The 144,179-nt window shown below is 39.4% G+C and overlaps 1 protein-coding gene across 3 annotated transcripts; it reads left to right on the top strand.

Moving 5' to 3' along the window:
• The first annotated feature begins 33,356 nt into the window (after window positions 1-33,356).
• galnt9 (polypeptide N-acetylgalactosaminyltransferase 9) lies at window positions 33,357-123,336 on the top strand. 3 transcript variants are annotated; one of them, XM_040155576.1, is made up of 11 exons: window positions 33,357-33,597; window positions 43,109-43,289; window positions 55,817-55,983; window positions 63,294-63,468; window positions 78,900-79,097; window positions 88,643-88,760; window positions 110,038-110,223; window positions 112,542-112,679; window positions 114,567-114,662; window positions 122,059-122,226; window positions 122,470-123,336. In XM_040155576.1, the coding sequence occupies exons 1-11, from the start codon at window positions 33,357-33,359 to the stop codon at window positions 122,614-122,616; spliced, it is 1,815 nt and encodes a 604-aa protein (XP_040011510.1). In that variant the 3' UTR covers window positions 122,617-123,336. The 3 variants fall into 3 exon arrangements, with proteins under 3 accessions (XP_040011510.1, XP_040011511.1, XP_040011512.1); XM_040155577.1 differs by lacking the exons at window positions 122,059-122,226; window positions 122,470-123,336 and adding an exon at window positions 121,858-121,936; XM_040155578.1 differs by lacking the exons at window positions 33,357-33,597; window positions 43,109-43,289 and adding an exon at window positions 55,075-55,163.
• The last annotated feature ends 20,843 nt before the right edge of the window (window positions 123,337-144,179 follow it).

The following is a 144,179-nucleotide window of genomic DNA, read 5'->3' as shown; positions in this document are numbered from 1 at the left end:
AAATCATGAGTGAACACCTTCCTTTCATCTTCAAAAAGAATCTGGCATGATGTTCCTTCCCCCAGACCGCCGGATAGATAGATTGTTTTTCTTAGCTTGAATTATTCCTGATAGTCAGCCCCCAAACAGTGCAGGAAATCGGATTTCATTTCTCACTCACACAACCCTCTGCCACCTCTAATCCAGTGGCGGCCTCCACAGTCGGCCCCCCAATAGGCCTAGAAAAACACGATTTCCCCACCACATCAATAAGCGGGGCTTTATTCAGCAGCACGGTGGTCCGTGCGGACTGGCTGCCTGCCCTGCCAATGATAGAGCTTTATTAGTGGGAAGGGATGGTGAGGTGCACTGAGACAAGAAGATGGATGCTGCCACAGAAGAGCGACACTGGTGTTACTTTGTTACATTTTTTCTCCTCTACTTTCAATTTTTTACATCTGTTGGTAAATTGAATGGATCTTGGAAGTTTTAAACCAATTACAAGCAATTAATCAATGAGTCGGTTGTCAACTATAGACAACTGTTTTAATGATCGATTGACTACCCGGACAGACCAATGATTAGTCAATCAACAGATGCATGATGTATAATGTTGGATTACTGTTTCTACCTTTCTTGGGCTATTTGGGATTTTTGTGTAAATTCATATATAATAATAATTAAAGAAAACTGATTTGGATATTGATTACAATGGCCACGGTGGAAGCTTCAAGGAGTGTATTAACGAACGTTAATATGAAAATCTGAAAACACTGACACGATCATACACTCGTCATTTCTAACCGTACCCGTTATTGCTGTGTGGAGCTCAGCTGTGTTTTTTTTTTTTTTTTTATAACCTGCTATGAGATGTGTTGTCAGCATGAAAACACATCTACGAATGTTAGGTCAACATAATAGACAGGCTGCTTATAAACTGCTTATCACGGGTTCCAGTGTGTGTGTGCACAGCACAGACCCTTCAGTTTCAGCCGCTCGCTGCTCAGTGACCAGACTGAGGGCTAAGGTCAACTTATACTGAAGCTGACTCTCTAATATCGAGTGCTCTGGTCTTTTAGCAGGCAGTCATTTCTTGCGGAAATCTCCCAAGTAAAGACAAAATAAGTCACGATGTTTCATAGTGTGGTGTTTTTATTCCAACAACACAGAGGAGCAGTGTAAACGAGCCGACGGGACTTCCCTCGGCTGCGATAGGCATCAGACGATGGTGTTGTTAGCTACTTCCTAGACACAAACGCAGAGTGCCTGAAAGGCTGCGTTAGATTTATAGTTCCCATCCTTGCCAAATTTGTGGACTTCCTCACTATTCGAGATGTTGTTTTCACCAGGCAAAGACGGACAACAATAACAACAACAACAACAATAATAATAATGGCATTCCTATCTACTTTACATAAGGATGCTTAACATAAATGTAGCCGTATAGGGCCAATATAATTATTAATTAAATTACAGGGGGAAAAAAAAAACAGTTATTTTCATTTTTTGGCTGCTGGCCCGTGCAAATATATATGGGTCCGGTAACACTCCGATCTAATGGCCAAGTGGGCCAGTGGGGAAAAAATGTTACATTGGACACTGCAACGAGAGGATTTTCAACTTTCCTCCATTTTATGTCATTCTAAACTGCATATATTTGGATTTTGGACTGTTGGTCAGACAAGATAGGACATCTAAGGACACTAACTGTGGCTCTGGGAAATTATAATAGGCTCGCTATTTACAGCAAAAGTCAATAATGAAAAATGTTAGATGCAGCCTTCAACTATTGTGTAACATCAATAATATACTGATTTGTCACTGATAATGAAAACATTTCTTTCTTATTTTAAAGAAATATTTTGACTAATTTAAAACATGCCAGACAGCATTAAGACCTTCCCCACTTTATCCCAAAACTCCTGCAACTCTCTGGCCACCTGGCCTAGTTCCTGATCCCTTGTTAACAGGAAGACTAGGACACAATGTTCACCATCACATAAACCATGGCAACAAAAAAACCTCATTATCAATAGTTATGGATTTTTATGTCTTTCTGAGAAAGCAGATGAAGAGCTCAGCTGAAGAAATGGAACACATGATTCCATCCAAGTTGTAAATGCACAAAACAAAGTGAATATTAATATGCATGATGACAGCGAGGGATGGGAGGTCATGTTTTCTAAATGCATACTTAATCACTATATCACTTGGCTAAGCAGACTACGCTGTAAAGGTCAGGGCTCCATTACACTTGTTTTTACCACCTGAAGCAACATTGTTTCAGGGTGAACCCAATGATAGTTCAGTAAATTAGATTAATTTTTTTTCTCAATATGGATTTTAAGTGTTTACCCAATGATGTTAATTTGCTTTATTTCCCCCCCAACTCCCTGTAAATGAATAAAGACCAATATTCCCAAGGAGGAACACAGCAACCAAAGGACAATCAGGGGAGAGACAATGCTTCTTCTATTGAACTGGAACTGGTGGTTCCTTCTTTTTGGGTACAAATTATCAGTCTCAATTCAAACGAAAAAAAAAAAAAAAGGCAAAATAAGCTGCACTAGTCTGCCTATATTTGTATTTGTATATTACCGATTTACATCACATAAGTAACGTTAAATACTGTATGGTACAGATTTTTCCCAATAGGATAACTTATTATTTGCTTCCTTTTTGCTAATCTGTTCATTTCCATATGTTAGTAGGAAAAAAAAAAACATGTTTGTTAATGATACTTAATGCTCTTCCTCTCACATAATGTTGACATGGATGTCACAAGGCAGTCAGCAGCTGGGGAGGCACTGGCTTTAACTGAAGCCAGATTTTCTCATAACGCACCATGATGAATATAATTATTCTTTAACAGAACTTTACCAATAGCTCAGAGTCATGTGTTAATAAGCTCAGGTGATCAGGGAAATCGCTGACAACCAGCACATGCTTTAACGCACTCCACAAAACAAGCCTGAAAACACTTGTGCACATGCAAAATATTCTCATGCGAGTTCACTTACCAGTCACACTGAGAAGAGTTTTAGTAAGCAGACGAAAGTCACACACTCTGGAATTTCTGCGCTAAATATTGTACGACAATGTTTCTGTCCTATTGAAACAAGTGGAGAGAAATACCGTGCAAGTTTCGCAGAAATGCGACGAAACACCTGGTGCACCTCTTTAGTCAAACGGACACGAAATTCCATGACAATTCTGTCTAACCCCTCCAATTAACTCTGGCTCATTTACATGTATTTTCGTTCTATAGAATCTGTCTTGTAAAGTCACAACCCCTCTGGACCAGTGAAGGGACCACTAATATTCTATTGTCGTAATGCAGTTATAGCCAGTATTTTAATGGGCTCACTGCACAGACCTGGGATATAGTACAAACTTAATAGGTTGATTTTACCTCCAGTTGGTTCCTTAAGTGAACTGCACCTAAGTAGATACACTGGTGTTTGACAAGTCCACCATGAGAGAGGGTTTTACATTATACAGCATCTGAATTTCCTACATTTTGCATTTAGGGATTTCTCTAAGGCTTCACTGAATACAGTATATGTAGAGAAAATGTGAATGGGACTACCTATGCTGTGTGACAGAAGCCTGCTGAGTTTTTCATGACGCCAATTTTAGAGGGAACAGTCGTGTTTACTTCCATAATGCCAATTTAGGATATTTTACACAACTACAGATCCAAAGTTGCTATGAGTCAACAGAAAAACACCTCAATGCAGTGGCAAGAATCTTTGTCAAATGAATAGTCGTGCCCCACAAATAACAGAGCAACAACACAACCAGCATAGTCTCGTAGCTAGCGTTAGTCTGCTGCTACTGCCAAGCAAAGAGACACCAGCTAAAAATAAGAGAAGACATTAAATCACTTAGCAGGTTAGTTGAAGCTTACCTTTGGAAGTGACGTTGCATTCGCGTGCTCTTCGGATGGTCCCATTTCCCGAGCTGGAAAGTCGCTCTTCCCGACAACGGTGTGTGTTTATCGGCTTTTAAATCGGTATAAAAAATAACATGGACGCTAGAAATAAAACGTGTATTTTATTGTTCAGAGCATTCCAAAGTTGTTACTGCACCAGTGCATTCCCTGAATCCACTAAATTATTGCTTTACCTGACTTGTTATCATGGTTACTTCTAATAAATAACTTTTCTAACTAATCTAACAATTACTCATTCACTCTAAGTGGACAGCAACTACCGGTTAAAAACTAACACTATAATATAAATAATAATTTAAAAAATAATAATAATATATAAATATCAAATGTTAGCAACAACAAAAAAAGACGTGCGATACATGAATTTGCATCATTAAAGTTTCTTACCATCAACCATACAATTTACTTTCGTCAGGCATGTTTCTGCGTATATGACGTCAACAACTCGGCATCTCGTGTACCAAACTTTTCAGGTGTCGTTCCGACTTGAGGGGGGGGGTGTTCACGTGAATTTTCCTAATCAGTAAGGACAATTTTCCGATTATCCCAAAACCACATGAATGCATCATGAAGCAGCGAGGCTTGGTAGCGCTATGTGTCAAACCCTTTGGACTAGCTAAAACACAGCAGGACAGAAAACGTCAGCTTCCGTCGTCAAGTGCCTTGCGCTAAAAAAAAAAATTGAGTCCCAAAAATGGAGGACCGGCAGGGGCCAAACGTAATTATTTCCTCCACTTTCCTCAGGCAAGTGTCGGCTGTCGAGTTTTCTGGTGAAAAGCTACTAGATGTGAGCAGGTGCATTACGTTTTCACCGCAGAGTTATATAAGAAGCAAGCAAAAATGAGCATATTAGCCATTTAGCAACAGAAGGTGTGTGGGGCATTTGAGTGAGTTAGATACACTGCCTGTTGTAGTCAGAAATGTCCAGGACATCAGGACAAGTACATTAACTCAAGTAAATCACATTAGTAGTTTTAAAGTAAGAGGGAAATATTATATTTGTACTCCAGTATATATTTATTTAACAACATGGTTACTAGTTTTTTATTTTACATGCAAAACATGATCAACATATAATATGATACATTAAAGGCTCACATAGTTTGTTTTCAGTTACCGCAACTGGTTAGACCTGCTCAGATTGAAGTTGGGCAAAGCTCTACTGAGATTGAAGTCCTCAAGTCCAGCTGCTAATCAGGAGGATAAAAGTGTAACTTGTCCACTTGTCCCATGCTATCAGGTGAAATTAAACTAAGAAAGTGAGAAGGAGGTCAATCAAGTCCAGTCTGTGCACGCCCGCACAGTTCTGAGAAGAGCTCTAACCAGGCAAAATATATGGAAATACCTGTGGAGCTGCATCACTGATGTGGAGGACATTTATACTTCCCAACAGTTTATAATTTAGTTAAAATTAGTTCTACATGCACCAGCTACATCAAAATGCCGTTTACATTTTGACGCTTCAATAATAGATATCCAGTCCTGCATACTAATCTGCATTTATATAATATGTAATGATGTAGCGAAGGGGCCATGCTGCATAGGATCTTAGCTTAGCTTAGTTAAGTTGAGCTTTATACTTCGGCACTGCTACTAGGGTAGAATTTTGAATGCAGGACTTTCAAAATTGGAAGTGAGTATTTCACTTCCTTTACCTAAGCAAGTGAGTATTTCCTTAAATAACATTAGGGCTAAATTCTATCATGACGTTTATTTTTGCAATTTTCAGAAAAGCAGGTGAATCAGGGAGTCAGTGAGTGTTACTCTGGATGAAATGTCAACTTCATTTACCTTTTCCTTGCTGAGCAGTGGCCCAATGACCAAACACCCTGTCTCACACTGCCAGGTTGCTGTGAAGGGTCCATTGTGTTTGTCACCATCTGTCTGAATGTGTCAGACATGTTGTCTTTCATTCGAGGTCCCAGCAGTGGGTCTGTATGTGCATGTGCACCTCTGTGAGTCAGTATGAGAGTGTGCATCTGTGTCTACACGTACCTGTATGCTATTAATATGTTTATGTAGCATGTACAGAGTATATATATATATATATATATATATATATATATATATATATATATATATATATATGTGTATGTATATGTGTGTGTGTGTGTGTGTGTGTGTGTGTGTGTGTGTGTGTGTGTGTGTAGGCACAGTATGTCCTTGCACACCACAGACGTGTGTTTCCTGGAGCAGTGACCTGTCAATCTCAGGTGCTGCCTGAGAGAATTGTCTCCTGCTTTTAGACTCTTCCATCTCTCTGACATAGCAGCCAGCAAGATGGCCATTCACACCCCTCAATACTCTTACGTCTGTAGGTGCTGATAGCTTTCCTTGACTATTGAAGCACCCAGAGAATAATGTGTGAATGATGAGAATTTTGATCAAAAGAAGAAAACAGTCACCGCAGGAGAATGAAAAATAGCAGAGAGAGGATCTGAAGGTACTCATTGATGTTCACATTTTATTAAAAAGGTGCCATTGTAGAAGTTGTACTATTACTGCAGTTTGAAGAGGCTGAGACTGCATTTTTCTCTCCACACAGGAGAGGAACTGCTTGGAAAAATGCAGCATTGCTTTTATTTCCTTTGTCAGATGATACAAGGTAAGATCTGGCAGCTAGCTGACTGAAAAAAATGAGTTTTGTTTTTCAGTATTCCAATTAAGTTCAGCTTTATGTAACTTAGTGAAGAAGAGGATGCAGTAGGATGAACGTAGGGTAGCTGCACCAACTCTACATACTGCATTTATCAACTCATGTAACATACTGTGTAAGTGGCTTATACTGCACAGCAGAAATATGAAGCCTACTTGTCAATACTGTCAAATTACAAAGATGGCAGTTACATTCAAGATTATTACAGGATAAGAATTTGAAATTATCATTATAAGAACAGATAGCATTATTCAAGGAAACCAACATTCGCAACATTAAAGAGCATTTCTTGGGGGATTTATAATTTAACATGCCTCCCACAAAAAGAAAGAAAAGGCAACATAGCTCCTTAACCTTGAAAAATAGAGGAAGATAGCCAAGAACAACTTCAAGGCTAAAATGTCTGAGGAAAAATCTGCACAAACTTTCTAATCTTAAGTATAAATACAAAACATTATTGTCCCAGAGAGTTTAATTTTCATTGTTTAGGGCTCGACAGCCCTTTTCTTGAAGAAGGTGATGAGACTGGTTATATAGTGGCCAATTATATCAAGGAGCAAGAGGTACACAGTGTTATTCCTGCAGTGCAGGACCAATAGGGAGTGCTACATACGAATACTACTGACATAAATAATATGTTTAGGGGGTTCTACAAGAATGTCTATAGATCTGTATCAGAGGCTGGGAAAACCGAGATCAAGACATTGCTTTGTAACGTAGATCTCCCAACTCTGTTGACGAAACAGAAACATATACATGACACTCCAATAACAACTGAAGAAATTTTAGAAATAAAATCATAAAATCTTTACCTGTAGGCAAGGCTCCAGGCCCATTTGACTACCACTTTGCTCCTAAACTTCCCCCACTAATGCCTGACATGTACATGGATTCTCTTGAAACGGGTGCGCTTCCACTAACACTCTTTCGAGCTGTAATTACTCTCATTCTGAAGAAGGATAAAGAACCTACCGACTGTCATAGCTAGACCCATCTCTTTGACTAATTACCATAGCCGTATCTTGTCAAAAATCCTTGCCAATAGATTAAGGATGTGCCCTCCCTGGTCCACCCCGACCAGGTGGGATTTACACGAAATTGCCACTCCACAGATAATGTACGACGTCTGATAGATACTAATTTAGTCTGTTGGGGATGAAGCTATTCTTATGGCAGAAGGCGTTCAACGGGGTCCAGTGAGAGTCCTTATTTTTGGTCCTTGAGCACTTTGTATTTGGAGATGGCTTTCCTAATTTGCCACGCTTAATCTATAGGGAACCTACAGCAGCTGTGGTAACTAATGGACTAATTTCCCCATACTTCAAGTTGATCAGAGGTTGCCCACCAGGCCTCTTTCTTTGGAATGGTAAACGAGCTAGGATTTGCCTTAAAAAAACTCAAAAATAGGGTGGACTAGGGAGACTTAGGGATACCAGACCTTTGCTATAAGGTTTAGTGCTCAGTCTCAAGTGCTCAGTCTCATCCTTTACTATGATGCCTTAAAGGAATTTGGAAGAAGACTGCAAAAATCCTCAATTTTGACCCCTTCCTAGCATATGGCACGATGCCGCCCCACATATTGGCACATCCTCCTTCTATTGAAAGGAATGGGTGCAGAGGGGTATTACAGTGCTTGTTGACCTGCTACACAGAGTAGGACATCAAATCCTTTACAGGCCGAATTTAAGTTGCACAAAAAACAATACTAGCAGTATGTGCAAATTCATAGTTTGTTAAAATCAATTTTTAAAACCCCCTCAGCTTCCCAACATATTTTTGAATTACTTACAAGTTTGGAATTGGTCAACATGTCACGTGATATTAGCATTAGGTTAATTCAGTTTAACATTATTAACAGAATGTTTTGGACACCTTCTAGGTTATATCGGGCTAAAATTAAGGCTGTCTCCAGGTGCTAGAAGTGCCCTGGTGAAGATACATTAACTCATGTCCTATGGTATGGCCCTAAAGTACGGGACCTCTGGACATCAGTTCATAACTGTATCCAGAGAATTACTGGTCAGGAAGTTCTCTTACATATGTTTATTTCTGCTGGGAGATCAGTCCATCCTGAAAGGAACAATTCCTCCTATCTGCACTGAATGGGTCCATACTGCTATCATGCAGGGTAGGAGACTGCTTGTCCAACAATGGAAATCAGTCTATTAGGGCTCTGAACAAATATTCAAAATTTGAAATATAAATTTGAAATTTTAAAAAAGAACAACAACATACAAACAAAAAAAAACAGACATTTGATTTTTATGTTATGGAAAAAAGCACTACCGCAGCTGCCTGCCTTGCAAGATCTTGCAAAGGCCTGGGCCGCTGCACAAAATGTGCTGCATGACTGACAGGAGTCATATAACCTTACTTTCATTGATTAAAAATTAAATGTAGGTCAAGTTGAAACAAGCAAATAATTAATCAACAACCTTGTGGTAATGATGGCAGTAATGATACCCAACTCGGCCTCAGAGAGAGTGATTTGCACTCTGAGCAATATAAAAAGCACCATTTGGGAATACTTCAGATTTTGGTCAGTAGATCGCAAAATTGTGGAACCACAAGATAAAGTTGTATGCAAGCTATGTAAGCTACAGTTAGCCTACCATTCCAGCCCTAGCAACATGAGGGCCCATCTTGAAAACAGGCACCCAAATGAGCATGACCTGGTGTCTGGAACTCCACCCTTCAGCCAAATCTCAAGTCATATTTTACACCCCTGACCCAAGCTTGCTATCTACAGCACAACAAGAGGCTTGAACGAATAAACTTACTTTGTTCATATGCAAGGAAATGAGCCTGATCAGTATAGTTGATTGGACGGGCTTAAGAGAGTTCTGTCAGGTATTGACAAATATCCAATGTGTTAGCTGTAGTGCCTTTAAAACACATTCTGCTCTATCAACTGAGCAAGCAAATGAGGGATGAACCAGAGTTATTTGTGTTGACAGAGATGAAGACATAAATCATTACAGATCTGGAGAATCGGTATAGTGAGGAAAGGGGCGCATTTATGCTGTCGAACAAAGCTAGTTACCTTGATCAACACTTCCATCAAATGAGGAACGAAAGCGGGAGGTGCAAGTGGCTATACTGGAGGAGATGAAAAAAGTGAATGTGGCAGGAAACCAAGTCTGGTGCCGGACAACCCCGTGATCAGCTAACCGCTAGGAAAACTGCTGTAATGGCTATGGGGGATCTCTTCAGAGACTGATATTGCTCAAATAGGCCAGACCAGGAAAGCAAAAAGAGATGTCGATGCATCACAAGCGTTTCTAATACCTGTTCAGCAAAATCCTCTCCTGTGGTGGAAAACCTTGGGCTCTGGCAGATATCGTCATGTCGCCCAGATGACAAAGAAATATCTGTTAGTCCCTGGATCCTCAGTGTATTCTGAATGTGTCCTTCCTCCACTGGGGACATAGTGAAAATGAGATCTGCACTCTTCACATGTGGACTATCTTGCTTTTTTGGGCAAATGGCAAAACTTGTAGGCCTTTTTTTCTTACCTTTTTTCTGTTTCTTGTGCTGATGTTGTGGGAGTTGTAGCGTCAAGAATGTAAGTAGCCTACTTTTCCGTTTTAGTAGCACTTTATTGTAAATGATCTCACGGGCTAGAACTTCATTGTTGTCACATTCTCAGAACTCTGTGCCTTATTTTTCTTTATAAAAAAACATAAAAACATACAAAAGTCTAGGCTACTGTACTGACTGAACTGATATTGAACAGTGAATAGGTTACAGACAGGGGCTTCATGCATTGCAGGTCCCCAATGGTTTGATTACTATTTCCCATGTCATGGAAAAGATCATTTTTGTTCAATGTTTATCACAGCACAGCTTGCTTGGAGCGGCAAATGTTTGTTCTGTATACCGTAACCTAATTATATTATTTGTTTATTTTGTCGTGTATGTATATAGGCCTTTTAAAAGTCATTTTGAAATAAATTTACCTCTACAACTAGTTATGTCTCTCATATTGACTTGCCCTCTTGTGGAGGTAATGGGCAAAAATAGATTTGAATGGTTCAAACCTACTTGTGTTTTTTTTTTTTTTAATTAAGAAAGAGTAATCGATTGCACCATCAGTCAATGACTGGCAAAATCTGGTTGCTAGGGTGGCAGCATATGAACGGCTTAAAAAGTTGTGATTTAAAAAATTGATAATGGACTAAACTGTCTATGCAGCCAACTTCATACTTTTGGGCCTTGCATGCTTTCCCACACACTGTATATTCACATTCATGCACACACTGAATTGTTCACCATCATCAATAATACGCCCACAGAGGCCACAGGGGTAAATAATATCTATTTTTCATGTCACACACATAATAGATTCCATGAACCAGAAAGATATGTTCCCCCCCAAAAGCAAAACCAGGAAAATCATGCTTTGGAGTTGGTATTGATTAGATGCACCTGGATTTCCCCATTTTGTCATTTTCTATGATTATCCCAGTGATTTATAGTGTCTTAGCATGTCAGTATATTTTACGTATGTGATTGGATCACCTTGCAGAAGGAATAAAAAACTGGTAAGAGAGATAGAGAGAGAGAGAGCAGGTGAAAGTGAAGGGGAAATTCTGAGTTTTACAAGGCAAAAAGTGTAATCCATTAAAGGAGGGTGCCAACCATTTATACTAAATTCTAAATACATGTCTTTTTAGGTTCACATGCTCTACCAGCACCATGTGTTCTGACTAGATAAACTACGTTCACATCAAACATGATAATTAACAAATCACAGGTAAAAGAAACGACAACTGACTGTTGCAATGATTTATTTTATTCCGCTGAAAGTTATTTATTTTCTAATAACAAAACACAGTTCCTCTGCTGAAAGCAAACACTACTTAATGGTGGCTGATGAAATATTACTGTATAGCTGCATATTTCTCTCAACAAGATAGCTGATGGATTTTCAAAATAAATCTAACAATGGCACAAGGTAATGACTTAAAAAAGTGTTACCATTAACACCTAAATATAACCTCATGAGTCATGAAAATAGATGGGTCACAGAAATTGCTAGATACTTAGTAATCGCCTGCAAATGTTTCAGCACTCAATTACACTAAAAACTTTATTTTTAAATAAAATAAATAACCTAATACATTATGTAAGTATAAGGGCCCCATTGTATGTCTGAATACTCCTTAACGGTACACAGTACATGGTCTATTGCCATGTTGTTCTGTGTGATGTGTATGGAGAATAAAGTAAATTTTATGATATACATCCCCTCTACATGGGTAATTGTGGTTTTCCCCATCATCATATAAAAATTACAGATTTTAAAAAACAGAAAAAAACACAAAGTGAAAGAATTATATGAAACATGTTGTTGTCCAACTGGTTTAACTGCCAATTTTTATCAGATAGTTTAGGGTTTTGATCGTAACTCACAGCTTGCAAAATGAATTGGATTCAATAACAGATGTGCAAAAAATGAGTCATAAAGCTGATATCGACCAGAAATTGGCTGAGTTTATGTAATACAAACAATATGTGTCGTCCCTTCCTGCAAATCTTCAGTCTTGTGGTCAAAGCTCAGTTTGTCATCAATAAACATGTCCAGGTATTCGTATTTGTCAAGCTGCTCCACAGCATGGCCCTTGACAACATTGGCATCTGAAATCAATCAACACATCCTAATGCTAAGGTGCAAAAATGAATTCTCACACCACTGAACAAAGTCCACCAGCAGGTCCAAGGCTGCCCATTAATCCTGTGGGTGTAGTATTTGTAGAGGGAAATGGATAGTCTGTTGTCTGTCATCTGCAGGGGTGTAGTGGAGGAATGCAAAGCTAAACTAAATTTAATCACATTTTAGGTTCATTTAAACCTGTAAGACATAACATAAAAAAATGTGCAAGTTGTAGAAGAACAAAACTTTAGAGGAACTAAGATGAACTTGAATGTACCAGAATCTCAGTAACCAACAAAGGCTGTTTAATTTAGATCACACAACTTTTTGCTCATCTTTTGACCCAGCTTCATCACTGATTTTATTGCCCCATTTGTTATTGAGGTCATGTTACTCTTGTACTGTGTGTGTGTGTGTGTGTTTGTGTTTGTGTGTGTGTGTGTGTGTGTGTGTGTGTGTGTGTGTGTGTGTGTGTGTGTGTGTGTGTGTGTGTGTGTGTGTGTGTGTGTGTGTGTGTGTGTGTGTGTGTGTGTGAGTGAGCTCTCAAAATGTTTTTTGAAGTTCTTGCGAGTTTATTAACTTGCTAGAACAGTGACAGGCACCAGGCCCCTACATACCAACAAGATGAAATGTGGAACATTAGATCTACTGTGTACCCTAATGGGCATGGCTGAATGAGAGACAGAGTTTGTATACTATATGTGTGTGTGTGCGTTTGTGCACAGAGCTGTGTAAGCATAAGAGGAGCAGCGTTATCGTAAGTAGGAGAGAAGGATGACAGTGAAAGAAATACAAAGATATCAAGAAAATTCTGGAAACAGGTATGGATGACGGAGAAGTGTAGAACTTTAAGGAAAAAAAGACAGAAAGGTGGCTTTCAGATTCTAATCCGTAGTTTATCTTAGTGTAGCATAAAGACTGGAAATGGGAAATGGCAAGCCTTTCTCTGTCCGGTTTATAAAAATATGCCTACCAGTACCTCTAAATCTAGTTTGTTTAATCCATTCCCAAGCTGTTGTAAAAAAAAAAAATAGTTCTTCTTTTGGGGAGTTATGAGCTTAACTATTTTTTGGCCGGGTGCAATGATTTCCTGGAGTCTGTCAACATATCGGTGTAGTTATAACGTGTTTATTGGAAAAAATTTGAGGTGCTAGTAGATGTTGAACTTTAGACAGAGCTGGGCTAGCTGTTTCCCCCTGGTTCCAGTATTTGAGATTAGCTAAAATAATCACCTGCTGTCTCTATATCTTTGTATTAAGTGCAGAGACACGAGAGAGGTATAATTCTTCTCATCTAACCCTTGGCAAAAAAAGTGAGTAACTGTGTTCGCCAAAATGTTAAACTATTCCTGTCAATAGGTTTGTTAGGCATTTTAGCAAAAACATCCAGTCACATACAGAAAACAGTGTTCTACATTTCAAAAATTCTCAGTCAAAATAAAACCTAACAGAAAGGTGCTGATTTCTCCAATCTGTAAAAGAAATGGATTGAGGTTGACAAATTATATGAATGTACCACTGTAGTCTTGCTTAAGTTTCTCCCTTTCTAACCCTGGATGCAGAAGAGGCTAAACTCTGGGAGACAGGGCAAACTCTTGACATGTCTTTAGGATCAGAGCACTGTACTCAGGTACTGGTGCCAGCTGTGATATGGCTGTGATAGAAGCCCATGATAAATTGAATAAATTATGGCGCTCTTCTCTTTGTGGTGGGAGTTGAACACCCTGCACTGCAGCTCCAGTCCCCAGTCACTTGGTGAAGGTAAAATACATCATATTACTAAGTATCTGTCTGTGAGGAGTTGTCAAGATATGGCTTGGTAAAAGAGATACAATAATATCAGAGAGGATTATACCTGGCCTTCCCCAATTACTGGCAGTTTATGTATTGCATACCATACTTAAAAGAATCTCTGTGTCCCTGTCCAGTTAAAACCATGTTTTTTTCAAATTTGGTGATTTAGATTTTTCAGAAAAATTAAGGATTAATTGTTGTTTTTTAGGTTAACAGGTTAGGCTGTTTTTATTAGCTCATGAAAAGTTGACGTTTTGGGAGGTAATGTACATGGTTTTCACAGGACAGCAATTTTAGATATGAGGCCTGAGGTCACAGTTGATGATGAAGTTAAGATACTTAAGATGAAAAAAGCTAATACATAATTAACTAATACCATAATCATTCGTAAATATAAAGATATACAGTATAGTAGTTTATATTTTATCAACTATTATCTACTATCTACTGTACTATGCAAATACAGTATATATGTGAAAAGTATTGTTGAAGTTGTGTTTGCAAGACATTTTCGAATGTATTCATTTTATTATTTGTTCTAAGATGTGGCCTGAAACAAAGTCTGAAATGGCTGTTATATGTAAATGAACAATAAAATAGAGCCACTAGCAAGTGAGTTACACTGGTGTGCTTGTCTCCAGTACCATATATGGGGGACATAGAAAGAGAGAATACTAGCATAGTTCAAGAAAGAAAGAAATGGATATAAGCATCAAGGCCACATCTTTACAGCAAATTGATTCATTTTCTGATGACCATAGTCATTATCTCCTGCATATCATTTGTAGGAAACAAACCTCCACAAAGGTGGTGATTTTATGCCTAAGTCGACATTGTGAGGACTCACGTGTGTTGTAAAACATTTCTTGGCAATAAATAGCACCAGTTGGGATATAATTTCCTCTGGATTGTTGCTGATGCCTTCCCTTTCTCCAACCCATCAGTGGAACTGTAAACCCCCCCAGTGTGCTGAGTGGACGCCAGCCATCCACAGCTGAATCTGCACTCCGGATTTTAAAGTCTTTATCTCTTCCTTTCCCTCTAATATTTAGCAGCTTGGAGCTATTAGTTTACAACCTCTCATCCAGCTAAACCCATAAAACAAACTAATCAGAAACCCAGCACAACACTGAGGCTTACAGAAATCCATTGGCTTTCTTGGGCTATTGATCTTGCCCTCCAGAGCCAAGGCCTTTCTATAGCTCAGAGGCTTTACAAGAGAGATAAAGTGACATCTACGCTGGTAAAAAATGACATTGAGTTAAATAGAGCTGCTTACCTCTTAAAGCTGAATAAATTACCTGGTGATTATTAGCCCATGGAGTGTCATGCAGCTCTGTGTCAGCCTGTAGGAATCTGAATTTGACCAGTTTGAGACCCTCTTATGTCTAAGACAAAGTCAGGTTTTGGCCTAGGCAGAATTTAGTCAGCCAGCAGTAAACCTATGAAGACCAACTGGTTGTCCATTCATAACTTATGTACCCTGGCAAATACAGCACTGCATGCCAAATGACATATGGACAGCCAATACACACGATCTGGGTGTGATAATATAAAATTGGAATTGTAGGAAGCATGTTGTGTTCTTATTCACAGGGGCCTCAATGTTGAATACCCATTTGCATGAAATTAATATGAGGATGGGGGAAGAAAACGCCTGAGCACTCAAGTTAAACTCATTAGCAAGCCCAGCAGGGGCATTTGTTCCACAGCTATCAAGGAATCCTAGGCTGCTTTTCATTATGCATTCTCTCCTTATGCTTCCAGTCTCTATTTGGTTGGATAAGGAGCTTTTAACTACTAGAGATGGGAGACAGAAATGACTCTGCCTTCAAGCAACATGCTTTAAGTGTTTGGTGCATTAAAAAAGGCTGTGCTTTGTTTTCTGAACTACAGAAATTGACTCAAAGCTGTAAATTGCAAATTGTGAGAATCAGCTTATTTCAAAGTGCAATTATTGTATGTTGCTATTGTGGTTCTTTTAAAAATGTAATTAGAGGCTTTTTGTTATCAAGTCATGTCTCGAGTATAAACTCAGCTATAGTGAGAGTATGACCATTTGAGAGATTTCAGAACGCATGATTTTTTTTAAAAATTTTTTTGCTTCCTTTCTTTGTCATAAGGCTATGTGCTTCAGTGATTCAATGACCGACCAATAACTTATAATTGACTATTATAACAATAATCATAACCTCAATGACATCTGTCAGTCTGCCTTCTTCGAGCTTGCAAGCAAGCTAGGTAGATGTTATTACTACACAAGATGCTATTTAACACAAGTAATGTATGAAATAACATCTAAGTGCTGTTATTTTTCTTCCTTTTCATCACGATGATACATGAATTTTATGGAGACCTGAGCTGCCTCTCTGCGTCACTCTGAGCACTGCAGTGCTATGTCTGTATCAAAGTATGAATGGATTTTGGATTCAGTTTGACAAAAATCTTGGCAGGCAGCACCCACATATTCCCACCCCATTGCTGTAAGGACAATGTCACTGTGAGAAAAGTAAAAGTGATAGGCAAAAACAACCACCTCTTTGCAAACTGTGATACTCAGAAGATCGATAGAGGACAACACTTTCCATGTTTGGTTTTGGCGGCACTCTTGTCTACAGATCAATATTTATCTGTTTATGATGCTATGAAAATAGCATTTCAGCTTAGCTGTTCCTGTGGCCAAGGATTCAGTTCATCCTTTTAAGGAGTTATATTCACTAATGCAAATCAAATTACATATGTGCTGTCTGCTGAATGTTCAGTTGCTATAGTTCATTATATATTAATGGAAAAAGTTTGATGCAGAGTGCGATTACAAGTCTAATCCCCCAAATTTCAACAGTACCCCAATGGGCAAGTAACAAACTGTAGGAATTTGTCATAGTACATACACCTGTACCTGATACCTGTGTATGTTTACAGAGTGACAGACTGAACTTCAAACAAGGCTTAACGCCCAGTCAAACCATCGTTAAAAAACAGCAAAATTTTACAGCAAAATCTGTTCATTTCAGTGGAATCGGTGCAATCAGTGGATTGGCTTGCGGGCACACCCATCAAGTCAAGTTACACTTTGGTGAACTTTGACATGCAAATTCATCCTGTTGGCCTATAGCAATTCACTTTGACAATGTTGACCACAACCAGAGTGTTAACCGGACAGTAAGTTATTGCAAACTGACAGTTAACAAGCCAGTAAGCTACGAGAGATTTTTTTGCCTCTCCAATAACTCTTTATTGAATGACATGATGATGAGCAATTTTGAATGACATGTTCCAGGCTTACAAGCATGTTAGCTGTTAGCTTGTCAGCTACAGTAGTACACCATCAACTAATTGTCCACACGTCAACAAGACCCTAGTACCGCCTATTTTGTGAGAACACACTGATAAACTTCCGGGCCCTTTCTCTGTATCGTAATTGTGAATTTATAGTGTGGCTACCATGGCTATAAAGGGACTGAGTTTGGCTCCTAATCACACCAAGAGCTGTTTTTGCACTCTCTGCAGTCTGTAAAACATATCCTCATTGGCTACAAAACCATGCTACGGTTGTGTTTTTCATGAACAAGATTTCAATTGAAGAGTGTCAAGTTCAGTCACCTCTGAAATGCACCTTTGCTGTATGCAGACAACATAGTTCTAGCTTAATTTACATTTTACCTAACATATTGGAGTTCTTTGCTACCATATGAAAAGCAGCTGGTGAGGAGCAATTGCGCCCCAGGAATTATGTTGAGAGCAAGTTACTTCCCTAGCTGGAGGAGTTCAGTTTAAGTATCTCATGTTCTATCTTGTTCGTGAATCAGAGTAATGGAGAGCGAGACAGGCAGACAGATGGGTACAGTCACTCTAGGTGTATGGGTGTTATGGTGGACCATATGGTATTGACATGGAAGATGGAACTTGAAGTGAATCAGTCAATTTACTGTACATTCCCATTCTCATCATATGGTCATAAACTTCTGAAGATAACATCCAGGATACAAGCAGCTATAATGTGTTCCTTTTTTTGGATGTCATGTTCTGTCATTAGGTATGTGAAAGGAGCTCAGTTAGGAGGGAGCTGCTTATTGGTTCTTGTTAGTGCAAAAGAGCACTTTTGCAACAAAAAGAACCAATTCAGGTAGCTTGGGCATCTGATTAAGATGTCCCCCTTGATGACCCAGTATGGACATATTCAGGGCACATCCAATTGGGAGGAGACCCCGGGGAAGACCCAGAACACACTAGAGGCTAAATCTGTCTCTAGTGACTTGGAGACACCATGGGAACCCATAGAAAGAGAATGTCAGCACAGTTTTGGAAGGTTACAAAAGACAATGTAAGGCTGTCTTTACACTATACAAGAGTATGTAAAAAAAAATAGATATAGCTATAATTATATATGCCTGCAGCTTCAGTACGTGACACGAGTGCAAGATGAAACTTAGCTCTCATAGCAATTAACTAGTGTGACCTAAGTTTTATTTATGCCTTGAATATTGTTACCCTGAAGGTCATATTCCTTAGGTTGTTGGTGTTATTTACTCTGTTTAGTTACTTAATCAACAATGGCCACAGCAGAAACGACATAACAGGTTTTGTGAGAATGTTAAGTTAATCTGCTTAAAAGAGGCTGTGGCGACATCAAGGTTGTCAGCAATAAAAAAGGCCCGGGTGAAATTCAATTGGATGAGATGAGTTACGACAGTTGATGCAGAGAGCTGTTGTGCTGATGAAATGGATTCATTGTGACAGCTGAAGATAATGTGCTTTACTCAATCAGCTTGAGAGGGTATCCAACTGCCGTTTCAATTGCTACCTCGGTGGTGTTCGGGGGTCTGTTGGAGACAGACAGTACAGACAGGCAAAGCGCTGTTGTCCAGCTGTGGTCTGTAGAGAGACCTGCCACAGTGCAGTGAATACTTTTTCCTCAGGAAAAATTATTGCTTAAAGAGAGAAATTATTCTCAGCTCCCCATAGGGACATTTTGATACTGTAATTGAGTAACTTTTATGTGTTCACACTTTATAGTGGGACTTTTGCAGGTGAGTGAAGTGAACTTTAAAGCTGCACTAATCAGTATTTTTATATTAACAATGCATGAAATAACTTTATGTGATGTGAAAAGGGTTGCTTGTAGTGACAAACTGACAATAAATTAAGACCCAGCTCTGTTATTCTGCTCAGTGCTATGAAGCTTTTTTCAGCTCATTGTTTTGGTTTTATAGCCCACACCTTTACTGTTTTCGTTCAGTTTCACCACTCTCATTAGTCCTGTTTCCAGCAGCAGCAGGCTGTTTTCACCTAAAACCACTCCAAAAAACCCACTGTTTATCTTCCCAGCACCAAATAGCAGACAGACACAGTTAGTGAAGAGTATTTAGAAACTAAAGAACTACATATTTTTCACAGAAATTGGTGGAGACCAAACCAGAGCTAAGTTGAAAAGTTGAGATTTCATATGGATTTACTTTAGTTCGGTGGACAGAAACACATCCCCAAATTAATGCTAATGTTGCTTCATGTCGGCTGGAAGTATACTGTGTTTTTCAGCTATACATTTACTTTTAGGTGATCAAATGCTCCAGTAATTTTATTTCTGTCAATTCAAGTTTTAGAAAACCAGCATTTCTACTGCTTTTGAAGGATACTTTGGTAAGGTTTTTCACTTTTTTTCATTCTATGGTCACAGGGGTATTTGCATCAGCTACTGCCACAAGGGCACTTTGACCTTTGCACCATTTCTTGGTGTCGTGTAAGGTTTGTGATGCTAGAATTATGCGTAATTTGCTTTTGCACCATCAAACACATAGCATTAAAATACTGAAATATATTTAAAAGCAGCTGGTTCAGCATAGTCAGTTCACTATTGCTTACTTTGATTTTGCAACACAGTAGTGCTACAGGGTAATTGGTTGTAGTTCTGCATCCACCACTATTTTTGTCTCGAGTGTATTCCCGCAGTTTGCATTGCTAAATAAATTAATGAAAGGATACATTTTAGACTTTAGGATTACACTTTTTCATGTTTTATTTACAAAAAAATAAAAATTAGTATGGATACAGAAGAACCTGTTTATTTGTGGCCCTGTGGCAATTTATAATGTCACAATCCTGTTCCATTTAAACACCAATCAGTTAATACTAAAAGCCAGGATGCTCACTTTGATGCATGGTGCAAAACTCAGTCAGCAGTGCACAGTGTAATTGCACAGGATTAGCAGCAAATACAATACCTATCAAAATTTTTCTGCAGCACAGAGTTCTGACAATTTCCTTATAGGGAAGACAGTGCAGAGCAGATCTGTCACAGAAAATTCTCCAAAAAAGACACTGATGTCCTTGTGTAGGAGGTGCAGCATCACTGCAAGCGAGCACAGTATACAGCACCTTAAATTAGCTTGGGAGGAGATAAACACATTTGGTTACTTTATTTTTCAGGTTGAAGGAGATTTACTGTCCAATGAAAGAAATGGTTTAATGATATTAGGGTCATGACCCAACTGGCTGCAGACCACAGGTACGGTTTTGCTAGAACACCAATCATGGTTAAATTTGCACTACTTAATTGTTAGTGACACACTTGATATTGCAGTTTCTCCTCTCTGAGGTCATAGAGCTTCACATTGTGGCCATTTTGTGTTGCATTGTATTCGATTTGCATCATTATGTGGCTGTGCCACCCTTGGCATGTTCTTTATTCACTTGAGCAATCATGAAAGTAAATCTTATTATTTCCAAATGGTGATTATGTCTCTATGATACATCAAACTCTGATACGGTGTGGTACACAGCAAAAGTAATCAAGCTTTAATTCTAGGGAACCCTTTAAGGTAGCCTAATCTAATTCAAACTACGCTATTCATGGCTGATATAAATGCTACGTTTACTAAAGGCGAAAAAGATCACAGATTAAGAGGCATTTCTTTAGGGTTTGAAAGCCAACATTATTCACCACTGCAGCTTTTAAAGTATTCTGTTTTCTCACAGTGTAGCAGCAAACAATTGCCTTCTAAACTTCCTGCACCCTTCCACAGAGAGGTAGCAATGCCTTTGCAGCGATCTATCCCTCATGCTAGGGGGTCATTTGAGATTTTCCAGTTATTCAGCAAATGCACAATATGATAAAGGAGAGAGGCTGTATGTGCATAAAATATAGGCCACACTGTTCATGAATCCACTGGATGTCATGTTTTAGGCATGCATCACAGTGAACCTTATTATGGAAGAGTAAGCTTATTACAAAAGTGTTTTTGATGTTTTTGTGTCTTGAACTATACAGAGTGTTATCAACAAACAGTGGATCAGCATTTAGAGGGTAACAATTCAAGGAAATTGAGTTAGTGGAAAGCTATAAATATTTTGTATCATGTAATGAATTCCTATAATGTCCATAGCAAAATTATAACCTTATTTTCTTGAGTTTATTAAATCATTTATATTCAAATTCTTTGTTAAAGCCTAGTTCTGCTACTCAAGCTTTGTGCAATAAGAGCAGGCTGTGAACTAAATGGAAAGAGCCAAGAAGCTTAGTGCTATGAACCAGACACAGGCAGAGATTTTTTTTTATATGTTTGGTGAGTAAAGCCAAAGTCTGACCTGATCCTTCCCCCAGGGGGCAGTTTGAACTTCAAAGGGCATAAATCAGAGACCCATTTATCTACACTTCAATTCGATCACTTAGTATGGATTTTAAAATTAATTTATCATTTAATGTCTTATTATCATTTTAAATCACATTTGCAAAACAAATCTGGAGAAATTTTGGATTGAATTCAATAGAATTCCAGTCACTCACTCCTATGACCAACAAGCTGGTACAGTTCTCCACATCAGCTCTTCTTCAGGAGGCGCGTGAACACACAGCTCAACATGCTCTACCAATCAGTGTTGGCCAGCATTCTTTTCTTTGCAGTAGAGTGCTGGGGTGGAAACATCAAGGGCAGGGATGCAGACAGGATTAGAAAACTGGTGAAAAAGACATGGCTCCATTGGAGATCTGAGCCAGGACACCCTCGAGGATGTGAACTGAACTGAACTCCATCCTAGACAACACAAGATTCACATTTGCATGCAAAGCCCAGCTGTAAATCCACATATTTGATTCTTCGGTTTCAACATTGTAACATTTACAGTGTATGTATAAATCTTATTTTCTTTATTAATTCTTTTCTTCCACATTCCAACAACACACAATTCATGTTAAATGGAGACACTAAAGGCAACTAACCTGGTGGATTCAATTCATCCAGACATTAGAGAAGCAGCTCTTTCAGTTTCCATCGGCTAAGAATGATTCCATTTGAGCTCCCGTGTCCATGAAACAATCACAATAATTTGCTGAGTTGTAGTTATATTTTAGAGTAAAAGTGTCTGGTGTTACTTGTGCAGCCTACCTCCAACACACTAGACCACCGTCATATAACCCTACATCCTTTGGATAACCGAAAACAAGACAACTGTTGTTAGTGGAAGTGAAGGTGCAACAAAAACATTTACTCCAGGAGAAATCAGGGAATAATTACCTGCGTGTGGTTTGAAATTGAAGAGTTGAACAGTGCATAGATTAGAGTGCCTCCTCCAGTGCCCATTAATCAAGCCCACTGGAATTAACTTTCAATTGACTTTCTAACCTTTCTGCATAAAATAGATGCTCTGGCTGAAAAACGAAGTAAGCAAGCAATCTGCAGGTCAAACATGGTTTGTCACACTGGTCGAATAAAGCAAAAACAGAAGTGATTCAATTTTCATTTGGGTTTCAAAGTAACGAGACTATCTGAAGCCCCAGTAGTGCTTTCATTTCATGAGGATTCTCTGTAACAATGGACAGTAAATAATTCAATACCCGACAAGATAGTTTGTGATTTTTGTACTTTCTGAAGATCCAGTGTCTTCCTTTGTCTTTTCCTTTTACTTAAACCCTTTTTTAATAACCCTTTTTTTTGGTGCCTTGTAAAAAATTTTCACTCTTCTTTTGGTATTTTCATGGCAAAAGCAAGTAAGACTTTACACTTAAAATGTTTTAATTGACAATGGCGTTCATTTAAATGGGTCTGTTGGAGACTAAAAACTATTTTTATTCAACTATTCATGTGATGATTTTGTTATTGGATCTGTCAGATTATTACCACATCAGCAAATGTGCTATACCTTTGTCCTCTTTTTATTGCCCTCAAGGACCTTCTTATTGCTGTACACCCAGGGAGGCATGTAAAGCAATAGGTTGACACTTTGGGAAATACACTTATTTGCTTTCCTGCTGAGTGTTAACTAACAAGATCACTCTCATATCTGTCCAGTAAATATGTGACTACAGCCAGCAGCCATTTATCTTAGCTTAGCATAAAGACTGGGAACAGGGAGAACCGGCTAGCCTGGCTCTGTCCAAAAGTAACAAATATGCAAGCCAGCACCTTCCTGAAGTCTGGTCTCCTCTGTGAGGTAGCCATGAAACCAGTGGAGACTTCTGGAAATCACTGTTCCTGCGCAAGAAATAGTCTGGCAAATAAACCGGTTAAAACTGTCTTTTTTGTTTGTCAGGTCTTGTCACACCAGAAAGTGGCACTGTAAAATGTATCCCTGCATCTGCAAAATATGTGGTTGTAGAGTCTTAGTGACGTGGGGACTACTCTCAGGGCCAGTTAGAGAACTACCGTAGCTGGTGAGCTAACCATTACCATACTAGCTAGGCAGGACACATAGCGCTACAAATTCACAATAGTCTCCTGAGCTTCTTTCTATTGTCTCTGTACTATACCCTTTACTTCTGCCTGGCATTTTGTCCTCAGGACTGTACATCAATTCTTTCAATAGAGAATTTCATTGAAGAAGGAATAAACTCTCTGAGCCTGCTTTTTCACACAGTTTATTCAAAAGACGTATATGTAACCTATGTACCAATTCCTGTCCCATTACTGTCTGCAAACCTTTGTTTTTTTCTGAGGCAGTTTAAACTGCAACAAAGGAAGTCAAATAAAACAATAAAAATAAATGGTTTAACACAGCTAATATGCTACAATAACTTCCTCCATTTTGGATTCTCATTTGGTTAAAGGTAAGTACTGCCAAGATGGAAAAGACAGCACAAATGTATGGGTCAGAGCTCAACAAGGTTGAACTTGATGCAAAAACATTTCATGGATTTATTTTGTCCGTAAGTAAATCCATTAATTACAGCACTTCTACTGGAATTGAATGATTTTGCCACAAGATTTCACCATTTTAAAAGCAGGTGTGACCTGGCCTTTACATTTGTTCTTTGTATGGATTGAACAAATGAGATATGATGTATCAGTTAATGAGCTTTAGAAGTGCCGATTTTGTTAAGTTCAGACAAAGCCAAGCTAGCTGTTTCCCCTCGTTTCCAGGCTTTATGCTAAGCTAAGCTAACCAGCTACTAGCAATAGCCCTGTATTTACCAGACATTAGAGTGGCTTTGATCCTCTCCTCTAACTCAGCAAGAAAGCAAATAAGCATAATTCCCAAATTGTCAAACAGTGCCTTTAAGTGCAATGTGATGCATATGCAGATAATACTACATCGATTATAGGTGCACACATAAAACTTTTTGAAAGTATAACAATCTCACGTACATCTAAAAATTTCATTTAATATCCTATAACGACTTTTACTATGTAGGTGCACCTAACAGTATCCAGTTCCTTAATGTCTTTGCAAATCAAAACTAGTAGGACAACTAATCAAGACTTGGTTTTACTATTTTTTTGTGTGCGATTAAATGTCTCATTTCTCTTTCTAGTATGCAACTTGAAATGCACTACTTCTAATCTCTACCAATCCTGGCTGGATGGTTTCTACTTGATGGATAAACATCCTGCTCTACTGGCTCACTGGTTACCATCATTTTTCACTATCTGGCTGCATTCACGTTGCTAGTGAATACAGCTTCAGCTAGTGGACCATAATTTCATCCTACCTCTGCCTTAAACATTACACTCTGACTGGCCTCTGGGAGGAGAGTTTTTTAAAAGACGCCCGACATACACACCCAAGCCCCCAACCTCTCTTTCTGTCTATCTTTTTCTGTCTTTCTGCCCTCTAATCAGCCATCAGGGAGTTCTATGTGTGTGTGTGTCTTTGAATGGAGGACAGTGTGAAGAGGAGTGATGACCCACAGTCCTCTGCACCCACACACATACAGACACACACACACACACACACACCCATCCACATGGCCTCTTAACTGGCAGAGCCACATAATTATTTTCTCTGGGAGACATACTGCTTGTGTGTGCTTCTATCTTTAATTACAATCGAGCAAAAGGGGGCCTTAACAGGAGGGACCAGACGTGCTGCTTTGATGTTGTCTTCTCCCGGCCCTCCAGTTTTCTCTTTCTTTTCTTTGGCAAATGGTAGAATGCTTGCATGTCAACCACTTTCCAACCACACAGCATCACATTCTCTCTGGCAGTGATGGGATGTAAATCATTGTATTTTTATCCAAAAGCAGATTGGGAAAGCTTGGATTTGGGGCTGGGGTTCAGGCAGTAACATTAGCTCAACAATGGCCAGCGTGTTGTTCTGCTCCGAAAGTAAATTTGAAGTCTGGCCATCTGTGTACTCTGATCCGCACTGCCAACAACAACTTTGTTCTTTTGGAGGAAACACCGGCAGCAGGGATTAGTATGTGCTGTGAGGAGAGTGTGGGCATCGGTGTGCTTGTACGGTAGGTTTTGAGGAGTCTCTTCACTTAATGCACGCATACTATATGTACAAAGTTGTGTTATGGCGAGATTATGTTTTTTTAACCACTGATATAGTATTTTAGATAAAAGCTGTAATGATATTTAGCATCTTTAAATTTGAGCACTTTCATGCAAAATACTCAAAAATATTCTGTTTTTATTTTTTTATTTTTAAAAAGAGGCAGATAAAAATCTATCCGAAGACAGGGTTTGCCGACACACATATTCATTTCACGTGCGTATATATGCTTGAGTATTTACACAGACACTGGTTTGTATGCACATGCACGTAGGCTTGTTTTTGTGTGCGTGTTTGTGTTGACTGAGTAGCGACTAAGGTCTGTGATTGCTGCAGTGAGTCTGTGATTAGAGCCTTGGCTGAGATGTTGGCTGCTGGTTCTTTTTGGCCACAAACAGACAAGAAACTGGAATGAATCAGCAACTCAGTCTGCCACCTCTTAGTGAGCGAGACAGGCCGCTTTCTGTCCCTGATACCCTGAAGTCATCCCATCAAGCCCTTTGTTGTGTAAATAAAATATCAACAATTGAGGCTGAAGCAGTATCTGTTGTCATCTATGGCTGTTATGTCAGTCATTTTATGAAAATGGGAAACAATTATCCTCTTTGTATCACTTTGAAAGATATCAGACTATGCCACATGTTGATGTAACTTGGAAAATTACTCTTCAGAGTATTATTTTTTAGGCTGATGTTGAACAAATGCCTCATTCTATGGCATTAATTTTCATGCAGGATTAGTGTGGTATGAACATAAATCTGTTGCTGGACAAGAACAAGTGAAATGTTGGAGATTATCTCCAGAAATAGGATTTTGATTCAAATGTGAGTCAGCTGCAAATAAATTCACTTCAATAACAATTGTTTAGCATTGTGAGAAAATATGCTCATTCGCTTTCTTGCCTCAAAAGAATAGGTACCATTCCATAGCTGTACATTAAAAATGAAGCTAGAGTCAGCAGGTGGTTAGCTTAGCTTATCATACATAACAGAAAAAACATCTAGTATGGCTCTGTCTAAATGTAGAAAAATCTGCCAATTGACATCTCTAAAGCTGTGCAGCAACAAGCAATGCCAGGTTAATTGTTTCCAGCTGCTTCCAGTCTTTGTGCTAAGCTAAGCTAACTGTCTCTTGACATCCTGATATTTAGCATACAGACTTGAGAGTGATATCAATATTCTCATCCTACTTTCAGCATGAAAGGAAATAAGCTTATTTCCCAAAATTGCAGACTAGTGCTATTATGTCCATGACACTTTTTCTTTATATTTCACTTTTTGGGTATTTTGTGCATCAATATAGTTATTACTATGACAGTATCTGGTGTACTAGTTCTGTCTCCATACCTTCCTGCCCTATTACTTCTTAGTAGAATAAAGGAATATTTTCTTACATTTAAATTTATTTTTGAAATTATATACAGGACTTTAAAAATGTTTCAAAATTCCTGGGAGAATGAGTTTTTGTTTTGCTTTTTTGTTTTTTCGGCTTTGTAGCAGCACTATGTTATGGGAGTACCCTGAGAAGCAACTAAACAGAGAAGAGAACTGAGCAGAGGATTTTTTTGTAATTATAGTTGAATCTGCTTTAAAGGGTTTAGTGTCGACAGTATAGAAATCCTCACAAAATTTACATTAGCACACTTTAATGCGTCAATTGAATTAACCAAAACACAGAGCTTCATTTTTTTGTCTCCAGTACGTGTGTGTGTGTGTGTGTGTGTGTGTGTGTGTGTGTGTGTGTGTGTGTGTGTGTGTGTGTGTGTGTGCGTGTGTGCGCGCGCACGTGTGTGTGTTTGCACCTCTGTCTGAGATCAAATGTATGCTTTTGGGTTAATTTTTATTAACATTTCTGTATTCTTTTGTAAATCCATCAATAACTATTTTTCTCAGTATGAAATACCCCTATCCATTGTTTCACCCATAAATTGAAAACATAAACCGGAGGAATGCTCACAAGCCACGGAATATCAATCAGTCTGCAAACAAGTCAGAGGTGTCAACAGAGAAATGGCTTTTGTTTGAGAAAGAGACCACAGCTGGTGCACACAGGGATTTAAAACAATAATCTTTCCGGCATAATGACTAGGTAATATGGATAGTCCATTTATCTTTGATTAGATTTTTTGATGCAGGGATTCATTCCCTCAGCTCCCTGTTTCATTATTCTTTCTAATTACCTGCACCGATTCGCCCATCAAGCATCGGCAGACTGGCAAGATGTAATTGCTTCTGCCATAAATCAAGAAACATTTGGGGGCGTCTGGAGAGTTTCTGCTCCATTAATACAAACACATTGAAAAGCCAGGCTTATGTTCATATTGATAAATCCAATCATTCATTTTGACATTTTGATATTTGATGTGCTCAGTCTCCAGATGACTGTTTTGGTAGTTCTTACATAGTTAATTCCTGTCACGCTTTTGTTTGACAACATATGTACAGAAGCAACATCTGCCTCTGTCTTTGTCCCATTAACAGGATCAAAATTTGCCTTGTCACCACTTGAGAAAAAAGCACTTTGCATTTCCGTTGGAGATGTCATTGACTGATGCACAATGGGTACAGCCACAGTTGTCTGCCAAGGTCAAGGAGCGCACTGAGTCTTAATGAGGCCCCAGTGTTGCCTCATCTACGTTGTACAAAAACCAAAAAACACGTAAAAACTTGCCCAGAGCTGAACGCCACATATTCCAGTCCGCAGGGTTATTATTCTAATTTAGTTAAGGCATTTAGTCAAATCAACAACTCCTGCAGCAGCTCAGTGGGGAGAAGTGGCTGGAGGTGGAATGTGAATGAGCTAAGTTAAGGCAGACAGAACTGGGGCTTAGCTGTTAGCCTCAGGGTCAAAGTGATAATGTATGAACTTAGCTCTGGCAGGCGTGCAGACAGTACTACATTAGTGACCAAGGAGTGTCTTTGAATGGGCGCTTTATACTGAAAGCGACACAGCAAGTCTGCATGTCAGCTGATCAGGGACAAACATGGATTATTTACTCAGCTACATCAGTACCCCTGTTCCTGGTGCGTCAGGTTTGTCTGTTTCTTTTTTTTTTTTTCCATTTTCACAGTGATCACACTGACCTTGATGTAGCTTGTGGCGAATTAGATCGTTTGTGCTTATGCCAAAATTTTATGCATATTAGGTACTGTGAATACAGATGGAGGATAGCATTTTTCTCTTAGGAAAAAAAACAAGCTTTTGTAGTTATGATGAAAGTTGCAGAATCCAAAGGTTATACACGCTGTAATGAATTACTTTTTAAATATCACATATTTTCATCTGTGCTCAGTGCTTGCTGTTACTAATTTGCAATTCTTAGTTTTCCTTATATTGAATACAAACTACTTTACTTTTAAATTCTATCACCATTAAGAGAGTACATTTTATATTCTCTTAGAATTACAAGGACAGAGAAGTTGGCATGTGGCTTGTTGAAACCTGGATGAAATCTTAAACACTATGACCAAAGACAAAAAAAGGTGACAAAAAGTTATTTTGATCTCTCACTCTGCTGTTAAATTTAGTCCTGCAGTCCAGTGGATGTGTGACCTTGTGTCTTACAGTTGTTTCTATCCTCTTTGGAGCCAAGACTTCTCCTACCTATTTGTATTTACTGCATGGTCTTAGTGTAGTACATGCTCAATTTCTAAAGCTGCACTTATCAATATTTTTATAAAAACAACAGATGAAATAATGTAAAAGGTGCAGCTCATAGTGATGAACCCACAGAAAATTATCACCTGCTTGTGCAGTTCCTCAGCGGTAAAGAGCGTCTTTCTGTAGCATCTTTCTGTTCATCGTTTTGGTGGCCTGCACCCTTGCTGTTTTGGTTCAGTCCCACCTTTCTTATCAACCTGATTACTGAATTTTGAATAAATATAAATAAAGTAACTGTTTTCAGTGAAAAATCTCTGTTAAACCAACTGTAGGCTACAGATATGTTTCTCAAATATTGTTGGACAACAAATCAGAGCTACAAGAAGGGGGAATGTTGGACTTAAAAACCAGGCCTCCTGAAACAAGGCTCCAGGTTACTTCATACCTCCTGGATGTGCCAATAAGCAACTTTTTGCTATCATATTTAAGTAGCTTTAGAAAAAAACAACCTCCCAATGGGAGAAATTTTAATTTTTCGCCTATTTAGTGCAACATCCTGTGACATGATGACACAAAAATAAGGGTGAAAACCCACATTAGCTTTTTGGCTAAGGTCTATTTCTTGTCTGCTAGCCCTAAGCTAACAAACATCAACCGTGGAAAAGTTTACTGCTAATTTAATTATGCAGGCAAGATAGCAAATAAGCTAGTCAGCTAGCACATTGAGCATCTTGAAAATGGTAGATATCAAGATGGGTCTCTTTACATGCTAAATGTCCCTGTCTTTCTCCAATAGAACTGCTAAGAAGATGTTACTTGCCCTTTGCTTGTAAGCTACAGTTTCCTGAGAAAGTTTGTATAGTGTTTGCCTCGGAGACTTAAATGGGTGTTTCTAATTTACTTCCAAATGACTTTGTCTCTTTCTTTCAATAAAAAAAAATATATATTTATTTGAAAATTAAGATTTTTGACTGCAAAAGTTGATGTCTTTGTTTCATTTGGACTTTCATATGTTGTTATAATAAACACAACTACTTGAAGGTCAACAGGTTAACTTTTATCACCACACTGATATTTGTGATAAACACAGCAGACCGATTCCTATCCATAATGTGTTCCACTCTTTACAGAGTAGTTACTGTGGAAGCTTCCACTTTATGTTTCCTTTGAACACAGCTTTGATGAATACATGGCTGTAGATATTTCTGTCCGTCTTGCAGCAGTGCTAGATGCGCAGAGTTCTAACCAGCCTTCACCTTCCCACTGAATATGTTCAAGTGGCTTATGCAGAAACACTGAGTGGTTTTACTAAGGTACGGCTGGCAGTGACCCAGGTTAATATGGTTAAAACACTCTAGTGCCAGTGTCTGCAGTCACAGAGGCACGCAGGGTGCTGAATGCAGAAAACAGCACAGAAGTCTTTAGAGAGTCTTATAGAGGAGCGTGGGGGGCAGTGATACTGTAGCTGCTGTATAAGCAGCTGTGCTGAGGCCTGCATGGTGGCTGAGGTGGCTGTAACAGTGATTTCCCCAACGTCTCTCTGTTTCTGCACACCTTGAATCAAATCAGCACCTTTTGTAATGGGACTCGTGCAGCAGGAATCCTAATTAAAAACTGCACACAAAGCCAATTATTTGAGATGTCATACAGAGCTGAGAAACACAAGAGCTGCAGGGCTGGAGAGGAAACACGTGGGCTTCCATCATTATAACTCAAAGGGGTGATGATCGGGAATGTAGTCTATCATCACTACACAGACAATAGCATGATCACTGTGGTTATGTGTATGATTCCATTTAATTTAGTCTGTTTTACATCCGTTAAAAACCACAGTAAACCACATTTTGGATTGGATTTTGTGGAATAATGGGACCACCGAACCTCTCAGTGCTCTTGTGCATGCTAAGTTTGGGTCTTGATTGAATGATGCAGTCATGCTCCTTGAAGTGCACGCTCGACAGCACAGTGCACCACTCTTTTCCAACTCTGAAACTGATCTCCGAGAGGGTTAAAAATAAAAGCTCTTGAATTTGCACTCAGAAAACCAGAATAGTTTTCATCTTGAAGGAGTATACCATCAAGACATTTAAAGAGGCAGGAGAATACTTACAAGACCACGTTTTTATACCAGATGTCCTTTGACAAAGAACTGCGCACTCGATTAGAGTTTTTACAGTTACAGCCACCATCTGATTATAGTGAAACAGTAAACAAACCAAAGAGTACAGCTCTGAGATCCTCTGGTGGGTGTGAAGTTGGATCAAAGTGCTTTGGGCTGCCAGTGCCATCTTCTGGGTTTGCTTAATCAAGTAAAAGTACACAGTGTGACTGAATCTTCTTGTACTTGATTTACTTGAGTCATAATTTATTTGCAATCGGAGAAGAGAAGCAGGAGGGAGGTTATAGTACAGTGAGTTTTTGAGGAGGACGTGATCTGAGCTGGCTGCTGATGGCTACAGTCTTTACTGCACGGCTGGTGTCGATGCTACCCATGTGCTTAAAGATGTTTGCTTTTCGCTCTTGGGATTCCGCATTGCACTTTACAGAGATCAGTCAACAGTGTGGGCTGCAATGTAAGGTGGATTTTTCTGTTGATAAAAGCTGATATTCTGTTCTGAAGGTGGTTTAAATAGAATTATAAATGAATGCCGCCTCTTTTCCCAGTAGGTTTGATTAAAAATAGGTTATTTACTCGGAGCAGTGACTTTGATGGAGTTGAAACTCTGGCCAAGCGTGTAATTCGTGAAATGATGATTTTCCTCCTGAGGTTGACCATGCATGTGTGCAGGGGCAGTTACATAACATGCGAATTATGACCTATAATATCTATGCGACATGGATAGCACTAAAGCTCCAAGTTACCCCCTGGCAGTGACAGTGGAGGTGGGATGGAAACTGTCAACCTACGTCTTACGGATCAGATAACAAAAATCTGTCAACATCTTCGCACACATTTTCACAGTTCGCGGACTGACACGGGGGAGAAGGCTGATCTGCCGAGTGGAAGTATTTGCTGCTTTCGTAGGCTTGCCGTGCTGTTTATTTCATCCCGCGAGCCCAAACACAGCTCCTGAATATTCATGATTGTGCCTCCGAACGTCAGGACGCAGCGGCGGCTCTTACTCCCGTGCAGAGAGCGGTAGGGGCAGCATGCCGGAGCCCGGCCGCATCTCTCCCACCGCCGGCGAGCATCGGCATCCTTTCCCAGCATCCGAGGGCAAATCTGCTCTCCGCTCTCCCTGCTCCGCAGCGCCGAGACGGGAGACCACGGCGGACTGACGGGCGCACGGAGCGAAAAGGGGGGACTGAGGGGGGGGGGAGAGACAGAGAGAGAGAGAGAAAACGCCGCCTTGTTTTTGAAGCATGCACGTATCTTCTGGACATAAGCTCCTCGGGTTCACATTCGCAGAGCGGGACGGACCGAGTGACCAGGACGCCTTTGAGGAAAGAGATGCCCCAGCCAAGCAGCGATAGCAGGAGGATGCTTCGACGCGGGCGGCTGTTGCAGTGCATCTCTCGTAAGATGGACGAGACACAGCGGGGCTGAGGAACTGGCGACTTATCACATTGCGGGGGGGGAGATGTTTTGCGAGCGCCGTCGGCTGCTCAAGAGGATGAGTGCCTTCCGTGGCGTCGTCTCTCGCTTGTAATATGTAGCTCAGGGGGACGGCGGAGCGTGTGCAGCTGTTTTTGTCGGCGAGCGAAGCCCATAGAAGCGTCGGCTAGAAGCCGGAGCCGAGCACGTTGGCCGCCAGCAACCTTCCCCATCTTGAACTTTCGTGTGAAGAGCGCGTGATGCCCCGCTACGAGGCGAGCGCAGCCTCCTGAGCTGTCCCTGGTGCTGAACGGGTCCGGCAGCTCGCCGGGTCTCTCCACGCGTTGACCCCCCTCGCCCCCTCCCCCCTCTCCGCCGAGAAGAGAAAACCAGCCTCCCGCAACACACAGTAGGGGTGACAAAGCAGGCCACCACACATGGACAGCTGCTGGGCTTGACTGAGTCAGCCAGACATGGCTGTGGCACGCAAAATCAAAACTTTGCTGACCGTCAACATTTTAGTGTTTGTAGGGATTATCCTGTTCTCGGTGTACTGCAGGATCCAGGACCGATCCGAGGAGCTCATCCAGATAGGGCGTATTTCTGACCAGAGGCTGCGAGCCAGGAATGGCAAAGTTTCCAACTTGGTGGACAGGCAGTCTATTATCCAGAGGCTGGAGAGGCTGGAGGACGTGGTCTACAATCAACTAAACGGTAGGATACAGCTTGAAACTCTTTAGAGTGGAAACACTGGACACATCTATGACTTGCTGGTAACGAAATCATTATCACCAGAAAGCAAAAGTGACCACTGCAAAGAAACCCCTTATAAATTATTTTGAAAAGGCAGCCCCCCTGGAACTTAGAATACTTTGTCATGGCATGCAAAACCCAAAAGGTGCGTAAGATTCACTCAGGTGAGTTTTTCCGTAAACCTAAAGCATGACTCATGCATTTTGTTGTTCTTTGTTGTTGTTGTTGTTGTTGTTTTTCTGTCAACCTGTAGCCTCATTTCTTGGAAAAAACCAGCTTCATTTTACACATGAAGCAATGTCAGAGGTGTTGGTGAGTAGTCTGCTGCCTCTAACGCACTAACCTGGCTTGTTAAGAAGCTAATGAAGCAGGGTGATGTATTACAGTGCAATACTTGCTACATGTGCTCCCACCGTTTGTGTTGATAGACTTTACTGGGCTGTTACTTTGACAGCCCCCCTCCTTCCCCTCCCCAGACCGTGACACCCTTAACCCATAATTGACTTGTTGTAAACTTCGCATAAACGTATGCCTTACGTATTGATGCCTGTTATTTCTGTATAGAATCCCACTTAAAGGAGGTCTCCATTTCACTGAAGGCGCCACTGGTGAAACATAACAGATTTAACAAGCTGTCTGAGTTTTGAAGGCGAGTCTAATGTCATGGCTCCATAACTGAATGACAGACTCGTATTTCATTACATGGCCATCAGTCTGTGGAGAAGATTTTTGGTCTCCTCAGCAGAGCAGCAATCTTTACAATCATGTTACATTCAGTTTGACTCTTTGTTACTCCTGGTCATATTCTCCTGTGGGAAATCCACACAATCACAGATGCTGTTAAAAATACAATTGGAATTTATTTGGTACTTGTTCACACGGATGTTTGAAAACACTGGACTGCATGCAGCACATGAAATATTCCCTGTTTATAATTCACAAGTAGGAATAGAAAGACATTAATTCCATCAGTGTTTAACAACTTCAGTGATATAATCCAACCTTTTATGTCCTCAGATTTCAATTTAAAGTCATGCATTAAAATTATATTCACTGTTAACACATAAATATATACAATTATTATACTAGTAGGCAAAGTTAGTGGAGAGTCAGTTGGCTTTAAGCAGTTTAAATGAATGAAGTTTGGGGTGCAACATACGACTATTTTAATTATCGATCAATCTGCCAGTTATTATCTCAGTTTATTTACTGTTATATGTGATGAGGAAAATCAGCAAATCCTGCCATTTTCTCATACTGGTTTGGTAACATGCTTCAAGGCAATGTCAGCGGTGTTACATGAGAAGACCACAGAAATGCTTTACTACATTACAGCACAAACAGATCCTAATGGAGTAAAACTCCTCACCCACTGACAGCCCAGAGCCAAATACCCAGCCCCTCATACCCATCTGCGAAAGCTGTTCTCAAGCGAAATAATGAGAAATCAGCACTGTTGGTCTGTTTTATTTATCAATGTATGATGTTCCTGCTTAGCAAAGTGTTTCTGACCGATTGCTAATCGATCAGTAAAGTCAGTTTTCATTTACTGGCTTACTGTTCTCTCCTGGGACATTGTGTCTTTATCATCTGTACAAATTGCAGGCTCCTGTAGCTCAGGATGAGGTGGGAATGTGAGGGATGGGGTCTGCTGTGTTGTTGTATTTTATGCTGGTCATCAGTAGAGGTCTGCTGAAACTTAGCAGTTCCAGAACACACAAAAAACAAATAGAAAATATATTTTCACAGCTGAAGATACAGAATCTCGCTCTAAATTTCTGTAATGTTAGAAAGACAAATGTTAGAAAGACAAAGTGGCTTGACAGTCCATTTGACTGTTTTCCCAGCAACCGGTAGTTAAGGAAGTTTCACAGCTTTATGGGCCCAAAACAGTGCGACCGTGGATTTTGTTTCCACGCGATCTTGTTATTATGCCTGAGCTTCAGCAGCTATTTGAGGGTCACTCTGTCACTTTGAGTTATGCTTGGCATCTGGCACCCAGCCAGCAGGCATTGCCTCTCAAAAAGTAAAATTCATCCTTTCAGCCACTTGGCTTCAGCCGTCAACCCCATACAAGAAAAAGAAAACACTTATTTACTTACGAAACATTTATTTGTGAGATTGTACAATGAGTTTGTCCCAGGTGAAAATCTGTATGAATTGCAGCAGTTGGTCTCATGCAGATTTTAAGTTGATGGACTTTAAAACATGAATTTGCACAATCGTATTTGCTAAAGTGTTCACAACTTTTTTGAATTTTTCCCCTGAGTATTGGCTGAAAGGCACTTCTTCTAAGGCTAGACGACACAGTCAAAAATGTCAGAGCTTATTGTTGTTTGTTAGCGAACACCATATCAGCTTCATAATATTTTTCTCAACACTGACTACTCTAAGCAGCGCCATTGAGTCCAAGTAGCTTGGACACAATTTGCAGGTCTGTCACAAGTGGAGAGAGTAACAGTCGATTATGGGCTGAGGACAGGAACTAGCTACAGCTCCACAAACTAAGCGCAAAGCTGGCAGAGTTGCGTGCCTTCCAGTTAACATAGGGACACAAGTGAATAGAAACCTACGCAGCAGTATATTATGATGACGCTGCTACGTTCAGTGTCAGACTGTGACAGAGAATTTGAATTTACAATTCACAAACAAAAACTACAGGCACAAATCTTGTTTTCCGCATTCCAAGTTTGAAACATAGAAAGGAATCAGTTGCTGTTACATAACTTTTTCTTTGACAGAGGCAACGAGTACGCAGGAGCGAACATGGAAACGTTAGCTGGCTGTCACAGTCCCTCCATGATTTGTCTTGAGCTCTTTAATGGCATACTTAATCATATCCTTAAATCCCAGGTCATTGCCCCCTTTTCTAAATCGTGCACAGAGCTCAAATTGTATTCTGTTGCCACTGGGAATAACTATGGTGAGAGGAGGACTCGGTGCGCCAATAACTATTACCATGTCCAGCAGCGAAATGAAGTAATTGCCCATTCCTTCTGTTGTTTATTGCCTACCAATGGCATATGGGAGCTAAAGCAAGGTCCAATTAGATCTGAAGGACATAAACAAGTCGGAGAATTTCTCTTTTATTGTCGTCTGATGGATGGTCACTGGACTTCCAACAAGAAAATAGCGTTCAAGCTTTATCAGCAGCCCATTCCGTGCAGAAATGAGCAACATGAGGGTTATCGGCAGCACTGCTGTGCTGTGGATGCCACCGTCTTTGGGTAATCAGATGAGAGGTTTTAAGCTTGTTAACAAGCTTATGAAGCAGCGTCTTGACCTTAAGTCCTGCATTAGAACAGGCAAATACCTCCTCGCCCGTACTTACCTGCTGAAGCCTTGTGAGTCTGACTGAAATGAAGTGTGCACACAAATAAGATTAGCTGCCATTATATAGGGAGAGATAGAAATGCATATTTTTAACATCAGAGTTTGACTGATAAGGATTTTGTAGGAAAATACTGTTATGTTAATTTTGAACTAAGCTGTAGATATCGAACATCATGTATTAATATTCAATTAGAGAATGAGCGATTAAAGAATTAATTCACTTAGTGCTAAATCTTGACTTCCTCCGTTACTATTGCTTTCTCTTTTAGCATGGTACAGTGGTAACAGTGGAGAAATTCCTCTATTTCCATGTCTGGCTGACAGTCCTCCATTTTGCCGGCGGAAATGATGACTGTCGCTAGCAGATTTTATCAGCAGAAACGCTCTAAAAATATGCCTCTTAAAAACCATATATTGCTATTAGCGAGTGAATGCGCTACCATTCACTTCACCGCTCTGACCACCGCTGGGTGTGTCATTGTTTCAGTTCGGCTGTTGTCCCACAGCTCACGGTCACACTGAGGCTCTTGTCATCAGCAATGCATGTCACTCCCAGCCCTCTCCCAGTGCGTAGGTGCTGATGGGATGGCAGCCTCACAGGCCCAGCTGCAGCACCAGATATGCTTCTTATCTGTAATGCCCAATTATGGCAAAGAAACCAATGCTGTTTATATGCTAAGCCTGCTGGGGCAAAGACTTGATGAGATGAAATGAGAAATGTCACACTCTCTCTCTTCCACACTGACATACGATGCTATGACTGTATCTTAATGATACACATCGCGGTGTGCCTGTACTGCATGGTGCGCAGTGTGCGATGGCGGCGGCTGCAGGGACACCACGTCAGAGCATCATGAAGCCTGATGAAATAAAATATATTCAGACAATGATATGTAGATTAGGCTGTGGTCGACAAAACAGATAAACATCCTTTCTGCTCAGCTTTTGGAAATGATTGTAATGAATTCAGTGGCTCACCTGACAATCAGCAGTCAACAACAGACAATAATGACAATTTCAGATGGAGTGAGCATTCCTCTTATTTATGCTGTTGGCCTAGAGTCCTTCAGTGATCACATTATCATCATTTAATGATGACATCGGATGAGGGAGGGCATATTGGCTGGTCTGCCGGGTTGGACAATTAATGACGGAAATGTATTTTCATTGTGTCTCTACACTTTGATTGTTTATCCATATTGTTTAGAGAATTTGGACAAAATCAAACAAAAGTATTTTGAAATGTTTACAACCAGTACCAAGGATCTAAGCTATGAACAGATAATACACACACCAAACAGACGCAAATGGCGTAAGAATTTGTGCAGCAACATTTTTTTTTTCCCTCTGCTAAATTGACCTGTCACCAGATTGAGAACTCGGCTCAGAAATACGTAAAGGCGCTCCTTATAACTGGATCATGCTACAGAGTCAGCAGATTCTGACTTCTTTGATATGAAAAGTTATCCAGGTGATTGTTTGTGCATCCATGGTTACAGTGTGAATGGGAACTACTAGTAGTTAATGCTGCATGACCTTCCTGGGTACAGATTTTTTTAAATGTAACAAAATATAGGCAAACAAGTTAGTTATTTAGGCCTCGTGATCCAGTATTGAAGCTTGGCACTGCGCGTGACTTGATACCACAGAAAAACAATAATTCCATGCATAGCCTCCATTTTAAAAAAAACAACACATTTTTTAATTTGAATACTGAAATGAAAGAATTATGGCACATTAATTTTCAATCGCATACCACTGTTTTATTTAATTAATATGCATGTTTTAGTGTGGTGATATTTTGTGTAGTCTGTTGACAGCTAAACTTCTACACATATGAAGAGGGGCAGTAGAAAACAACTGGACATAGAAAAGGGAGGCAGTAGAAAATTCCAAACAACTTGTGGTATAAATCACAACACAGATTGAATGCAGAGATTTTTTTTAATGAAATGATCAAATACAGTTAGTAGCTTTGCTTTGCAGCCCTAGTAATTACACTTATTAGACTGAATATGCTTTCTATTCACTGGTAACAATATAGTCTAAACATATGCTAGTGTGATTTTGGTGAGGCAGTCCAGTGAGGCAGTATCTAGTCAAGGAGAATGGTTGAGTCTGTGTCACAAACAGGCAGGGAAAGTGGTACTGAGACTATCAGCATGGTCTGTAATGGGTTAATGTTAACATAGTGTGTCTTAAACCAATGCAAAAATGCGGCTTTTATATGAGAAACTTGATAACTGGTAAAAGATTAATGTCCTGCCTCTGCGCTTTGTGCATTTTTTGCCCATGATGCTCTATATTTGGATTCTTGCATTGTCAAGCAAGCTCTTGTATGACTTAAATTTTTCAAAAGGACAGCATTCCATTGTTTAGAGATAATTTAGGGGTCTAGTGCTACTAATTTAAAAATCAGAGCTGTTCTACTCTTGACATGCCTGCAACTGTTATGACTGGCAGTGCCAGAATTAATGCAGCTCTTCTCCCAGCTCTCAATATTTCATAGATTTGTTTTGGCCTTTGAAGCCTTTAAACCTCACTAGAATGAGTTATTTTTCCCATCTTGAAGAGAACTCTGAATCCCCCACCCTCCCCTCACCATCAATATTTAGAACCCTGCTGCATCACTTTGGACATGCCTAAATCCACTCTTGCTCTTAAATCATTCATTAAAAAAAGGGGTCATCTTTGAATTTGTAACTCTATCTTTGTAAAAGCCAAATCAGACACACACATACGGGTCTAATGTGTCATGTCAGGGGGATTTGGACAAATGGTTTGCGAGGAACAAGCACAGAGACAGATGTATACTTGGACACAATGGGATTTAAATTGGCACCTGATGTTGCAAGGATCCACTTCCAGCTGAGGCTTTGGATGGGAATGAAGCCCTGAATGGAGGAAGCAGATGTTGGGCTGTAATTGCTTCGTAGTGAGATGATGAAAGTGTTACTGTGCGGTTTGGAGTGTGAGCTCACACGGGAAACAGTGAATGGAAGAATACTTCACAGGAAACACAAGGACATTTTAAAGTTGTGTAGACAAATACTACAGATATTTTGTTTGTAAGTAGTCCATTTTTGGATAAAAAATGTTTCCGTGTGACAGCGGCATTCGGGTCTTGCAATTGATAAATTTATGCAAATTCCTTTTTGTCTTTTTTTTTGACTTTCTGCTCCCTTCCAAACAAATTTCACAAGAAGTGGAGCCGAAATGGAGAAAACATAAAAGATGAATCAGAGCCAGACAGAGCAATTTAACTATCTCAAATTACTTACCAGGCGTTATCAAAACAGGTTTTTATCATGAGCTGCATAATAAAAGAGCCCTGAAAAAGATCCCTAAGACTTTACAGTTAAAGCCTATAAACAGCATCAGTTTATTTTAATGTCAGACTTACAACCCTTCAACGTGAAATAGTTTTTCTAGAATCTTGAAACTTGTGTTGACAGACAGCAGCGGATCAGATTTCCAGGCCTTAATCTGGGAGTATCCATAGCAGCTCAACCCATAATGGAATTTCCTTCAATCAGACAGAGAAAGTGGAAGGCAGTGGGAAGCAAAATAACACAACTACCAGAAAACAAAGCTGGCAGGCATTGTCCTGCTTCCAAGACTCATGCAGAGACAGAGAGGCCCTCCAGACTCGAGTCTCCGGCTCTGGAGGGTATCTGTGTTATTGTGTGACACGGGCGGCTATGCCAGATGGCTCGTGCATGACGTGAACCTCACCCATACTTGTCAAAATGCCACCACACTGGCTGGTGCGGGGCATGCTAAATCCCTCTCACGGTAGAAGCCAGTTCTCAGCCATTCAGCTCCAATAACAAATCTTCAGTAGCACCCATCCAAATATGGTGATTACTCCACAGTTCCTGGAGGGGTGAAACTGAGAGCTGAGCTCTTCATGGGTATGCGCTGTTTACTTACGGTCTCTGTGTCCATCTGTTGATAGGGTGAGCAGACGCAGCTCGATTTTCCTATGGAGGTCGTGCTGGAACCTTGGCTCGAAATAACAGTTACCTGACATTATGCTGGAAGTTTAAAATAGTCAAATAATAGTCAAGGCTGGCAGCGACAGATATGACTAAAGCTGACAACATGCTCTTTTTAAAACAAACTTAATCTTTAGAGAAAAGCGGTAGGGTTATGTATTTTTTCTATTTCCTGAAGGGAGGGTCTGTAATTTTCTTATGCCCCAGATTTATATTTTATTTATTCCTTTTCTTGCAAGATTCACTGCAAAAAAAGACTGAACAGTCTTTAATGGTAATGTCAAAAACACGCCTTTCGTGTGCGCCATGGATCATAAAGCTTCATTTTACCATCTACGGAGGACAACAATTATGTTTCTCTGTCAGGGCTTTTTTTTTCTAGTAGCTAGTAGGACCAATATGTGAGTTGTGAGAAACAGTTGAGGTGGATCTTTATAGTATTTTGGAATTGAACATTATTTCTCACTTTTTTTTAGCCAACAGTTGCCTTTTCTGTACTCCACATTACCCCAGCACAACGACAGTTAAATTAAATGTATGGTTTCACATAGAGTTAAACTGCAATATGATGCATTTTCAGCACAACCCCGCTTGTTCTACTCATCAGGGAAGTAGAAAAACTTACGGCCCCCAGCAGCCACAGAGCTGCCGCATGTGGCCCATGCATTTATTCATTATCAGGAGTTATAAAGCAGCGATTCATTTAGTAGTTCTTGGATCAAAAGTAAACAAAGAAAAAAACCCCACACCATTAATGTCAACATTATTTTTGCAATTGCTAATTCCAATCTCAATGTGTGATTTGGGCTATTAACAATTTTTGTTTCTTTAACATATCAAGCTTGATATCAGGCTTGATATGTTATTTTTTTTCTAAGTCAAGGTAAGGGTGTAAACCAAATATTATTAACCCTTGGGAGGGTCTCCCCCCAAATAATTTTTGCACAGTCCTTTTGAGGTCTGAATCGGTGAACAGGCATTGTCCCTTTGGACACTGCACCCCAATTCTCCATCCCTTTTTGAAAGTGTCTCTGTCACAGTACCAAACTGACAGTCTGTTAAATCACAGTCATGAGTCATTTTAATGAGAGCAGAGGGGGTATTTTAAGTCCAACACATTAAATCCTGTGCTGAATTTAGTTATGCTAGACCAAAGAAGCCTAACATGAAGGGGCTGACCAAGGACCAGCTCTCATTCACCACTAAGCACCCAGATAGGCATTTTGGCTGCTCTTCATGGATTCCTTGTGAGATGAAACGACTTGCATGGAACAAACGCTGTTTGAATAACCTCTTCATGGTCGTGGTGCTGCTACACACTGCTTCTATAATGCTTCCATAATTAGACATAAGGAGCCATTAGGGCCTCTGTGTAACATCTGGTGGGTCCTTGTTAAACTAAAGGTCTCTGTAAACATCAGTAAGTCTTAAATCCACTAAACCAAATTAAATTAAACTACACGGCAGTGATGTTTTATAACCATTTTCAGAAATGCTGATGTTTTATAAACAATTTTTTCTCAGAACTAGTTCAATTGAAATCACATTTCAAACCAAATGGATATGTGTTTATCATTCTGTCTCTGGAAAATCAGTCAGGTCAGAAAAGAACCTGTACCCTTATATGCATAAGTGGGTCAAAATTGGTCTGTTTTTTTCCAATATTTTGCGACAAAAATACTTAATGTGATATTCCAGGGAGTCCTCAAAAATCTGGTTCCCCCTTTTCAAATGATTGATTTACGTCTCTCAGGCCTGATTACCCACTGACTGTTCCAAGCCTGCTATTCTGGATGTGACTTACAGCTCTGCCGGATTAATTTCTCTCTGGTCTCTATTGTTGGCCCTTGTACCACTGTGTCTCCCAGCTTCTGCTCTGCTCTGCTTATCCATGTGACGTCTGTGTCCATGTGGGTGTTTTGCAGCCTTTTCATTGACAGACAGTGTAATGATGCTCTATGGATGGGCCCCGCTGGGTCTCTGAGCTTCCAATACAGCATTCTCCTCACACTGCTACAGAATGTCAATCAGCTGCCCCTCTGCATGGCCTCTCTTCTCACTTGCCACCAGAGTGTCTGCCTCCACACATGGCCGTGTACATCTGTATGATTGTCTTTCTGTTGTGTCGTTTTTTTTGGCAGGTTTGGCGAAGCCCATGGGGCTTGTGGAAGGACCTGGAGGACTTGGTCAAGGGGGAGCTGCTGCCACTCTGGGAGAGGACAGCCACGATGCCGAGGGGAAGTACGAGGAGTATGGCTACAACGCTCAGCTCAGTGACCGTATCTCCCTGGACAGGAGCATCCCCGACTACAGGCCTAAAAAGTATGTCCACCTCCTGTTTCTACTTATTTTCTGTCATGGAAATTCTACTTCCAGCTACAGCTATCAGCTCCACCTGTTTTTCCTCTGGCAGGGATGTATATGCAAAAACTCGACGCATAATTGCAGTACAAGATGTGTCATAAATGATAAGATGTGCAGTTAAATTGTGGTGTTGAGGATTACTGGAATTTACAAGAACTGCAAGCTCAGATCAGGACAAAAGTACATTGCACCGTCATGCTTTTTAAATGCTCTTGCTAAGCAATGGAGCCTGCACAGATTCTTTTCACATCTCACCAACTCTTCTCGGGTTTAATTTCCTTAAGGAGAAACATTTATTTCTAAATGCAGCGGTGGTGTGAATGGTTTTGATCCAAAAAAAACTGTCAGTATGCCCTAAGTGAGCCTTTTTCTATAGATGTCAGGAACAGGTTGGTGGATGGATTACTTAAGACCCATGCACTTTAATTTTCATTTAAGGTGCTATATATTTTCCTAATGTCTTCATCTTTATTCAGAACTTCTTGCGCAAAAAAATGAACCCAGTACCTGCTGTAGGGAAGGTTGATGGGGTGTATGGAATTTCCCATGAATCCAAAACTGCCTGACATTGGCTTCAATATTGAACACAAAAATTCAAATGTCACCCTTGTAAATTTAATGGCTGCCAGCAGGAGACTTTCTTGTACACCTGGTGCTTTATGACATTCTTTTTGCACTTGCCGCCCCCAGTTTCCCAGTGGCACATGGCACGTAGTAAACTTGCTCCAACCCCAAATGACACGAGTCAGGGAGCAGTGCACTGTAGCTGGCTTGTGCTCAAAACACAATTTAAATAAGTCAATTTCTGTCACGTTTGGCATTCATTTTACAATGGTGGGCATAATTGTTGTAAACAACAGCATTTTCACTGGCCGATAACTGTGGGGAAGTTGTTTGTGACTCCGCTGGTGTTCAGTAGAGCAGCTTTGGTGCCCCGGCATTCCTGATGAAATGTGCATATATGCGATATGCAAAGTTGTCAACTTTCCCTCTACTTCTCACATATTGCTACGCCTCTGTTCCTCCTCATTGGGGAGACTCTCGAGGGACGGTTATGACCTACAGGTAGAAGGTCACGTGACTAATGAGGATAGCAAGCTAGCTCCGTAGTAAGCTAATCTACTAGCACCTATAAAATGTTAAACCTTATAAACGTTACAATGGATATATTTCAGGAATTACTTATTGAATTTGATTTTGTCTTTCTACTACAATCACACAGAGCCTGCCCTCTGCATTATCTAATAGGAAGGAAGGAAGTCATACACCCAACTCCACTCTGTCAGGGTTCACAGCCGACTCCACTCTACTGTTGCACATGTTACTTTCAAACTGCAACAGCTTACACTCACAATTGTCCCCCATAAAACAAAGGCAGGTAGGAATTAAAATTACTCTTAGACAAGGGGACGATAAAAGTTAAAGTTGCTATAAATAATAGGAAAATAAGCTAACAAGGCTACCAAAAAGTAGCATACTGACACCTTCAGCTGTCTGCTTCTGCCGCATGACGCTGGCGTTGCAGGTTGTGATGGTCCCTCAAGAGTCTCCCTCTTCAAAAACCCGTCCATACTTCCTGCTTGATACTTTTCATCTTCTTCATCTGTCTTATTGCCTAACTCCACTTAATCCTTCCTCCTCTCTTATGTCTACAGCCAGAAGAGGTTGTGAAGGCTTCAGTGGGGAAAACAATTCATTTCATCCAATCTGCTTTGTTCCGAGCTCTTTTTCATGCACTGAGAAATTAAACAGGAGTGGAACAGGGAGGAGGAGGATAACTGAAAAGGAGCTTGATAATTAATAAAGTCAGCTGAGAGTGCCTCTGGAATGGATGGGTTTTAGGAAATTCCTTTTTTTATTGACAAATTCAACAAAAAATGGGACACAAGACAAAAGGAAAGCGAGTGTTAGGGTTTTGCTGAAGTGGTTGTTTCTGGTTTTAAATGGCACTGACTGTTTTGTGTGTGTGTGTGTGTGTGTGTGTGTGTGTGTGTGTGTGTGTGTGTGTGTGTGTGTGTGTGTGTGTGTGTGTGTGTGTGTGTGTGTGTGGATTTAGTGCTAGTGTCACAGGCACTATATTCTGCAGGCTACAAGTGTTACACAGAAGGATTCCTCCTTCCTCTTGATCTGTGTCTCTGAGCATTAATTTGTTGTGCCCATATAAAAAAAGCACATGGTCTCCAAGTGGAAACAAAACGTGTTGTGTCAAACAAGGTAAAGATTGAATCCATGACAAATATGCAATAGGTACACCATATGATAAACACTTAGTACATTTGTTATGAAGCTAAATTGGAAATCAATACAATGCAAAATGCAAACAGTTTCCTTTGCTTTTTTCTGTTCACACCACTGAAGTAGCACTTTTAAGAACAAATGAAACAGCAAAGCACTGCTCTTAGCAAGTGAAAGAATTGTTCAGAGATAGACAATGGATATGTTTACAGCCAGCAGTGCTGTAAATGCCAGTATTGCTGTGGCAATAGTCGGGACTTTTACGGTGCTTTCACAACTTAACTGTTGGGTTCAGTTTACACAACCTCTGCTGCGTTTGCCCAGCGGGCTCTTGTGAAAGCTGTCGATTAGACTAAACAACTGTCTGAACAACTGGACCAAGACCACCTGAAAAGGGGGGTCTGCTTCCAAGTGAACTCTGGTGCAGTACTTTTGTGGTGTGAAATCAAAACAGACAAACCCAACGATTTGTGACTTTAGCTATAATTCAAAAGCTAACTGTCAAGGATCACATAAGCAATCTGTATAAGCAATGTATATATATTTATGGGGCGAAAAAAAAAATCACTTGGTAACCATGGTAACACATACTGTATCCGAGTCAGCCTGTGAGTGCAGGGATATTACCAGATCAATAAGAAAATGAAAAGGTATTAAAACAGAGACTTGAAGAAGTAGAGTAACCATTATTCTAAGGTTATTATTTTATATTATTATTATAATTATTATTACTATTATTATTATTATTATTACTGAAATAAAAACATGAGCAATCCCTCTGTGCAGGTCTGTTGAAATCAACACATGAGGATGTGCATGAATGATGTGTTTCCCTAATGATGTTCTAATAGTTTAAGTAAACTTGAGCAGCAATCTATCATGTGGTGTGACCAGCCAATATCTCCAGTATTGTCAAGGCAAGCACTAGAGTGAGTTGTGCTAGTGTGCTACTTATTGTGTTTTGGCAGTGCCTCATTAAAGTGAATCAAAAAAACCACAATAGCAACTAAGTAATAAATAATGTCAACTCTTCTTTTGTCCTGTTTCTTCCTGGCCATTGGTATTCATAAATGAAGGTGTTAGTTGCAGTCTAATAATGCTCACGATCAGTTATTCATTGAGCTCTTTGTAACACCAGAGAAAATAAATTACCAGCTCATCAGTGATTAGATGATTACAGCTCTTGGATTGTTTGTAAAAAGCCATTGTTAACATGAACCGGACCAGAACTGAAAGATAACAATGTATCCTTCTCTTCCTCAGTCAGGACCAAATGTACTGAACTACAGGTGTGAAAGCACCCTCTGGGCCAGAACCAGCACTCACATGAACAGATTTTTTCTTGAGTGACACTTTGTGGCTTTCCCCAATTTTTCCTTACCCAGAATTTTCCCTTAGGTATGAACAAAATTCATGAGTGGACAGACATCTGTCTCCCTCAGCAGGAGAGAAAAAATGTGTATGACTTAAGAATTATAATGCCGTTGTCTGAATTGATTAATTTAAATATGGTATAAAAATTAACTAAAATAAAATGTATAACTAAGACAAAATTAATGCAAAATAATATTTCATTACGGAAATATTTCAGTAGTTGATAGGCTAGCTCTCTCACTCCATCAGCTTCCTCAGGATCTTTCTGCGAGGCTCTGTTCAGTATCATTATTTTGTTGCCCTCGATAGTGTAACATCGCCTTCTTTAGGCTATAATCTTCTCTGTTTGTATACTCTTTCTACTCTTTGATAATACTTTTTTGAATGAAATTTGCTCACAAACAGTTTCTGGGGTGTTGATTAAACTAATGAAGAAATCTCATGCTCCTCCTCATGAAAAGGTGCATTCATTGAGTTGAAACAAGCAATTTATAACAAGTATGTCCAGTTCTCATACAGTATGAAAGACAGTCACATATTTCAGATTTCTAACTCTGATTCTGTTATTTAGTCCTGCACAGAAAAGGTGAATGCAGCACTGCCAAAGTGAGGTTAAATGCAGGAACCAGGCACCACCTGTCCAATGGGCTTTTAATTGAAAAGGAGTCAATGAGCAGAAAGGACTTTGATGACTACAGAGAAACAAAGTCCAATGCCCTGAACGAGCGATCTGCACATTCTCAAGTCTCTCTCTTTTCAAACCCGCCTGTCTGCAGCAAAAGCCAATCATAATCAATACAGCCGCAATTTTTCTCGCACACAAAGACCTTTATTTCTCTCTTCTGCCCTTTATTTCTGCAAGTGACATTCTCAACTGAGATACCAAGGGATTTGAGCAGGCTCTACGTTATAGTTACTCTGAGCCTGCCGTCGCTGTCTTTGGGAGGCTTAGGTATGATAACAGTTCATTGGGCTGTGGAGAGAAAAACAATACAGGCAGACAAGCTGGTAAGATTACTGATGCCCACAAAACAAACAAAAACATTTTACATGTCACTCTACATAAATGCAATTTAAGGCATCAAACCTGCTTTTCACCCTCCAGTTCCCCTCCTGCAAGAGGCTTCTTATTCAATTACTCCGAATCTCACCTGAATCTCTAATGTAACTTTGCAGCAGATTTGATTTATATTTTGTCAAAATAGTTGTTAAACCCAAAACTATATTGAATGCTCTGCTTCCCAAAGGACCCTTCGTCTTGTGTTTGTCTGCCTGTGGGAGGGTGATAACCAGAAAAACAGGCTTACCTCATCTCCTAAGCGTCTGATACTGCAGAATGGGATCGTTAGGTCTCCACGATGCAGGAGCTCCTGCTGCAAATTGTTGCTCTTTCCACTGCTGGAGTTTATCTCCTCGATTTTGGGTTGGGGGGAGGGGTGTCAGAGAAATGACAAGGCAAACAATTATCGTTCTGAGAGGAGTGCTTATGGATTGGAAAGACGCTTTGGTGTTGTCTGCACTGCGCAGGTTACGGGAGGTTAATGTGAAATTTTACAGCGAATAAGAGTGGCCAGCGGGAAAAAGTCAGAGCGAGCGGCTTTGGCTGCAGGCTGGTGGAGGAGGAGAAAGGGGGGAGGTGTGGTAGAAATACATCTTAATCTGGCGTTCTGCTTCTGTCAAAGCTTGTTCCAGGTCAAATTATGAGCGCTGGCCAGTGAGCTCCGTCCCATTACAAACAGATGAGTCGATCGCTCATCCTGTTACGGCTTTACAAGGCTTCCCTGCTACTGCAGACAGGTACAAATTTAAGGTTGAGCGATGCCCTAAATTGGATCCAGTAACTAGGGCAATGGAACTACAATATCACTTTACGATCTCGACACTGAAATCCAGCCTCGCACCACATCTCAACTGGAAGTGATGAAGCTGCCTTACCCCTCGGACATTTTCAAGATATTACGCAGGTATTATTCATTAAACACAGCGTCTCCACCAGTCATATAACTGAACAAGAGTGAAATATATTACTTTGTTTTGCACAGTTGCCATGCCATGGCTGTGTCTCTGCAAAAGAGTAGGTCGGTGCAAAACATTTCCCCTCAAACTCACTGCCAGATTTGTCATTGTATTTATAGACCTGGCAAGGCTGATTGAGAGAGGCAATACAGAAAGCTGTGAGAGGGAACAAAGGAGTTGCTGAGAGGGAGCATAAATGCACCAGGAAGGACTGAAATGATATAGTGGGGTTATCAATCAAAACACTTGTGCATCTACTCTTAGTATAGATAGATGTACACAGCATGCTCCATCATAAACACTCTCTCTACTTTAGTTTTCTTTTTTTTTGTTACCTCTGCTGTCAAATGCTTGTGGGCTGTGGTAATGGAAATGATTGATAACAGCAAGCACAAGCCTACAGGACCAGTGAGATCATAGGCAGCAGAATGTCATTCCTATGCATGAATAGTTGCCAATATATAATTACAGTACCATGTAAGAAATTACATAAATGAAGTTGAGTGTTCCTAAGTATGTTACCTGTATTATATACATACCACCTTAAAATCAAGAGTTATGTCATTACTTTAAAAAATTTTACCTTACTGATAGAACTTTAAAAGAAAAAAATGGGCAAAGTGATTTTTTTTTATTGATATCAACATCATGATTTGAATGAGTGCAATTTTCAAACTGCAAGAGATGCAATTATACTTACAACTTCACATCTTCACAAGCTGAGGTGAAAGTTTAATTAGGCCGTAATCAATATTTTTATATTAACAATCATTCAAATGATGTGTGAAATGGGTCACTGTGGTGATGAACCCACAATGAATCACCGAATTTGCTTTGGTTTGCTTTGCTTTTTCCCTCACCCCTCTGAGATTTAAAGATCCTTTTAGCTCAGCTGTCTAGCTCCTTGAGCAAGACACTGAACCCCTAACTGCTCCTGATGCTGCGCCATCAGTTTGTGAATGTGTGAATGGGTGAATGAGGCATGCATTGTAAAGTGCTTTGAGTGGTTAGTAGACTACAAAAGCGCTATAGAAATGCAGTCCATTTACCATTGTTTTCATCTTCTGGCCTGCAGCATTATTGTTTGGGTTCACTCTCGCGCTCTTATAGTATAGTCTTTGGCTGCAGCAGGCAGCTGTTTTCAGTGAAAAAGCTCTAAAAGCCCACTGTACGCTACCTGCGCCATACCAAATGGAAGAAAGACACGGCTAGTGACAAGCTGGTGAACATAGTGGAGCATTTAGCAGCTAAAGACCCTGATATTTCCCTCAGGACTTGGTGGAGACCAAAGACAGAGGTAGAAAGAGAGTGAATATTGGACTTACATTCATCAGGTGGACAGAAACATTACGCCATGGCTGTATCCAAAACCGGTCCCTCAATCGTCTGGTTAATAACATACACTCTGTATGCAGGTGATTGTACTATACACTTGGTCAAAGATAGTTTTGTGAAAGAAGAAACACTCACTAACACATAAGTTTGAATGGGCTGTGTCTTTTTACTGTTCAAAAACACCAACAAAGATGCAAGCACATCATTATCACCATTTTAAGCATATCACTTAAAAAGCTTGGAATTGAGACCTTTAAGATTTAGTGCTGTGAAGCATACTGTGAAGCTAACGTTAGCTACGATGCTGGGCAGTCGGCTTTACTTAGCTTATCAGTCCGATGTCCAAATATTGCCAGACATGACTTACCAGCAGTTTGTTATAGTTACCATAACTGGGTAGATAACTGTCTATGAAAGCGTTACAAATAAATACAACAGCCTTGAGTTTTATGATTAAAATGGAATATTATTGAATAATGTGTACGACTAATATAATTAATGTGAGCTAAACTGGCTATTTTTTCTATAAAAAACAAGATTAGTTTCTTGCTAGTTTACAACGTAGAAGTTGACTTTTCTCTGACTGACTTTTAGAGACAATACATTTGATGCTTGGAACAATCATATTTTGTTTATTACAAAATGTGCTGTAGACAACAAATACAGGCCTTTACTTTAATTTATACAGTCAGAGAAATTGCAATTACATATTATCCTCAAATCATTCAGCCAATGGGTATGTAAGCTTAACCTGTCAGCCATCCTCCATAGTTCTAGCATTTCTTTGCATTTTTATCATCTTTACAGGCCTACAAAAAATCTGTGGGATTGTAACTGTCTCTCTGAAACTAAACTAATAAGCTATTTGTCCAAAATCTATCTTCCACCTGTCCACTTACTTACTTACTCAATTATTTTGAAGAGACTCCAGTGAAAGCACACATCCTATTTGCATTTAAAATTCAGGTATTTAAACTGACAGTTTAAAGTAGAGTGCAACAGTATACATTGGGAGAATACGTTTAAATTCTGAGATAATTAATTAAAAGCAACCAGCTCAAATTGCATGGGATTAATCTACAGTGACCGTTGATGTGACACGTGTTACTTTGTTTCTGGTTATGGTGCATGAGATGAATGTGCGGAGTAAAAAAACGTAAGGTAAAGCTGATAGAGGAAAGTAGAAATGGTCATTTTTATAAATCCCTTGTACTCACATTGGTATTGTGGTATGCAAAATATTTATTATATAATTTTACAAGTAAATCAGATGCCATCTGTTGTGTCATCCTACGTAACTGTTTGTCCCTCTCTTGCCAATTCACATTGTTTAAAGGTGACAACCTCCTAACACGTGCCCACCACATACACACAAACACAAACCAGTGGCTGTTGAGTATGAGGAGGATTCCAATGGGTTGAGAGAAGAGGATGATGTAACTTAAGCACCACACTGGGATCCATCTGCTGTGTGGCCGTCCCCCTGTGGCCTGACCCCATGGACGCTGCTGACTCAAGCTGATATCCCAGTTCATTCGGGTATCAGAGCACCAAGCACCAGTAGAGTTCAGATGGCTCGCAGCAAGGGTAGATGAGCAGCTAATGTGTTTTCTTTGAAGAAAACATCTCAAATGTAGCGTTGTCACACCAGAATTTTGACTTTGATACCAACACTAGCTTTTTTTATATCTACAAATATGACTATCTAGTGAAAATGAAAAAAAATTAGCAGTGTCATACCCACTGTTACATTTATGTAAAGCTGAGGTTTTAATTTTCCGTGCTTTAATATGCAGAAATAATACAGTATAACATCAGATTGTACATTTGGTCACTACTTCCTGAGGGCAGTGATTGTATGCAGGGAGAGGTTTGCTGTGTCTTATTAGATGAGACTAAGGATGCTCTTCTCTGTAGCAGCCCTAATTTGTGATTCAGGATGATGAGACAGTTCACTTTTAAATAACATCCTTGCCAAGTGCAGATTCTCAAGACTGAATTTCAGCCTTACTTATTGCCTCTGTTACATCTAATAATCTGTGATAGCATGTGAGACCAATACATTCTGACAAATAAATAATAAACATTGTCTCATTAATAGCTCTAACACGAATGGTATTTCACCTGGCAAATGCAATATGTCTCTTCAATGTCTTTAATGCCACTCTGCCTTGATGTTTAGCAGAGGACTTCAATAGCTTAACATGATTTTGACATGATTTGTTGATTTGATATTTTAATACAGAACAATATTACAAGTGTTTCATCACAGTCAAAATCTCTTGTAAATAATTCCACCACAACAGTTATTCTAGCCACTTCAGTATCCCCCCATAATGACTCAGTCCTGCTGAATAAGATATGTGAAAACATGGGAAAACCAAGGCAGAAGCGAGTGAAATGTGGTTGTCAGCTGTTGCGTTCGGATCCAAATTGGAGCAGCATGGAAAGATTCACAAGATGTTGGGTGTGTGTGTGTGTGTGTGTGTGTGTGTGTGTGTGTGTGTGTGTGTGTGTGTGTGTGTGTGTGTGTGTGTGTGTGTGTGTGTGTGTGTGTGCGCGCTGACAGTTGCTATAAGAATCAGCTAAGTGCTTCTGTCCAGTCATCACTGTTATTTCCGACTTCAAAGCCACAGTACGTCTGTGGAAAAATAATGTACTTTACTGAAAATGGGGGGGGGAGTTTGACAGTCTTGAGAACAAAGATTATAAGCAGCAGAGAGTAACAAGATTGACACTGAGAGTGTGAGCGAAACACTCAGACAGACAAAGTGAATGTTTTTTGCGTGGTGAAGTGTACAGTTCATTGTATTAAGGGGTCAGTGCAAGTGGCAATGTGAAGTAGGATTCCAATCACAGATGTACAAAAGAGGTTACCATGGAGTCCGTGTATGAGAGCAAGGGAAGGAGGCAGAGGCTAACACACTTGGTGAGAGACTGCACCATGAAGACAGAGATGGAGGCTGAGTAGGTGAAGGACATTGAATATATCCTGGTGCCTCCTGGTTTTGCTTATATTTGGGCTCATGTTTACATCGAACATAGAGGCCCCTGATTATTCGTATCCCTGTATACAGGATTCTAACATTATCCAGATTTCTGTGTCAGTAGCAGGCATGGGTTTGACAGCTCCGTATCCATCCACACTGTCATTTCTGCACTGACTGATTTCCCAGAGCAGTTGAGGATGAACCCAGTTTGGCTTTTGGCTGCCAGGACTCTGCTGCACATACCACTTTGACCGCATTTGGCTCTTACATCTGAACATCTGTAAAAGAATGGAAGATGTAACAGACGACATGCATGCCAATAGGATACAGTTTATCCTTTACTGAACATTACATTACATCTGACTGAAGTCAGACTTTCACTTTCAGCTTATACTCTGATTGCTACTGTATATAACACTAGCTGATGACACAGCTGCGCACATAGCAGACCAAGGTCAGAGACCTGGATCAAGTGTTTACATGCCACAGAATCCAGGTTTTCTGTAAGAGTACTCCAGCTAGCATATTCAGGTTCCTCAAAACCAGGATAAGAACTTAACTAGTTTCCTAAATTTTTACATGTGCAAACACATGACCAGGATGCTCCAGAAGCTTGATCACAATTGGAAAACAGGGGTTAGACAATAAAACAAGAGAGCCATAAACATTCTAAGACCCATGTAGCTCAATTTAGACCTATACAATTATGTTTTGAGTACTGATGCAGGGCCTCAGGAAGTAACTCCTAAAAAATAACATTCATATGCAACAACTTTGCTTTGCCAATCACACTTTGGAGGATGTCTACCAGGATTTTGATCAATGGCAATTTATTCGTTTTCTTTCTTGGAAGTGTGACGTTCTTATGATTCACAGAAGTTTTAGGACATATAAAACACATGATTTTTGACAACAAACACTGAGGTTTTCTTCCTGTGCCCAATTATTGGGGTTTAGTTTATTTAATAACTTTGGTTTTGTTTAAATATAGAAAAGGTCAGTGTGTCACCACTGACTTTAATAAAACATAATAACATAATACAGTAAGTGGGTGCTACCAAATGTTATTTGGTCATGAAGCTGTCACACCCCGGTAAAAATCGATACATTCTTCTCCTGACCCTGGAGAAATGTGCTTTTTGCTGAACGTATGGTTTCAGTATTGCAGCTATACAGCAGCAGTAGTCACAGAATTGTGCAGAACATCCAGGTCCGGAAGCGGCAGCTTCACCATCAAATGGAACTGGGCGTTCAAATGAAATCTTAGAAGAGTGCTATTTTTTTGCCTTGTTGGCTTGGCGTACTGAGGAAAAAGTGATTCCGGATACATATCTTTCTATTTGGAGAGAGATAAAAGGCTGTATGCACCATGGGAATACACGGGGGAATGTGACACTGAATGTTTTACTCAGCTTTTAACAGGAGAAAAAGCATCTTAAACTCCAGGCAGTGGAAGTAGGCCGATTTCTCAACACATCCGTCTAATAAACCTTTCTAGGTGAACATTTTGATTTTTAAAACAGGTGTAACTAGTGACATTAATTATATCTGCATCCCATTAACTGCAGGTGTGCCAGTTACAGGGCCCTGCTACGGCACATGCCCAGTGGCACACCCAAATGGAACGTGAGCCATTGTTACTGATATTAGTTACACCTTGTTTTTCCTGCTACGACCAGTCAAAATGTCTGCCGTGAGAAAGATTTATGCTGTTATGCTGTCTGGTTTGGTTGAGAGTCACGCAGAGGTCCTTGAGGAGATATCAGAACACCTAAATAGAGGGGCGTCCTGGGGTCCATTAAGGGGTTCCCCGGAGTTCCGGGGTTTTCATTAAAGGGTTTCAGGGTTCCTTTAGGGTGCCCCTGTGGACCCCAGCAAAATTGTGAATAACTTAATTTCACCTGTCTTTCTCAATTGTCTATTATAATCTTTGTGTCATAATTACACACTGCATATGTTTTTTTCCCTCATTTTTAATATGTTTTGACACTTTAAATGTAGCTGTTCTTCGGCGACATACAGTGCTGAGAGCAATATACAGTAACCTTTTTGTGTAGGAGGTCTGTTGGGCTCTACATCTTGGGAAATAGAATTATGTGCTTCTCGTCGAGAGTTAGATGAGAGGATCAATACCATTCTACTCTCTGTGAGATAAATAGGAAGCTACAGCCAGGAGAGTTAGCTTAGCTTAGCATAAAGACTGGAAATAGGTGGAAGCAGCTAACAGGCAACAAAATCTGCTGGTAGGTGTGTTTTCCCCAGATCTTGTTGCCCTTGGAAAGAGTGAGGCTTGCTGTTTCCTAATGTTTCCAGTCTTTTTAATAGAAAGACATAAAAGTGATATCAATCTTGTTATCTACCTCTCAACAACAAAAAATAGCAAATTATTACGTATACCTAGTCAACAGTAGCTGCTCAAATCAAATGCATACAGAGGAAGCTATTGAATATGTGCTTTCCTCATTGAATGATATGCTAACGACAAAGTCCAGGTAGTTTTAGCACTGGCTAATAATCTTCAATGTATCTTAACAGGTGTAAGCAGTTGACATACTCAGAGGACCTTCCTCAGATCTCTGTAGTCTTCATCTTCGTGAACGAGGCGCTGTCGGTGATCCTGCGATCTGTCCACAGCGTGGTCAACCACACACCAGCACACATGCTCAAGGAGATCATCCTGGTGGACGACAACAGTGACAGTGGTAAGACTTTTTACAGCTTCGTTAACAGAATGAAAAAAATATAGGGCTCACCATTTTACGAATTGCTTCCCAGCAATATGCAGCCAGTCTTTAGCCCCTGGTCTCTTAATGTATGTGTTCTGCTGGACAGGACTCAATGGTAGTCACTGATATCTTGCTATCCAATGTAGTGGTTTGATCCAGTATCTCTCTGATCATTTCCTTTTTCTATCATGGTTAACTGTTTCCTTTCTCCGAGTTTATCCTCTCAGATTGTAAATCACAAAACCTGTAGAACCAACAGTTTATCACTGTCTAGTGCCGAAGGTTTGTTTATTCAGTTGAGACAGTCACCCCATTTATCACGTTTTGTCTTCCTTGGTGGAACGTGAACTAAGGCGTCATACACAGATGAGTTAGTGTGATGTTTTGGGACTCCTGCCAGAGTAGTCAGTCTTTCATGTTATGCAGTAGTTTCTGTGCATATTTTGGTATGGGAATGTGTGTTGGTGTGTGTGTGACACAGTTTTCTGTGTGTGTTTGGTTTGTGAATAACAGTTGAAGGGACAGACAACCCCTAAGAGTGGACTCATGAACACCAGGTTTTAAAATAGCTTGACATAGGAGGGAAGAGACGGGATTGGATTTGTCTCATCCTCTTCTAAACTGCTTCGTACTATTATCTTCTTGTCGATGTGGGCACATGTTTCAGTTGCCTCCACACCATGACGCCCAAAGCATGTGACAATGCTCGGCTCTGCATCCCAAAAGCTTTCCTGTTTGGAGAGGGATGGACAGTGAACTACATTCCAGACGACATTTGGCCCTCCTTCACTTGGCACAGAATAACGGGCCTTCCTCAGGCTGGCAGAGGAAAAGGGTGCATAAATAACATACTGAGAGAAGGCTGAAAAGGAGTCACCACTGGCACACACTCCCTGCTGATGCTCTAACTGCCTATATTAAACAGGGAGTTGTTAAAAGCCAGTGAACAGACAAAAATGGAAGACAACCCTTCCTCTCATTATGTCATTATGTTATCTGCCACACACATTTTGACTCGCACTAGGGTTGAAGGACAACCCCTTTTCACTGTAAAGGCTGCAATATTTTCTGACAGTAATCAGTTTTCCAATATTTTACCTCTTCTCCATCCCATAAAATGTCATTGTTGAGAGGAAGAATAACACTTTAAACAACATTTAGATTCTGATGGTGCACAAAAACTCAACAATGAAATTGTTTTAGTACTTGGATCAACTCTGAATACTTTAAAGCTACTATAATCTATATTTTTATGTCAAGAAATTAACAAATGACTTTGTGTCCCGTGAGAGGTGTTTGCTCAAAGTGACGAACCCATACAAAATGACCATCTGACTCCACAGTTCCTCTCACCTCTATGGAATATTTTCAGCTCACTGTTTTGGTTTTCCAGCCTGCAACTTTACTATTCTGGTTCACTCTTACTGCACTCAACAGTGTTGTTTCTACACACAAAGTTACAAAACTAGTTGGTATAAACAGTGGAGCATTTAGCAGTCCAGGAGCCGGATATTCCCCTCATAATTTAGTAGAGACCAAAACAGAGCTAAATGGAGTATGAATATTAGTCGTACATTTTCTAGGTTGTCTGAAAAACACCCAAATGAATGCTAATGTTTCTCAGTATTTGCCAGATGTGGAAATAGGCAACTTTCAAATCAACCAACACATTCATCAAATCAACTTTATAAGGTGATAATAAGTCAATGTTTTGTTTGCAGTTAGTTTTTTTTGCTGCCTCCAGGTTGCCAAAAAAAAGAAAAAAAGAAATTTATGAATGCAGGTTTAAGCATTTACAAAAAAGTTAAAAGCAGAACTGAACAATAAATAAATAAACTGTGCTAGAAATTTTCATTTTTTTAATTTAGTTTTTGACAATGAGCCACCTTCATCAAAAAATAACATAACTGTCTGATCTCCTGATATTTAAATCACAAATTTGGCAGCCCATTCACTAATTAAACCCTGGAGATTCACCTAATTTGCCACATTAGCACTTCAGGCATAGAAACTCATCAAAACTGTTAATGTGAATAAAGTTGGCCCCACCCAGAAGATGTGACAAATTGAAACTGTTGCAGAGGATGTGTCCTACACAGCAGAAAGCAAAACAGAAAGCTGAACTCATGTTACAGCTCCAGCTTCTGTCACTTCATTAGTAACCTTTGCTGTAAAGCATCTCAGATTGGCAGTTAACATTAATGTGCTGTGTGCACTTCACTGACATTGTGGTACATGACGACTAGGTGTTGATGTTTTCAGTGTCCACTTGCCTTGTGCATCTTTAATGAAAGGCCAGTTTCAGGTCATGATCCGCGAACCAACTCATCCGTCAGCAGCTCTTACCCTATGTTTACCAACAGTGATGATAATTTGCGCAGATGTGAGACGTTCTTGTGAGCTGCTCTTCTCTGACATTAGACAATTAACATGCAGGCTGGACTGCTTGACCTTTTCTGGATGGCACTGTCTGTCCCCTCTCATTTAAACAAGGCTCAGTGAGATGAGCGTATGTACAGCCCCACTCACTCCTGGCATAATGAATCACGCACAAGCAGCATGTTTGCCTTGTTGCCGCAACACATTTCCTTCGCTGGGACAGCCAGTGACATTTATTGGAGGCTGAAAGGTTTATTCACAGCACTGGTTCCAGCAGTATGAACTGAATTCACAATCCCATTGATGGGCTTTAGCTTTGGGATGACCCCAACTCATTGTTGTATGCCATGTTAGCAGCAAGGAAAGGCTTAATGAGCCTTACAGGATTCAAGTCCAGCAAATACCACCACCAAATTGATAACTTAATGATTCATATAATGAAAACAGGATATAAACTGAAGACTGGCTGAGTACAGCTCATAATATTAATTTCAAATGGTGCTGTATCACTCTAAACATTGCAAACATTAAATCTGATTAAAGCTCCTGAAAAGAGGATGTGCTCAGCAGAATCGTGCAGGAAATTTTTCTGACACACTGTGACACTTGCAAATAACATTTAAAAAAAAAAAAAAAAAACACTTAATATTAACTATACAATGATCTTCATTTGTACTTCATTTGGTCCAGTTTAGCTCAGTTTTGTTGGAGTTCTCTTACTTCAAGTTCCATTAAATGTGTTTCGCCTCTAAATGAGGGACTGACTCTTCGAAACAGACAATTGTTGAGCAAGAGTTTGTCTTAGTTGCACTCCAGTTGGGACAATTACATATCACCCTGTAAGACTTTACATACAGCATTTAGTGCCTGCTTGCAGTCAAAGTATAGTGTAAAGTATGTTTACATCTGTAGAGCAGGTAGTAAAATCACCTAGCATTAGAATTAACATTAAAAGCAATGAAGAGGGACCATGAATAGACTGAGAGCAGAGAAAAATAATTTAATTAAGGTTAGAGTGTGTAGGCCTGATGGTTGTTTTCATAATTTATCTGTAAGTGATTCAGAGAAAATCAAGCGTGTGTTGCCAGAGCAGAATTTTAAATTAAGTGGATGTAACAGTGTTAAGAGTGGGTGAAGGGTGGAGGAGTCCGAAAAAATGAACCAATTTACCATCATGCTGTTTCCACTAAATGTGTGAGAGGTGAAGAACCTCCATACTGCTGACATGTTGCTACACAGATTATTTCTGCAATGCACAGGTCTACTGCCAAACCGTTCCCAGTTTACAGTGAAGGGCTTACAGTGTACTGTGGCAGAGCATATGGATGTTATTCCTGAGAAGCTGCCAGGATGAGGAGTATCATTTTATTTTTGGCGACAGTTTTTTTTTTTAATTTAATGAATATCGCATTACTTGTGGTGAGACAGTTTACCTGTTAGGTAACTTCTCTAGTCTGCTTGTAATCAATCAAAGCGATCAAATTTCAGACCTCTTCCCATATCGGAGTCTGAGACAAGTCCATAAATCCATCCCTAGAAGATGTGGCTTGTGGTTTGCGTAGCAGACGTAAAACTCTTTTCTCTGAATGTAATCATTTCCCTGTACCAAACTTTTGTGAAGACACAACAAAGCACAACTGACAGGATATTTTGAGGCTGATCTTACTGAAAGTCCTGTGGGTTATTTTGGATACAGGTATACTGCTAGTTAATGAGCACATAGGAGGCAGTATGTGGGAGGACATAATTCAAGCTTTGCAGCATGTAAGTGGATTGTAAGGCTTTGCCACAATTTAAATAATTTAAAAGCATGTTCAATATCCCTCTACCATCTATCCCTAACACAGCAGTACCCATAATCTTCCATGTCACCAGAGGAATTAATGGTGTTCCTCGCGCTGTCTACTATGTATTCATTTTAAAATCCTAGTATGATGGATAGTTATTTATCCTCTGTTACTGTATGTTGCACTGCCAGTCCTTTAAAAAGTATTCCCTCCTCCATAACTCTCCTCCCATGGATGCAGTCCAACGTTTTATTTCGTAGGATCAGAGGGAGGCCCATAACTTTTCTCCTTCCTAGCAAAGCCCAGTAATTATTACACTCTAATTGCTTTTATCATATTGTCGCTGCAGGGTACGCTGATGATGAAGGAGTCCCAGTGCACAGGTTTGAAACCCTCAAAAGTGCAAATAGAACCAAACTGCAAAGGTCTTTGGTCCCTCAAAAGAGGCACAATGCAGCAACAGTGGCTGATCCAAAAGGGAATTCAGTGAAGATTAAACTCATTATTCCTAAATTATTTTACGTGACATTAGTACTAAAAGCTAACAGTCTGCTCATTTGCACTCACCACTCTGAGTGGTTTTATACTAAAGGATACCAAAGACATGAAAGAGGTCCAGCTCTCTCTGGATTGGGAGCAATTTGCCATTTAAAAGACATTCTCTATTTCTACCTTTTTGTTTAAGTTGCATTGATCTTTTTCTTTTGATATGTAACTTCTTAGGGGTGGAAGAGGTCACTCAACACCAAAGGTTCCTTTGCATAACAGTTATCCTATATCATCTCAGTTTGTGAAGATGAAATGGTCTAAAATCATGACTTCATATAAGACAGTGGTGGAAGAAGTACTCCTTTACCTGAGCAAATTTAACTAAACTTAACTAAAAGCGCCAATAAAACAATGTAAAACCACTCCATTCCAAGAAAAACTCCTGCATTAAAAATCTAATTTAAGTAAATGTACAGAATAATTATCAGCACAATGTACTTTATAAAAGTAAAAGTATTTTACTGATGTATTATTACCTCAAACATTATTATATTTCTGATACTGATGTATTAATGTGCAAGTGGCATTTGGCCGACAGAGCTAGTTTTAACTTCTTTATATACAGAGCAGTAATTTAGTACAGTGATTCAGTGACTCAGTTGTTTTTACTTGGTGTCATAGGCTAACGTTTGTTTGTGTCAAGGGTCACTGCTTCCAAATTCACCAACTATCTCTGCAACAGTCACCGCTGTATTTTAAGACCTTCAGCAAAGAAAAACCCGAGAATCGTGACAATTCATCCCCTCAGTGCATCTCCTCCTTTTTTACTCTCAGTGGCTGACTTTTGTTGCAAGCCAAAGTCAGAAGCTTGGTCTGGATGCTGCTCAGTTTGCCACAAGCATCTTTATTAATCTCTCCCTCAGAAAGTGGAATGTTAGCAGTAACCCAGAGGAGAAGCTCAAACGGCCATCTATTGTCCAACGAAGCACAGACAGCAATTTGTGCAACTGGCTGTTAATCCAGCAAACGTTGTTTCCAGTGATGACAACCAGCGTCATCTGTGAGAGCGGAGGAAGTTACAATCCAGTTGGAATAAAGACGTCAGCAGAGGAATGCATATATGCATATAGTGACACTGTATAGCAACCTGAATTGTAACCTTGAACACTGTCACATTTAGACTGATCAAATAAATGCTGCCTTACTTCATTTATAGTGTGATTTAATGCAGTCTTACGGCCCCCATCAGTATTGTATTCCTTTTCCAAAGCAATAATGGGTCGCTGAACAAAAAATTATTATTATTTTATCATTATTTTTTCCTCTCACTATTTGGTGCTACCACCATGTATGTAAAGTTGCCAGTTACCATCACTGTTGGACTTAAAAAAGTTGTAACAGTAATGTGTTACTTTTTTCAGTAATGAGTAAAGCAACTCCCCTTCGCTTTACAATTTGGGGGATGGTTTGTTCGGCGTCATACTGGGAATTTGATGGCGGGTTGATATGAGTTTTGTCTCTACGAGTTCAGTGGACAGACTGATCCGATACTCGGGGCTTTGATTCCAAAAGCACAAGTTCAGCATTGCACAGATCGAGGCCAGTATTTATAAAGAAGAGAAAGGCTATACTCTCTCAGGTAGCAACACACACTACCCTTGTTTTTTGCCACGTTTGACCCATAATAAGACTGTTGCATTGACTGGAAGTAGACGTTATTGCGCCAACAATTTTACCTTACAGAGAATGGTAGGAAAGTTAATTTTGTCCCTGAATCTCAGAGTTCTGTAACTCCAGGTTAGAAAACTGAAATTGTGGTAATTTACATTCAGGTGTTGTCCATAGCATCCTAGTTAGCTTTTTCGTGCTGCTCTTCATTTTGCACACCAACTTGCAGAAGCTGTTTGCTGTTGCGCGTTCAGTCTTAAACTATGTTAGCTTGACACAGGGCATTGAGGTCTGGAAAGGGACTAGCCTCTACCAAAAGAGGAAAAATGTAACTCCCAATAACTCCAAAATTATTTTAATTACATGTTGTTTCTACGTAGCAGGCTTGCTAATGTTAGTCACTTGGATTAATATATTCAGGTGTTGGTTTTGGTCAGAGGTTGTGTAAGCCAGCTTCACTGGCAGGATGAGACTAGTGGGGCTAATGTTAAGCTAGCTATTAAATGTCTCCAAACCGTAAGATGGCTGTCTGTTAAATGTAAAGTATTATTTTCCACTTCTGCAAGTGCTAAATACAGAATATGTGACATGTGGGTGTGCAGGCTTTGGAGTTGCTTAAAGGCACCTGTGATGAGTAACAAAAGCATAGTTGCTTTTGCTGTTGTTATATAATATATAATGAATAATTTATTACATTTTTCAGGTAAAGTGCCAAACATTGGTTACCATTAAGTGTGCACTTCTTGAGCTAAAAGTGTAAAAAAAAAATCGAACAACATCATAATGAACACTAATTTTCATTAAGGTCCTGACACAAAGACTAAGAGGCCAAAACTATTTAACATTAGCTCTGGGTTATCTTGGAAACTCTTTGTCATTTACTAAAGCTGCCTGGTTAATGATCTCACGCAGTCATTTGGAAGTCATTTAAAAGAGGATTCTCTCTTATCTGCCCTCTTTCAGTGGAGCTGAAATTCAACTTGGACCAGTATGTGAACAAACGCTACCCAGGCCTGGTAAAGATCGTGAGGAACAGCAAGCGGGAGGGCTTGATCCGAGCCAGAATACACGGCTGGAACGCGGCCACGGCTCCTGTTGTTGGCTTCTTTGATGCCCATGTCGAGTTCAACACTGGCTGGTAAGAAAAGGTCATTTTTAACACGAAACGGTTCTAAACTGCTTCTCTGTCCTTTCTCACCTTTGCCTTTGTGGTTTGCATTTTATGTTTTCTGCGCAGAGGGATGTCATTTAAGATTATTAACGTTGAAATTTGCAGTTTACTCTGCCCTAAGCATTTTGATATACTGCCAGGCCAATTCTAACCGAGACAGCACCTTTCAGCAATACAATCCTTATTATTAGTAGTGGTTTGTTGTTAATAGCTTTTTTCTTTTAAATTGTAAGTACTGGGCTTTAGTTAGAGCCGAATAAAAAGACATCCCAATTTAAACAACACTACCTGTCCAGCGTATACACACTTGACAAGAGAGAGTCAAACACTGTGAAAGGCGAGAGCGAGTGTAATTAAAGAGGGAGCTCAAATGTTGAGCATTTCAACATTATTTTACTTGCAGGCTCTGGGCTTATTTTGCGATATGAAATTACTTCTGGGGGTCTCAGTCCAATGTCTGCCTGCTGCTTAAGTTTACCAGCAAACAAGTCATTCAAATAGATGTAATTGGCACCTAATTTGAGCCTGTCATGCTGTCAGTGTCTGAAGATGAAGTGTAGCTTGTTGTCCCTGGGAAACTGCCTAGCAAACAGGTGGGGTACAAGAAGAGATGAAGGAAAAAGAGGAGGGATGAGGTGGAGAGCAGAGAGAATAGTTTTGGTTATAGATTGTTTACAGTGTCCCTGGATGCAGTTCGGCATTTTTGACTTTCTAGATATTAGGGGTGTAAACAAATATGAGTACATTAATCAGATCACCTAATGGACAAAATTCGCCACACCACTTCTTCTTATGGTCATAACTCAGTCAAACAAAACATACAGACATCGTGCACACACTTCCAAAATCAACAGAACTCACTCTTCCCTGTGGTGGCAAATGATGTCCAGTGTCCGAGGAGAAATGTCCATACATCCGTTTAGAAATCACAGAAAAAGGCTCTCCTCATGGCTCATAACCTTCAGATTCAGATGTAATGCAGCTTGTTGTCTGTAGAGTGTGAACAGGAACTGCTAGTAGCCAAAGCAAGATGACTTTCCAACACACATATTTGCCAAAATGCCATCAAACAGACTACAGGCTAAAAACAGGACTTGTAAATAGGTTACTGTATTCAGTACTCAGGCATTTTTTGGTTCATGCTCAATAATTTTCATCAAGTTTGTGGTGCAGTTCAGGACAAAGCCTGATGCTGGAGAGTTGCACCTTGCTTGATTTGTCAGAAGACAGATACTGATGAGCTGAAGTTAGGGAGTGCCTGAAAAAAGTTTCTCATTTTTAAAAAAATCTATACTTTAAACCAACTTTATTTTCATATACATCAATTTTTAAATTATATCCCAATGTTCTATTTTGGCCCATTTTTTGTCATACCTAGCAGTCACAGTTACAAAGCTTTTATTTAAACTCTTCTTTCTTTTTTCTTTCTTTCTGTCTTTCTTTCTTTCTTTTGATGATGGGGTAATATACAAATCATGATATTATTTGATTAATTTAGGTAAACAGTTAAAGTACTATTATAATGTGAGCAGATTAACTTATACATGTACCTATGAGGAGTGTAAACGACAGAAAACACACACAATGAAACAGTCTGGATGATTTCTAACAACTTCCTATGTAGGCCTAAATACAAACACAATACAAATACAAATATTTTATATGAAATGAACAGATACACACACAGATAGTAGCTTTGTATTACACCCCTACTAAATACTGCCATGATAACAGATCAGGCCTCACAACTTGCAAGTGTGTTTTATGTTTATGTATTGACGGGTATAGTGTATAAGAAGCTCGCTGTGTCTCTCTTGGTTTATTAAGACGACATGAAAGCACAAAAAGTCCTAAGCAGTGTGACCCTGCTTATGATGAAAAAAGCATAAAAAATAGTACCATGGATTAGTCAGCCACCCAACACCATGACTTTGTGACCCTTACAAAGGCATGATTTGATGTACCTTGATTGTTGCCTCTTGGCGGACTGTTTTCTAGCGTGAATGGGAACTGGAGAGCTGGAGACTGTGCAAGGCAGGCCACCAACAAGCACCACTCAGGGAGAAAGTTGCATCATTGCATAGGTGCATTACTGATGATAACTGATTCCCCTGTTGTTTCCCTCATCTGTTTCCCCATCTGTTCTTGCTCAAAAATAGACATGCCTTTCATGCCCCCACATAACCCATTCACCTCTCTATAGGCTTTTTGTCAATTCTCATTCCAGCCCCTCACCATCCCTCCCGTTGTACATGCTCAGGCTGTGTCGGCAAATTCCCTTTGAGTTAATTCACCTGCTGCCATCATGGGAATTTCACACGATGGCTTTAGATATGCTTGCTTCAAAGAGAAGTAGAGCAGAATCATTGTGATTTTTCTACAGGTAGATGTTGGGTAAAGGGACATACAGATTTGGGACAAATTAAAGGAATAACCTGAATAAATGCATGTAGAAACATAACGATGCAGATGCTTCCACACAGGAGAACGGCTTGGTACAAATAAGCAGTTAACATAAATTCATGCTTGGTGGTATGTATAAAAATGCTAAGCAGGACCAGTTGACTCTGATTCTTTATCAAGATGGCAGGAGGAAAAGAACTAAGTGACTTTGAAAGAGGGTTCATTGTTAGGGCACGGATGGCAGGAGCTTCAGTCACACAGACTTGCATTAGTGCAATATGTAAGGAAAAAAAGAAAAACAACTCTTCCTCAGGTGACTGAGACAGTCAATGCAGGACGTGATCAGTCTGTGTCAGTAAGAACAGTGCACCAACAGTGACAGAGAGAGGAATATTATATTAGGGTTGTGGTGCATAAAGCCCTCATTACAAAGATGAATGCATGAGTCATCCTTCATGTGTGGTGTACACCAAGAGAACAGTACAGGCCTGAATGCTTGACCCCTACAGTGAGGGGATCCAGTGGCTCCGTTATGCTGTGGGGGGTGTTTGCTGGCATGGTTTGAGTCCACTTGTCCCCTTAGAGGGATGATTCACTGCAAATCAATACAAAGTTGTTCTCAGTGATCACTTTTATCCTATGATGAAATATTTCTATCCTGATGGGAGTGGTCTCTTCCAGGATGACAATTCCCCAGTCAATAGGGCACGGGGGGGGCGGTCACTGTATGGTTTGATGAGTATGAAAAGGAAGTGAATCATATGCTGTGGCCTTTGCAGTCACCAGATCTCAACCCAGGTGAAGGCCTATGAGAGATTTTGGACTGATGTGTTAGACAGCGCTCAGCACCACCATCATCAAAACACCAAATGAGGGAATATCTTTTGGAAGAATGGTGTTCATCCCTTCAGTAGAGTCCAAACACTTGGAGAATCAATGCCGAGGCGTACTGAAGCTGTTTTGGTGGCATGCGATGGCTCAACACTTTACCAAGACACGTTATGTTGGTTTTTCCTTTAATTTGTCACTGTCTGTAGCAATGAGGGGTTGATAGGCATCTTCAAGAAGCTCGTTTGTGCTGCTTGGATTTCTTTGTGTGTGTCAGTGTGCTACTGTATGTCTGCAAAAATTCTGTGCTGGTCCTTTATTCAGATAGAATCACTTGTGGTATCGACACTATCTGTTTGTTAGAACTGAAGCTCCCTATTTATCATAATATGATTTTTCACCATGGCACATACAGTGATAAGTGAGATGGATGGTTCCGGTAGATGTTGTTGTGAGTCTCCCTCAGTGACCTTGTACACATTTCCTGTGCACACTGAGCCAGAGACAATGCTGCCAGCTCTCAGCTGCAGCCCTGTGATTTATTGGCATGGCTTTCCCCCTGGAGTGCTGTACATCTGCAACCGAAATGTATTGCTGGTTCGCATTACTGTTAAAGCAAGCATAATTGTATCATACTGTATAGTGCACTTGACATCTGTTTCCCATTTCCTCACACCTTGTTGGTGTGTAAGGAGTTGAAAAGCGAGCACTTTCCACCAGAGGAGTGATGGAATCTGATTTCCACGGCTTTGCTCTTCTTTAATATGAGGATATGAGATCGTTGCCTATCATTAATGCAGTATTGCATCAGCCAAATGTTCACAATCCATCTCCTCTAATGCTTTAAATCCATCCATCCCTGAGACAGAGGATGTCCATTCTGCTCCAAACATGACCTGGTTCCTTCTACATGCTCTGTAAATAAACAGGATTAATGGCAGGAAATGGGAGTGTGTTGTAATTAGGATCCACTGTATGGCACATTTCAGCCACACGGCTGCAGAGAGGAGGTGCAGGGAAATTGATATTTATTAGGTTTTTGAAGCCCCTACACAGTCGCAATCTCGGGTTATTAACAATAAATGATTAGCAGTGTAGCAGCTGTTCCCTGCTGAGTGTGTGCAGGAGATAAGATTGTCATTGCGGGGAGGCTGTAATGAAATACAGATGAATGTTGAATCCTCCGCTGCTATGTGACCTGGTGAGTTTATCTAAGAGTAAGACAAACTGGTGGAATTTATAAAAGTAGGAAACGGATACATTCGTATTTGATATCAGTTCCTTTGTTTATATCATGGAGTTCTCTCTGCTCATTATGCCATGCAGGTACAGTGGTATTATCTTCAATTCAATGGGACATAAATTTAGGCGTTGTTGAAGGTTGAGGAAACATTTTTCTTAGTAAAAGTAAATCCTGTCTTGTCATGTCGCTCACTGTGTCTGGCAGTACGCAAGCAGCCATACTGAGTGCTTCACAGAGCACAGGCCAGGCAGACCTCTGAAACCACAGAAGATTTTTGCAGGCTTTACATTTGTATCATATCAGCCACGTCCTGAAAGAAGGCATTTAGACATAGTGTGGAACCTAACATTGCACCGTAAGAACCTTTTCCTGTTCATGCTTCTGTATCCCACTGTCCACTTCAAGAATACCCTGATGCCATAATTAATTGAAATTCTGCATGGATACCTTTGCTTTCCTTGGACTTTGCATTCTATATGGGAGGAAGGTGAATGGCCAATATTAATATCTGCTCTACATATACATGAGTTGCTCTGTGAAACAGCCAGGCAGGAGGACTGTGGACAGCCTCACAGATGTAATCTTCTTAAAAATGGCTAGAAACTCTGCAGGCTAAGATTCTGCATCATGCATCCAGAGCAAACACAGATTAAGACTATCAAAATTCATTTTAACACTTTAAAACTATCTAAATGGATCCATACCACAGTGTTAATTTAACTCTTTGTGAAACATTAGTATGAATGAACAGCTAACTCTTGACTTTTTGTATGGTCAAAAGTTTACAATCCTCAACACTAACCTGATCACAACACTACTGTGCATTTTTAGAAGATACCTTACAGTGTAACTATTAATTATACTGGCATTACCTCCATATTAAGACTGTATGGTGTAAATATGGTTACGTAGAAATATCTCATCATATAAACTATACTAAAAAAGTGAGGTTTTTTTTTTTTTGTTGCTTTACAACACATTCTATTTTAACATAGACCACAAAAATTGAAATATGTGGCACTGTTTATTGTGGGATATAAAGCCTACGTTCATGTTAAGTCTTTATATATGGTCATTATGTCATGTTCCTACTGGCTTCACAACCCCCAATCCTGTTTTAACTTTAATAAAAACTTTAAGATGTGGTCTTAACCCATTAAAGCCCACTAAGCATTTACATTAATGCACCAGGAAAGACAGAAGGGATGTATGTGTACTTATACTGCATATAAGCATACTATATAAATCTGCGTGAGCATGTTGTATCTAAAAATATAATCACATTAATACCAATCCACCCATCTACATGTACCTTTATATATTAATTTCATCCATTGCCTTCATGATTTCACTTTATGTAACTCAGCCATTTAGCCCATCTCAATTATGAATAATTTTCTCCATGCATATGTTCATAAATTTAATGACATGACTGTTCTACTTAATCTTAAAAAAATAGTACATAATCGTAAATAATCTGATGGATTCACTACTCTGTGGAATTTCTGCATCTGTCTGCATCTCTTCTCCAAACTCAATTTTAGCCGCCATCCCATGTATGTATTGAAGTCAGTTTAAAGGTGGTTAGCTTTATGATAGCAAAATGAATACAGGAAATATAAAGTGGAAGTTGCAACATGAGCAAATATCATATCTGTCTCAAAATACATGACTTACCAACAGGAGTTACAAGAGAGAAAGTAACACCTACTTCTAATGAAGTTTTGAAGAAACCTAAAAGAGTCGAGAACATTAAGTGAGGTAAGTAAAGATGTGCTGTCATGTTGCCAAATTTAGAGTTTAAAATACCTAGCTATACTGAAAAATAAAGGTCGAATTTAAAAAACTGAATGCAAGTAGATTGTTGTTGATAGCTAACGCTCTAAGCAGTAAGCTGTTAACTGCAGTTGAGATCCAGCAGGTTTTGACTCTAAATCACACCAAGCGAGATATAGATGAATATCTGCACGAAAATACAACATTAACACTCACAAGACAGCTTTTTCACTTACAGTTTAACAATTAAATGGGAACTCCACAGACTTTACACATCAAAGTCTGTTTACAGGTGTTGGGGCGTACTACTGCATGTGTGTAAAAAGTTGTAAAGGGCCTTTTGTGGCTGAGGGAGGAGCTGTGGGAACTATAATAAATCGCCTCAAGTGATGTCACTTGAGTCAGCATCATTTGAGGTCTGAGGACTCCAAATTAGATAATGAAAAAAATCTGGGTGTGTGGCGTTAGATAGATGTGAGTCTACCAGACCTCGGTAGCCTGCTTCTCATCTGTGTTCGAGGGTAGCAGCTGAAGGATACACTGGTGGCTACTAAGATAAAACAGCCAAATCTTCAATTGAACTGTTGGTGGCTGAGTTGCATCATGGGTAATGTAGGCACCATATTTTGATGAGGAAACAAATGCATGGAATAAAAAAGACTATCTCTGGTACTGCTCCATCATTTGTGAAGGTTTTCCACCAGAAATAGTGCTCTCCTCAAGGCGTTGTGCTGTCCATGTTCATTCTCTTTCATAGGTTATTTAGTTCCTGAAATTTACAGTACACCAAAATTATATTTTTTTCCCGCATGGGTAGCTCACGTGTTCTTCTGCGTTAAGGCCAATGCAGAATTAAAGGAGATTTTATTTTAGGCACTGAGGCCCTTGCTGCCCTTGGGGCATAACTCTGAGCGTAGCTAGATCCCATTATCTGATAATTCCCTGCTTCAGAATCATTCCCAGCTTGAGATCCATTAATCTGGAAAATTTTAATAAAAAATGTAATCTCAAAGGGGAGAGCTGCAGGGTTCTATATCAGCACTGTACAAAGGTAGGACAGATAGTGAAACATCCTCTGAGGTTGCTGTTTTGAGTAAAGCAGCTATAGATTGAGATTGTACAGTGATACATATCCTGGCTTGTGACACACCATTCTATTTGTTTAATTCTGCGAAACACGTGCACATGCTGATGTGAAGCGCCACAATTGTGCTGGCTATTATGACAGACAAACAATGAGCCACGAAGAGTTAATAAATCAACAATATTGAATGAGTCATAACTGGAAGGGGCACACAGAGAGGGCCGGTAAAGGGGCAGTCAGGGCTGGTAAATTGATTTTTTGACGGCCCACTGATTCCGCGGTCCACCGGGATTGTCCCAGTGGTCCTGATTGCCACTCTGACAATGGGGAGAGGAATGAAACAGACTTGTCTGTCAAAACCAGATGTGTCCTTGTTTCCAGAGCGTCTCTATCTTATCAGCCTCATGGATCCCTGAGGTACAGCAGCTGCTGGCTTGCTCTGGGGTGTTTTGGGGTTCTCAAGGACGCAGGGAAATTAATGGATGATGTGCAGGGGGAGCTTCAGAGACAACACAACCTCAACTAACCACGTCAGGAAAAATCCTGTGTAAAAGGTTAACGCAAAGTCTTTATTCCAGCACACACTCACATACTGTACACCGACCTTCAGTCAGCTAGGTTTACTCACCCTGTCCAAGGTTTCAAAAAGAATTCACTGTATTGCAACCTGCAGCAGTAAAAATCACAGAAAAAAAATTAATTCAGGCCATTTATCTTCAGAAAGTTATTTTTGAGGTTTAACTGTCAGATGTGTCAGATATATTTTATTGTTTTGCATCAAAGAGAATATCCAGCTGACATCAACACATCTGTACATCCTTGATATGAGGATGTAGAAAAGGGTAAATAGATCTAGTGTCGGTTCTTCATGTACTTTGATTTGTTTTTATATTTATTTTTCATATAGACTAATCAGCCAGCTAATTTATGTAACACGCATAACTGTGGAAGACAAAATGACTGTATTTTCATTGACAGTGAAAGTATGGATATTTGGGTTATCACAGTCAGCCATCTCCCCCTTTTGATAGATGAAAGTAATCTGTCGGAATGTGGAAGCGGTTCAGTATCGAAACACTAGTCTGAAATTTGTTATGAAAATGCTGTGCAAGCATAGATGTATTAAGAGAGCTGGATACAGTGCCACCACTCAGCCTTACTGCCAATTTGTCCTTGTGGCCACTCATGGTACTGCAGTGGGGAAAAAAACCCAGAAATAATTTACCCCATAGACCACTATTATAAAAGAGACGCCTGTTAAATGTTTGACATGGACACCTCGAACTGCAAACAAGGTCGCTTGTTACTACTTTTATTAAGAATTTTTAAACCACTAAGGATTTTTTATTTTTAAAACATTGCCAGAGCCTAGGAAAGTGATTTTAAAGGGTGTGATGTCATTCCAAATCTAAAGTTTATGGTCTGAGTAGAAATGCGCAGGTGTGGCCAACAGGAGAACAATAAAATGTAGTTGGCACACAAGGCCAAAGCAAACCAAGGAGCAGAAAAACGTTTTGGCCTACACACTGTGCAACAACTTTTCATTAAAGTGAATGTCCACCATTTTGGAGTCTGGTATCAGGTTCCTATAATACACCTATGGCTATGACCCTATAGGCATCATTACTTGCTATCTTATCTTTATGAATGAACAAGTATGCAGTTCATAGTTTCTGGCAGTCTAAATATGTAATTTAATTAAGATCTAAAACAAAAAATTGTAAAAGTAGAATTTTGGCTAGGAAACATATGCAGTATGTACCAAGCTCAGCCAGCAAGACATCAGCTGTACAGTGCAGGCAGCTTTTTTGGTCTTTAATGATTGCTGGTTGGTTCTTTGTTGATTTGCAGGTGAAGACATCTAGCCAATGCCAATGGCAAATTAATGATTAAATGCTCAGTGACCAATTTATTAGGTACACCTGTACAATTTAATGTGATCAAATACAACTGGTGTGCCATAAAGTCTACTGTTATGATGCAATATATTGTTCAGGGTTGACACTGTCACAGAAGTATCTCAAACATATTTAAGTCCATTTGAGGGTTATAGTTACGGGTGTTGTTGCACTGGATTGCATTATATTCAAATGTGTTTAATATTCTTCTACCCTCACATGTAGATAGGAAAGACAATAATTAGAAATACCTCTCAATATGATGTAGTCCAGTACTACTTTACCTTTTACTATGACCTCAATCATTAATAAATATTTGAATTTACACATTCCTGACAGTGTCGAACTGAATATATATCATATATTAAAGTAGAATTTATGGCAGAGAATCTGTGTTCAATCACATAAAATGTAGGGTGTATCTAATAAACTGAATGTATTTTTAAAATGTGATCATTTCCACAAGATCTCTCCGCCATATTTGTTAGCAAAGGCTGGTCAGAAACAGTTAAAAAGTATGCCATATAATATTATTGCATAAGTTCATAAGGAATAGATCAACATTTTGGGAATATGGGAAACTGTTTCGGTAGAGAATGAGATGAGAAGATCGATACCAATCTTGTCTGTACAATAAATATAAAGCTGAAACCAGCAGGCAATTAGGATATCTTAGCATAAAGACTGGAAATGAGGAAACAGCTAATTTGTATTGGGCGTTTGCATGGTCCTTACTGGAGGTTATAGTTACCCACCTTTTTATCCACAACTTTGGTCATCAACAAAGCCAAAAATTAAAGAAGAAAACTCTCTAAGATATATTCTGTAACGGTAACAGACAGAAAGCGCCATCTGCCTGCCTCCCAGAATTGCAACTGTAGTACTTTTACCAAGCACTCTCACATTATTAAAGGTAGAGTAAGCAATTCTGGAGAAAGACTGTTGATATGTTAACTGAAGAGCAAAACAAATACACCCCTCCCTTCAGTGCTCCTTCGGAATCTCAGCTCACCAAATTGATTGCTAAGGCAATGACACAATGGAGGAATCCAGAGCTTCTTAACAGCGTGGAAGTGGATACTTTTGCTCATAGCTGAAGCAAAACAAACCTTTTAACATAAAATACAGCATCCAAAATACAACAAAGCAAAAACTAGTGAGAGTTAGTTGTGCAGATTTTTTTTTTTTAAATACAGTCCTCTCTCTGCAGAAGAGGGGACCAGAGGTTTGTAGCTAAGCTAACAAGGAAGGTAACATTACCTGGCATAGCATTTTGAATTATACATCCAACCAAATAAATCCACTGTGCTAGCAAACATATTTTTAGGACTTCGTGACTATAAAACCCTTCACATGTTGTACGGACAAGTACCATGATATAGATTAAACAACAGCACAGCAAACTGTCACTACAGTTGTTGCTGTGAAGCTAACATGCAGAGAGAATGAGACGGTTTCCCAGAGCAAGCACAGCAGCTGCAGACAGCGATACACAAAACTCTCCTGCTATTATAGTTAACATCACATTAACACCTTATTTTGCAAAACTAAAAGGTAAGCCGAATATCTGTGAGCAAGTAATTTAATGTTACCAATCTCACAAATGTGACACAGGTACCTGCTTGCTAACTAACCAGTTGAAATCAAAAACGTTAGCAAGCGGGACAAAACAATACTGACCTGTTAGCTCTGTGAAACATTGCAAAACTAATGTTTTACACGCCTGTCAAGCAGAAACAGAGCAACCTCCGTATCTGTGTTCATGCCTATCAACTCTAGGAGTTCTCTTCACCATAGTCAGACTGGCCATCAGGACTAATGGGAAAATTCCCCGTGGGCCATCGTATCAGTTGGCTGGTGGACTGTCAAAACATCCCTAAAAGTTTTAAGTTTTTACCTGCCCCGTCAGTCTCTTTACATGCTCTCTCTGTGTGCCAGTCATTCCAGGTGGGGGCCAGTCCCAGCATATAAATCAAGGGCTGAATTTCTTTCCCAGTCCGACTTTACAGTCTCCACCGTTGGAAAGCCTCACCGATGTTAAGGCGGCTCTTCGCCCTTGCCTGATCATTGCACTTCTATTTCAATTTTTGTTCTTCTAACCTTCTCCTATTTGGTTGCTTCTCGGCCATCTCTCCTTCTTGATAATGTGATTTTGTTGTGGAGTATACGCCACCATCATGCTGTCACAGGTTCCATTTGCTCGCCTTCACATCGCTGCCGGTCTCTCTTCTGCAGTCCCAATGAATCACATGCAAAACTCCACATGGCCTGGCAGCAAAGGAACAGTAGACTGGTCCTTCTCTTTCCCCAGGTAATCAATAGATTGGCACTATCCATTAGCATGTGCCAGATTTTCCGTCTCCCTTGCTCCCATCACCCCCTTTCCCCTAACTCCCCATTTCTTTTCTTCTTCCCTTGCCCTTTGCACAAGCACAAACTTGCTGATTGGCCGGAATAGTGTTGTGTGGCTCGTTCAGAGCCACTTTGTTTGTTTCCCATTTACAGAGCCAGGGCCGTGTAGGAACACCAGATTTTTTATCAGCACACACACAGAACCAACAGCTAGTGGACCGTGAGGAGATATTCACTGAATATGATGAAAAGTGTTTTGGATTAGAATTGCTTACCCCACCTTTAAATGATTTTACTGATATCACCCTATATAGTTCCATTTGGAACCATTTACTTTGTACTTTTTGTCCCGTACCTTCATGTGATAAGTTGTAATTTTGCTTTTGGGAGATACATGGGTTTGATGTTTGATGTAGATGGGGGCGGGGCACAGAGAATAAGAAAGTCAGTGGGTGGGGAGATACAGAGAAAGTTCGAGTGTGGGAGTGTTCTGTAGAGATACATTTATCATTTTATAATTTCTGCCTCTTTTTTAAATTCAGAAGTATATCATGTGAAGAATTGACTTAGGAAGGGTTGCTTTGAAGATATGGAGGCGATCATCTCGCTGCATGAGGAAGATTATAAAAATGTAGCCAGTGCCAGCAGCACTTCAGCTTCTTTCTCCACCATATGGATCTCAACACCAAATTTCCCCTAGCCAAGGCTTTAAATAGCAGAGGGAGCTGTGATTACTGTATGCGGTATCGTTGGAAAACCATTCCAGGGACCAAGAGACACTAGCACCAAAAACCAGGAGTATTTTGTCTAACCAATAAGTCATCCTAATCGACATTAAAGTTCCTACCATAGCTAATTGTGGCCTCTTAAGACATATTAACAAAACTGCTGAGAGCATCTGTTACTGTAAGGAATGAGGAGAACTCTAAAGAGAAAAAGGTGGGTTGATACTTTGCTTCGGAGGATGTCACATATTATGATCATTGGATGAGGAGTTTGGTTTGTGTTGGTGTATTAATCATAAGTAAATACACCAGTAATTAGTAGTGGAAAATACAGTCCCCAAAAGGTGTGTAGCTCAAAACAACATTTTTTGAATTTACATTTTAAAATGGTATTTGCTGAAATTGTGTGGATGAAGGACTAAAAATTTGCATGGACAGTTACTGTCCCATACTGCTCATACTGTACTTTTGCCCCCATTGAAGACACAGCAGTGCTTTTTTCCAGTTAACGCATATTAAATTGCTTGGTTAAAGGATAAGCAATGATGATACTCAAAATGTTTGTAATTTCAATAAATGCTATAAAAAGACCCAAACCAACAATGTGTAGGTCCATCTCTCAGTACTTAAGATTTAAATCTTTAAAAACAAGTCACAAATACTGTATTTGATTTTTTATGTATTTTTTTTTTTTTTTTGCAATTTCCTAAAACAACTACTTCAAATATTACTCAAACAAGACTAAGTAGTGCCATTTGTTGTGGGCTATTTTTACTGTGTTACGCTGCGCTAGTATTTATTGTAGCAGGACAATGTATGTGGGGTTGATTTAACATAAACTACAGTTCCCATGTTCATCATAATAAAGTGACATGTTTTCAGTGCAACAATGTGGCTCACTGAAGTGTTTTTAATAGTTTTTGGACAGCAGTGGAGCTCTATGGCACAGAGGAATAAGATATGTCAGGCTTTAGCTGCCCAAGCTTATCCTTTAAGGTTATGGTCATGTTAAGTTTAGGGAAAGATTGCCTTTATAGTTAAACTTTTGGGTAAGTAATTTGTTATAATACCGATAGTTAGATGAGAAGCTGAATAACGGCATTCATGTCTGTGAGTTAAGTATGGAGCCAAGCAGCTTCTTTGAGTCTCAGTGACAGGAAGTAACTTCCCAGAAAAAACACAAATTTTTCCTCTTACATTTCTGTTTGTTTACAGATTAAAGAAAAAAGATACAACATCATACAACTGTTTAAAAGAAATCAGTGTTGACTGTTGAAATAAACTACATTTCTGCCGTCAACATAATCATCGTCCAGTGATGGCCAAAGTGCCGGCTTCTTTTAGCTGGTGTAAATCTATAGGAAATGAAAATGGAAATGGAAATGCTGGACTGTGGCATCTCAAGAGGCCTGTGCTGTTTGATGTAAGGTCTAATTCTATCTAGCAGCTAGAATGCTCCACACTGTAACTAGCTTTTCTTTTATCAGCGTACTTCAAACAGGTTTTATACATTTATTATCAAAAGGTTAATGTCTAAACCTTTCAACACTATTTACCAAGTTACTAGATTCACTTTCCTGCAGCGGCCACTTTCAGGACTGTTTGTGGCTTGTTCTAAGTGACTCATATGTCCTCTCGACGACCCCTATCTTTCCACGTGTTCCAGAGCTGGTGCTAAAATGTTCCATGAACTTAGACAAAAATCTTACATTTAAGTATTATTGTTAGGACTGACAAGCCCATAATTCTGAGGAGTTTCTCATAATCTGGCCCATACAGAGCAACAAGTCCTCCAACCAGGACAACCATATAAGTTGTTTGTTCCTACACTCTGAGGGGACCCATAGGAGCATCTCATGAAATAGTGCCTCTACAGACCTTTGTTGTACAATAATAAACACACTTAAGCTTATGGATTGGTCAAGGTTTGGATACATGTAGACAGAAAAACAACTTAGTTAGGTTTAGGGAAAGATCGTGGTTTGGGTTAAAATAAGTACTTCATTAAGGTTAGAGGACTTCGTCATCATGGTTACAATATTAAACATGCATTTAAGGTTGTGGAACGGTCATGGTCAAAAGAAACAATGATGAGTATTGGTTTCAAACAGGAAACAAACACCGGTCTCCTGTTTCAACAAGACAAAGTCATGTGTTCTGCTGACCCCTCCACCCACGCTGACCTGCTCCCTATGCAGACTTTGTCGCTCTTTATATAACGTCACCTGACTTCCTGCTTTGTTCCCGTAATAATTACCGCAAAAGGTCGCCTAACATAAAAACATAAATATGGGTCATAATAAGCTGCTTGCACAGATGCTCTATAGGGTTGTTTTTTAGTGGGGAAAAGTGTCGTTAAGACCCACTCTTACCCTGAAGATGTTTTGTGAATATGGCCCTTGCTCTCCACTTGATGTGCTCTAAAAGGATGTGCGCCGGCCATGCATCCCCTGAGCAAAAGCCATGAGATAAAGACTGTGTGGAAAAAGAAAGACAGTGGATAGCTTTCCCAGGAGTAGACTAAGCCTTTCTTTTCACCTGATGTGTTTTGCTTTATCAGGTTTTACCTCTTATCAAGTCTCTCAGCCGGATAAGTGTCACATTTTGACATTCGTTTTCATGAGCAGGAGATATAAAATATGATATGATAGTATTTGTTGTTCGGTGGAAAATTCATTTTGCAAGAACTTTGCATCGCAGACAGTGGAGGGAAGCGGATCCCGGCAATAGTTTTGATTGCTGAATACATGCTGATTCGACAGACTGCATAGTCACTGAAAACCCATGTAAATGAAGTGCTAGAGTGAAAGTTGAGACTGTGTATTCAGTCATCCATAGCTGGTCCTGGCACTGTTTTGTGAAATCAGGATCTAAAGTAAGTAGCTTTATCTTCAATATGTTTTAAAATATTTGGGTTGATTTCCAATACATAATTTCTGTGAAACCACATTCAAGGTTTTCATTTTACATTTGTTTCAATATCAATTTCCTCAAAACTTTATAGGGCAGAATGACACTGTGCTGTGAAGCCTCTGCATACTTAAGTTTGAGAGTCTGCTCTTAACCTCTATCTCTTTTCTAATCCAAAGGGCTGAACCTATTCTGACCCGTATGAAGGAGGACCACACCCGCATCATCCTGCCCGCCATAGACAACATCAAGTACAACACGTTTGAGGTACAGCAGTACGCCAACGCTGCCCACGGCTACAACTGGGGACTGTGGTGTATGTACATCATCCCTCCGCAGGAGTGGCTGGACAAGGGCGATGAGACAGCCCCTATCAGGTGAGAGCCTTAGTTGGTGAACACCGTTCATTATAGATGAGGATGTTTGATGAAATATGGATAGCCCCGGGATATGACTTATTCATGTGTGGAACCATCAAACTGCTGTGCTCTAGAGTCCAGTGTGCCACCCAAACACACAAATAAAGCCTCACTGTAGCAAGCTGTCTAATTACCATGATGAATATCTTCATTTTGATGCAGGAGCACAAGGCCATGGCCATGCGGTGTCATTAGTGTAATTGTGTAGTGAATATGAGCAGAGCATTCCATTATACTTCTGCTGTTTGGAGGAAAGCAGGGGCTTGTATCATGTGTCTGTACAATCCAAGAATTGGTTATGTGCGTCCTTGGTAAAATAATATTGAATTTTAATAGACTGAAAAAGAACACAGGAGTAATTGTGTTGCATGGAAGTGGTCTTATATTCCAATCAACATCAAGGCCAGGGAAGGCAGTAACACTAACTACAAAATCCATGTAGTTGAATTTAATGCATTATCCGTGGACATGAGCTTATTCTTAAAGCATTTCACTTTACCTCTACAGTTCTCCCATGACCAAGAACAACAAATCAACACTGGAAATGGGGTTAGGCCTTCTAGTTACAGTGTATCGGCTATAAAATATCTATCTATAAAACAGTGACCAGATAGGTACAAAGAATATCATGTCAAAAAAACAGTATAATGTACATTTCCACAGCAATGAGTTCATGAATACATGATTTTGCATTTTTTTACTTTTTTTAGCAGAAATACTTTTCACTCAATCATCAATTTAGTCCCATCACTTCTACTTGTTCTGATGCTGTTAAGTTACTGTCTATATGAAACTCAAAACTTGTTTCATATAAAAGTCTACCAGAAAATGCAAAGAGGAATTACAGAATACCTTTTGAGCCGCTGGAGGGCTTTCAATATGAAACCTCTGTGCAGGAGGTTTTGAGTTCTGTGAAAGTAGCTTAACAGTGGAAAAAAAACCTAAAAACCATAGAAAAAAAAACTACCAAGTAAAACTGACTGGACATAGTTTATAGTGAATTTATTAAGACAAAAACAGATTAACTGCAAAAATATTTAACAGCAAATTAAAACAGAATACAGTAAAAAAAAAAAAACATGGAGGCCTCTTATTAAAATATGATCAGTTATTTTTTATAAACATATACAACTAGGAATAAAACCCTGTCTGTGAAAGCCTGCCAATTTAATAGGCTGAGAAAGATCACAGGATCATTATATTGCATGGAAATGGTTTTATATCCCAATAGACATCTGTTGAGTCCATATAGCTGTGAATCTGTGAACATGAGCTTAATGTTGAAGCCTTTCTGATCACCTCGTAAAGGTTCTCCTGTGACTGAAACCTAAAAGTCATGCTACACTGGAAATCTGATTAGGTCTCCGGGTAACTCTATACATCTGCATAAAGTAATGAATGAAATAAAAATAAATATCTTCTAATCAGAGGGACCCTGATTTGCTGCAAAAACAGTCAGTGGATAATTCCCTGCAGTACCTGCAATTTTCACAATTCAGTTTCTAATCAGTGTAAATTGTAAAACACAAGGAGTTACATTTTGTGATACAGTATCAGATCCTGAGGCATGCAGCCCACCAGTATCTTTTCTTTGAATGCTCAGATCAGAATTGGTCAATACTGCTATAACAATAAGAAAATCTTACATCATCTGACAGAGAAGATTACCATGATTTTGTTGCCACGGCAGCGTGGCTGATCCCGCATGAACATGGAGGCACAACAAGAGAGACACAATGACACAGCAGTAACTGGAAAATGTTCAAGACCAGCAGGAGACGTATAGCTACAAAAATGGATATGATATCTTTTATTGATATGCCTCAACATTCAGTATCTTTGAATGGGCTCCAGACTCGAATAAAATATGACAAAAAAAAAACAAAACAGATAAAAATAGGTCAGTATGCAAATAGCAAATGTGGTCATGTCTATTAAAATCTCCTTTAACAAAACATTGCATCTTAGTACCATGTGCAGGCTTAATAGTCTTAGCTGCTCCTGAGTTCAATCCTTCTGATGAAATGCATAAATGCATTGGTCTCAGTGAGACATGCAAGAAAACAAATGGCACTGTGAAAATATCTGAAATATCATGACTGAAGTATCTTATGGTGTGGGCATTTAAGGACTCTTCGGGAATACCAATTGAAAATTTCATATGCTGCTTTTGTGTGATTTAATGTTGTTTAGCCCGGTGCATGAGCCAAGAGTGTGAGGTCAAACCAGAGCCAGCATGAAGTAGCTCAGCTATTGGTTTTCATCTTTCCCATATTCATGGTGCTGCTGAATTACAAATGCTGCTGTGGGCTTGGAGCATTGCCACTGCAATTCAAATGCTATAAAATCTTGAATTCAGACCTGAAGATAAAACATCCTGGCATATGAAAGGTTTCATACGAGAATATTTTTAATAGAAAAAGAAATAATATTCCAACCTAAAATTCTTTACTTGGCTACCGAAGGTGAATGATTGCCCAAAGTTGGCCATCAGCCAATTGTCAGCTTGGTTTGTCTGGACCCTGAGGCCATTCAGCATGTATTTAGGAACCAGGGATAATAACAAAAATATTGCTACACATTATCAGTTGTTCTCAAAAAGGTCAGCAATAGACCACCAGCTTTGATTAGCTTTCTCTGTCTTATCTAAGAACATTTAAGTGGAGCAGAAAAGGCTGAGATTTATCCTGAACACAAGTCATCTAGTTAAATGAAAGACAGGGCTACATCTCAATATCAGCAAAAGGTCCCTAAAATGTTGTTCATTCAGTATATCCATGTCTCAATAAGAGCTTCGTATGAACTAACAATCAAAAATCCATCATTACATTGAGATTAATTAATACAAGTACAAAACACATACCACTAGATCAGGAAACAGTCGTGGCAAAAATAAAAAAAAGTAAAAGCAATGACGTAAGTAAAGTAGCTACTGTAGCTCCTCTGCTGGGTTGTTCTAGAGCCAGAAGCCTGATAGACTTTAGTATTAAGATTAGACATTGGAAGGGCATGAGTCTGCCTGAGGATCTGAGGCTGCACACGGGCTGATGGGTGCTCAAGCGCTTGCAGTATTTTAGGGGTTGATTCTTTGAAATAGATAGTAAGTCTGTTAGTTGATTCTAACCCCACTGGCAAACTGAACAGTTGCTACAATTAGAATAAAGTAGATTTGTTGATTTGTATCACTTAAAGCCTCGGCTGCTGCATTTTTACCAAGCTGCAAACATGAAACATACCAATACTTACTGCCAGAAAGTCTATTAATATCCCAATATAATATAAACCATAAGCCCTTGGTAAAAACCCAACATACGGTTGTGTTTTGAGCAAGGGCAACCAAAACTGAATTCCAAACCAGAGTTTCATTTCCTTGCTCGGTCCAGCATAGCCAAAGCAATAACAGTTTCATTTGATACTGAGTGTCTCATACAAACAAACTGCGTGGTGACAATTTATAATTTGGGTGTAAATATTGGATGCCTTCTCAAAGCTCCGTGAAAATCGTGTATTACTGAGCATCAGCTTCTGGAGTTGAGATAGGAGAAAGATAAGAGAACAGCCTCAGACACAGCACAACTGGTTTGTGTTTCCCTTTTGACACTTTGCTGCAAATGGACAGATCGCCTCAGGGGCTGGTTGAAGTCTGTCGGCTGTGCAGATTTCTATTGGAAATCATTCTCCTGCTTATTTCCTCAAGGTTTCTGCCCATTAACAACGGAAGCCTTGTGGCCATTCAGAGCCCAGACTTAAAGCGTTTTCTGGCTGTTTGGACATATTAAACAACAAAGAGAGTAAAAGGGTATAAGAAGTCACAAAACTCTCACATTTTATGAGTGCAGAAGATTGCAGCCATTTTAGAGATCTGACAAAAAAAGAGGTTTTCTTGGACAACTACAGTGATTATTGATAGGACAGAATTGGAAGGTAGTGAAAATGGCCACCAAGTGAATTTGAAACCTGAAATCTTAAACCAAAATCACGTTTCTTATGTGGAAATGGTTGCTAAGGATGGTTTGCATTTAAAAACCTATATGATTTCTTGAGATTGTCATCTGTTGTTGTCTAAAGGACACAGTTTATATCACCTGTAGACAAAGAAAATCTGAGCATCAGACATGAATAAACGTTATTCTTTTGTATAGTATTCCATTCAGTTATTGTTGGGGTGTGCTTGTGGAAGATACTTCAATCTAAGCATCTTGCTTAAGCAGATACTTGAAGAAGATCACACAGGTGTGAATGTGTTACGACCCAGCTTGTTAGCTTTTTAGAGTATGTGATACTGAAGTAGTTGGCTATTTGAACTTGACTACTAAGAGAGGGGTTGGCCAAAAACTACTCTAAGTCAAACCGCAACATGTCCAACTGTGCGTCCAGTTAACACAGTTAGCTGTGCGTTTTTTTTTTCCAAAAAACAAGTTTAACCTCCACAATATCCATAACTTTGGCTACGGGAATCTTTTAACAGATATCCCGGATGAGTTTATGTTACGTTCGCAAAGGAACTTAGATAAATGACAAAGACAAACAACCATGAGGCAAACTACAAACTACAAGGGAGACAGGGCTTGTGGATGCTGTCAAATCAAAGAAATGCAAATGGACTTTTAAAATCAGAGCTGAGTTACTTTTCCTAAAAGAAACCAAAAAAGTAAATAAAACCTAACTATCTGACCTTACTTAACGAAAACCAAACAAAAACAGTCAAAACAGCAACCTTGCTCCTCACATCTCTTAACAAGGTAATTCTGATTGTGTATAATCAGGTAGTTAATGTGTACCTCAATACTGGTTTTACAGAGTTAACAAAATTAACTAGTCTGAAACAATAACAAGAGGCAAGCTGGCAAATTGATAATCCCAAGCGCCCCAACTGTCAAGCTGGCCAAGCTTTGGTAACCGTTCAGTCCCAATTGGCATCCCCTGGATTGGAGAGCCCACTGGGCGCCGCTCCAATCAGGATCCTCGGTTTCGTTAGACAGGAAGCGGGAAGTGGGGATGGGCAACGCCTCAGCTGCTGGAGCCAATCTCGTACGGGGGTTCTCACATCCTACTCGGCATACACATCAAAACACTACAAGGAGGGTTAGACACTCGGGGTGGGCGTCAGCTGCGGCTGTAACAGAATGCGTTTGAGTACAGTACATGAATATTGAGTAGGGAGACCAAAGATAAGTATAAGCTTTCCTTTAATATAAAGAGGTTTAGTATAAACCAGCAAATTTCTTGCTAAGAGACATCTAACAGGACTATAGGCTCTGTAGCACTTTAAATTACAATGGATGGTGCATAAAGGAATAAGTAAGTATACAGACTTTGCAATCAAGAACTGATGTTTTGATGCATAGGAACCACATTTGTCACAAAATGAACAAAAGATAGAAGACATAGTAGTTTCATTATACTGTGGATCAGACATGGCTTTGATGTAAAAATTCTTTAAAACAGTTTTAAGGATAGTCAACCTATCATTTTCAAGATATTACTGTATAGATCAAATATTTTAAAGAAAAAAAGATGTATTATTTTTTTAAAAACGTCTTATAAAATTACTGAAAATATCATCAATGTGTCTGCATTAGCAACAGCAGTGTCTTCATCTGGGAGAAAATTACTGCATACTGCAAGCAAATGATCTGGGGGACAAATTTAAAGGGTGCAAGGGGCAGATGAGCCTGCAGGCTGACCATCTGTACACTAAAAATAACTAAACCTACTGACATCAAATGAGAAATCCACTAAAAAATCCCACCATCACTCTACGCTATCTAGTCCAGTCCAGAAGTTATTTTGGGAAAAACTGTTACAATTTCCTCATGTTGTTTGTGTTGTGTGTTGTTTGCATATTTTCTCTCAAGTTGCTGTTTGACAAAGCTCAGAGAGGAGAATCTGTGTACTGTGCGAATGTAAGTAGGAAAAGCCAGAACAACAGAACAACAAATCCATTGAAGGATCTCGTCCGTGTCGATGGAGAAATTGGTATCTCTGTCTACTCTATGATTGATTTCTGTCTGTGTAATTGTTGAACATTGCTGTAAAATCGCAAGTCAGGAGTTAAACGATTGCTGTTTTATTCTTGAAACCCAAAGTGGACCTGTATAGTATTTAGCCTTTCTGTTTTGTGCATTTTTTGCAGGAACAGCTGGCTCTAATTATCCATTTAATTAGCTTTAGTTAATTGGCTGTAGTAGGGGAATTACTTTTTCATGCCTTAATATTGCATGTTTGATCACATTGCACACCAGACAAATGAGAGTGGCATCAAACTTTGCTGTAATTTACTCTTTTCTTTTTCCACTACACATTACAAAATTATAACCCACTAAAACTCTATTACTACTACCAAAGACGTTGTGATGTTACTTTTACAGCATTATATCTTATATTGTGTTGAAAAGCATCACGACATAATGAATGTGGTAAGCCAGGGGTTTTAGTCTCATCATCACATGCATCTGACTTGAGGTGCTGAGTCTTAAACACAGAAATGGTGTTGACGTTGCCAGGAAGAGAGGGAACACTCAAAGGGAGCTGCACAAAGTTGGCAGACAAGCAAGGTAGGGCACTTGTCAAGAGAGCAAAAAGGACGAGGTGAACGGGGGCTGAGTGTGTGCTGTGCGTGTCTTTTTATCTGTACAGCCCCTGCAAATAATGGCAGTTGAAAGTCACCCTGACACCACCTCGTAATTTAAACTAGACTGCATGAGGCTACATCAGGCATTAACAGTATGTATGTAAGTCAGCAAGCATTGATCAACGTTTCAGTGTGAACAAAAGCATTTAGAGTAATTGGCTATTGATAGCAAAGACTATTGCTCTCTTTTCCTAAGTGAGGATAAGAGAGCACTACTAGTGTTAAACTATAACTATGAATCTGTAAACACCATGAAGCAAAAAGCAAACACAAGCAAACAAAAATCGCTCTTACTTTCACAGTGTTGTTTCTTTAAAATGACCTGTTTCAGTCAACTAAATCATTTTGAAACAACCCATATGAAACATACTATACAATAAATGTCAAGCGATAGAAAAGATTTATGTCAGCAAAAATGGTGGGAAAGCTTTGTTTGGAAATATAATAGTTCCAGTTGGTTAACATCTATCTCTACATCAGTTTTATTTTCCTACTGATCCAGGATTTTCAAATTAACACCCCATGGTGATGGTCCAGACAGTGTTTTATATGGGTTCTAAACCTAAAAGCACCTTTCTTCTTGGCTCACACCCTGCACAGCTCAGTGCACTCTTTTAATATAGAGTCAATGAAAAATAATGCAACTCCCACTCAAAAGTACTTTCTGCTGCCATGTCTCTCAAACTGAAGTGGCAGACACAGGCACATTAGCCTCTTCTCTCTCTCTCTCTCTCTCTCTCTCTCTCTCTCTCTCTCTCTCCCTCTTTCTGTGTGTGTGTGTGTGTGTGTGTGTGTGTGTGTGTGTGTGTGTGTGTGTGTGTGTGTGTGTGTGTGTGTCTGTCTGTCTGTCTGTGTAAAGGTATATGTTGAAGTTACCTGGGGCATCATTCTAGAAAGAAGAATAAAGCCACTCATTGGTCACTTTAAAGAAAAAAATAACGGAGCTCAGTACTCTGTATGAATGTAATGCTTTTTGTGGGGCTTTGTCCCAGAGCACTTAGGACCTGACAGATAATAGTACTGAAAGCAGCCCTGGGGGGACAGCTGCTAAAGTGGGAACATTTCTTTTAGTAAAGGTGGAAAGCAAGCACTGGCTTTTGTGAAAAACACGTTCTCAGCTGGGCTTGGGTAGTTTTTAAGTTGCTAGTTTTAAAAATATTTTTTACCTGTTTAGGTAAATCTGACAATTACAGTTAAAATGCCATATATAAGCCATATATAGTCTCTAATAATTTTATATATTTTATATTTATATTTATAATCTGAATATTAAAGCTGTACTAATACGAAAGGTGTAGCTCATAGTGATTAACCTACTGAGAATTACTGCATCCTCTCCCTCTGCAGTTTTGCTCAGTGATACAATGTATTTTAACATCTTTCAGCTCATTTTTTTGGTTTTATGACCCAAAACTTTACTGTTTTGTTTGATTCTCACCACTCTCATCAACCTCATCTCCAGCAGCAAATGAAAAACTCTGAAAAACTCATTGTACACTACCTGTCCAGCAACAGTCAGCAGACAGACAAAGTTAGCGATTAGCTGAGGAAAATAATGTAGCATTTAGCTTCTAAAATGTTTCTCTCAGGACTTAGTGGAGACCAAACCAGAGCTAATAGCAGAGTGAATATTTGACTTACAGTATATTGAATCCAAATGAATGCTAATGTTACTCCGTATCTGCTGGATGTGGAAATAGTAAAGTGTCTGCCAAAACATTTGTAACAAAAACTTTCTAAAGCCACTTTCAGACAGCAGACCTGCATATTCGGTCCATGTCGGCCCCATTCTTGAGACAGCTGTCACCAAACTTCTTACTGTCAGCACACTTCACTGACAAACCTGAGAATTACACTGAATTATATTGAATAATTTACCAGATAAAAGTTAAGTGTCAATTTCACCCCTGGGCATTTAGATGTTGGTCATGGTGTAATTTAATTAATTTCCATTCCTGGTATCAACACCAGTTCACCAAAACAGCATCCTACCTGTGGCCAAACTTGGTAGAGAAAAGGGTCATGAAGGAGGGTGAATTGACACCGGTTGACCAATAAAGATAGACCCCCAATATGAGTTAAACCTGCATCAGTGTTTCGGTCTGAATGGGATATAAGGCAGTGATATACTGCTTTAAAGCTGCCCTACAACTTGGCATCCCCAAATGGCAACAGGAGATTGGCTGACTTGTTAAATAGAAATCCAGTAGCTCCCCACAGTTCATTGTGATTGGATAAAAGACAGTTCTGTCTCAATGACAATGGCTGCATTTTAAATTAAAATGGGCTGATGATAAATTCAGATTGTTTTCATTCATTCATCCTTCTAACATTTAAACATTACCACTCTGTCATAGTGTAGAGCCACTCAGGTCTCAATGGAAAGCGCAAAAGAATACTAAGAAGTTGATAACAGCAGAATAGTGTTTCCTCATCATCTCTTCACCATATCAGCTATATCTTAACCTTGAATACAACTGTGCAGATGATATAAAGAACTCCTTGATATAAAGTCAGTCTTGATAAGTGGTTAAAACATGCTTCATTTTACCATTTGAAAATCCAACTTCTCAGTGCATAAATATACCCTTGCAAGTTTTTAAATCAAACAGCAAAACCAAAACTTTATCATATCTGGACATTTACATTAAGCTGATTCAACTGATCAAAGGTAGGAGTGTCGTGTAACACTTTACTATTAAAACACTGCAACTAATGCTTGATGTATTTTTCCAAGCTGATTCAGAAAACCCTACAAATTCAAGATGCCTTGATTGCATTGAATATTTTAGCATTCTATGTGGGTGCATAAATGTTTAGTGGCTAAATTATAATATTCAAAAGATGCTGTCTCTCTCTGCTCATCCAGAACTCCAGCTATGATTGGCTGCTCCTTTGTGGTAGATCGGGAATACTTTGGCGAGATTGGTCTGCTGGATCCTGGCATGGAGGTCTACGGAGGCGAGAACATTGAGCTGGGCATGCGGGTAAGGACCACAGATTATTAACTATGCATGTGTTAAAATGATTTTGAATTATTAGGGAATTTAGATAGATCACTTGAAATTTAAACTCTTTCTGTTTTAAACTGAATTAAAACTCACTGTGTTCAGCAGAAGATGAAATTGCTTGGAGAATTGTAGTAAATATATCTGTTTTTTTAATGAGGCTTTCCTTCAAAGCTACAGGGTTCTGTGTTCAGTTGTACAGCAGGAAGGTCACACAAAAAGCCATAATTATAAACACTATATTGAGGGGGTAATTTTTCGATGAACCGTCCTGGTTGGAATGATTATTGAAATCTATAGTCAGACTTTGGAATAGCTTATTGATGACAACTTCTTGTGTTTCCCAGATGGAGGTGTAGAGCTTGAGATACAAAACCCAGGGGCGTCAACAGAAGCCATGATTAAACTTTGCAAAGTTTCTTAGATGGGAATAGGGAAGAAAAAATCCCCTTAATGCAGAATCTTCAGCCAACCCAGAAGCACTAAAGCCTGTATAAGGAAAATGTAAATCTCCTTTGCTGCTGCTTTGAGTTGAATTTAACGCTTCATGTGAGTGAAGGGCTTGCTGAAGAATTGGTAACCGTTTAAATTCAGAAAATGTTTCTCTCCAGCCAAGTGGAACCATTCTGAATCTAAACGCCCTCCTTGGGCTTATTGGAATGAGAAATGCTTGAAAGATCCCACTCCTTCATTTAACGTCGTCCCCACATCCATTTCAAAATCTCAAGATGGCTTCAACTACACCTCTGAAGTGTCAGCCGTGTTTAAAAAAGCACTTAAACGGAGGCCAGAGAATGGATCTTGGTTTACAGATTGCTGTGGTGTTTTATTGAAGCCATAGACATTTATAGTTGTTGACCATTTGAGAGCCTCTCATTATTCCACATAAAGCAGCTTTTCCCTTACATCAATAGCATGTTTAGGTTTTTTTTTTTTGGTTTTTTGTTTTGCACTCGACAATAATGACACAGTAATCTAGCTTCTTGTGTCTTTATCTGATGGCTGTTTTTCCATTATCATAGAGTATTAACTCAGCATTATAGGTGCAAACCATCAATGTTTTCCCCCAAGGTTACTGTATTTTGTTATTAGGTAGTGCTGCCTAACAAACTATGCAACTGAGTTAGACAAGGTTTGTGGGGGCTACAGCAGCTTACTAAGTTAGAACTACTCTATTGAACCATATGATATAGTATAACAGTGAACTTCTTTTGGCTCTTACTTACACATGCTCCTCATTGACTCTGTCTCTTGTTAATATTTACTGTATCTTTTTGATTCATGAAGTGAAGAGACTCTGCCTCTCTGTCTGCGAACACAATGCCATCACAAATGCAATTTCCTCCTGTTTGACCTGTTTGTGTGGAAATGAAACACATGCCACAGAAAAGGGGCCATTCAAGAACATGTACAAGCATGAATAGGTCTGCAGTCAAGAACCAGCTTCAACCATTCCTACTGCACAGCCGCTAATGGAATGGAGATAGGCTTCTGGTGAGTGGATGGCAATTACTCCTCTAAGGCTACTGTGGCTCAGGCAGCTCATTGTAGTGCCGGCTGAGGAGTTGCCATTTGGGATTGGCTTGATTGACAAGAACATGTTTAACAATTAGCCAGGGCAGCTCACAATAGTTGAGCCTGCCCTGTACCATCTGACTACAGGATGGCTGATGAAAGGCAGAGTTCACACAGAAAGGTTATGGCGTATCTATAATTTACTTAGAGTTTTGGCTTCTATAGCTTTCTCTGCGTAAAAAGGTTGCCAGGATCCAAAGAGCTGGCCTCTTTTATAAGCATAAAAGCATAAAAGAGGCTAGGATGTGCAGGGCTGATTTTACAGTACGTAGCACTGAGTGTGGTTGTTTTCAAAAGGAAGAGAACAGAATAAACCAAAGGAAGGGAAAATAAATCATAGATCTCACTGCCGTTTTCTGTTTGTTTAGGTATGAAATAATTTACGGGGTTGGACCAGTAAATGAAAAGAAATGAACAGAAAGGGGATAAAACTGCAGAGACAAAGACAATAGATATGTAAAAGATCCTCCCAGCATGATGTAGTGAAGGGTAGATACATCACCTACACATTGATCCTTAGTTTGGCATCTGAATAGAGTGCAAGCTTCAAAATCATTGTAAAATAAAATAACTGGATGTATTCTTACTGTTACTGTATCTCATTTTACCACATCTACTAGCAACATAGTAATTTGATATCAGCACATTTGTAAATGATTGTAAATGGCATAGCTTAACAAGGACATGCCGCTTACCACAAGGCTGCGTTCGCAAACAGAGAAAAATGGTTGGGGACAGAAATGATGAATTCTGCCAGAAGTGTCAATATGCGTTAATCTTGTGATGTGTCTCTCACCCCTCCTGCTTTGCTGAGTGTTTGCTGATATAGCATCTCAGGAGACCAGGACATTGCCTTTCATTTCAAACTTCCTGTGGGCACGATTATTATACTGTGATGACTGTGTCCCCAAATATAATACTACATCAAATCTATCAAAGTGATCCCTGCAGCTGATACTCCTTCTGGTTCCAACTAAAACCTGATGTGGAATGAGGCCCTTCTATATATACTGTACATATTTTAATTACCCCTAAAACTTTTGCAGAGTTAACAGCTCATATACAGTAGATTAAAGTAAGGGAGTGACAATCAGATGAGTCTCCAATTGGAATCTGTGCATTGGTGAGTAAACATTATCGGCTGGGGTCTGACTATTGTATTTTTAAATGGACACAGGAATGCCATTATATTTGTAGAGAAGTTGAAGGGGGCTTTTGTTTATACTATATACAATATCCTCTAATTTTCAGTGAACAATTTCCCAAACCTCTGAAACAATATTTAGACCATTATAAAAACTCCCTCTATGAAACAGGGATACATACCATGTCTAGGTGAACTACAAATACTCAAAAACATTATTTGGAATTGAAATAAAGATATGATGTGCTAAATACTGAAACATTAAAACATTATTCTTTCAAAATGTTAAGTTGTGGGCTACATAAAGCTGATAACTTATTAAATAATGGAGTGTTTTATGATAATTCTGTTGATTCTACATGTTTATTATTTTCCCAGTAAGAAAACAAAAACTACAAACTCATTTATATGTTGCATCATGACAGTAGCCAGGGGCACCTTAACATTACTGTGACTACTGTATTATTACTGTATTATTATAGTGTTCATGGCAGCATTGCAAACTATGCAAATATATGATATTGCTAATATTGTAGTGTTGGGAGTAGATGGGTGGGCTGAGTGTTTATAGACGTGAGTTTAAATAAAATTGTTTCACAGATGTTAGTTGATACGTGGTCATTAGCAGGGGTGGAAAGAGTACTGGAAAATTGTACTCAAGTAAAATTACTCTTACTTAAAAGAAGTTTTACTCAAGTAGAAGTAAGATTATTCGTGTAAAAATGTACTCAGTTAAAAGTACAAAGTAAGTCATTAAAAATGTACTCTGAGTAAATGTTACTGAGTTACATTTTTAAAACTATCAGAAACAGCAGAAAGGCGTTGCACACCTCACTGATTATAGAAGTTGAACATAGAAGTCACAGCTGAACGATCCACCCTCAGTATTTTAACATTTCGCATTCAGCCAGACCCAGCATGCACCTGTTGGTCACGCAACATGGCAGGTGTGTTTTATTTGGGAGACTTGCCATGGTCAACGGGTGGTGGATTAAATCTCTGCTCCTGCTGCTGCTGCTGCTTCTGCTGCCGATTTGGCTCTTTTTCATTTTTTTGCGTACTCACCATAGACTAGATATAAAAATGAACGTAGACTCCATGACATCACCCATAGGTTTGCTCAAGAGCAGTTTTGAGGCTCAGTAGGGTGGCTCTGGCCAGCGCCGTGTTGGCAGTGCCTGACTCTGCCTAACTCCCGCTAATCCAAAAATGGGCAAAGAGGCGGACATGGATTGTGGTGAGGTGGGCCAAATAAATCCTGCCTGCTGAAACATGCACACCCAGCTCATAGGTCATAATCAATTTATTTAAAAAAAAAAAAAAAAAAAAAAAAGGTGGTGGACATCATAGTCCTCATATTCTATCTGTTGAATTTTCTATTCTTGTGTAGTTGGGGGCCTATTTCCTACACTTATATTTGAAGATTTATTTTTTATGTGACAGTCAAACTCATAGTTTTTTCATGCCATATTAACTTTCCCATTGACTTGAATGAGAAAGTGGTCTCACACTTTTGGACCCCATTGCATGTAACACACGACTGACATAAATTTAGGAAGTTTTGTAAGTGTTAAGGGCAACAATGTTAAAAAAAAAATAAATTGAATGCAACAGACAAGTTTAGTTCTTACTGAAGTCACACACATAGACAATTAAAACAAATACTCTCAATATAGTCTGTGTAGTAAACATTAAGCTAGTTTGCACAATTCCTCTTGAAATGCAGGTGTAACATTATTTTATTTTTATTTTAACTTCATCATGTGACTTTTGTTTTTACTTTGTAATGATTTTGACTTTCAATTTAGCAAAGTAAAATAGTTAAGTAAACTCATTACTTCCACCCCTGGTCATTAGTGTTACTGCTCTTCTAATTCTACAATGTTTCTAGTAGTTTTACAATTTGCTGTTTTGAAAGAATGCATTTTGCATCATGAGTAAAGTTATGTACATGGTTAGTACCTTCCCTTCGGTGTAGGTGCCGCGGAGCATTTTGTATGATGATGACAAGCCTGTCGTGGTCACACCTCCAACCAACCAGGGGCCTCACAAGACCAAAAATAGATAAATAAATAAAGTTTGTGCATCGTTAGGCCCCTGGTTGGTCAGAGGCTCGGGGCTCAAGCCCCGGTAAGCATGTGCATTAAGGCGCCAGTGACAGTAGCATGAGTAGGAAATGAACTGGATAAGATTAAAGTTTTCAGATCAATATGCAAAACAGTTATACTGAGATGCTCTATAAGTATTGTAACTATCAATAAAATTGCAAAATGGAGTCTCGCCAAGCTCTGCGGGTAGGTTTGTAGTACTGAACAGAACCACTGAACTTTGTCATACAGTACTGGTGTGAGTTTGTAACAATGTTTAAGATCGTAATGTTTACATTCTGAGGGCGTTTGTCGGTTTCACACTCAGAGTGGGAGGCTGAGGCTATTTCCTGGAGGCAGTATGAGTACCACTGCAGACCTGGTATATACTGTACTTGGAAAGGTAGAAAAGATTTTTTGCCACACTGCAGCCACTGATAAAAACGAAAGTCAATACATTCATTTTCTGCCTTTTCCATTTAATCCTAATTTAGTTCGATTAAATTCAGCATAACTTTCTGTGATGTTCACTGATTCCTTTAATAAACATTTCTGCCAGCCAAAACATGATGTTAAACTCTTATCTGCCAAAAAAAAAAGGCTAATTTGTGTCTTCATGAGTTTACCCACACAATATGCCCATGTGCTCACTTTGCCATCAGGAAACCATCCGAGGTGATTTATGTAATCTGCCTCATTGTCATAACAGTCAAATCAATCAGTCCAAGACACTCAAGTGTGATCTCAGGGTGGCTGGCTTTTCTCGATGATATTTATTAAACTCACCAGGAACTCCTTTCAGAAGTAATGAACCAAAAAATTCTATGATTTTTTTTTTTTTTAAGTCCCGTCTCAATAACCACCTAGGCTGGGCCTCGAGACATCTGGTCATAATCTCTCTGTAGTCAGGAGAGTGGAGCTAATTAAACTCTAGCAGTACCAGCAGCTAGACAGGAGTGGGACATAATTACACTTTCCTTGGTCCCTTTTGCATCCCAAGCAGAGTTATTACAGTGTGGTGACAATTTACAGTACAACAGTTCAGTATATTTATTATTTTGGGTTTAGATTTGAATTCATTCATTTGAATTCATCTGTTTTTTTGTATTAAATATCAGAATATTGACCACTACACATAATTCACAAATTAATTGTAAGAGTATAGTGGCTATTGAGCAGAGGCTTTCAAACTGTCAGAGACGTGAGAAAAAGATGCTGTATTAGGTGAGAGGAACAGGTGCATACAGGTGTTCTGAAATCAACAGGAAGCTACTTTTTGTAGTTGTTGTAGTGATTGGCCAAAACGGTCAAAGATTGGAGTTGCAGTGGCTGTGACTCACAATTCCTGGAGTCAGTTAAAGTTACTTTAAAACCCTTAGGGACCAATTGCCACAATTTGTATCAAAAGTCCTACCCCTTCTCAGAGTCAAAACTCAGTCATATCTGACCCCACAGACATTATACACATATTTTTTAGCTTCATTGTGAGTTACACTTTCTGAGGATGTCATTATTTCAGATATCAATTTTAAATACTGTTAATGTCCATAAAAGTGCTTAGATGTCATAGGAAAAAAAGACACTTCTTGAACCTGCCCGAGAATCAACACGTTTTTAATTTTTTTTTCGGTATTAAAGTATTCCAGTGATAGTTGTCTATACATCCATGAGTAGATTGCAAACAGGAATTGCTGATCACTTGTTCTGCTTACTTGCCAATGTGCCAAAATATAATCAATATAATCAATATAATCAATCCATCCATCCATCCATCCATCCAGCTATGTTTTACCGTTTATCCTGTGAGGGGTCGCAGGGGGGCTGGAGCCAATCCCAGATGCCAGAATGTAAATAGATATAGGCTAAATAAATGGGACTCAAGTTTCAGCCCACAGTTAACTAACTCCATGGCAACATTATACCTCCTGTTTACATCCAATTACCAGTTGAGCAGACAATAAACCCAGGAGCCTTACAGTATGCTGCATCTTTTGCCACCCACTACTCTCATATCACACTCCATCCATTTTTTCTGCTTCATGAAGTCTGAAAAAAAAGCAAACTGTGAACTCAAGATGAGTGAGTGAGCATTACTTCAGGTGGCACATTAACAGGTGCTGCTTCAAAGTTTATGAGAGTTTATTCTGGGAACATTTGCCCTACTGATACAAATATGAAACTTGGACACTAACACAGTTGATTAACCCCACAAGCCATCTGGATTTGTAGATACAAATGGATTCAAAGGGAGCTGCCAAACTCCAGATGTGTTGGTTTGTTAAATATAGAATTACAATACATTGTATTATCATCATACCATCTCTATGTGTATTCCACTTACGAGAGAGGACATTTTACTGCAACCCAAATATTTCTTTTAAATATTTCTGATCCTGATATAGGAATGCTATTATAATATAAATAAACATGATATTTTAAGATTGTGAAAAGGATTGTTGTGCGGATACGACATTGTGTTTTCCAGTTTAATGAAAGTTGAAAAAAGCGCACTCTTCAAAAATGCACTCTGCAATTTTAAGAAACATTCATTTGTGTTAGGTTGTGTTTTGGGTTTTTTGGTATGATCTGTGGATTCTGAAGACTTTGCAGAGGAATGCAAAGCCACACACACCCTAGAATAAACAGTGTTTTTTTTTTCTTTTCAAAGATAAATATCTCTTAACCTAGAAAAAAGATACAAGAATGGTGATCTTGCTACACGTGGGTGCTTTGCACACCTCTAAAATCATGGTCATACAGTCTGTCTAATCACAAATGGCGAGCACAAGGTGGATAGATTCATCACGTTGCTCCACCAGGTGCTGTTGTTTGCTGTCAACTTTGTGAAAGAATGTAGTAACATTGACAGTAATGCAGGGCTTGACACTGTTTCTTTACCAGGATTAACAGAGTACATGTTAATGTCATCTGCAGGTTCATTTGGGAACAGCAGCCTTCTCTCTGTCCATTCATAACATATCACACCTAAAATTCTCTGCTGCATAGTGGAAGTGTGTGTGTGTGTGTGTGTGTGTGTGTGTGTGTGTGTGTGTGTGTGTGTGTGTGTGTGTGTGTGTGTGTGTGTGTGCGCGTGCGCGTGTGTGTGTGTGTGTGTGTGTGTTTTGGGAGAGGGGTTGTTTAATGTATTCACTATACAGGAACATTCAGATCAGACCTCAGATTATACCTCAAATTTTTCGGACATACAACCTATCACAACAGCTGAACAAACCTCTGTAGTGCAAGTCTTGGACACCTCCTACTGCCTGCAGGCCCTTCACAGTGAAAGCAGTCACCTTGAAAAGGGCAGGAATGTCGTTATGAGGCAGCATTAAGCCCCAGCCATCTGTGGACACCAGCCATTTTGGCAGCTTTAAAATCATCAGCGTGCCCATGTCCATCAAGCAGCAAATGACAGTGGGCGCTTGCCATATGTGAGTCCTTTCCAACAAACTGAGTCAATCCGAAGATGAGAACAAATCTCAGGCCTCTGAGGAACTCTGATATTACACTTTAGCAAATGGAAACAGATAAATGTGGAGAATTATTGGATAAATGCCATAATGAGGAATGCCGCAGCAGCCTATGGACAAGGCACCATACACAGCACCAAACAATAGCATGACACAGTATAATTTATGACTTCTGCATATATAATTACTCTGGAAATTTCATCTCTAACAAGGCTGTAGTACTTCAGTCTGGGCTCGTTTTAAGTGTTGTTTCAACATTTTTTTCAATCATCTCAAAATAAGGAAACACAATTTAAAAGCTACAAGGTCAATATTTGTTCCAGGTTGGTCTTGGGGTGAGGACTTTTTGGCACTCTCAGTCCTGACTTGGTCTGGAGCTTGTTTGGTCCAAGTCTTACTTTTGTCTAAACTGTGCTTGTTCTAAAGCTTGCCTTAAGTAGCCTCAAATACAACGCCGCTCTGTCAACCCAACTCATTCCTGGTACATGACTGATTAATCCTCTCACAACACTGTCAAGCTACAACATGGGAGGAACCATCTGCTCTCGATCAATAAAGCCTGTGTAAAGGTAACAGTAGCATTGGATATTGATTGGGCATTTGTCTTTTTCAATGCCTGCGTTATTTAGTGGCTGAATCAATCCGTAGGGCTTAATGGACTCAGGTTTGCTTACTCGATGGTTCATTACTATATATTCAAGCCTGCATCTGTCTCAGGGAGGAGATACAAGTGAGAATAGATGCAACCGTAAAAACCTGTGTACAAGACTCAGACCAGGTATTGTTTCAGAGGGATTACTGCGGCTAGTGAAGGACTTACTGCTGACATATGGCGGAGTGGATAGCTCTGCATATGCTTTGTGTCGTGGAATTTACCGTAGGGTTTGCATTCAATCAGCTGGCATTATAAAACATTTTCATGGTTTGCATTTATGCATCAGCGCGTTCTATGCATATATAATTCAAGACTTATATTGTCTTGTTGTTGTTACTTTAGGTCCTGCTCATCCAGGCCATATCCATAATTTACACCTAAACAGACAGTGTGTTTGGAAAGCATACTTTATATATACCATGTAACAATTACATGTGCCATACTTCTCAGCCTGAAATGGCTTTGGAAAGATGACATGACTTTCTGAGTGTTTGTATACCTCGGAGAGTTGCTGCTCTGGTGTTCAGGGCCAGAGGGATAAGTAATTAGACAGACCTTGTCAGCTTGCCTGTTTTCCATGTGAATCATAAACTTCATTAAAAACCTCTTTCAAGACTGACTGCAGATACTCCCAGCTTTATTTGAGCACATTTTGACAAGGTAATTAAGAACATTTCAGATGAATTGTGCATTTCACATCCTTCTTCTTTTCAGGACAAATGAATATTATGGAGAAGCATCAAAAGCTCTCTCTATGGATAGTATCATCACCAGGAAATACAGTAACGCTTAAGAAGCACAGATTGGCTCATCCAATCCATTATCTGAGCATTAGTTAATCTGTTCACGTAATCGCCTCTGCCTGATGTCTCAGACTTAGGCTGGAAACTTGAAATGATCTGACAAAGGCCCAAGTATTTGAAGAATACTAGCACACAGGGATTTGGCAGCACCAGCAAATCGGCAGGCATATCAAAGACGAAGGACAGCAACTGGGTGGAATTAGCTTTTGACAGGCACACTTAAAAGGGCCTCTGCATCTATCTCTCCATCATCGTCCTCCATTTTATGGATATATGAGGATGAGAGGCAGGAAAAGAAGACACGAAATGAAGTGATGGGCCATGGGGAGTGGCTCATATCCAGCCTCTCAATGAGGGAGGGAGCCTTCAGTTTCCGACGCTTTGAATCATCACTCATGATCACACAAGACTTGAGAGGAAGGGAGGCAGGAGGCGAGCGTGGCAATGTTTCTGTCCCATGTGAGATATCAACAAACTGGGAAAAATGTTTTTAAATGCAGATGTCCACAGAAAGTCATCAACAGGGAAATGTTTACAGCAAGAGTGGATGGAAACCCAGAAATCTTAAAGAAATAGTTCGACATCTTGGGAAATATTATTATTATTCACTTTCTTTAGATGAGAAGAGTGATACCACTATCATTTCTCTACTGTAAATATGAAGCTACCGCCAGCAGCCGGTTAGCTTAGCTTAGCATTAAGACTGGAAACAAGGCTCTGTCCAAAGGTAAAAAAAATCCTCTAAGGCTCATTAATTAACATGTTACATATTTTGTTTCCATACAAAAACCAAAGTGTAAAAAGAACACATTGTGGTTTTTTGTCCTGTACCATTTTTTCAACGAGCAAAGTAACGTCCTGGACAAACAATATATAACCTGTCAATTAGTGGAAGTTAGAGGTGTTGGGAGGTGGATTATATCACCTTTGTCACCTTTGGACAGAGTCGGGCCAGCTGTTTCCTCCCTATTAAAAATAAATGCGGTTGATGGCTATAGTCATAGTCAAATGTCAAGTGGATTAAATAAGAGTTCAGGATAAGGGTGTGTGTCAACTTACCCACAATGACTCAGTTACTCAGGGTACACTTGCTAGGTCTTCAGATTTCTGCGTTTCAAAAGTCATTTTCCAACACTCCTCCAACACACACTGTTCAAAGAAAAAGACTTATTATGCACACTATTATGTGGAATCCAAGTTAAAAGCTCTTAACTGGATGTTATGTTGTTGATGCTCTGTCCTAATGAGCTGGCATGTTTTTGCTTTTGTAAAACTGTGGATTTATTATTTATGGTAATTAAAGGCCACTGTAAGCTGTGCCAGAAACCTGTCAATGTTGCATTTCCTCCTTTGCTGAAGGAGGTTGATAAGTCATAAATTACTAAATGCACATTTAACTCTTCAAATACCAATGTGAAATGGAAGCATCTTACTTTATCACGAGAGTGCCTGAGATCCTCCTAAAGTATAAAAGCATATAGTGTAGAGAGTAGTGTGTGAGTGTTTGTTTATCACATTATAATGTTAATGTTGTAATGTTGTTCTCAATATTCTTCTCACTCACCCAACAGCCTTGGAAAATGTCTTGCTACCATGTGATATTCACAGCTTTCAGATTTGGAAATTAGCGTCAGTGTGAATAAACATTGCACAGATAATGACACCAGAGCTAACTCTAAATAAGGAAAAAGGGTAGCTCCATGCTTGTTTTAATTTAAAAGGACTGTTTTTTAGGAACATTTTTCTATATAAGTTGTGTTTAATAACAGTTTTGTCACCACAGGATGGTTCAACACATCACAGGGAACTCGGACTGTGTCCACCATACCCCATAAAATCATTTGATATTTGTTGTAATGTCTTGATATCTTTCTCTGCGTAACCTTAAAAAAGTAAAATAGAAGGTATAAATATGCAGTCTGGTTAGCCTGCACCCCTAATCAGCATTTCCTAGCATTTCTTTGCAACGGGGTGGACACATGCAGAGTGGAGAGCATTTCAATTAAAAAAACGGACGTGTACAATTCCCCAGATGGAACTGAGCTCACACAACTAATTATCTCAAGTGGACACAGCAAGTCTGTGGATGGCTTTCTTCCAAGTTAATTGTGAAAATTTCAGTGTGAAGTCCTGTGACACAGGTCTGTGAATCAATCTAACTTTACTCAAGATACATAAAATGTGCTTGTTTAGAGTCTATTGGCACTTGAGCCTGCTGCCAATGCTGCACGGATTAAGAATTTATAAATCAGCTTTTATCAATACATTCATACTAAGAATGGGTCAAATGACTATGTATAATGAGAAAGGGGTCGCTCTTGGTGAAAAATCCACAAAGAATTCCCATCCTAATCTGAGCATTTTACCATCTTTCAGCTCATTGTTTTGGTTTTTCAACCTGCACAAAGCAGGCAGCTGTTTTCAGCCATTAAGCTCTGATAAACCCACTGTACACTATCTGCGAGCACCATGCAGCAGATAGACAAAGTTAGCAAGTAGCTGGGGAACCAAGTTTAGCATTCAGCAGCTATAGAGCCAGATATTTCCCTCAGGAGTTGGTTGAGAGCAAACCAGAGCTGAAAGGCAAGTGAATATTGGACTTACCTTCAACTGGTGAAACATTATTTAAAATAAATGCTAATTTGGCAGCTGTCCGCTAACACGTTCATCATATTAACTTTAAAAAATTATGAGAAGTGGCCTAAAAGTTGATGAATGCAGATATAATGTTTTTATCATATTTCTTTGGTAGAGAAGGCATGTAATATAAGGTAGTGTAATGGAGGTACATTGACCAGCTAGCAATATCTCTTTTGGTTTCAGTTCAGCTTGTGGACATGCAGTCTTAGTTTTTGATGTCGAATCTTTTTTTTTTTTTTTTAATAAGTTTACCAAAAATGAAAAATACATGTCAAAATAAGACAATAAAATGACTAAATAAGAGCATACAGTATATATGTGTTTAATTCCAAGGTGGGTTTTTTTGTTGGTGTTCATAATGCAGCTCAATCTTAATTCACAAGTATCACAGCCCTTCTGGTTTTCTTACCTTCTATCAGGGTCTCATAAACACCTGGCATTCATGCTGAATGCTATTTAGTAGCTTGTGGGACCAAAAACCTGCTTAGCTGTGGTGCTCAAGTACCAGGACGGAGAACTGCTGGATTAATGCATGTCCACAATCAATTCTGAAAAGTAGTCTGAATGCACTCACACTGCAGGATGATGGTCTGTTCCAGTCTTGTCTTTAAATGTTAACTTGTCTGTAAACTTATCCTGTTAATGAATATTTACAAAAATCGACGGAAACAGAGAATAAATAGAGTTGCTTAAAGTTTGCATAATCACAAGTCACCACAAAAGCTGAAAGGAAGACTAAATGAAGGTATGAAGTGAAGAGATGAGTTATATGAGGTTAATTCTCTGATCCACCAACAGTGCAGTAATCATACAGTAGTAATTATCGTTTGCTCCATGTGGAGAGGAACAAATGACAGGAGAAATTTAATGCACTTTTATGATATTTTGTGAAGAATTTTCAAGCAAGCAGGTTGATTGGTAGTTAATTAATGCCACCCAGTGAACCAGAGAGGCTACAATATTTCATTTTGTGATATGACACCTAAAATAAGAGCCTTGTTCTTTTGTTAAATTGTGAATAAGTCACAAGGTTTTTGGCCAGAATTTGTAAAGTTCAGTTCAATTTGTTATGCAATATTTTTAATTTTTTTGGAAAACTAAGCATCTTTGGCCACTGTAACTTGAATAAGGATGACAGGAGGGCAGGCATACATACTTCTATGGATATATCTGCAGCAAAGACACTAGCATTAATGTCCCATGTGTCTCCAGCACCATGACTCCAAAATGTCAAGAATCTGATGTGTGTGATTGTCCATAGGAAGAAAACATCAGCTAAAGCACTTGTATTGTTATATATTATTATTTAGTATTACAGTTGTCAAATGCGGTATATACCTTTGTGCACTTGCTGAAACATGGACATAATTATATACTGGTAAAAAGTAATACATTTGTAAACAGGCTCATAATGACTTAGTTACTAAGACCACAACAAAACATGACATTTTTTTTAACTTGCTCTTAGTCTCTAAACAAAATTATATGTAAATGTAGAACACTAAATGCAACATGAAGACTTTAAAGGTTTTTCTATCAAGGTGAAATCAGGTGAAAAATATCACGGCAGAAGGAGAAACAGAAACATCAGAACACAGTTTTGTATTTTTGTGTAGCTGAAAGCGGCAGAATGCTGTGATCGATACACCTACTGAATCAGTTATGTTCAAAATAGATCCCCACATATCTTCAGACCTTCTTGTTTGTGACCGAGCTGTTTCTGTCATGCACACAGAATAGCTGACAAAAGTGAAGTTGAACTCTGGTTGACCCTGGATTGTTGCTACAATCATTTGGGCAAACCTGGGGCTACTGTTTGTTGCTGCAGAATAATTTTCCCCCTGTCTAAGTAATACATCAGCTGTCGAGATGGATGAGGGATATTATATGAAGTCTGCATGACTTCAGCACACGCTTTCATCATCTCATCTAGGTTCTTAGCTGCTCACTGGCTCGTTTTCTTCTGTCCTGTTTTCCATTTTGACCATTGATGGAGAAATAGCCTACTTGGTAAAATCGTCCTTGCAGCTTCAGTAAAGGTTGCATTGGTGGGATTAAAAATGAGGGGCTACTTTCAAAGGAAGTAAAGGTGCCAGTTTTCTCCAACAGAAGAGCTTTTTGGAAGGTCAAACAGCATCTGAAATCCTCCTCCTCCTCCGCACCTTTCTGGTGTCAGAATTTGAGGGGGCAGCGTTAGACAATTTCAGTTACTTTCCAAAACCATCAATCTGACATTCACTTCAGGCAGCAATTGGCCGGCTGTGAGGAGGTGAGAGAGTAACCAGGGTTTGAATTTCTCTCTCAAGCTTTTGTGTGTGCTTTGATGCACTAGGGACCAACTGATATGTCTGGTCAAACGTCCAGAATTCCTAGCAGTATCAGTATTTTCAAAAGGCATCACTAGTTTCATTTCGAGTAGTTGAACATTATCATCTACATATGTCGTGTCACACTTCTGTTTCCTTCTCTGGGTGTCCAGCCATGAAGAAGCGAACCTAACTTTTGCCAGCCTACTATGTGTTAGTCTGAAAAACTACGGAGAATCAGCTGAGGCTGATGTTAGCCAGCAACAGGGAGTGGTTTAGATGTTGTCAGTGATGAGGAGCATTGGACTCTACTTTGAATTTGAGTGTTTGAATAATGTTTCAGTCACCTAAAAAGTTATTCTAATTTGGGCACACTGATGATGCCTGATCATTAATGTTTTAAATATTATCCAGGGTTTTAGTGGAGAGTTTTCACGGGCCATGATAGATTAAATGTTGTTTCAGTGGCCGAGTTACACCCACATGTGTACATTTTTTTGTCATGAAACTAGTGAAGATCTTAAGTCGAAAGGCCTGTCATAAGTTTCTACATACTGCATTTTCCCAGTTTATTGATTGTATTGTGTAATGGCGTTGATGGAAATCTGTTTACTGCTGTTAATAGCTTTTATGCTTTTTATGGATGATGTTTTCTGTAGCCCCATGGAGCTTATCACGGAAATGGTCCAGTTGCAATTAACTAACTGCATCTGCAGAGACAATTAAATTAAATTAGCAATTACAGTACCACTACATCAAAGTGCTCTGTGTTAAGTGCTTCCTCTTAATGATGCAGGCTGCAATTTTATGAAGAGTCAGTGCCAAATGGACTTTACAAAAATTCAGTCCTGGGTACCTGTGTGTGGGATGTCATAAAAGGTAGAAAAAAGGTAGATAAAACAACCTTATTTGGTATTTAGATTTTATTATATTTCCATAATACTCAAATATTTAAAGGCACAACCTGTAACTGCAGCACGTCACCCCCTTTTGAAGCTCTGTATCCTCTGCACTTGGTTTGTTTACAGTTGTATTTTATTGAAATGTTTTATTTATTGAATCGTTTTTCAAAGATTATTTTTCTATTCATACATGAAGCCAAACCTTTATAACTGTTTGTTGAATGCTAATTTGTCAAAATAATGAAGTAATCTTTTCGGTAACTACATAGTAGCAGATAACCTTTTGGTATAGAATGGAACAGATTAGTTAGTGTACATGGCTTCACCTATACTTCAATGATTTGTAATAAGACAACCTAAAGTGAGACCTTGTCATTAGTTGTATTGTCATTAATGCATTCAGCATGGCATTAATACATTTTCCAGTGTGGGACAAGCATTGTTCTGACAAAATCTGACATTTGTTCTGACGCCCTGGTTATTTCTTGGATGTAACACACACTGAATTGGAGCCAGCAGTCCTCTGAGCACCACCTGTTTCTCCTGCAATTCATCATAGCAGTGATTCTCTCAACGGGTCGAAAAGGGTCACATCAGCATCGATGATCTTCAAAGACAGAGTTGACCCCCTGCAGATGTCTTGTAACAGGTTGTTTGCTGTTAAATTTAGGAAGAAATTATCTCCAGCCTTTCCCATCGTCCCCCCTTTTGTACTTAGTGGTTTGTGATTAGCTTTTCAAACCACCTTATCTCAGAGAATAAAGGTTACAATGTAACCAGGTGTTCTCTGTTGCATTGAAATGCTTTCTGCTTCTTTCTGCACTCCACATGTGCAAGCAAACTATAAAGCACATTGTGTATGGCACAGTCCACTGAAGTGTGTAAAGGATGGACAACAAGCCCTGAACAAAAAAACTATCTAAGTATACACTATTTGAATTGCAAACAACTCATAGGCCTGCAAGATACTGCACCCAGAGGTCAAGGGCATCTGTAAATCGGACTATGAGATCAAAAACTAATGAGATGATGCCTGATGGAATAAAGTTCACATTGCTGCTATATTTAAACTCACATCTTCGTAATTCATTTCAATTCATTTTTTTGCTTAGCAGGGGTCCCGACACAGAAGCTCTAGCAAAGAAAAAACGCATCATCATCTGCCAAGGAGTTTTTTTTTTTTTTACTGACTTTTGTTGGTCTTTACTATTATAAACCTATTAAAGGTGACACCTTTAATAATTTCTTGCAGTTTACTTAGCATGCAATTTATAGCATACCATGTTGTGATATATAATTAAAACGAAATTATGCTTATTGAGATGATTACAGCCACGTTGCCCATCACTATCATCAGCTGTCTAGCTGGTGCAGTGGCAACAATATGTAGTGGAGTCTGTTACTGCTCTAATATGAAAAAAAAAAAAAAAAATTAACACTCAAACAAACTACTGTATAGCCTGATTGTGTATTTTTAATAATACATTGATATTGATGTGAAATAATTTGTCTTTCCCTTATTACTTACAAAAAACTTGTGTTGCTCCTGTTTAGAAGCACTACGTGTTTCACAGTCTTAGTTAGCTATTAGGTTTCTGACCTTCTGGAAATGGTGGTTGAGAAAATATTGATCTTCAATTTGCTTTTAGTGCCGGGCAAACTGCTAACTGCAATTACACATACACACATTTTCAATTATCCATGAGTGCTCCATGCACATATCCACAAGCACTTCACACGCATAGATATTTACACACATACAGATTTACACACAAGTTTGCGTAACTATCCTTGTTAGGACCTGCATTGACTTCCATTCATTGTGAACAGCCTAACCCTAACCCTAATTTTAACCAGGACCTCAGAAATGATGTTCTGCCTCTTGAGGACCGAGCTTTGGTCCCCTTGAGGACTACTAGTCCTGACAAGGTCGGTGTTTGTGCCGGAAAAAGGTCCCAAAGAGGTAACAAAATCGTGTACACACACACTATTGATTTTAAGCAGGAAACCTGGATAAAGAAACCAAAGAAAGACGGCATTACACAGAGCTTACTATGTTACAAAGGTTGATGGGTGGAATCTGCAAGGACTAAAGAGTTACCATTAAATTGGTATTGCACTTATACCTACATAAATGCACCAACCATGAAGGCCATTGTGGAAAAGCAGCACTTGTCATGGGCAGCAGCAAAGCAAGTAAAGCCCACTCCAAAGTACTAATGGATTTCGTAGGCCAGGGTCACTGCGGATCATCAACAGTGAAGATGAGGGGTCAGGCAGTCAATGGAGGTTTTTAAGTTCAGGTCAGGCACCAACGAACTACTCCACCACTGACACAGCTGAGACATTAAAGGGTTTCAGGCTAAGAGAGAATAACAGAGGATGGATGCATCTATTACATTTATTAACGTACAATTAAACGCAAGCTTGCATATACCCTTGAGCATTACAGAAACGCAATTTTTGATAAATGGGACTTGTGTAAATGTTTGATAGTGTCTCATTTCCCTGAACACTGCAAGCTTGGCCATATGGCTCAAGGCTTACTGATTCAAACATCTTGCCTGCCCACAGGAGCACAAGTTCATATAGCTTACTCTGGTGATTTGATTTGGCTTTTTGCTATCTTAACAAATGCTCAACTTGCTTGAACACTGCAGGTTACAAAACTGAATTGAAGCCAAATGATGTTTCTAATATTTTTGTGTAACAATCTTGGCCTAGTACTTTATAATAAGGTATACAAAATGCTGAGTAGTTACAAAAAACCAGTAAGGAACAAACTAGTAATTACCAGATGATTCATTCTTTATTGAGTGGTTCCTGAATAATGCCATTGAATAAAAGACTGTATAGTAAATAATGAAAAGTTACTTGAGAAAAGACTTTGAGATACTAAGTTAATGAAACATTATGTAATGATTTTTTCCTAGATATCCGTGAATTGACATACTGTTCACTTTCGTAAGAGATGAGTGATATTCAATATTTTTCCTATTGTCAACAAATCCCAAAACCAGCACTGAATTGATTCTACTAAGAAGTATTGTTTGTATACCCAAAGCCTGATGTATCTTATTCCACTGTGCTATAGAGCTCCATTGCTGTCAAAAAAAATGACATCAGTGAGTAACACTGGTTCCCTGGGTGAAATGTTCCTTTGTTACGATCACTGTAGTTTATTTTTAGGCAATCCCACATACACCCTCTTGCTGCTGGAAATACTTAATAGAGGACCACATGTGTATTAATCCACAGCTGAAAATAGTCCCCAACATATGCACTATTTACTCCTGTCTGAAAAACACTTGCTAAAAACTACAGCACACAGCTGTTTGAGGAACTCTTAGGTTTTTAGAAACTTACTGAAGATTTACATCTTCAGTAAATTTTGGGGCTGAGAGCCACTGACTGGGTAGGGAAGTCAGAGAGCACTGAAATTATTATTTATTAGATTATTATTATTTGTTTTGGTGTTTTCATGGGATTTGTTGACAGTACCAAAAATATAGAATATCATCAGTATTATGCTTTAATTAGTGATTAGTTCCTGATTAACCTGCTGAAGCTGAACTACTCATTAATTTGTAATGACATAAATATTAGTTGCTATTTTTGTGTCCACCTTACTATTACTTAAGACTTTTGTGCCCCCTTAATTACGCCATCATCCCATAAAACTGAAAAGCTAGTGAGTCTTTACTGGGAGTTCATATTATTTTCTTAGTAATAAAACCAGACAAAACCAAATTCTTAAAAGAGATTTTAATTATCTTCAGAGCATTTTCATTAAGGCGTCATGCTCGGTAGTTAGTTTAACATAACATAACTGACCATAACTGAGGTCAGTATTTGTTACTATAGGTTCAATGCTCTAGCTTGGCCAAGAGAACAAAACTATAGGAGGAAATTCAGAAGTTTCAATAAACCACTCCATTCATGCTTCTTGTGAACATGCTCTAAACCAGAAAATGTATTTACTTCCATGGCATTAAATAAACAAGGTCAGCTCAAAACAACTTCACCCCTGCTCTGGGCTTAATTGAGAAAATAGTTTTGCAGCAGCCTTCTTCTTTAACACCATCTGGGGGGGTGGGGCTTTTGCGTACAGAGAGAACTTAATGGATCAGAACATCTGTTACGCATTGTGGAGATCATCATTAAGAGACTGTGGGTGGTGGAGGCTCGGCAGTTTGTACGTCTGGAAGGACATTACCATATGCTGTGGCATTCTGATGGTGTTTCTAACTGCTGGGCCACTTTCCCACAGCATGGCATAGATTTGCAGATTTGCAGACTATCAATGGAGGATGTTATTCAGCAGAGGGTTTTAAAATTCAAATCTTTTGCTGCACAGTAAGAAATGACTGTTTTACTACCATGTGACTGCCTGCCACTTTTCTTACCTTGAGTATGTTGGTTGAGTGTCACCACATCCCTCAGCAGACAGTCACTCAATACTTTCTACTGTGATTGATGCTTTTCAAGATAACACACGTAGATTTACTTCCTGGCTTTATATATCATTCCTTCTGTCATACGCACAGCACTGATGGTATCAAGGATTTCTTGTTGTCATAGGTACCTCGCCGACGACTTTTGCAATTTATCACTTGCCTCCGCAGAAAACAACGGGCAGTAACACTATATTGCAGCATGGAGCACATATGTGCCATGCTAAGACTATCTAGCTAAAAGGAGAAGGTGGTGAGATAAAATTGTGTAAATGTAAATTATTTTCTTTGGTCTTTTACCTTTGTAGTTGGATGGACTGTGTCTGGTACATTTGTCCTGACTCTTGTGAGCTGTAATAATATACAAATATCTTATATTTTAAACAATGAACTGCATCAGAAAAGTATATGATTTGTCACAGCAAGTCCAGTTATGAAGATGATGCAACTGTTACTACGCATTAATGATGACACATACTGGACCTTTGTCCATGATAGTATTTAAATTTCCTCCAAGTAGTGGCAAGAAATGAATATGTGCATATTTTTCTCCTTAAACTCCTGTACTTCTGTACTATTTGGTTTTGGATAGGAATAATGGCAAAAAACTATGTAAGTAAGAACCAAAATTGTGATAAACCAGAATAATGAATTATCTTGCTTCATGATACTCAAGTATGTTTCTCCCTAAGTCAATTGAGACTGTGTTCAACTTGACTTCATTTCAGATGCACTCCAATGGTAACAAGTTTTTATTTAGGAAGAAAAAGTCTCAATATGTCCAGAGGAACTTCTTAAACCATGCCTGCAGCATAAACCGCCTCTGAATCCTCATGATCTGTGTGTTCTAAAGCTTCATATTTTAGCCAGATACAGTGAGGACGTTCCCACGAAGATGACTGCCTCATGAGCGAGAATAAGAAGGCTTTTCAATGGCATCATTTTTCATATTTGGACCTGGGGAGGTTGTTTTTCAGTCAAAAAACTAGAGTCCAAGTGAAGACTGTTTTGTTTTTTTTTAATGTTTAGTTTAAAGTTATCAGAATCTGACTGCGGTCCACACTTCTCGTAAACAACAGCTGTGAAAAAGTTTCATATCCAGTGCACCCAGACAGTAGCGTTCTATGTTTATGTATGTCTGTATTTAAAAGGAGCTCAGTAAAGAAATTCCTATGAAAATCCACGTTTGACTGAATCGCTTTCTTGCTACTGTCTAGGTGTGGCAGTGTGGGGGGAGTATGGAAGTCCTTCCATGTGCCAGAGTGGCCCACATCGAGCGCACCAAGAAGCCCTACAACAATGATATAGATTACTACGCTAAGCGCAATGCCCTGCGGGCCGCGGAGGTGTGGATGGATGAATACAAATCCCACGTCTATATGGCCTGGAACATTCCCATGAATGTAAGTTTTTCTCCATCTTAGGTCACGCCCTCCCTCAGTCCCTGAGATCCCTTTGCCCCCTCTCTTCCATTCTCAATTTCTCATTCTGACATGCAGCCCGGGTCTCCAGTTCATATTTCATCCCACTTGACCTTCACACCGGTGACAGAGCAAAGGCAGAGTGAGGAAGCGGGGGAGTCTCATTCCAAACAAATGAGAAAGGTGCACCAAGTGGAGGAGAGAAGCCTCATGTCTAGTCTATTTTCATGCACATCAGTTTAACGTAATTGCTTTCAAGGGTCTTTTGAGATAGGCTGCAAAATAATAAACAGCTACTTTCATTAATGAAGAGTTTAATATTGAATCCTAATTACCTTTTGCCATGCAGAATAAGGTGAGTGTCAGTAAAGGACGTCAGTGAAAACCTCAGAGGAGGACAGACTTCATTTGTTGAGTGGGCTAGGGGAAATTTAGAAAGAGGTTAATTTTTTGTTTTGCTGTCCTGTCTAAGAGGATGTAAGGGATTTTTTGTACAATGTTCTCTACTTATGTTTGTTTCTTCTGGCTGGAGGATTGAAAACCACAGGCTTTGCTTCAGAAAAGGAACCTTTTTTTTTGTACCAGATTTTATTTGTCCAATTTGGGAGAGAAGGCAGAATATTTTAAGGCGGAGCTGTAAAGTAACCTGTAATATTGTAATGAAATGAAATGATTGCCCACTGCAACTGTACTTCTGGTGTCTTGTAAACCCATGAGGGTTGGGCAATCTGTGTGCGTGATACAAAAATAAGATAAAATACATACTGACATACATACCTCAGAACACTGTTCAAAACAACACACTGCTGTTCATAACAGCAATGATAATAAGCGGCTGTGTAGCAGTCACACACAGGTCTGATATGCTGCTGATGCCTGCATGTCGTTTAGAAATTTGGCACAAACATCATTACTTGCGAACCCATTAAGTGCAGGAACTGCCAACTAGGGAAATGTTGTAACCATGGTGTGTGTGTGTGTGTGTGTGTGTGTGTGTGTGTGTGTGTGTGTGCAGTGCGGAGGACATGTTATGGGGGGGGGGGTCAACTTTGATAAACTAGCCAATCGGGCCACATCCCTTTTCCAGTGTAATTACAAACACAGTGGCATGGCATGTTATTACTCTAGCTGTCCTGTGGTGCAGAGTTATTTTGTGTAAGGAACAAAGACCTTACAGTACGATTATTCCATGTACCCCCCTCCCTCCCTCCCAACCCACTCATACACACAATCACAGATTCTTGTTATTGTCTAAGGTACCCGCTGAGAGCACAATTACTTTGGGTGGGTGAAGGCTTTATGATGCTCCACAATGCCCGGCGCCAATTCCAAATACCAAACAACATCTCACTGAAGTTGAATGCATTTTTTAGTGACATTTTATGGTACCCCAAAAAAATAGTGTATTTCCAACTAGAATTCATTATTAACAGATGTTGAGAGCAAGTTCAGCAGCTGGCTGTAGATTCCAGCAGAGAGGGGAAACGGATGAGAAAGGTTTGCTTGGGAACACTGTCTGGCAATAAAACAACTCTGTTTGTGTGTGTGTGTGTGTGTGTGTGTGTGTGTGTGTGTGTGTGTGTGTGTGTGTGTGTGTGTGTGTGTGTGTGTGTGTGTGTGTGTGTTCGTGTGTGTTTACGTGTACATGTTCGTGTGTTTGTGTGTTTTTGTTTGGGTGTGTGGGTGTGTGTGTGTGTATGTTGTATGTGCGTATGCCTTTGCATCAATTTCTATGGGAAGGCCATTGTCCTTTAAATAGCAAGGAATGTGTGTTTATTTGCATATTCATGCACATTTAATCAGTGCACTGTATATGCACATATATGGATAATATGGGTTTTGTGTGTGTGTGTGTGTGTGTGTGTGTGTGTGTGTGTGTGTGTGTGTGTGTGTGTGTGTGTGTGTGTGTGTGTATGTGAGTGTATGCGTGCATGTGCATCACGATCAGGCCTCTGTGCCAGGCAATGCAGCTATTAGGCATTCCCCCAATCAATCTGGGAAGCCACCTCCATAATGCAGGCAGGGCCGTGAGGGCTCATAATTAAGCAGCTGATTAGAGTTTGCTGAGCACAGATCATGTCTAATGAAAGAACAATGAAGGTCCCACATGAAAGGGGCATCTATCCATCTCTTAACTAAATGCTTGTTGCATCCTCTCAGCACCTCAACACTCTTGCATCTTCCATTGCTCCAGCAGCTAGTGCTCTCTCTTGGTTCTTAAGCAAAGTGCCTGCTGGCTAAGACGTTTTTGTTGTGTTTTGTTTGTTTTTTTGTCTTTGTTTTGTACCACTTGCTGACAGAACCCAGGGGTTGATTTCGGGGATGTCTCGGAGCGCTTGGCCTTAAGGAAGAGGCTGCAGTGTCGGAGTTTCCGCTGGTACCTGGAACATGTCTACCCGGAGATGCGGATCTACAACAACACCATAACATACGGCGAGGTGAGAAGGATAAGTGTTAACAGGATTATTGGAAATACTCTGCATGTTAATTTTGCTGTACCATCATCTGTAATTCTATTACAGAGTGATGGTTCATAGAGGATGCATAGAGAGAGAGAGCTAATTTGATTCCATAGATAATGAATGCAGAAAATGAGGTGGTGAGAACTTTTTCATTTGTGAGCTGAGCATTATCAGGATCTTTTCTGTGACTTGTGTCTTTGTTGAGAAATGTTTGTCTTTGACCCAGATGTGTTAATGCAGCTAGTTAATATCTACTTAATTTTGTACAAAACTCTTTGCACCCAGCAGTGGTCAAACACAAACTGATATGAGCAGATAAACAGTCAGGGGTCAAAACAGTGACAGGCAGAAAATAAATAGGAATTCACTGAAACCAGTCTAAGGTAAAGGTATCTCGTTGCTATAGCAATGCAGCATCACCACACAGGATTAGATGCAATTTCCTCATAATGAGTTGTAATTAAACATTTATTAGTTTTCCTTTCCAACTTGATTGTTTTGGGCTTGGCTGTGCACTCAGCACAGTGGGGGAAGAAAACAAGATTATGACAGGTTGAAGAATTGAGCACACTCCAGAGTCAGACACTGTTTCGGGTTTGCTGAAATGCAGCATTTTTCCTCATATCAGTTTAAACAATGGAAAAGAGAGGGAAATCAATATGCTCTCCAAGTGCAATGTCAGAATACATCAAAATGAACCTCTAGATTCATCAAAGCTATGTGAATGTACTGCCTCCTTTGTTTCCCCTGCCGCCTGTTGTGGCTCTTGCACCCAGCTAATGGATTCCTTGGAGCGGCAGCCACTTAAGTGGCACTATTTCAGATCTGTTGACAAGCTGGGAAACACTTACCTTGTGTTGCCACACAGCTGCCGCCGTAGAAGTGAGTCTCATCTGTCACTGAACATCAGCACCACGCTCAGCAATGCTGACCAGATCAGCCAAGTGGAACCTTCCCTGACAACAGCACATGATAGATATGTCACAACCTGGAAATTAAGCCTCACGCATTCAAATCACACAGAGCTGAAACTCATGCTCAATGCACATCACCATCTGGAGGCCTGGAGGAGAGGGGGAGACAGAGCTGGGCCTGGTCAATGCATAATAATATCCTATCATGGCCCAGCCTTCACTTTGAGATGATATAAGACTCTGCTGTGTGAACAGGCTAAAATTGATCTTGTGGGCAGGTGGCAGTGTAACATGCACACAGGAATAAAATGGGGGGTTAGATTCCGGGGAATAGGGAAATGCTAAATAAACATTTGCAACTGATTTGCTCTCATTTTCAATTGGGGGGCCAAATGTAGCCACAGCAGCCAGTAACAAAGAAGTACATTTTGAGTAGTGGAAGAAAACTGCTCCATTTCAGGATTTGACTGACACATGCTTTTGAAAGTCCTTACTGATATTTATATTTGTAAGTTGCAGCAAACATTAATCTACATTGTGAACTAAACTACAGGATGTTTTCATTTGACTACTTTCATGTAGAAATTCTTGCAGACTGCACAAATACTGCACAAAATTCAGAGCTTTCCCCAGAATCCTCTCTAATTGCAGCGATCATCATGGGACTGCTTTTTTGTTTTGAAAAGCCATGCCAATTAAATATTTTTTGTGGGGGAGCCACTCTCTTATCAAACTGATGCCACTGACGTTGATGAAAGAAATGAGTTCCTCACCTCCATCATAAGTTGTGCAACAATAAGTAAGTGACGTTGAAATTAAAATGCTTCCTAGAGAGAAACCGTTAGTACTGTCCTTATGGCCATGCACAGACCTGCCCTCCACAGTGCCTCAACCTTCTGTCTCATCTCTTCCTCATTTCAAGTAACAGTATCTCTGTGTTGTCTTTCAGGTGAGGAACAGCAAGGCAAGTGGCTACTGCCTGGACCAGGGCTCTGAGGATGACGACAAAGCTATCCTCTACCCCTGCCACGGCATGTCCTCCCAGGTCAGACTATTTGCGTGTTCATGTTCATTGCTGTGCTCGTGCAAATCAGTCAATAATGAAATTACTTAAGCTCTCAGTCAGTCAATGTAGAGCTGATACTTCCAAGATTATATTACAAGTGTTGTTTTGTATGTTTGGTTTCTTTATATTGCCCTCCAGGCAAACAAACACTCATTTTTAGATTTATGGATCAACATATTCTGCATTTTAGCACTTGAGGACTCTTCAAGATGATGTGGCATAATTACTCTCCTCTTCATGACCCCCAGAAGTTAAATCTAATTTCATTTAAAATTTGTGTTGGTAGCAAAAACGCTATAGAGAGAAATATGTTTGCCTGATTGCTTCTCATTTAACAGAACTATAGTTTCTGAACTGAAGCTTTTAAGTGAGACACCCTAGACACAATATGATACCCAACATGACCAGTGAAGTAGTTCCAATGCATTGCAAATACAGTGAATTATAAATCACATCAGGAGCTACATAAATGGAAATTAATGTGTATGTGTATCCATCAGGACCCATATTCTACATAAACAGGTATTCTGGAGATCAGTGTCCAAAGATGTGTTTCAGGATACTCATCGATAGAGAACTAGCTAGATGGGTTTAATATCAGTTTTAAAGGCCCCACACACCCACGAGTTTTTGAAGTTGAATTTGGGTGGAACTTATACTTATTATTTTTGTCTACAACTCCTATCATCAGCTAACAGCATGCTGGCTAATAACAACCAGCGTGACCACATGTCAAGTTCAGTAGCATGTTGCTATCACTGGCAGCATGCTGCTCAGTCTACCAAGCAACAGCTAAAGAATCATCCTCAGCTAACAGGTAAAGCTAAGAAGCATGCTAACAGTGTGCTGCCTAAAACAAACACAAACTCTAGAAACAAATGTAAAACAGGAGGCTCAGGTAGATGATAATCAAACATGAGCTTAACACACCTCAACATGATACATTTAATTATTGAAAAATAAATAAAGGAAAAACATACAACAGATATATTCAGTGTGACGTTCTGCAATCAAATCTGCATTACACATTCAAAAACTGAAAAATTCAGTTTTAATTTAATTCAGAGAAACTGAACATACTGTAGTGTAGAACATGAGGCACACTTATAGATGATTTTGGAGTCTACGTTTAGGGGGAAAAAAATACATGATATTACCTCTGTCTTTCTTTTTTCCAGTCAGAGAGAAAGATGACAGAGCTGCCTCTTGCCTCCTGTCTTATTTAATGAGCACTTGAACCGTCTATAAAATTCAAAACAGATTCAGGGTATTACGGTTGGAGAATATGAAATGAGATTGTAAATAATATGGTAGCACTTATTTAAAAATGTGAAAACATCAATCAACATGCTCAATTGCAGCACTAATACTCTACATATGCATTTAAAATTAAATGAACCAGGAATTACAGAACGTGTTGTTTAGTGGATCATATAAACAGGTATTAATGTGAATGGCGCCAACAGGTTGGTTTGGTTAAAATTATTGCGATGCCAACTGTTAAGTTTGATGGCTGTTAATGTGCACTGGTTATATTGTGAGCAATTATCCCTAAATATTAAAAAAAACAGGAGTTATTGGAGTGGTTGAAATCATATTCCAGAAATTAATCAAAGATTCACTTGACAATAATGTAATGCCTCAAGTTAGTCTCAGCCACTTAATTCCACCGAATCATGGGAACTTGATTTGAACATAACACATTGATTCTGTCAGTAAAAAAAATAATAACAAAATCTATTGATATAATTAGGAATGTGGGGTTATTTTGTTGACACAATTTAATGTTTAATGTATCATCACTTCTCATGCTACAACATAGTGTGGGTCAGTGTGTTTTCCACAGCTCTTCATAAAAGTTTGCTCCTCCAGAACCACTTTTTCAGAATTGCAACCCATTTCAATCCTTGCAACCCATCAGCTCTTTATTTTCAACTTCTTACAATTAAGATAATTATGTTTTCCAGTCATGTGCTTCTATATACAAGCTGCAGTTAAAGGTTGGAAATCTTCCAGATCGTTTCACAACTATTTCACAGATCCATACAGCCATCTAATCTTCATCTCACAAGCAGACTTTAATCTACCTATGCAAATAAACAAAACTCAAGCTCCAATTTTAAATGATTTGAGACATATCTGAAGACTTTGAAACAAAGATTTCTTTAGAAAATGTATATAAATGACTGGAACTAGCCATGGACATATTGTTTTAAAATAACGAGAATGTAAATCCCAAATAACACAGCATATTTTTGCAGAATAGATCTTACTAGACAACAATATATACGGTCTTGGAAGTTTGGTGTTACAATGAACCAGATTTTCACACTGTTTCACGTTAAGTTGAAATCCATTTAAATTATTTGGCTTAATAATACACAGATGCTGTTGTGACTGTTCTACCATACAAGATACAAATGAGCCAGGTGATTTCCAATGACTCTATTTGTGCTGCTCAGTAGGAAACATCAGAAAACTGGGGCACTCCCAGGTGAGAGTGCATGTAATTATATGAATATGCAGCCGGATGCTGCTGAAAAAAAGAACATGCCCTCAGTATAACCTTTACTTGGATAGATACCAGGACAAATGGCACTATGGTTGGGAGCCTGTTTACCTGTTTTTGTGCCTACTTTGCTTTTGTGCAGTGAAACAAAAGCCAATCCCGAAGACAAATCATGCAAATGCTATTCATGCATCACTTTTTCGTACATTAGCCACCATGCCTAATTGCTTCTCTTGCTAGTGAATGACGTCTTCATTATCTGTCATATGAGGGAGGATTATAAGGACACCAGTAGCTCACTGGCCTCTCCTCTCCTCTCCTCCAGTGAAAGCTTAGCAGGGTCCAGTAATGTAAAGCTTCTCTGACTCCTCTAAGCCTGATCCCCGGGGGAAATAAACAAATGGAGATGAATTTTGTGTCGTTGTATCATTAGATTACAGCGATGACCAACATTACTGTGAGTGGGCCTAATTCAGTTTCATGGGACACTGTGATTTTGCATTCCTTTTTACCATTGCTTCTTTTACTTATGAAAAAAAAAAAAGTGGCTGGCATAAATCTTCATTGTGCTTCTGAGGAATGAGTCTCTTTCTGCTGGCTCTCCCACTGGAAATCCGAATCATGGACAATGTCTCACCTTTGTCCAATAGTATAATGCAGTGAAAGCATGGTGAAGGAGCTACAGAGAGCTACTTACATACATACACACCCACACACACAAAGCAGTAGTCTGTTAAAGTAAATGATGCATCTTTTTCCATGGTTCATGTATGGGCTAGGTGAAGGTGAATATAGATCAGAGGGCGTGGTGATTAATAAATACACTCGCAGCCAGTCACATCACTGGTCTCAGATCTCTGAAACAACTGTGCTAGTCGCAATGAAGCGTGAAATCAGTAGCTAAACAAATGGAAAGACACTTCTTCGGTGGCTGGTGCCAAGACGTGAACACAGCACCACAAATCTGCAGCCAGAGGCACATGCTCATGGTTTTAGTACAACAACAATAGAAACAAGTTAGAAAAATTCTTTAGTGAAGCTGTTGACATCACTCACCAATATTTTAATTTAGAATTCTACTCTATCTCCTGTCACAAATAGTCACATCATATCCTAGTTCATGTAATACATAAGCCTTTTTCAGATATGAACTCCGGACCATGTCCAGAGACTGTCTGCATGAGGCACGTTCCCAATTACTGGAAATACTGTGTTTGATATAAGCGAGGGGTGGTGGCTGGGTAGAGCAGGAACCAGGACAGAAACATCATCAACACGCCCACTCGCTCGCTGTGTATTCTCCGGACAGTGACTGGTTGTATTCACACATCGGCTCAATCGGACATTAGACACACTTTGTACTAGAGAGCTGGCAGGGTAAATTCTGCTCAATGTCCGGTCCAACTGATTCAGACATTTTCATTCATACATACAGCTTCTCTGGGTAGATAAGTTCAGGGTTGTAGTCCATGTGTCAAAGCAGCTATAGTGTTTGCATTTCAAGAATGAAAGAGATGACATTTTGCTTAAAAACAAAACAAAAAAAAGAGTCCAGATCTCCCACATAAACAGGCAGAATACAAGGTTTTAAATGTCCACTCTGATGTGTGGAGAGGTGTGTGGAATTATTTAGTAGCAGACCAATGTTACTTGCATGTGGTTAAAGGTAAACTCAGAGAACGGTGTGTAATGGCACTGAGCTCTGGTGTGGCACTTCTCCACTCGGAGGCTGCAGATTTACCAACATAGTGTGCGCGTCCCACTGCCATCAGATGTTTGCAGGGATTTAATGAACTGAAGGAGAAACTTTTCATACAGTAGAAAGCAGCTGTGGAAAACAGACAGGCCATCACAAATTTAAAGATCAATGGAGAATGATCAAGCCATGTTCCTGCTTTAACCACATTAAATGAGTGATTAATAAAAATAGTTTATCTAAATTTTAAGCATTTTTAAGCTATTATTGCTGCACATTTGCTTCAAGTATTTACTTTGCTTTTGTTAAAAAAATCAAGAGTTTGTCAGACATCTATTCTGGGCACAACAGGGAGGACCCAATTTTTACCAAATTTCCAACAACTGCCCTAGAACTGGCTGCTGCACCACCACGTAAATAAGACCCTCAGACTCAAAAGCAGACTTGCAGTGCTCTCTTTCTTGGGTTCCCTCTCACAAGGAATCCCAGCTATGTGTGGTGCACTCGGGTGTGCATGGTGCTGATGGACACCCTCTGCACCACTTATGCTAAGGGGCCTCTTAAGTCTCCCCTATATAAGATTGTGAAGAGGTATCTACGGTATGGCGTAGATTCCCACATCATGCTGTAGTCACATGTGCTGGCCCCAAGCCAAGCCCTTCTTAAAACATTTTCCATAATCTGTGGCATAAACTTAATCTTAACTTCCTGGTGGAGAAAGGTACTAGAAAGGTAGAAATGTGGGAGTTATACCCAATACAATGTACAAACACTCGATCTTCTATTTATAATGTCACAGCATTGCACCATTAATGAGCTAATTAAGAAACTTGTGATTAGCTTGACCTCCAAAGTGGCTGCAAAACTTTTAAGATGGCAGGAAGGCAATGAAGCGTCTAATCTTGCTGCATAAGGGCCACAGGTTAATTGGCTTGGCAGAATAATTTCCTTGCCTTAATTATTTGTTATGGTGGCATTTTAGATGTATTAGCACATAAAAGGCTGCCAGACTGAACTGTAAGCAGGTATTAGTGGGGATTATATGGGGTTTTCCTTGTGCCCAGTCATAGTTTACACAATGGATAAATCTGCTTAGAGCGATATAACCCCAAAAGACCCAAGACAGCAATGCAAAATTCCATGAAGGTTTCTTAATCAAGCTATGATGACCTTTAGACTGCCACCTTGACTAACATAGCACAAATTCACTGCGTTATATGTCTTGCATTAGTCTGAGAGTTTGAAATATGCTTATGTAAATGTCTACCATACCTTAGTGCAAAGAATTATCCTTACCAGCATCTTTATGAACAGCCCAACCAGCTCTGGTGAACCTTGAGTGAAACACAAAGTGGCGTTTCATTGTTTTCCTATTTGTTCCGAATGGTTCTTTGTGGCAGAACATTGGATTACAAACTCCCTGCATTCTCTCTTCTCACAAGGAGCAACACCCACACAGGCCACTTACCGTAGTTTTAGCTTCTCCATACATGCATACATGCAAGTTATATCAGTTTTACATGCTAAAATTGACTTACAAAGGTGCTTGAACAAGGATCAGTATATCAGTATACCACTATAATAGCTTTTCATACTATTACATTTGAAGTTTTAAGAGATTCGTCTACAGGTTTGTAGAGATGATAGTCACAAGGACCTGCTTTTGCAGTGGGGTTGAAAATGTCCTTTTCTTAACCAGACCCTCAAAAAATCTGCTCCTAAAGACTGAAAAGCAATCACAGTAGGACAGAAAACAATCAATAAAGCATCGAAAGACACATTGTTCATAACAGTCTGGATTCAGAGGCATTCTGTTACATTGATTCCTCCCGCACTTTGAATAACATGACATAGATACCCACCCTGTGCTTAAATAGAAGACAGTGTGCGTGTGTGATACAGGACGGTTATGTATGTATGCTTCCCCTCAAAGCAGGGATACTGTGTCATATTGAAGACCTCCCTATCTTTGGCATCTCATTTTTCAGAGAGGATCACTCCCATAAATAATCAATGCTATCTCTACTGTATCCTTACATAATAGATACATATCATCACAGAGCCTTTCATGTGCAGGATTAAACAGTGGGGGATCAAGTTTTGGTTTGGGGAAATGTTTGTGGCATTAATAAGCTGTACACTGTAGTTTCAATGCAGTACTGTACACTGAAATATTCTACAAAACAACATGTAATGAGGAAACACAGTCTTGTATTTTTAAATCTAGGACATTTTCCTAAATCTTACTTTTTGGCATCTGCTCTACCATATAAAAATAGGTTATTATAACATTGCAATGTATAATTTCTGTAAAATCAGCTTTTTAAATCTGCTGTTACTATAGATGAGTGCTAAAAACCAAGCTAAACTGCAGTAACTACACATTGGTTTAGTAATCTCCGGGCTCTAGAAGGCTCCATTCAAGATAACTGGTGACATAAAATTAAATTAATTTATTGGTTTTTCCATATTTTTTCAATAAAACATAACAGTCCCAACTCCTGCCTCTTCCAGGAGGGCTTTGATTGTCTTTAAATGCAAACACCAGTCTAAATGGAAATAGTCCTTGGCATTTGAAGGGGGGGGTGAACCTTTTGGGGGAAGCCTGAGAGGCATCACACCTCAGGAATATCTGAATCTGTTGTTCTGCTCCTAAATATCCTACAAAACCTATACACACAGTAAAACAGTGACGCAGACAAGATGGCTGCAAATAATCAAAGCTGAAAGAACACATTTTGTTGATAAATGTAGATGCAGTATTTCCCCCTTGTATTCAGTGAACATTATCTAAAGGCAGAGTGCAGTATCTGCATTTTCTGTATTATCCTATAGATCATATGTCAATTACTTTCTTGTGTAAAATAATCAGCTTAAAAAGGTATAAAATGGAAGCATCACAACCTTTCTATCTGTTATGCAAGTTTGCCAACCAGCCTGACAACTTTTCTTGCTCTCTGCTTCTGTAGTTACTGGTGTCTGTCTTTTTAGGGCAGAGCAGCTAAACAGCATCACTGCACAACACATTCAGCTGTCACACTGAATGCTTGTGCTTGTGCTTTCCGCAGATATTGAGGTGCTCTCTCAAAAGTTGAGTATTTGTTTTTCAAAGCTATGATTGCTGCTACAGAGTCCAGCAGTGTGACACATCGGTTATCTCTGTCTTGCAGCTCGCCCGCTATTCTACTGAGGGGCTTCTCCAGCTAGGACCCCTGGGGTCAACCACCTTCCTGCCTGACACGAAATGCCTCGTTGACGATGGCAGAGGACGTACTCCCAGTCTGAAAAAATGCGATGCAGTTTCAAGGATTTCCCAGAGGCTTTGGGACTTTACACAGGTAAAAAAGAAAACACATGATCTACCCTTTTCCTGATGACCTTCAACACTGTGACACTTCAAACACACTAAATGTAATGAAAATGTAGTGAAACATAAGACAGTGACACGTTACCGAATGCCTAATAACTGTAACTGTAACTTCAGAAGTTCAAGCCATAACAACAGGCATTAGAATATGGGAGTTATTCTTCTCAAGGTTATTGCACAAATTTGGTCATATTTCAATGTGCTGTTGTTGCAGAATGGTCCAATCATCAGCAGGGACACTGGTCGATGCTTGGAGGTAGAAATGTCCAAAGATGCCAACTTTGGCCTTCGCCTAGTGGTCCAGAGATGCTCTGGTCAGAAGTGGATGATACGAAACTGGATTAAGCATCCCAGGCACTGAAGCCAGAGAACAACCTCTGAGACAGTTTGGGCACTGTTTGAAGTCGATTTTGGATCTCTAACTGGACAGTTCAGAGCGAAGCAGGGACTGGTGTTGCTAGTGTGCGGTATTTCACACTATAGACTGCACTGCACACTGAGCTTCCCTCAGGCCACAGTGCTTCCAACATTGAGCGTTAAAGAAGAATATGATCAATTTATGTGTTCCACTGAGCTGTGTGTTCACAGAGACCTTATGGCAAGCTGCGCTGTTTGAAATGGCCCACATTTCTGACATTCAGCTACATGTACAGAACAGAGTAACAAGACACAAGTAACAAGAGTGTCGCCCCTGAAGGTGGTTCAAGACCCTAGTAATTTTTTTTGTTTTTACTGTAAAACTAGAGATGAGAAAGAGTGTGCGTGTGTGTGTCTTGCTTTTTTTCTGAGTGCATCTGAGCAAATCAAAAGAAATAATTGCTGTCAATTTCCACATCAAAGTGATTATTTTGGGCTGTGATTTGGAAAATTGCTTTGGACATATTGGGCTGCCTTGGCAAGTCATGTAAAATGCTTCAAAGGGGCTGCCCATCATCTGATCGGGAGGCATTTCACCTGCACTCACAAAAACCACTACAGTTCTTTGTTTCTTTGGACTGTATTGCTCACTATGGACGGGAGCAATCATGTGCCTTTTTTCTCATTTTTCTGCTTCATCTGACCAGGGAATGTCAGTCCCAAAAGCATGTACAAAATTATTTGAAAGTTATTAATATATAAAACAATGTATAAAACAGTCTAATGATAGTAATATATTGTAAAAAGTGAAAAATTGATATCCATCCTCTGATAACAATTAGGATAATAAAATCATTTTTATGAGGGATCGCCTCTCCTTCTTTCTCTTTCTTCTTTCAGTTGAATCATCAGTTCAAAGAATTCAGTGCCAAAGTTTGCTCCCTGAATGTACTTGGCTGTGTGTTAGATAAAAACTATGTATTTTCTTTTGTACTATTGTAAAGCCAGGTGCTAACAACACCAGGACAATTGTCTTTCTTTTGTTGTGCCTGCACTTACAACCACCTCAATCCTCCATATTGTTTCTGGCCCAGTGCATTGTAAATGTTCCAACCGCCCACTGGATAACAAGTCTTCAGAAAGCACTGAAAGCTTTTCAGTTATTATGTTCAGAAAGAAATTTAGTTTTTAAACGTAGTTTTTCTCATGTCCAGCCAAAAATGTGACAGATTTGAAAGAATGACTCAGGTCTTTTGACATGCTTTTACCTTGAATATCAACACATGTTCAAGAGACGCCCACAATCTTTTTTTAGTTATGTATTTCATCTGAGCAGCCCAATAGGTTTATTTTAGAACAAAGAAAAAGAAACATTTTCATTTTCATACATTTTCCTCATACTTATAGGACTAGATATGTCTACACTGTTGTACAAGAACAATGTGGTTCCTTTGTTTCAATGTCTTCTACATGGATCATCAACTGGTGAGGATGCAGGGCCCGAGTGACATAAATTTCATCATCAGTACGTGTACGTGAGGCTCTGTGCGGACGTCCGCGTAGCCTACAATTTGTTGTTACCTCTACAAGGGCACCAACTGCGCATGGTCCGCACCAAGCCAACTCCAAGCCGACCGGAAAGTAGTATAATAAGAACAACTACGCCTCCTTGGTGTCCTCAGCTGTCCTTGTGCGTCTACACAATGGAGTATAGTTAGGGCCTTTGAAATAACCTCAGTCTTTGCACATGCACAAGAGCATGTATGTTGCCCTCGAGTACATATTTAGGTCCCATTTTAGAGGATTCTCAACTCAAAATGAGTCAGATGGAAACATTAAAAAGGCAGCCAGAGACGGTGTTTTCAAATAATTTATGGAGCTAATGGTAGCGAGCTCAAACCTGCCTGTGGCAAAATTGACAGCCTGCTTTTGTCTAATACTGTCTGATAACAAGGACCCATTGTTTCAAAATTTACCAAGAATTTTGAGTGTTTAATCCGCCACCGTTATTATTGTAAATGTCATAGTATGTCTCATGCGATAGCGGAAAGCTTGAGAAGCACAGCAACATTGTTAACGATGGCTCAGTTACATCAAGTGTCTCAGTAAGTCATGAAAGTGAACCAGAATGCACAATACCAGGATCTTGGCATTAACTCACCTACAGTAAAAGGTATGCCTTCGTTCTTAATGTCATAATTTACACTTGTGCTTTTCCTGCTATGACACACCTAAACGTCTGGTGAGAAAAGGCTGTATTGGCAATGGGAAATAAAGTGTCCTTTTTCCAGTGAGCTAAAGCCATAATAATAATGCTGATTTTCCCATTTGTACTGAGAAGAAAATGTGAAAATTTGATTTCTTTGCCTATTAACATAGACATCATATTGTAGCAGCATGTCAGCTAAAAAGTGCTGTCTATCCTGAAACTACTGAACCCATTTGTTGTGTTCACAAGAGCTTTCCCCTGTGTGTCCAATCTATTATTCCACTATCCTCAAGCCCAGATATACTGTGCATTTTAGGATGCAATGGAAAGTGAAAAAGTGCTTTTTGCTGGGGTTAGCCATGCTCTCCAACCTGCATGTTCCAAAGGCCCATTTTAATTTGGTTTCCAGCTGGTTTACCCTGAGAGATTGCCTGTACTTGCCACTGCGTCATGCTTCTTTGCTTCTAATCATTTCATATAAGCAATGCATCATCTGTGTGTCCTCTAAACGAAGACCGCTCCAGCCTTCTCAGGGTAATATCTTATTCGGGTCTCTGACAAGGTTTACAAACACAGTGCCAGTGCAATGTCTCATGGCCCCATGTGTCAGGAAATAGCCTAAACGGGGAAATTATGATTCTAGCAATATGGGTTTCGCCGGACTTAACACCTGCAGAATGAATTGATTCGCCGGGTGACAGCTCTGTGCCAAAAAGTCGATTTACAGTGGGCTCCAAGGAACTGTGGCGTAGACAACAGACACTAAGAGCTACAGTATTGTATGTAGCTTAACTGTATTTACTGTATATTAAGTGGTTTGTGTGCCTGCATGTGTATGGTCAAAGGAACAAATGCCTTCAGACAAATAGAAAAACTATGATTATTTGAATTTATGATTAAAATTGCTGTTGGAATTAGAGTGGTGGTACCTCACCCAAAATCTACCCTTTAAGTATCCAAAAAATCTCTTTTTAGCCTTAAAATTTAGTAGTTTGCATTTTTACACAGCACAGAGGCTGTGATCATCTTGGCTACACAAGAGTCACAGTCCTTTGAATCCAAGCCTCTGTTCTGTGTTCAGGGTGGGAAAACGTGAGTGACGGAGTATTAATGAAATACATTTTGGGCGGATTATCTTTTGAAGGTAGGGCTATAATTTAACATTCGGGATTAAGGTTAGCGTGTGTGACCAACGGATGTCTTGTCACCTGTATAGTGTTACACTTGCATGTGCACAGACATGCGCATGTGTGTATTAGTGCTGCATGCTTGAGCATCAGACAATAGAGACTGAGCTCGTCGCAGGAGGTGAAAGAGAAGGTTAGCCTGCATTAAAGGTTTCATTTTCCCTCAGAGTGTATGACAGAGCGACAGTGAGTGATGGGCCGGTGGAGGGTGGGAGGGTGGGGTTAAGGTGTGTGTCACAGGGGGACCGGAGGCGGGGAGTGGCATTGGTGGTTTGAGGGGTGGGGGTTATGGGGGGGGGGGTGGACAAGGACACCACACCTGTCTCCCAAGCAGGGAACCTCGTTCTTTCTCATTGTGATGCTGACAATACTCTTCTTACACCTGGGCCGCAGCCAAGAGGGAGAGGTGACTTCATTATTCAGATAGCTGCATGTGTGGGGGGGGGGCAGGAGGTGCAGAGGTTGGTGGGTTTGCTTTCAACAGCATCCGATAGAGGTAGCATTTCTATTCTGAGACCATGCTAATTCCCTGGGCTGCCAAGAATGGATTCTGTTTGCACACATATTCATAACTATGAGGGAGCCAGGAGAGCAATCTGAGGCTTTTTTTATCTGCAGAGAAACTGACAGCAATTACTGCCATGTTTGGAAAGCACAGATATCTGGACAGATAGCCAGCTCAATAAGCGAAAAGGTGCAAAAGTTTTAATGAGCAAAGTTTGAGAGGCAAACACACACAAACCTGTATAATCATCTTGTAGATTCATCGTATAAAAAATTGAATGCCCAGGTGCAATGCAAATGTTATCTTCAGAGATATGGATACAATTACATTCATCAAAAACACAAGTTCTTTCAATTCTTAATAAAATGGGAGAAATATCCTCTCTTTTTTGATGTAATAGAATCATAATGGCTTTTTGGTTCTATCTATGCAAATCCATTAATAAGGGTTATAAAAAAAAACATATTTTCCTGTGGTCTGGATAACAGCCAGACTTTATAAGGACTTTGATTGGTTCATTCCTGCCCAGATTAATGTCATGCAGTTTAGCCCTTCTTGAGATAAAAAGATCATTTTTCTATACAGTATTGCACCTCTTCAATAGTCCCCATCCGAGACATCCAATGTTCGCTCTCATTCTGGGCTCACATAAGAGGAAATAGTGTGCCATTTTAAAGACACAAAATGGGAATATAAAAGAACACTCAAATAAACTCAAGTATGTAGGGTATCAAAGTATAAAAACTCCATCTACAGTGGCTTTGCCTGGGCAGGATATAAACTTAAAAGCGGGAATTGTTTGGCGTTAAAATCCTGTGACACAGTGGTCTCAGGTTTAAACATTTAAACTGAAGTGTCACTACAGAAGTGCACTTGATAAAGATACTGAATCTGTCTCCTCATCTCTACCAATGCCTCTGCTGAAATTATAGGCGCTATGGCAGGAAAAATTGTAGGAAAGAAATGTCATATTTACATTAATTACCAGTTAAAGCTAAAAGTAGACATCAATGAGAACGATACTGAAGTGGAAGCGATGTCTCTTCACATCTCAGGACAGCGTTCTGTCTCATAAAGGATCTGATATTGCCTGTTATTGCATTCATCTTGTGATTTACTGCTCTCTTATGGCCACAGTGGGCTATTCTCTGGAAGCTAGGTTGACTACCAGCAGTTGCATCTACCATTTCTGTCATTTTCATGGGCGTGACCCTGTCCCATTGTCAACGGCCGGGTCTTATCAAGCAGAGGTGGGAGCAGCATTTTTTGGACGTTTGCGCATGCGCGCTGTGGATAATCCTCGGATCTTTGGCAGGTTACTGGCTATAGCCACAAGTGTGCTTGTCAAGCTGCCCTTGACTCAGCTTCCTTTGTTCTGAGACCAGTTATGATATTGCACACATTATTATACACATGCGGAGATTCGTGTGGAAAATGTACTTACGCATTAGAAAATTCCTTCAACCGTCTTTTCTTCCTAATTGCTAAAAAGAGGTAGCAGTAGCAAATAATCGAGCAAATTACAGTGAGATTGATCATCTCTAATTGATATAAATTTTCTGACTCAGAGCCGGGAGGCAGTATACACTCACTACACAAGTTGCAGAGGGCCCCACAAATTACTCAAGGGCCCCGCCTCCCCATTGTGTCAGAGCGGGTGTTAATGTTTACAACTTCGATGAGAGGATGAAGCGGAACGATCCTTCTGGTCACGAAAAGAGAAAAAAAAAAAAACACCATGAGAGTGAATTTCGGGAACAGCAGTCAGGTAATCTTGTGTTCTCTCTTCTCCAAGTTTGATGTCAGCAAATAACAGTAACAATAAGATGATGTGCATCTCCCTCCAGTGTGTCTGTCTCGCTAACCTCGCTGGGCGGCGCGTCTCTCGTTCTGTCCGTGTCCGCACAAAATGAAATGGTTATATTTACATTGCATAGTCAAATGTAGTCACTCAGCTGTATTAGTTTTATTTCACTATTTTGAAATATAAAGCTGCAGCCAAAGCCTATAGGCTTATGTTTACATTGTAAAACCAAAGCTAACTGTATAATATTGTGAGGACTGGACTAATTACCAGGCAGCAGAGCCAAAGCTCAGTGTTATATTTTATTTTCTACGTTCTATATTTTCGACAATTTCTTATTTATGTTGATATTTATGTTAATATTCACTTATCTTAAGATTCTATACAAAATATTCTCTTCAATAAATATTGTTTGTTTATACCTCATTCTGTACTGTCCGGGGGAGGTCAGGCTCTGGTCTTACTAATCACCTTGGTCAACATGTGTGACATCTTTTCCTTTCTGTTAAACAAGGTGTGGGTCTCTCTGTTCACTGCTCTGCAGTAAGTTTGAGAAGTTTGAGACAGCATATTGAGGCAGGAATATACAGGATTCTGCTCTGTCACTGGAGTGTGTCATTGTCTGTTAATAGTAAATATTATATCTAAGCTAAATTATTGAAGATTACTATTGGAGTGATTTTTTTTAAATATTCTTCCTCTATACTGCGCATTTGATGTGATTACTATCGGTTCAAAAAAATATCCTAATACTTCTTTTTTTGCGGCAGGGGAGGGGTGTTAGTTGGTTGTCCGGCTCGGCTTGTCTTCCTGTAAAAGTCACCGCACGCTACTGCTTTAGAACTTTGAACTTTGGAGAGAGTTTACCCCAGCTTTCAGTTTTTATGCTAAGCTATGCTAATTGCCTCCGAGCTCCAGGTCCGTACTTTGAGTGTTACCTTTTCATCTCACTCTTGGAAAGAGAGAAAATATGTTTATTATATATTCCCCAAAAGTACTCCTTTTACAACTTGGCCTACATAAACATCTCTGCAAGTATTACTGTGGATGTTACCTGGATCTTTTTGTGGAATCAGGACATGTGCAGCTTCAGTCCGGAGCAGTAGTTTCCAGCTGTAGTAATACTTTTTTTTAACCTGCAAAACTTTTATGTTGTGAAAGTCGTACATGCTTGGGATGATATAGATTTCGCAAGTACACAAAAAGCAACTGGTGTGACTAAGCATTTCCATAAATTATGATAATAATAATGACACCATTGAAAATGCTGAACTTGTGGAAAAGGAAATAGAGAGGGGGTTGAAGGCACCCCAGCATGATCATGAAAAAAGTGATGGTTTGGGCACACCAACGGCCATATCTGCTGTCAAATGGACAAAAGTTCAGAAGACTTTGAAACACGCACTGCCGTCATTGCTTGCATCAGATATACTAACTAGACACCCGCTATTGACAGCTAATGGCAAGATCAAACACCTTGCCGAGCAGTTTATCTCTTTGTCTCTATGTGTCTCTCTTTAGGTCCACGGTGCAATTTCGTAATCAACAATAATTGCTTTATTCTGTCAGTACTGCAAAGGGGCGATGGAGATTTCATACAGTTATGCTGTACAAGCTGATGGGATGAGAGAGTGAAGAGAGTGGGTACGTGCCTGAACAGCTTGTGGATCTTATAATGAGATCTCCAGAGATGAGCAGCACAGTAGCTCCAAGACACAATTAGGCCCAGCGTTGCTCTGCCTCCAAGATAGAAGTGTATAGGCAGCACAGAGGTGGTATGTCTGCATGTAGGTGTTTGTGTGTGTGTGTGTGTGTGTGTGTGTGTGTGTGTGTGTGTGTGTGTGTGTGTGTGTGTGTGTGTGTGTGTGTGTGTGTGTGTGTGTGCGCACATACCGGTATATTTGAGATTTAATCAATGCGATAAATAGTGGACCATTTTTCGAGGGCTAACTGTAGTATCATTACACAATTACCTGTTTCCTCTGAAATGACCGTATGATAGGTGATTTCCATTATGTCTTGTTTCAAACGTGCATCGGTGTTTAGTATTAGTTTAGATCTGAATTTATAAATTGATGACTGTACTCTCTAAGGCTACTCAGATCACATTTTCTCTCCAGACAATGCCCTAGGTTTGTTTGGAAACCTGAAGAGGACCCACTCCCTCAACATAAGGTCTCTGGTCCAATGGTTTGGACTGCAACGGTCTCTAATGCTCAAACAAGCCCAACTAAGGAAGAAACTGCTCCAGGGTTCAAAATAACTGTTGTAAATCAATATGTTCTGAAGATGCCCTTAGGCCTTGATTTGGAAAGGAATAGAGAAACAGGTTTGACCTGTTTATTGAACTTACATTTATTATGATAGAGAATAAGAAGTTGTCTGCAGGGATGTTTATCGAGCAAAGTGGAGGAATCTCTAGCTTTTAGAATGACTGTTATTATAATATGTTCCAGTCTTTAATAAGATAATAAAGAGTGCATTGGTTACATTCACTGGCAACAGACCCCACTAAATAATCAATGACCTATATAAGACCAGGAGAGGTTGCATCAACATTGGTAGAACTTGTCTTCTACACAGTTTTTTTTTTTTCAACCATGAGTTCAAGCTGTAAAGTCAGAAGCGCTTGGGCAAATAAATAAAAAGTCTCTGGTATTGTAATGATCAGCAACTCTTCCCTGATTCTCACATCAACACAAACATACTGAAAGCTTCACACATTTATAACCAAGGTAATCCCAAAACCCTTACTACTGTTGGGTAGTGTAAAGTAGGAAGATACATCATGAGAAAACACTGTTTACAAAAAGGCAAAGTGTTCAATAGGATGGCAACTGTGATTGTAATTTGTAAATTTGTAACTTGTAAATTAATTGTAGCATAATAAAATATGAATCCACCCTCTGCCCAGCTTCAGAAAGCAGCGTTGTGAAAGGGTTACTTTCAAAATAAAATCAGTCTTCCTTGTATATCATTTTTGGACATGGATGGTGTAATTAAAGCTGGACTAGTCAATATTTTTAGTCACTCATAGAGACAAACCCCCGTAGAGAATTATCACCAGACCCTGCATTTCCACTCAGCTCTACAGATGTTTATCGTCTTTCAGATCATTGTTTTGGTTTTCTGGCCCACACCTGAACATAGTAAAGTCTTTTTGCAGCTGAAGAGCCAGATATTCTTTTCTCTGGAGTTGGTAGAAACCGAAATTAGAGATAAAAAAGACTGAATACTGGACTTAAATGTCAGTTAATCAATTATTTTGTGAATAAATGCAACAGACCTTTTTAAAGTATGTGTTTCAACAGTTATGACTTGAATCATTTCTATCTAATCTGATAAAAGTTGATTTGTTGATTTGATTTGGTCGTTTTGGCAATAGATTACACCAATATTATTATATATGATCTGTTACTCTCCATTTCAGAATTCCAGGTACAGTTAGCAGTGAACATGACAGCAATATAATTCCCTTTTTGTTCTTTACGTTTGTACAATACAAGGTTATGGGAAACGGCTTGCAGAGCTGCCTACATTTAAACATACACACAAATACACACCCAATCACCCAGTATGTGGGGCCCAAAGGGCTGCTTTATGCTAATAAGCTCCATCAAGGTCGGCCAGTCTTTTCACTGCTCCCACATCCCTGTGTTCTTTCCACGTCGTAGACAGTGATGACTTTAATAGTGCTATTTCCCAAAACAGCACAATGACTTCAGGGGGAATGCATTACCCATAGCAGCATTTGAGGTTATTTGCCACAGAAAGGTTCCCTCACCCCCTGAACTCTTTCTGTAGCTTCTTCCCACCAGAGATCTGTCAAAGTGTTTTTCCTGCTCTGGTTTCTGACAATACATCTTCTATATATTAATATACTGGCATTGCGAAAATGGCTCGGTGCATTACAATCAGTCGATCTGTAAACATTAATGAAATACTGAGGTTCTATTTTGTTACACCCTAAAGAAACAGCTCATGAATTAAAACTATATTGGATCCATTCTAAATTGTACAACCAGAAAGTGAATTAAAGCTTCTCCAAACCATGAGTTCCTTCAGCTGAATAGTGATGACGGTTGAAACACTGTTTGTGGTTAAGACAAGCTCAGGACAGTTTTTAGTTGCGTGTACGTGCCACATCAATGTGCAGCTCAGGGTGAAGTGAGAGGAGAAACACAGCAAGAGTCATTAATGCTCAAGAAACGCAGTCCAATTTCTGTGTCGAGTATTATTGGGATTGATGTTTATATCACTTGCCTAAAACCTTGTCAAAGGCACATGGTGTGACGCAGTGAGGTGTGAGTGGTGTTCTGTACTATTTCTGTGGTTTCGCTACGTAATGTGCACATGAACAGATCCCAAGGCTTAGCAAATCTTGCTGTAGATGCTGTCCAGTTTGACTTTCATATAATTCCCTCAAGCAGAAAGGAGCTAAAGCCAACATGTCAGTCTAACTACAGTATAAGCAACTGTGACTCTATGTGTTAGTGTGATCCAAAATAAAACCATGATATAGATTATTCAGGCAGCCATGTCTTCTATAGATATTGGAGACCTGCTGGTAGATGGATCCCCCCTAGGGAAACTGCCCTTGCCATTCACTTGTTTGGCTCTGGCTACTACATGTGGCTAGAACATCTCCTCCCAAGCTAATTTTATGCTGCCATATTAATTCATGTTATTTCTACTCTTAAAGAAATTATACTACTTGTTTAATCCAACTTCTATGTAAGGTTTATCAAGTTTAAATGTACTAATTCTGTCCACTGATGATTTTTTTCTGAGATATCTTGAAAGTTATAACGTGGACAAATCGACAACTGTTTAGTTACTATTGTGAAGTTTTGAGTTATGAGTTGTTAGACACGGCCTCTTCACTGCAGTTCCTGCTGCACTATTAACAGCTACAACCAATCTTGGATCCGTGGATCATGGCTTGTAATCTGTGGCTGAAATCTGTTGAAATTAAAAGAGCGTGGGAATGAGTTTAAATTAGACATCTTCATCATGGTTTGCATTGTTTTAATTTTGATTAGAGTGAAGACCATGTGACTTATAACTTTCCTCAAATTAGTAAAGAGAATGCTTTTTTTTTAAAAACTAAAATTAACCACAATACATACACAATATACAATACAATATTCAGAGGAACTGCATCAAGTATTGTTTGTCAAGCAGCTACCACTATGTGCAATTCGTCTGCTAAACATCTACTAAACCAGTGATCAGTAAATAAAATTGCAGAGTACTGCACTTGAGAAAACTCAAGTTTTTCTCTCTTTTTTGTTGCTGTTGTTTTATTTACTTCCATTATCTTCTACTGGGAGGTCAATATTAATAACAAATGGATTGGTAATGAAGTAAAGGTTGCTTTGTCTTTGTGGAAATGGAAGCAATTGGCAAATAATGAATATTACACACTCAGCAATCACAGAGAATTAAACACAATTCAACGTTTTCAGGCTTGAACTGGTTTCACATAACAACAGAGTAAATGTAGGTTACTGTACTTTGTGTTCAATGATGAGTGTAGGTCAGCCAGCCAACCTGAAAACAGCGAACCGTAAACTGGTTCACAATATCAAGCGTAAATGAGCTACACGCTAATCTTGTAACACACAAATCCAGAAATAAAATTACAGGTTATGAGTGAATTACTGCAGCTGCAAGATAAATGATTATATTCATTGACAGCACACTATTCACTTTCGGAGAATAGAGGCAAAAGCTGTAATTTGAATGTGCTTTTGTGTATTCTGAAATGGAGCCATGGCTGACTTTCTACAGCTATTACAATGAAACCAATTTCTGAGCTGAAAATAGCAGGAGAAGCCCCCTCCACTCCTCCCATTAACCTGGAGTCCTTTCAGCCAATCAGCATGTTGCCTGCATTCACGGCACAAGCCAAGGATAACATCACTTTACATAGGTTGATCGTCAGCAAAAACTACTGATGCGGGTCATGTGGCGGTGGTGCAAAGATGGAAGCCGCTAATTGAATTGTCACCATAGCTCTGTTGTGCCATACTGTACTGCCTCTTCACTGGCTGCCCTCCAGGCCTCTAATAACACGGATGAATGGAATCAATCTCACCGTACAGTATAGTGGTAATGGGACATTCAGACATTCATGCATCTGAGGATGCAGTTGGCTGAGAGGACTTAAAAGCCTGCCAATGAAGTGGATGTAACTGATCAGGTGATCTCTCAGATTATGTGCTACTTCCTGAATGGAGAAACTTTCGTTTTTCTCTTTTCTAAACTCTGTGCCCTGAACATGTTCGGTTTTTCTGTAGATCCCTGGTGAAGCACTCCCTGGACCCCCTCAATTCAGCATATCAGCCCACACATACAAAGATGGGCCCGTTATATACTGCACTGTGCCTGTCCACAGGGTTTCCTTCCATCAGTAGAGGCTTGGAAACATGGCGAAAATCATGTTTTCTTACCTCTCCAGTGTGTTTCAACAAAATAAAGCCCCCTCTTTCTGGAAGGCTCAAAGCAGTGTTCTCTACCTGATTCAGCTCGGGGTCATACCACCTCCAGATGCTCTCTGATGACTCTCCTATTGTGGGATGCACTGGTGAGTACAAAGGGGAAGACTTTGATGTAAACCTTTGATAGTGTAGATCTGAAATTTTGAGTACACATGCTCTTCTTTCAGCATGGTATTTTTTCATATAAAGTACATATACTATTCTTTCGTTGTTGTTATTGTTGTTGTTTGTTTGTTTGTTTGTTTGTTTGTTTGTTTGTTTGTTTTTTCAGAACTGTCTGGCAAACATCAAAAAATGGTTGTCAATAATCTTTCTCCTTCTAAATGAAGACAAATCTGAAGTAACCCCATCTGGGCTACTATTTTTTGCACAATAGTTAGACAAAAACATCTTAGTAATCTATCTCCCTGCATTGTGGTATCTGCCAACACTTCTGGAGTTACTTGTTTCTAATTTAAAGCTGCACTTTTCAAAAAAAATTTATTAATAGTGGAAAGAAATGACTATGTGTAATGTGAAAAGGGGTCACCCATGGTGTTGAACGCACAGAGAATTATAACCCAACCCTGTTCCTCTCAGCTCTATGGAGTGTTTTAGCGTCTTTCGGGTCATCGTTTTGGTTTTTCAGCCACAACTTTAATGTTTTAGTTTCGTCTCACATCTCACATCAGCATTTTTTCCAGCAGCACCAGACAGCTCTGAAACTCCCCCGTCCACTACCTGCCCAGCATTAAACAGCGGACAAAGATAGCAACTAAACATAGCTAAAAGGAGCCTGAATATTGGACTTAAATTCATCAGGTGACTATAAATATAACAGAACTGATTTGGTATATAATTTCAATTGTCTTGCTTCTATGTCTGCTAAACGTCCCATTTGTTAAGTGTTATATAAATACAATTATTTCGACCACAGGAAGTAGTACATGTAGTAGTAGTAGTTGTTGTTATGTAGTATGAGTTGTAGCAGTAGTTTGTACATTTTGCAGTGCATTACAGGCATTTTCTGCAGCAAAAACACAAGAAGGAAACATTTGTAAGTCATGACGGTGGTTAATAATACATTGCGAAGAATCTACTAAATATTCCACCATCCGAGACTCCCAGTTGAACTAGTAAGCCAAGCATGTGTCAATATGAGCATGTATAGGGTCCTGATACTGAAAGCATTGCTAATACAGAACAAATAACACAGACATGCAACATGACACACTGTCTTCCAAAGTCTATACAGGAAATTGAAACCTGTTCACTTTTATTACAGGTCTCTTTTCCATTATATACAAAAGGCAAGAGGAGGAGATTTTGACTTTATCTAGGAACAGTTTATCATTTCAAATATGCAGAGGAGCGAGGAAGAAAATAGCAACGCAAATGTCAATCCTCTACAGGATACTCGAGGCTTTGTTTAAATATGAATCAGAGATTGGCTGAGGAGGAAATGGAAATGAAAACGTAAAGAACAATTCTCAACAGATGTGACTCATCTCAGGAATGAATTTAGAATATTTATTCAAATATTCATTCTTACAGGTTCCCTTTGAATTGTTTTCCCTTTTAATTCATAGAAAAGCATAGGGTGGATGAGTGGCAGGATGGTGTGCATGTGTGTATGTGTTTGTGTTCTGCAACTTGTGCACTGTGGTCATTCATTGTATTGTTGAGGTGGTAAGTGTTATTAAAGGTAAAAATGGCCTTGGTATGCCACCGTACTACAGTATTATCATAGACACGGTATTGATTTGACCTGTGGGTTGCTTTCATTTGCAAGTATTGGTGCTGCCTGGGCGTGATGTACTCAGTTGTCCCTCTTTACTCATCTCTGAATACAAATGAGCCTCCTTTTATCTGTCTAAACAATCAGCCGTGTCTGTTCAAATGTAGACAGCCGCTGATGCCCTTGCTGTAGTTCTTAAAGGGGACATTTGCACAACAAACATACGTGACAGCAATAGTCCTTACCTCTGCCGAGAAGGACATTCAATCTACAGTCCTTACGAAAACGAACTCAGTTTCAGACTTTGCAGAGAAATTTCGAAGAGTAGTTGTGCAAATTGAGGGGCAATCTGTTCAAGGTTGTTCTCGGAATAAAGGAGCGCTTTTATCTTTCTCCTCGATAACCTTTGCAATCAGTCTGTAATCGGGAACAGTGGGGTAAAATACATCACTCGCTACCTTTCTGGTGGAAAATCAGCAATTAATCACGGTTGCTGTGCTCTGCTACAGATGATTATCATCAATGGGAAGTGTATCGCCATCTAAACAGAGCCAAGGGCTAACATACCGGTTTATTTGCCGTCTTCTCTGGGGAAAATATGCCAAGGGCACACTCTACCAGGAAAATCAAATATTGCCACAATGGGCAGTCTGTTGGTTTATAGAAAATTAATAACTATCAAAGCAAATCATTTTTGAGTATTTCTGGCCCTAATGTTTATGGAAAGTTCCTGTTTGAGAAATAAAAAACAACAAAGTGGTTTAGTGAAGTGAAGTTGTTTTCAGAGACTCTAATAGCATGTAAACAAGAAAAATTTATTTCAGCCTCCCTTATTTAGCATTGATAAGCGGTATATGTAATCAAAAAATTGTTTGAAACACACTATGATGTAGTTGTAAGTAGATGTAGGGACATTTTAGTTTTAATAATTCATTTTGAGCAAGTATAAATCTGTAACTGATGTATAAACAGTTAATGTGTGATTGGCAATCTAACACAGATGTAATTGTACAAAATATATCCTTATATTTTATATGAGTTGCAAATATTACATTTTTATTGATGATATTTACTAATAAAATATTTACAGTTTGGTTCAATTACTTGTTAGTCTTATGACAACTGCAGTCTCCATTTGCTGATGAAGGCCATGAAATGTGAGTGAAAGCCCCAGATGAAATATAGTGAGTGGATCTTGAGTTTTGAAAACATTTATAACCAGTTTGAAAGCCATCTGTGAATGATTTGTTCATGCTTTTAAGCAGTTAATTAATCTTTTATATCACTGAATTGTTTATGTATGTAATCATGTATCTTTAATTATGATTTACAGCTATGTTGTACTGTGTTGTCATCATCCGTTATCTGCTTAGAATTAAATTATAGTGTGGTGTATCTAATTTACATACTGCTAATAAATATTAAACAGGGTTGTTGAAGTAAAGTGTTACTGAAAAATCTTATTCATATAGACAATGTTCTTAAAAGGTTATCACAAGCTAATGTAAAGATCCAAACATAATATTTTGGTATATGAAGCTTAAGCTGCAGGGCAACTGACTAAGCCCCACTCCCGTTAATGTTGCTATGCCTGTCAAGCTTTTCCCTTCTCGCACAGCACAAAAAACATGCAATGATAACGCTGGCAGATTAACTAGTCAAAATTGGTTGTAATTTTTGAAGCGACTGGGTCTTGGATTTCACACAGAACAAAACAAGAGCAGGTTTTCATTTATAGGCGAATCGACAGCTGTCGCTGAGCTCACAGTAGCTCCATAAATTGGCTGCAAACACCATTTCCACCTGAATTTCAAATGTTTCCTGCTGACTTAAAGAATCATCTTGTAAAAGGAAGATGACTACATAATGCTCTATGATTTTGTTTCAAAACACAAGAGGCTAGAGCTGCATGTCCCAGACTAAAAGGCATCCTCACCTGTTAATAACCAATGTAAAAGAAATGGAAATAGCATTTTTCTTGTATTGCAGTGTACCCTGCATATTATACTGTAGATTTGATAAGGAAATATGAAAGTAGAGGAAAAACACATCGTGCTCAAAAACAAGAGAGCTGGAATGCGTGCAACCAAAATTAGAGTCCAAAAAGTACAAAAATTATTTGCATGCCCAAATCAGTTAGTGTGTTTCTTTTATGTAGTTTTCAATATCAAAATATAGCACAGGGGAAAAAAATGCACAGACGATCAGACTTAATTTTGACATGACCATGTCAAGCCTCTTAGCTTATGTTTTAGCTTCACAAGGGAAAAGCCACCAAGGCAATTCTAAAAACTAAAGGCTGAATTCTATGGTTTATTTCCAGCTCACATAAAGAAATGGTTAAATAGTACTCACCTCTGTCAGCACTAAAACTCAGTTGCAACTTGTTGTCCTCGGTCTTTCTGTGCTGAACTTCCATTGCTGTTTGCTCTCATCTGTCCCTACCTTGCTATTGCCAGTCTGCCCTCATGTACCTGCATGCTTGTGTAATTTGTGGTTTGCTTTTATTATGTCAGACAGATATATAGTATGTGTTTTATATTTTGTGCAAGCTTTTTAAGTCTGTGCTTCTGTTTTGCATGTTTCAGTTAGTGTCTAACAATGCAGTACAATGTCTTGCTGTCAAGGTCTTATTTTGTCCATATTTCTGTCAACATTAGTATCTCTCATTTTATTGTTTTGCTTGTCTTATATTATGAGACTCTGCGTTGCATGTCTTAAATGGTACCTACATTTCTAACTACTGTGATATCTGCTGCTGGTGCATTCTGGAACCTTGAACCAACATTAAGCGCCATCCTTAATTTTGTCAGTAACAACTGTGTCCTTCCTACAGTGACAAGTTGTGAAAAAGGCCTATGTAATGAAAAAGTAATATCCTTTCTGCTAACTGTCGCACAATGCAATCCATGACATTTTAAAGATGCACAGATGTTTTGTAGATTTACAGACGTGCATCATTATACCTGCCTGTGATTCTGCAAACTGAAGCTAAGTGTCTGAAATCACAATGTACTGCACTGACTTCCTCTTATGTAGGGAGTAGTGGATGAGTGAACGAGTGAGTGAATTCAGACACAGCTTATATTTATTCGCTCAGAAGCACTATAAATGAAAAGAAAGATTAAAATTTGTTATTTGACCACTGTCTCTTTTACAGCAAATTAATTTCTATAAATGAAACCTCTATTTTTTTAGAAACATGGACTATAAAAGCTCACAGATGTAATAGTTTATTTCATATGTAGTGTGAAGGGCCTGATTGTTATGTAAGTTACTCTAAATATTAAAGGTCCTAATCGCTCCGTTTTAATGTTCTTGATGAACCCTTACTACAAGTTTAAGTTGAAACACAGTTTTAAGCTCTTGATTTAAATGTAACTGTAAAGATAATTCAGAGAAATTTGGCTAGACTTAAAATGAAGTGAGAAGTCTGTAACTTGTGTCCTTATATTGCAACCAAGGATGTAGTGGGCCAATAAATGCAGCACTTACAGGGTAAGATAATAAATCAAATAACAGTTGTGAAATTCACCACACTACTGTATGCATGATTCTGAAATGGTGATAGCTGGATTCTCAAAACTTTCATCTGCTGATTTTGCAAAAAGCTTTTGACATACAAGTGGCCAAAAGCCTTCATGCACACACACACACCCTGACCTCAGCCCCTGATGGTCTGGGCTTAGCCCCAGATGTTGTCAACTCCTGGAAATCCCCCTGGTCCTGAATGTTTTTATTAATTTTAATATTCTCCTCTCTTCTTATTATTGTTTTTTATGCTCATAAATGATCTCAATAACTTCGTAATTTCAATCTTACATTGCTTTTTTAGGCTGACTCTGTAACATTTGTCCAGGGAGTACAGATGAAAAATAGACTTTTGGCTAACTCTGGTCCATTTACAGCGATGTTTATTAATGTGCACTTTCCCTGTTTAATAAACGAACAAATAAAAATAAATAAATAAATACATTTTTTAACCTAAACTGTAAAACAAAGGAATTTGTCATTTTGATTCCACTCTAGAAAGGGCATTCACTCATTAATTGTGATCTGTGCCGATAGTAGAGTTTATTTTTTTATCTGCCAGATTGAATATGATTGAATATAATAAAACTGCCACACTCTTGGCATTTACATTCCAAAGCTTTATTTACTTTCATATTTACCTCACTAATGGAAATCTTGGTATTCTTGCACCAGCTGTGGTTAAGCCAGTGCCGGCCACATTGTCCAATCAGTAGTGATTTATGGTTTGTTTGTTTCATGAGACAGAAAAGGGTAGCCTTTGATACCCACAAACAATTGTGGAGCCGGGTGCTCTTGCTTCAAATTGATTCTCCTCTGTATCTACTTTAGAAAATGCACTTGCTCAACCTCAAAGATCAATTGCTTTTCAGCCGTATGGTCTTCAGACAAAAATGGAAAGAAAAAAGTATGAGGATAAAAAAAAAACAATTACAGCAACAACAGAGGGTGCACTGAATCATATTTCCTGTGCATTTGTCTTTTTCTTATGTGTGCAACACTATTTAAGACACGGGTAACTTTTAGGAAAAAAACTTTACAACAGGACATGGAGATATGAAGACAGCAGTGCAAAACCAAAAATACGATATACAATATACTGGAGAGTTGAAAATTGCATTTTTAACTGCAATAGCAGACTGACTAAAGTGATGACCTTTTGTCAGCTCGTCACTTTACTCACAAATTTTTCCACTTTTTTCTGTAGCGAGAAGCGAATCAAGTTTATTTCGACTCTATCCCGGTAGTTCATCTAGAAATGCACAGCACTTTCTGCATATAGTGCGTTGAACCTGAGATCAGTGCAAAGTGGTTTAAAATAGCCCACATTCACCCATGCATACACACTCACACCCAGATGGCAGCAAGGCATCATGGCAGCAGCATTGCCTGACTCACAGATGCAAAATTCCCAAAAACTGTCTTATTGTTGAATCCAGAAAAGGGCACATTGTGCAGAATCATTTCCATATTTACCAAGCACGGACACAGTTGTTTCAGCAAAGGTGAAGCATTTGTCACAGGTCATGGATCACTGTTAGGGTGAGATGCTCACTGAACAGGGTTCTTGCTGATTTAAAACATTGTCACAGTACTTACGACTTCTGTGAAACCATCTATGAAAAAACTTTGACTCATGTGGCAGCAATGACATTTAGAAATAGTTTGTGTCCAGGGTGAATGCACAAAGTCGTATAACGCGATATAGCACAAAAGATAGTGATTTGAAAAGAAGTAATATGGTCTGATTGTCCAGAACATTTATTTTTGGAAACGACCAAAGGATAATGTCAACATAAAATGGTTCTGGCCAATGATTAAACAGGGGAATGAATTGCTAATGGCAGCCATGAGTAGCATATTAGAGTGCACACACTGATCATTCATGCTATTGAACTTTTCAAGATGATACACACACCAAGACGCACTGATGTATAATGTCAAGAGTGGTTTCATGAATCCAGGAGGGAGTCAAAATTGTTCCACAGCCTCCCCAGTTGTCCGATCTAAAAATCACTTGAAACGTTGAAAGATTTCCTCCTTGAGTTCCTTTAAAGAACTTAGTGTTATCCTACCAGGATAAAATATGACACTGTGCCAATGCACGACAAGACAGCTTCATATAGTGGTGGCTGCAAGCAGCTTCAAGGGAGAATTGTTAAAAAATGTTAATATGAGGACATCGTGTAACGTAACGGCGATGAAGCAATTGCAGTGAATATGTCTTTACTACCACAGCTGGGTGTGTGCTACTTTATACCAAAAGGTCCTAAAAGCAAAAAGATCAAAGACTTACCAATGATTTTGTTAAGTTCCGCTTTCCATGCTCACAGAGGCAATTACCTGCTGTTTCAACAAATCTAAACAATCAAGTTTCTCCTTCCAAAATAACCTGTTAACATTTTATCTGTTTTGGTGCCCCCATCAGCAAGATGAACACTCAACGGGAGTTCTTTTTATCAGCAACGCTAAGCAGCATGGCTCTAGGGATGGCAGTGTCCATTTGTCCATCACTTTAGTCCGCACTGAAATATCTCAACAACTATCAGATGGGTTGTCATGATTTTTTTTACAACCATTCATGGTCCCCAGAGGATGAATCCTAATGAATGTGGTGATCTCCTGACATTTTTGATCCAGAGTGAAATGTCTCAGCAATTACCAGACGGATTGTCATGAAATTTGGTACGGACATTCATTTCCCCCTCAGGATGAATTGTATTAACCTTGTGCTAATAAGCTAAACTAAGACAGCAGGCATGGCAAACATTATACCTGCTAAACATCGGCAGGTATCAATTTGAGCTTGTTAGCATGCTAATGTTAGGATTTAGTTCAAAGCAGGGCTGTGCCTAAGTACAGCCTCAGAGGGTCACTAGAGGAGCTGTTAGTCTTGCTATTCAAGGCTTTAGGCAACTAAAACTACTTATCACTTGTTATTTGTTTGATTGCTGGATGGGATGATAGATGGGATGCAGATGTTGGTCTGTGGTGTTAAGGTCAGATCCTTTCTAGAAAGCTGAGACTCATCGCTAAGACTTTGTTTTGCTATTTAGTTTGTATTTTGTTCTACAGTTTTAAATCAGTTCATCCTGTGGGCAGAGAGCTGCCCAAACTATATTTTTATTTTGGTAAATAAGGCAAATCAAAGCTTCTCAACCACAAAGATGGGACAATCTGTTCTGCTGGCATCTCTACTTTCTCCTCTTGGATGGCATAGCTGTATTTTCACAAGAAATCCTGGCAAGAAATGAAGAAAGGTTTAGTATGACGACAGTAGCTGAAATCTAACTCTGCCTTGATCTCAGCCTACATTTTGGCTATGTGCCTACATACACCTTCCTTTCCCATTCACCAAAGACCTCTGAATGTTATTTGCCATCCTGTATTGACAGCCTTTAGATTGCTTTCCATGCTTGATTGATGAAGAGGTGAAACAAGCACGCTCTATCCACTTTCTTAGTGAGCTCTATCTCTTGTGTGAGACAATCCATAATTTATTCAGGTTGCTGTAAAGATACTCTACTGTTCCATAAGTCCTCATGACTTAAATAGCTGCAGTACTGTCCTTTTTGCATTCTTGAGTATATTTTCTCCCTCTAGGTGCTGCTCTCCCTCTTTAAAATGGGATCACAAGGCCTATTTTCCACGTTCCAGTTTAAAGAGCAAGTAACTGATCCAAGTTATGCTCTTTTGACATGCTGGCACCCCTCCAATAAAGACATCTATTAGAAAAGTAGTGAATTTCATTAATGAAAGCTATGATTCTTTTGTGCATATACAGTAATCAAAGTGTTTCTGATGAAAAAATATGTATGCAGGCTGGTAATTAATTATCTCCTGTCAAAATGATATTTAAAGTGATGCTATTTTAATTTGGGGTCCTCAGGAACACTCATTAATCTTTCCGAGATACTGCTCAGTACCCTAGGCCATGTTGTTTTCTGTTTATTCTTTCCTGTATCCCTGTATGTTGTTTTCATGCTTTGTCTCCACATTTTCATGTTTTTGCTCTTTGATTTCAAGGAAAACCACTGCATTCATGTAGGAACATGAAATATGTTGTTCTGTAACAAGCCACCCAAAGCACTCAATGCTCTTCATGTATGGC

This window comes from Xiphias gladius, chromosome 19, assembly GCF_016859285.1.
Source record: "Xiphias gladius isolate SHS-SW01 ecotype Sanya breed wild chromosome 19, ASM1685928v1, whole genome shotgun sequence".
Lineage (NCBI taxonomy): Eukaryota > Metazoa > Chordata > Actinopteri > Istiophoriformes > Xiphiidae > Xiphias > Xiphias gladius.
This window is presented reverse-complemented; position numbering and strand designations above follow the sequence as displayed.

Bases quoted from the DNA above. Each gene is read 5' to 3' on its own strand.
- galnt9 (XM_040155576.1), top strand. From the start codon at position 33,357: ATGGCTGTGGCACGCAAAATCAAAACTTTGCTGACCGTCAACATTTTA. The intron at 114,663-122,058 runs GTCAGACTATTT...TCTGTCTTGCAG, and splicing joins GCCACGGCATGTCCTCCCAG to CTCGCCCGCTATTCTACTGA. The intron at 122,227-122,469 runs GTAAAAAAGAAA...CTGTTGTTGCAG, and splicing joins GGCTTTGGGACTTTACACAG to AATGGTCCAATCATCAGCAG.